At 43.9% G+C, this 144,179-nt stretch overlaps 1 protein-coding gene and 1 pseudogene across 1 annotated transcript; both read left to right on the forward strand.

Annotated features, from left to right (window-relative positions):
• The first annotated feature begins 52,091 nt into the window (after positions 1 to 52,091).
• Positions 52,092 to 113,248, forward strand: RAI2 (retinoic acid induced 2). Its single transcript, XM_033200839.1, is given in 4 exon segments — positions 52,092 to 52,504; positions 81,201 to 81,296; positions 111,266 to 111,942; positions 111,944 to 113,248. Coding segments are annotated over 2 exon segments (1,590 nt in total). The 5' UTR covers positions 52,092 to 52,504; positions 81,201 to 81,296; positions 111,266 to 111,289; the 3' UTR covers positions 112,881 to 113,248.
• Positions 113,249 to 137,893: 24,645 nt separating this feature from the next.
• Positions 137,894 to 139,559, forward strand: LOC117077828 (annotated as a pseudogene).
• The last annotated feature ends 4,620 nt before the right edge of the window (positions 139,560 to 144,179 follow it).

The raw sequence follows: 144,179 nt of genomic DNA on the forward strand, positions 1-144,179 counted from the left end.
CTCAAATCTCAGTGGCTGAACATAATAATAATAGTTTATTTCTTGCTCCACTCACTGAGTTGTGGGGAGGGACTGTGGAATTGCAAGGTGGAATCTGTTCCATTTGGTCATCCACAGGTTAATGGAGGCTCTCCCATCCTTAACACAGAGCTTCCAAAGTTGTCCTGGATGTTAACATCAAGCCAGCAAATGAGAGAAAGTAAGGAATGGAGGATGGTTCAAGAGGCTTCTATTGTCTGTGGGTCAGGCCTGGAGGTGGTATAATCACTTTCACTGGCATTCAGTTGCCCAGAGTGCAGTCAAATGGAGAACAATCAACTCTACCAGTTTGCCAAGACTGAGGGATTTCCTGAGATGTAGGGCTTTTAGTGCCCAAATCAAGAACGGTCCAGGCACAGGAGGATGAGTCGGTCACCTCAGCACATGTCTTCAACTGGATGCCACTTTCTAGCAATAATTCTATTCTATGGAAAGGGAGAATGCATCTTTGCATTGTTACTCTCTGCATTGTTACTGATGCAGACAGCTAACTGTCTACCATAGTAATATTTTCCTCAGAGAAATGAGAAACCTAGCATGCAGATATGGGGAGAGGAAAGGAGAACTGCAGCCAGAGGGAACAGTAAGTGGAAAGGCCCTGAGACAGGGGTGTGCCTCTCATTGAGGTAGAAAAACCAGGGGACAAGGACGATTGGAATAGAGTAGGTGAGGTAGAACATTCCAGAGCATCTTTTCAGGTTCCCACTGATTTACTAACAGTCCCCCTGAGATGTGGTTGTTCACTTCCATCAAACTGGCTATAATTTGGTCATAAAGAAATGATGACAAGCTCAGCTAACTCCTTTGCTGAAATGTAGATATATAGCCTATGGCCTTTCCCTGGTTTAACAGTTTGCTAGCCCTATCAGAAAAGTTACCTGGCGTGGATAGCGAAGCATGTACAGTGAGACCAACAGAGCTTAAACTTCTAGGCTCCTCACCTATACAGCTCCCTTCCAAGGCCCTGGAAAGAGCCCTAGCACCGTGTTCATATGTCATATGTTTTCATAAATTTTTCAAAAACAGGATGTTCTCATTTTAATCTGTTAAGTTCTCTGTTTCTTTTCAGTTCTACTCCTTCTCCATCACACTTCCCTTCAAGTCTGCTGGTATTGAAGTGGCCAGAGACATTTTTGAGCTCAGGCTGAGGGGAATTTGAGTTGGGGAATACATTTAGTTTACTCTTAGTGGTAGATGTTTATGTGGTTCACAGTGACTTATGCATATAGTTAACTTATTGCTAGCCATCTTGGTATAGAATTGGCTCTAGAATCCTATCTGCTGTGCCAACATATCCAGCATTGTGACACAAAGACTCAGTACACAATATGACTCCTAGCCTCTCTTAGTCCATTTTCTGTTGTGTATAACAGGATACCTGAAATTGGGTAACGTATGAAGAAAAGGAATATACTGCTTGCAGTTATGGAGGCTGAGAAATCCAAAGTCAAGGGGTCACATCTAGTGAAGGACTTCTTGCTTGTGGGGACTGTCCGCAGAGTTCCAAGTTGGCACACGGCATCACACGGCAAGGGCCTGGCTGTGCTATCTCAGGTTGTTTCCTCTTAGAAAGCTACCAAACCCACTCCCATGAGAATCCATTAATGCATCAACCCATTAATCTATGAACAGATTAATCCACTCATGAAGGCAGAGCCCTCATGATCTAACAACCTGTGAAAGGCCCCATATCTCAATACTGCCACATTGGGGGTTAAATTTCAACATGAGTTTTGGAGGGGACAAACATTCAAACCATAGCATATCCACTTTGAGGTATCAACTGGACCTCTGGCACCTAGCACAAGATGTACATGAGTAGTGGAGAAGGAATGAAGTACAAAAAGTACATAGGTTGATGCTGTGAACAATTCTTCCAACAAAAGTACAAGGGATGTACTTGGTTGAATATTGTCTCCCCAAAATTCATGTCTATCTGGAACCTCAGAATGTCAGCCTTATTTGGAAATAGGATGTTTGCAGATGCAATTAAGATGAGGTCATGCTGATTTAAAGTGGGCCCTAAATCCAATGACTGGTATCCTTATAAGAAGAGGAAAGGGCATGATGTGGTTTGGCTGTGTCTTCACCCAAACCTCACCTTGAATTGTAATAATCCCCACATGTCAAAGGCAGGAGGAGGTAGAGATAATTGAATCATGGGGGTGGTTCTTTCTTGTGCTGTTCTGTTAGTAGTCAATAAATCTCACAATATCTGATGGTTTTATAAATGGGAGTTCCCCCGCACAAGCTCTCTTGCCTGCAGCCATGTAAGATGTGACTTTGCTCCTCCTTCGCTTCTGCCATGGTTGTGAGGCCTCCCCAGCCATGTGGAACTGTGAGTCCATTAAGCCTCTTTCCTTTATAAATTACCCAGTCTCTGGTATGTCTTTACTAGCAGCATGAGAACAGACTAATACAGGGCATAATCACACAAAGAGAAGAAGGCCATGTTAAGTCAGAGGCAGTGATTGAGTGATGTTGCCACAAGCCAAGCAATGCCGGGAACCACCAGGAAAAGGCAAGGAAGGATTCTTCCACAGAGACTTTGGAGAAAGAATGGCCCTGCCAGCAGCGTGATTTTTGACTTCTGGCCTCCAGAACTGTGAGAGAATACATTTCTTTTGTTTTAAGCCACCAGTTCATGCTAATTTTTACGGCAACACTGGGAAACTAATGTGCATGAATACATCATTTACATTACAAGTGCATAATACGTCTCATTTCTTTTATTAATTGGAAGAAATAGAATTCATTTGGATTATTTTATTTATAAGCACAAACTTGTAGCAATACTATAAGCAGTAGGAATGTGTGTGTGAAGTTGCATATTATATGCATCCCAGCTTTCGATAATTAAACAAAGAATTTCAATCAACCAGGATGGAGGTAAGACTGAATTATTCTATAGAAAATGACATTACAGAATTGTTGTCACATGAAGATGTGATCAAAGAGTATCTAGCCATCAAAAAAGGAGGGGAAAAGGTAGTATAAAGATATTTCAGGAAAATAATTAATACAAAATATTATGTTATTTTTCTTGATTTTTGTTTGGGATATTTGCCATCTGTTTTGAAATTTACAATTTGTTGCAAGTTTTAGTCTCATCCTAAATAAATATTCACACGTGTACCTAATTTTGTATTTGTTATTTTGTATGCTTTTTGAAAGAGTTCCTTCCGCCACCACCAAATTCTATAAGCTTCAGATCTCACAGTATGCTTTTCAGAAATCTACAGGCAAGTTAAGCCCTCTAGAAGCTTATATCGTAAGTGAACCAAGTAATCTCTGGATTTACAGCTATCCTGCACAAAGAGGATTTTCACGAGGTAGCATAAACAGCTCAAAAATTGCTTGTACTTCTTGTAGTGGTTTCTCAACAGCAGTTCTAATTATATCTTGGGTGGGACAAAACTTCGTTGTTCCAGAATGTTCCTTGAACTTAAGAACATCTGGCATCCTTGGCCTCTGTGCACTAGATGCCAGTAACAGGCTCCAGTCTGTGACAATCAGAATCACTCTCATTTTCCAATTTAACCTGGGCTTGTTGAGGGGTAGAAATACTGCCTCCATTGAGAACCACTGCTACAGTAGGTGGCCCTGAGATATTCTTTGTAAATCCCATTATATCAGATTGAGATCAAATTGGAATTGGACTCAAAGGCAAGGTTCCTCACTTTGTGTCTCACTTATAGGGCAGACTCACCAAGTCAGCCCCTCTCTCCTGCAAGTGAAGCTTCGGAAACACATCTTGAAAAGGCTTCCCATGTGACTCTGATGTCCACCGTAATTTGAGAGCACCTGTTCTCAAATTCAGGGTGATTGTGGCCCCCACAGAACATTTGGCAATGTCTGGAGGCAGTTTTGGTTGTCACAACTGGGGCAGGATGGGGTGTTACTGTCATTCAGCAGGTAGAGGCCAGGGATGCTGTAAAACATCCTGCAGTGCATAAGACAGTCCCCACAAGAAACACTAATCCATCCCAAGATATCAATAGTGCCAAGGTTCAGAAAATCTGATCCAGACATTAGATGTCCCTGAAATACTCTACGTCAATCTCATTTTACTAAATCAAATTATATTTTAAGGGAATTAGGAGATTTTGTGTCTGTCAAGCCCTATGGCTTTCAACCAGGCTGACCTGTTGGGAGCCGTAAGCAGTGTCATACCCTGAGTTTTTGAAAGACCTAGGGCTTGCACCCCATCCCTTCCCCACATTTGTCAGGCTGCCTGCCCTTGGTCCTTTTCCGATGCAACAAGGCTTGCCTGAGCCCCCAGGGAGTCCTGGTCTCTCCTAGCTACTCTAGGTAATATGACACAGACAGATTATAAGTACTTACTGAATCATTTCTGGTTTATCCTTTCTCTGCTTCATTTTTTTCAAAAATACAAAACAAACACGTATGCATTATAATTTTCCCTTGTAACATACAATATATCCTGTTTTACACCTTACCTTTTAAAATGCATAATTTTCCTCATGCTTTCTTACAGCCACATAGTACTCCATGATGCAGATGTACCATAGTTTATTCAACTGTGAACCAATGTACATTAGGGCTTTTCCAGCTTTTTGTTAATACAAATAATACCACAGTGAATAAAATTAGAGATGCATTATTTTATATTCTGGAGGGGCTTCTTCAGAGTGCATTTGTGGGAGTAAGATTGATGGGTCAAAAGATAAGTGCAAATGTAATTCTGTTACCTATAGTCAAATTCTCATCAATGGTGACTCCACTATTTTTCACTTCCACTGCAATGCAGACGCATGCCTGTTTTCCCACAGCATTGCCAGCAAGGTATTTTGTTAAACTTTTGGATTTTGCCTTAAGTATGGATAAAAGTATGTAGTCTCAGTATAGTTTTAATTTATTACAACAAAGGTAAGCATATTTTCTTACATATAAGAGTCATCTGTATGTCTTTTTCTGTGGGCTATTTATATCTTTTGTCCACTTTTCAATTGTGTTTTTGCCTCCTCCTCCTCCTCCTCCTCCTCCCCTTCTTCTTCTTCTTCTTCTTCTTCTTCTTCTTCTTCTTCTTCTTCTTCTTCTTCTTTTCTTCTTCTTCTTCTCCTCCTCCTCCTCCTCCTCCTCCTCCTCTTGTCCTTTTTGAGACAGCCTCCCACTCTGTCACCCAGGCTGGAGTGCAGTGTACAATCATGGCTCACTGCAGCCTAGACCTCCTGGGTCCAAGCGATCTTCCCACCTCAGCCTCTTGGACTAACTGGGACTACAGGTGTGTGCCACCACACCTGGCTAATAGTTATACTTTCTATAGAAATGGGTTTCACTATGTTGCTCAGGTGCTCAGGCTTGGTCTTTTTCTTCTTGATCTTTAAAAGTTCTTTTATATGTGAGGGAAATTAGTGCAAAAAGGAACTTCTTTTGTAACCTGAAAGGGAAATTTTAAAACTGGGAGAGATAAACACATAATCAACTAAAAAGCTGAACTTTTTCTGCTACTTAGCAGGAGGGAATATGAGGATTAGGTCAAATACAAGCACATAAATGGAATGGTTTTTTGTTTTCTTCTTTTTTTCACATGAACGTATAGTGTGAGCAGAGCTGTAACTCACTACATATGACTGAGGCGCCAGAAAATTTCAAATCCAATGGGCTTTCACTCTGGGCTTCCTGAAAGTGAGATCTACTGCTGAGATGTAGCAAATTTGCCAGCCAGCTCCTTTCTTAAGAAAAAGATGAGGATGTGATCTCAAAATGAAAAATCCTAAAGAAGAAAACATATGTCTAGTTCTTAAATGCATTAACTAGAGGCATGATTAGAGGATAGCTATTAAGTATCCCAAAAGCCAGGTGTTTCATAAAGAACAGTAACATTCTCTTGGCCCTCATTTGAATTTTGGGGGTATGTTTAAAGTAGAAAAAAGCAGTAGAAAGATATGGAGCTCGAACTACTGTGTCTAAATAAGCATCTTGCAGCAATGATAACTTGGGAATGTTCTGAATTTAGAGTTAGAGCATCCTCGGTAATGTTATTATGCAGAATCTGCACTGGTATTCTCTTTGATGGGGAGTAAAAGTGCAACAGAAAATAAATTAGCCACTCTAAGCAAAGGCAGCTTGATTCTTCCCTTGAATCTTTGCTGGGGCTGAGGTGACCTGCAATAACAATCTCCTGTAGAGATTGTGTCAAGTTCCATTCTCAACCTTGGAAAGAGACAGCAACACCAGTGGAGGCAGCCACATGAAATGACCCCATGGTGATACCCAGCAGGCTGCTCAAGCCAGCCCTGTCTGCAAGGAAGAGAAGAAAAAGGTGAGCAGAGAATCCAGAGGTGATGCTGACTGCAGCTTCAATGGTGTGATGAACAAAACCCGATTGGAGTGGGTACAAGAAACAGGAGAGCAAGTGAAGATGGTAAGTAGAGGCAACTCATTCCAGCACTTCGGGTGTGAAAGGAAGTGGAAAATTATAGCAATGGCTGGCATTGGATGCAGAGTTGAAGGAGGCATGTGTGTGTGTTTAAGTCATGAAGATAGTATAGCACGTTTGTAAGTTGGCCCAGCTTTCTCTGGCACAGAGGGGGAAATTGCTGACATAGGAGAGAATTGCTGGGGTAATTCCTTGAGCAGATGAGTGAGTAGGACCAGCTTCATGGGCCTGCATCCTGTGCAGGCTTCCAGGGCCCCAGACCCCTTGTGCTTAATGTAATGCTCCGTCACTGTCTTCAAAGTCTACATAACCTTCCCTTTGTAAGTGGAGTCTGATGAAACACAAAGGCAAGTGCCAGGGGGCCTGGAGCCTCAGCTTACACATAGCCTTGCCTTCCCACATGTCTCCAGGACAAGTTCTTGGTCACCTGCTCCCCAGATCTTTGGTGGCCCAGGCATCATCTGGCCTCCTTCTCCCCGGCCTTGCCCTACCAGCTCACTGTCCTATGCCCAGGGTTGACTTGGTGAGGAAAGGGGAAAGGCCTGATTTCTCATGTTTTTCTCCCCTCACCGCCCACCAGTGGAGTCTGGGCATGAGGGTGGTCTGGCTCAGGTGCACACCCTGGGGCGTCCCAAGGCAGGGTGTGATGGTGGCCATCCTGCCCCAGGTTGGCAGTGCCACAGCATGTTTGGGAAGCCTAACAGAGGTTGCATCTTGGTGGGGGAAAGCCTCTCACCCACCCTCAATCCAAGTACCTAGTGTGCCCTGGCACAGAGGTTTAACACTTCCTAAGGGTCATCCATCTGCCATGGGAAACCTGGCTTGACTTCCTCAGAGCTCACCCATCTTGGTATAGCAGGCATCTATCAGGCCCAAGTGTGTACAGTAAAATGTATGCTAATAATGATGTAAACATTTCATTTTTTCTTTATCTAGAACGACCTCGAATAGTAAATAAACACAATGACAAGTAGAGGGAGAGAGAGAGAGAGAGAGAAACGAAAAAGCTCCATATTTTTAGCACTCCCCCCAGCCTTTTAAACAAAGCAATCCACATTTTCTTTATTATTATTATTATTATTATACTTTAAGTTCTAGGGTACATGTACATAACGTGCAGGTTTGTTACATATGTATACTTGTGCCATGTTGGTGTGCTGCACCCATCAACTCGTCAGCACCCATCAACTCGTCATTTACATCAGTATAACTCCCAGTGCAATCCCTCCCCCCTCCCCCCTCCCCGTGATAGGTCCCGGTGTGTGATGTTCCCCTTCCCAAGTCCAAGTGATCTCATTGTTCAGTTCCCACCTATGAGTGAGAACATGCGGTGTTTGGTTTTCTGTTCTTGCGATAGTTTGCTGAGAATGATGGTTTCCAGCTGCATCCATGTCCCTACAAAGGACACAAACTCATCCTTTTTTATGGCTGCATAGTATTCCATAGTGTATATGTGCCACATTTTCTTAATCCAGTCTGTCACTGATGGACATTTGGGCAACCCACATTTTCATTCTGCACTGGGTCCCACAAATTATGTAACCAGCACTGCACATCATTAAAACTTCAAATAAACTGAATACTTACTATGTGCCAGGCACTGCACCAAATATTTTCACATAAATGATTTCATCTGATTCTCCTGGAATTCCTGCCCTAATGACACTGTTCTTCAAGCTAAGGAAGTATATCCTTGTGCATGCAAGATGGTTAAGGAGGGATAGGAACTCAGGTCTGTCCAGTGTCCTGGGTAGCACCTTGAAATTCTCCAGCCAGCAGAAATGATGTATCATGAGATAAGCCTTTATCTTAATATTACCTTTCCATTTTTAAGTTACCTATTAATCTCTAAAGACTTCCGTTTTTCCACCTTTCCTTTAAAAATTTATAAGGTCCTAGGGGGCTTTGCAGTGGCATGGTGCTGCCAGGTGGCAAATGTTAGACAGATGTTTTTGGCAGGAACAGAGAACGCGTGAGATGGCCTGATGTGCCCTTTTTCCTGTCCAGTGGCATGCTGGTAAATATTGACCAAACAGCTCTTGGTGTTAAAAGCCTCATTTGTAGCGTTTGCCTATTTCTGTGGTGTAAATACTCCCAGCATGGCTGATTTCAAGCTACCAAGGCCATGAGGAGTCAGAAAGGGGTGCACAACAGCACAGCATTAGATAATGTTTCTACATATTGATACAATATACATTTAAAAGCCTTGGAAGCATAGAAAATATCAACTACAATAAAGTAAAAAATGATGAGCTTTGAGTATTTGGTACCTTTGCTTTTAATATAATTTATGTAATTGTATGTTTATTTAATTTACCTTTTAATAATGGCTCTGCTTGACAATCAGCTCACATTCACTTTCCTTCCCTGTTGGTCTGAAGAGTATGGTTAGATCCCTCCTGCTCCTTTCTCCAGCTCAGAGAGAACTGATTCTGCCCTGCCCATGGCTTGAGGGACTGCCAAAGTACCACCTCTGTGCAGCCACCTGAGCCTGACCCCAAGGCTAAGGAAGGGCTCCTTTTCCTTGGGTTCATTTTCTTTCTTGCCATCCACATCCAAGAGAAAAGAGTCAGAACCCCAGAGTGGGAAGGACCCTAGGAAGATGCTGGTTCCTTGACCATTTCCAGAGATCTGGAAATGGAGTCCCAGAGAATGCAAGCGGCTCACCCCCTGCACACTGGACACCTGTGGGCCTCGAGGACCTTGGGCAAGCTGCACTACTTTCCCTCATGCAATCAATACAGTGTTTGCATTTCTATTCTGTGTCAGGTACCATGCCAGGTGCTGGAGACTCACCAGTGACAAACCTGCCAGGGAGCCTGTGTAGAGGGCAAGCATTAAGAGTTCACTCTCAGATGTGTTCAGTAGAACACTACATTGATTCTAATGTAGTGTTGGAATCTACATTCCAACAGATTTTGGTCTGAATCTTCACTCTGCCACTTGGCTGCATGACAACTCACTTCAGTCCTCTGAGCCTCAGTTTCTTCTTTGCTTATATGGAGATAACAATACTTTCCTGGGGCGATTGGTGTAGAGCTTTAATGGGGGCCATGTGAATGTATCAACCTGGGTAAGTGAGAGCATACTGTATGATGAGAGAAGAGAGGTACCAATAAATAGGAACATTTGGTTGTTCCTGCAGTCTGCCTTGTGTCCCAGGTCACCCTGAACGATGTCGGATACAAGCCCTAGAACCCATTTGCCTGTTCTGTCTTCTAGGGAGCAGGCAGGGGCCCAAGGTAGGCAAGCCCCATTTGGCTTCCTCCTGGGCCCCATCATCTTGCCTTGCAGCCACCACATTCCTGAAGACCCTACCTATCCTGCTCTACCACATGTGTCTCCTGGGGGCCCCCACCCACACACTCCCTCAGTGACAGCAGCCTTGACAAAGGCAGCATGCCCTTTGTCCTTGACCCCCTGCTACAACCTGCGTGGCTCAGCCCTGTCCAACTGTGGAAGCCACTGGCCCAGTGCTGAGCATGAACATCATAGACACTCTACCTGTCCTCTTGCTGAGTCTGAGAAACCCCAGGAAGAAGAGCATTTCCAGGAAGTAACTGCACCCACACTGTGGTCTGGACTTTCTGAAGCTCAGTATTTTGGAGGAGCACATGCCGTCCCTCACAAGCAAGATGTCCTGCCTGTCTGCCACCCATGACATCATCTTCAGGCCCCAGAGTCATTTACAGAAGCATAGGCAGACCCAGACACACCTTAACAACAGATGGCTGTCCTCCAAGTCTGGTAGAAGAGAGGCAGCCTTTCGGGGAGGAGACAAGGTTGGAGAGACCCTCAGAACAGAGGGCAGGGGAAAGCCAGAGCCAGAGGAAAGCTGATGGGACATCAGAGAGACCTCCTTCTCCAGGCACCGAGGGTGCAGGGTAGTGTCCAAAGTCTTTCCACATTTGTCCCTTGCTGCCAAGAACTTAGACATGAAGTCAGAAGTTGTTCCCTAAGTCCACATTTAGAAACTGCCAATGGGGAAGCCGCTTTGGACTCTAAACATGACTTCCCCTCAGTTCCTCCTGGTGTAAGGTGTCAGAGCAGAAGTCCAGCTGCCAGCAAGCCTTGGCTGCTGCAGTGGCAGTAGGTGGCTTCCTTGAAGGAGTCCTGGGACACCAAGGCCTCTGAGGGCAGTCTGAGGAAGTGTGAGATCATGGATTCAGGCTACTTGTCCCACTCTGGGACCAGCTTCTGGTCCCCTCCAGGCCCTGCACAGTGGCCTGAGCATGGTACTGAGTCTGAGGGTGAGTGAGCTCAGGGCTGAGACCTGAAGGTGCCAGAGTTGAGGAGGGTGAGCATGTGGCTAGCCTGGAGCTAGAAAAGAAACAGCCGGAAGATTGCACCTCCAGGCTCAGTTGCCAACCTGCATCTGGACAGCATTTGGCCCTGCAAAACCATCTTGTCCAAACTGAGCAGTATTGACCTCCCCATTCCCTACACCTACAAGGACCCCTTCCATTTTGATATCTGAGTGCTGGAGCCCAGTGAGAGGAAACACAGCACCTTCCACTTGGCCCACTCCATCTTCACTTTAGTGAATACATCGTGGCCCCTCTTCTTTCACTCTGTCCCCACACAACTCTCCACCACCATGGAATGCATGCCTATCACCAGGAGCAACTCATTATCCTTCATCAAAAGTGCCAGGACACGGCAGGATAGAGGGCCAGACCCTGCGGAAGCCTGCCTTAGGAGGAAGCCTCTGAGTCCCAGACTCTCTACCTGGCTCAGTTGGGCTACAGCTTGGGGCTGACCTTGATGGGTGTCCCCAGTAGTCATCCTTGGGTCCTGGTCAGCCATGCTGGCATGAAGGGCCTGCCTTTTGCCCACTGAAAATATCCTGACCACCACGGAGGACCCTAGTGGGAAGAGAAATGCCACAGCCAGAGGGAGCTAAAGATGTTTTCCCAGGAGAAGAGCAAATACGTAGGGATGAGACATTTAAAAGAAACCACCAGAAAGTGAAAATAAAATCAATCACCACAGAGTCAAGAAGGCGAGGGAGGTGAGATTGAGCAACAGGAGAGAAGTGGACTCACCGTCACAGGCAGAGGCAAGAAGGGCAGGGTGCAGGCCAGTCAGGGGATGAGAGATACTCCTGTTTGTGGGCATACCATCTTCCCTCCTGGGGCCACTTCTGTTGGGGTGAAGATGGGCTTTGAGGAGAGTCGGTTGGCCCAAGAAGTTTCCTTGATCATGGTGTCTCCCAAGCAGAGGGAGGGGATGGCCAGAATATTAAGTATTGACCAGTCCAAGGTGAACACGGCCACACATACCTCTCGCCCTAAGCTGCAAAGATTTCCCCCATCCCCAATTTGGGCAGTAAGAGTCCTCTGCTTCCTCTAAATGGGAGGTTGGAGCCAGGGTGTCACCTGCCACCAGCACCTGGTCCTCAGAGAGGTGATCCAGAGACCCCCAGGCTGGTTTTGCCAGACCCCAAGCAGGAAGGAGGCTCCCATGGTGATGGGAAGCAGGGAGTTGATCAGGGGGCCCAGGCTATTCTGAGACCGCCAAGCTGTAACTGTAGCAAATTCTAGCTCACGAGTACAAGCTCCCCTCAGAGAGGAAGAAATTGAAGATAGGGCAGCTGAGCAGCCGATAGAAACTAGAACCTCTGAGAGCGGGAGGCAAGAGAGAAGAACCCAGATGGCTCCAGAGAGGACACCACCCCACTGTCTCAGAACCGGGATAGTGACCCCAGGGAGAAGACAGGGAGATGCACTAAAGTACTGACTGCATGGAGGGTAAGAGAGGTGGACCAACAGACACGTTCTTGGGGTCCTTTGGTGTCTCCTTAGCTGCTTCTTGGATTGTCCTGAGGCTTTCAAGTCTGGGGAAAAGGAACCTCCATTTCATTCTGTGTCTGTGGTTACCAGGCAGTGTCTCAAGTCTCTAGGTGAAAGCAGCTCCCAGGCGGCCACCTAGCCTTGACTTCCTGGGGTTCTTTCATCTCTAGAAGACAACGACTTCCATTAGATTCTTCCTTAAGTTACCTCAGGGAGAGACCCACTTATCCTGCTAGTAGCCCCAGAGGCCCGATTAAGGCCAGGATGCCCTCTGAGGGAGAGGCTACCCTAAGAAACAAGCATCCTTTGTTGGGTCCAGGCTGGGACCTGTCTTCCAACCTAGCCATAGATAGGACTAGTTTTATGGATATGTGACTTGTGTTCAGAAGGGTCCTGTGCTTACTTTAGTGCTCTGATGTTGATGTCTCAAAATTCTTAATACATTTTGAGTAAGGCACCTAGATTTTTCTTTTGTACTGGGTAGCCAGGTTTGCAAGGAAGGATGGGATCCAGGGCACAAGTGAGAGATTGGCCTTAGCTAGGAATTGACGGTCCATCCATAGTAGAAGAGGGGAAGGCACAGTTGCAGGTAGGTTGGTGGATATGGTAGTAGGAAGCTGAGGGATTTCCCTCTGACTGCTTTTAGTTTTCCAGTGAAATGAGAAACAAGGTCTTCCTGTGAGAGTGAGGAAGGGGGAGAAGTGTTTGTGGTTTGAAGAAACAGGGGAAAGTGTGAAATGGTTGATAAGGGTGAGCTAAAGGGGTGTTTCCCAATATCTGGGATAATTCATGGGCTCCTCAGGTAGCACTGAGTTTACTTGGTGTCTCAGAGGGTCAACTGGGCTGGAAGTCCTTCCTGGCCAGTTGACAACCAGGCTGCTGGAGCCAAACTTGACAACAGTTGTTCAGCTTGGGGTAAGAGCTTCAACAAATAGACCCACCTAACTGGGATGTGGGATGGTTGAACTGGCCTGATAGCCCCCAACAGTCCCCAAATGGGAACACGCTATCTTCAAAAGTAAACCACTGAAACTGCTCTTATCAACAATGTTAATGGTGTCCATGTTGCCAAAGCCTATGGTCATTCTTAGTCCTCATCTTACTTGGTTTACCAGCAATAATGTTTCTTATTTAAAACTATTCGGTCTCTGAGGCATTATCCCCTTAGTTTGCCTTTTTATTTACTGGCTTCGCCTCCTCACTATCCTTTACTGCACTTCCTTATCTTCCCAATCTCTAAGCTTCGGAGTGCCCTCATTCTTAGTCTTCACATATCTCATTCCCTCTCACTCCCTAAGTAATTTTATCCAGGCTCATGGCTGAAAACACCACCAATACACCAATGCTTCCCAAATATGTATTTCTACTTCAGATCTCTTCTAAACTCCATTCTTGTATATTCACCTGTCCACTAAACATCTTCTCTTGGAGGCCTGATATGCATCTCAAACGTAATGTATAAACCTGAGCTACTGATATCTCCCACAAACCTTCTCCCCTGCAGACTTTTCCCTCTCCGTTAAATGGCAACTGCACCCTTCCAGTTGTTCAGACAAAAAATCTTGGTGGCATTGGTTGACTCTTTTTTTTCTTGCATAATCTGCATCCTATCCATTAACAGATGTTATTGGCTCTACTTTCAAAATACATCCCCAGTCCAACCTCTGTCATATCTATTGCTGCCACAGTAGTCTAAGCCACCAGAATCTCTGGCTGGGATTGTAGCATTCACCTAAATGAGCCCTCAGCTTTGCTACTCTTGTCCCCCATAGATTATTCTTACACAACAGCCAGAGTGAACTTTTTAAATGTAGAACAGAACATGTTATCCTGTTCAAAACTAGAGAGTGGCTTCCCAGATAACTTGGTATAATAATTTGAAGTCATTCCTATTCTTCTATCAGGCCCTATGCGAATGAATGACCTACCTATCTCCTTCCTCCCTTAACTCATCTCCTACCACTGTCCTTATTACTTATTCCACTTGACCTACTATCCTTCTTGCTGTTCTTCGAACACTTCAGGTATGCTCCTGCCCTGGGGTCTTTGCTCTTGCCTTTTCCTCTGTTTAGAACATGCTTGCCTAGATATCTAATATGACTTACTCCATCACCTTATCCAGGTCTCTGCTCAAATGTTACTTTATCAGAAAGGCATTTACTGACCATCCCTCATCATTCTCTATCACTTTAACTTACATCATTTTTCTTTATAGTTCTTATCATCACCTAATATATAATAATTTATATTTGGTTATTGTTACTCCAACTAGAATGTAAGCTTCTTTATCATCATAGTGTCTATATCAATGCTTGGCACCAAGTAAGGGTTCAACAAATATTTGTTCACTTCTAACTTAAATGTTGATTGGGCAGAGCCTAGGTCATCTGCCTGCTCTCCAGGTGCAAGGGATATTGGGAGAGTAAGTTCTGACTTTTACATTGAGGAGGAAAGTTCTTAATACCTAGAAAGGATCTTCAAAAGTTGCTGAGTAGCCACAACTTTCCTACAATCACAATCACAAATTTTCTCATATTTGTGAGGAAATCTGAGTACAGACTCTTTCTAGAGTTTTCTAACGTCCACCTAATCTTTTTTAATCTACTACATCCAAATGAATAGCTGTTCTCCCACCTTTTTTTCCCTCCAGCAACTTGCCTTAAGGAAGTCTATCCAGTAACTCCCAGGCTTTTATGGTCATTTTCATTAATTCGGGTCACTTCAAATCACAAAATCCTAGTGACAACTACAAGCATAAGCAGAATTGGAAACAAACTCAATTCACTCTTGGCTAAATATACAACTCAACCAGCAGGAGCAGAAGTATCCTGGCATCTTAGAGAGTAGCCCTCTACCTCTGAGCAGCTGCAGTCCCTGGGCATCGGTATTCCTTCCAGTGGATAATATTGATTGATTAGGTGAATCAATTAAGTGGAGAAGGGTTAAGAGAGCTTCTGCGTGCTTTACTTATTACTATTATGAGGAAAATGACTTTACTTGTAGTGTCTATGTGGATTCCCTTTTGACATTGGACACATTGGGTTCTTATGTGCCCCCAACCCCACACTCAGGGAAAGACTGCTTCTTTTCTCTTTCAGAACCCTTTGCTGACACATCAACCTATTGGTTCCTGGAGGAATAATTTGCACTTCCAGATTAATTCTGAAACAATACAATTGCAAGGAGGAAACACGTTTGGAGTAGATAAATTATATAGGTATATAAAACTTATTATTTAACCAGGACACATTTGAGGTGAGTAAAGGGGGTACTACTAAAAAGTAGGATAGCAGGTGTAAAACTTGGGACGTCTGTCTTGACAAACCAAGACATCTGCTAACCCTGATACATAGAATACTCCCACAATGGCTATCTTCTACAAAGCTCACAGAGAGGCTTGTAGGGATTGTCAACAAGGTAAATGTTGCTTATTACATGCATGTGAGAGAATGCAGTGATTTGGGGGATTAAGATAAACAATTTTGGCATCCCAGAAGAACAGACTGCCTGTGACAGACACACAAGGATAATACAATCCTATCTGGTAAGATTCTGTCCCATATCTGGAAAACCAACATCTGGTTCTGGTTCCAAACGACTGAGTTCTGGTATGTACTTGGACTTTGCCAGCCACGAGAGTTGGAAGGTCACTGGATACCACTTTGTTTATGCCTGAAATGCCATACTCTGCCATTGCATTGTGCATTGTATAACTCCAAGATTGATGAGGTGTACCTGGACCAATGGTTTGAGTCTTCCCTGCCCAGGTGCCAGACTATGTGAGTGAGTGTGCTTTCACATGATTTCAATCCCAGCCATTTGCATCCATCTGAGAGATCCTGAGCCAAAACCTGCCCAACCAAGTCACTCCTGAGTTCCTGACCCACAAAAACTGTGAGAGATAATAAATGATTGCTATTGTTTGAAGCCATTAAGTTTATGGGTGATTTGCTATGCATTAATGAATAACTAGAACAGGTACCTATGTTCTCTCAACAGAGTGTCCAATGATCAATGGATTTTATACGTTAGAACTTTAAGGGAGAGGTCAATGCTGAAGACAATAATTTAGGGAGAATCTGCATATACATGGTGGTTAGAAAGGCTGAAGATGAAACCAGATGCCCATTGATTCATTCATTTAAAAGGTTAAGAAAGATGGTCAGAGAGTTAGGTCTTGATTTCCAAAGCCCCCCTTTCTCATTGCTTTCCTCTGTATCATTGGTCATTGTTTGTTAGTGTCTTTGCTGCTTTCTCTTCATTCCTCAGTCCTTTAAACTTTGGAGTTCCTAAGCTCAGACATAAGCTACTTCTCTCCTATACTTATTACCTAGGCAATCTTGCCTAAACTCATAAGCATTTCCGTCCATGTGCTGATGACTCCTCGCTTTGATTCTCCAGATCTAACCTTTCCTCTTCACTCCAGACTCATGTTTTCCACTGCCTGTTGTAGATCTCCACTTGGAGGTCTAGAATCTCAAACTCAGATGTCCAAAGCCACACTCCCAACATTCCCCAAAAACATGCTTCTCTCCTGCAGTCTTCCCCATTTCAGGAAGTAAATCCATCATCCAGATGGCTCAGGAAAAACTTTGGAGCCATTTTTGGATCCCTCCATTTATTTCACGTTTGATTCAGCAGCAACCCCTTTTGGTTTGACCTTTAAAATACACCCAGAAACCACCCACTTCTCACAATTTCCATCACTTCCTCCCTAGTCCAAGTCACCATCGACTTCCATCTGGTGGATGACAGTGATGAGGAGAGATAGTGAGCGGTACAGCCAGAAGATAATGATTCTCAAAGCAGGAGATTTTAAAAGATTTGGATTAAATCAAACTTTTTATTCAAGACAATTGTAGATTCACATGCAGCTAATAAATAATACAAAGAATAATAGTTTCCTCCAATGGTAATTAATGTCTTGCAAGACTATAGTACAATATTACAACAAAGATATTGACATTGATATAGTCAAGATACAGAACATTTCCATCACCACAAGGATCTCTCATATTGCCCTCTTAAACCACACCCACCTCTCTTCCACCTCTCCACCTCATCTGTAACCACTGGCAACAACTAATCTGTTCTAAGTTCTAAAATTTTGTCATTTCAGAAATGTTATATAAATGGTATCATACAGCTTTTAATCTTTGGGGATTGGCACTTTTTTTTTCACTTAGCATATTTCCTTGGAAAGTCATCCAAGTTTTTGTGTGTCTCAATAGTTCATTCCTTTTTATTGCTGAGTAGCACCATAGCCTGCTTAACCATTCCCCTGTGGTAGGACATCTGGGTTGTTTTCAGTTTGGGGCTATTATGAATAAAGAGACTATGGACATTCGTGAACAGGTTTTTGCATGAACATAAGTTTTCATTTTTCTGGGATGGGTGCCCAGGAGTACAATTGCTGAATCATATGATAGTGGCATGCTTCATTTTTAAAAATTACCAAACGATTTTCCAGACTAGCTATGCCATTTTACATCCCCACCAGTAGTATATGAACCATCCAGTTTCTCTACATCCTTGTCAGTATTTGCCAGTGTTTGGTGATGTCACTGTTTTTTATTACCATTCTGATAGGTGTAAGCATATCTCTTTGTGGGTTTAATTTGCATTCCCAAATGGTTCATGATGGTGAACATCTTTTCTTGTGAGTATTTGCCATCTGTATATCCTCTTTGTTGAAATGCCTGTTTATGTCTTTTGTCCATTTTATAATTGGGTTGTCTGAGGTTTTTTAATGTTAAGTTTTGAGTTCTTTCTATATTCTAGGTACTAGTTCTTTGTTGGATATGTGGTTTGCAAATATTTTATCTCAGTCTATAGCTTGTCTTTACCTTCTTCTATAGGTTTACACAGAACAAAAGCTTTTATGTAGATTGAGTCCAATGTATCCATTTTTCCTTTTATGGATCATATCACACTTTTGGTATCAAGTCTAAGACTTCTTGTCTAGCTCTAGAGCTCAGACATTCTGCTATTTTTAAAACAAATGTATTGTAATTTTACATTTTGTATATAAGTTTATGATCCATTTTGAGTTATTTTTTGTATAATGTGGTAATGTGCGAGGTTTAGGTCGAGGTCCTTTTTGTTTGTTTTGTTTGCTTATGGATGGTCCAGTTGCTCCAGCACCATTTGTTGAAAAGGTTATCCTTCTTCTTTTGAGTTGTTTTTGCACCTTTGCCAGAAATCAGTTTGGCATATTTATATGGGTCTATTTCTGGAATCTCTATTCTGTTTCATTGATCTATGTATCTCCAACAAACCACACTGTTCTAATTACTGTACATTAATATTAGGTAAAGTTATCCTCCCACTTTATTCTTCTTGCCCCAAACTGCTTTAGCTACTATATAGTTCCTTTGTCTTTCCATATAAACTGTGAAATAATCTTACCTATAACAAAAAAATAAATCTTGCTGGGATTTTGATGGGAATTGTATTAAGCATGTATATAAATTTGGTGAGAATTGCAATCTTTTCTATGTTGAATCTTTCAACCCATGGACATGATATGTCTCTCCATTTATGTATATCTTGTTTTATTTCTTCATCAGTGTTTTATAGTTTAAGGATACAAGTTTCATATTTTTTTTTTTTCAAGACAGAGTCTTGCTCTGTCACCCAGGCTGGAGTGCAGTGGCGCAATCTCAGCTCACTGCAACCTCTGCCTCCCGGGTTCTCGTGAACCTGGTAGTAGCTGGGATCACAGGCCTGTGCCACCACACCCAACTAATTTTCACATTTTTAGTAGAGATGGGGTTTTACCATGTTGCCCAGGCTGGTCTCGAATTCCTGAACTCAAGTTATCTGCCTGCCTCAGCCTCCCAAAATGCTGGGATTACAGGTGTGAGCCACCATGCCCAGCCCTCATACATGTTTTGTTAGATTTACACATAGTATTTAACTTTTATAGCAATTGCAAATGGTATTGTATTTTAAATTTTGGTTTTCATATGTCCAATGCTAGTATATAGATATGTGATTGACTTTTATATGTTTTGTCTTGTATCCTGCCACCTTGCTAAACTCATTTATTCTGGGAATATTTTGTAGATTTCTTAGGACTTTTTCACATAGACAATCCTATGATCTGCAAATAGGGACAGTTTCACTTCTTCCTTCCCAATGTCTGTGCCTTATATTTCTTTTTTGTTTCTTACTACCCTGGCTAGAACTTTTGGCACTTTGTTGAATAAGAATGGTGACAGCAAACATTTTTTTCTGATCTTAGAGGGTAATCAGTCAGTCTTTCATCATTAAATATAGCGGTAGTTGTAGTTTTTTGGTAGATGTTCTTTATCAAGTTGAAGAAATTCTCCCTCTATTGCTAGTTCAGAGATTTTTCTTTTTATCATGAATGGGTGTTGAATTTTCAAATGCTTTTCCTACATCAATTGATATGATCCTGTGAGTTTTCTTCTTTAGCCTGTGATTATGGTGGATGACACTGATTGATTTTGAATTTGAACCAGACTTGCATCCTTGGAATAAGTCCCACTTTTTCATGGTGTATAATTCTCTTTTTTATATGCTGGTGAATTTATTTGCTGAAATATTTTTAAAGTATTTTTATATCTATATTTGCAAGAGATAGCATTACTTTTTTGGTACTGTCTTTGGTTTGGTATCAGGGTAATACTAGTTTAATAAAAACAATTGAGAAAAGCTCTCTCCTTCTATTTTCTGTACGAGATTGTTAGAATTAGTGTTAATTCTTTCTTCTTTCTTTTCTTTCTTTCTTTCTTTCTTTTTTCTTTTTTTGAGATAGAGTCTCATTCTGTTGCCCAGGCTGGAGTGCAGTGGTGTGATCTGGGCTCACCGCAACCCCCGCCTCCCAGGTTTAAGCGATTCTCCTGCCTCAGCCTTCTGAGTAGCTGGGACTACAGGTGCACGCTGCCATGCTGGGCTAATTTTTGTATTTTAGTAGAGATGGGATTTCACCATGTTGCTCAGGCTGGTCTTGAACTCCTCAGCTCAGGCAATCCGCCCGCCTCGGCCACGCCTGGGAGCCACTGTGCCCGGCCTGATATTGGTAATTTTATTTGTCACTCTTTTTTATTTTTCAGTCTTGCCAGAAATTTGTCAATTTTACTGATTATTTCAATTCTTTAAAATGAGTTAAGGTTTGTTTTATGGTCAGGGTACCGCCTATCTTCCTGGACACTTGAAAATAATATGTATTTCTCTGTTGTTGGGTGAGGTATTCTATAAATGTCTATTAAATCCTATTGATTGTTGGTTGTGTTGGGTTCTCGTATATCTTTGCTCAATTTCCTGTCTATACATTCTATCAACTATTGAAAGAGGGGTACCATAGTTTCTAGATACGATTATGGATTTGTCTATTTCTCTTTTTTTTTTGTTTTTTTTTGAGACGGAGTCTCGCTGTGTCGCCCAGGCTGGAGTGCAGTGGCGCGATCACGGCTCACTGCAAGCTCCGCCTCCCGGGTTCCCGCCATTCTCCAGCCTCAGCCTCCGAGTAGCTGGGACTACAGGCGCCCACCACCGCGCCCAGCTAGTTTTTTGTATTTTAGTAGAGACGGGGTTTCACCGTGTTAGCCAGGAGGGTCTCGATCTCCTGACCTCGTGATCCGCCCGCCTCGGCCTCCCAAAGTGCTGGGATTACAGGCTTGAGCCACCGCGCCCGGCCTATTTCTCTTTTTAGTTATATTGGATTTTTTTTTTTTTTTTTGGTGTTGTTGTTTTGCTTCACTTAGTTTGCAGCTTTGTCATTTGGTGTACAGACATTTAAGATTGCTATGGAGGGTTGACCTTTTTATCATCATGTAATGTCCCCCTCTGTCTCTGGTAATTTTCTGTGCACTGAAATCTACTTTATCTAGTATTAATATAGCCACTCCCGCTTTTTTTGACTAATGTTCACATGATATATCATTTTCCATCCTTTACTTTCAACCTACCTATATCATTGTATTTGAAGCTAGTTTTTCGTAGACACGATATAGTTGTGTTGAGTTTTTAATGCACTAAGCCAATTTCTTTGTGTTAATTGGTGCATTTAGACCAGTTACATTAATGTAATTATTGATGTGTTAAAGCTATGTCTTCCATTTATAATTTTGTTTTAAACTTTTCCTCTGTTTATAATTTCTCTTTTCTTATTTTTCCTGTCTTCCTGTAAATGAACATTCCTTTACTTGAACATTTTTAAAATTCAATTTTGATTTACCTATAGTATTTTTAAGGCTATCTCCTTTCATAGCTTTTTTAGTGGTTTCTCTAGGTATTGCATTATATACACATAATTTATCACAGTTTACTGTACATTTTACCAGTTTGAGTCAGAAGTATAAGAAACCTTACTTCTCTTTATGTGTCTTTGCACTTTTTTGTTTTGTAATATAATTATCTAAATATTTTTTTCTGCATACATTTAGAAACACATCAGACAGTGTTACAACTTTTGCTTCAAACATCAAACATACCTTAGAAGACTGAAGAGAAGGAAAATATATTTACCCATATTTTCACTCATCCTATTGCTCTTTCTTCCTAGTGTTCTAAGATTCCTTCTTTTATCATTTCTTTTCTGTTTAGAGAGCTTCCTTTAGCCATTCTTTTAGGGTAGGGCCTGCTGGCAATAGATTCTCTTACTTTTCCTCATCTGAGGTTGTCTTGATTTCTTCTTCATTTGTCATGGATATGTTCACTGGATGTAGAATTCTAAACTGACAGTTCTTTTCTTTGAGCACCTGAAAAATGTTGTGCCATTTTCTTCCAGCCTCAGTGGTTTCTGATGAGAAATCTGCTGTCATGTGAATTGTTTTTCCTTAATAGGTAATGTGCTGTTTCTCTTTTACTGCAAGATTCATCTTTGGCTTTAATTTTCGGAAGTGTGACTATTATGTGACTTGTTTGGATTTCTTTGGGTTTATCCTGTTTGGGGTTTGCTTACTTTCTGGAAACTGTATATTAATTATTTTACCAAATTTGGGAAGTTTTCAACCATTATTTCTTTGAGCACTTTTTTTAGCGCCATCCTCTTTCTCCTCTCTTTCCAGGACTTCCATGCCCAGATTTTAGATCTTTTACTACAACTCTGTTTATTTTTTTAGTCCTTTTTTTTCTCTGTTGTTCAGATTAGGTAATTTTTGTAGTTCTTTCTTCAAATTCACTGATTCTGTTCACTAGCCCCTCCATTCTGCTATTGAGCCCAACCATTGAGTTATTATTATTTTGATTCTTGTATTTTCAGCTCTGTAATTTCCCTTTGGTTCTTTATATCTTCCCTTTCTTTGCCGATATTTTCAACTTTTTTTATTGGTTTCAATCATGCTTGCAATTGCTGATTAAAGGATTTTTATTATGACTACTTTTAAATGTGTATAATAGAATCCTAACATCTCTGCCATCTCAGTGTTGGCATCCATTGATTGTCTTTTTCATTCAAGTTGAGAATTTTCTGGTTCTTTGCATGACACATGATTGTTTTATTGAAACCTGGACACTTACACTATGATACTCTGTATCTTATTTAAACCTTTTGCTTTAGCTGGTTTCTGCTGATGCTGCTCTGGCAAGGGAAGTAGAAGTGCCACCTTGTCCCTCCCAAGTGAGCACAGAAGTTCAGGTCCCTCAGGCAGGCTCTGTTGTCATCTGAGATGTCATTAAACTCCCTATGTAGCCTCCATTGACACTCTGGACAATGACAGCTCTGGGGTGGTTACCTCATTATTGCTGACTGATGGTGAAAGTCCTGACTCTCCACTGAGCCTCCCCTGACATCATCCCAGTAGGGAAGGGTGCCTTGTTACTGCCAGATAAAGATAGGAGAATGGGCTTCCCATAAGGGGAGTGTGTTTGTTATCATCCAGTAGGGATGAAAGCCCTAACTCCATATTCAGCTTCCTCTGACATCACTCGGATGAGAGGAGAGCCTCATTACAGCCTTGCAATGGTGGAAGTCAAGACTATTCACTCAGGGTTTGCTGATGTCCCTTGGGGTGGGGCCATGGTTCTTTCTGTGGTGCTTGGTTGGAGTGGAGTGGTTATTTTCTAAATGTTCTGTCTTAGGCACTTTATTGATACTTTGGCCAGAGAGAACAGGCTTTTGTTGGGGCTTTTTCTGTCTGCTCCTGTTGCTGTTCCCAGATTGCCAGTCCAAGTCCGGGATGTATGAGGCAAAAAGAAAACCCAGGGAATTTATTGCCTTGTTGTTCATCAGGTCCCGAGGTCTCTAGCTGGCCTGCTTTCTTCTTTCTACCTTTCAGAATCTTCTCATGTTTGTTTCATATATAATCGCTAGAGATTTTAGCTGTACTTAGCAGGAGGAATGGGTAAAAGTACAGCTACTTCATTTTCCTGAAAGTAGAAGTTCTCCAAGAGGTCTTTATATAAAGGTGGAAGAAAAAAGTTTGAGTAGAAAACAGGTAGATGATGATGATCATCACCACAAAACTCAGTAGAATAAACACTATCTGCCTAAGAGAGCTTCAGGAAGTAGAGCTTCATGGGAGATCCAGATTTGAACTAACACTAGATGGTGGAAGAGTGGGAGTGCACAGAATTGCTTCCTATGGAAAGGGGAATGAAATTCTAGGGAACACTGCAAGAAGGATTAGGAATGACAGGAAGAACAAGAGAGTGGAAAGCAGAACAAAAAATTATTGACTGAGAGTATGCAAGAGGAGAGATGACATGTGAGGCTTTTATTTGAGAAGTGACACAGGTGTGACAGGCAGGACTGACTGCCTTAGCAGTCACAGATAAATTTGAGTGTCACACCAGGGCCTGATCACAGTACACTCTTGGCTTCCTAGTGACAGGGAAATAACTTCTGCTATAATGGGGTTCAGGTAGGTAGAAGCAGGAATGGCACCTGCAACTTTTATATTTCATTTGCCCACAGGCACACCCAGCCCTGATACAAATAACCTGAAATGAAGGGTTTAATTTCCAAAATGTCCTGGAAGACTGGTGGACAACTCATTTACTCAATTCCCCACCCCTTAATTTGTCATTCCAAAAAAAGTTTTCAGGAAAACCGGTATGATTTTTTCTTTTATCTTTTTTGTTTGTTTGTTTGTTTGTTTTTGAGACAGAGTTTTGCTCTGTCACCCAGGCTGGAGTGCAGTGGCATGATCTCAGCTCACTGCAACCTCCGCCTCCCAAGTTGAAGCAATTCTCTCACCTCAGCCCCCCTGGTAGCTGGTACTACAGTTGTGCACCACCACGTCTGGCTAATTTTTGTATTTTTAGTAGAGATGGGGTTTCGTCACGTTGGCCAGACTGGTCTCAAACTCCCGACCTCAAGTAATCTGCCTGCCTTGGCCTCCCAAAGTGCTGCGATTACAGGCGTCAATCACCATGCTAGGCCTGATTCCTTTTCATCTAGGCATTGTAGGGTACACATTTTTGGAATATTTGAATATTGAAGTTTTCAATTTAAAACAAATTGTTGTTGTAATAACAATAATTAATTAATTGGCCACTTATTAGATGCCACATACTACTCTAAGTGTTCGACATGTTTTAAATCTTTTAATCCTTACAATGACCCTATAGTAGACAATAATATTGTATTAGCTGCATATTATGCCTGAGAAAACTGGAGATGTACTAAAGGAATTAGAAATATGTTCAAAATCTCCACCAAATTAAAGACTGGTATAGCCATCTTCTCTGTTACCACATTCATTACGTGAGAATCACAAAGAATGATGTTTTCCATTCTTCCTCAAATAATTACTACTCTTGTATTTATTTCATCTGCTGGGATAAAAAGTATCAAGCACTAATCTCATTTGTTTCTTCTCTGGCAAATCACTTGATCCATTATCTCTATTTTTCATGCTTTTAAATTTGGGGCAGTCATACCAGGCCTCTAGCCCACTAGCCACAGAAACAGGCATTAAGATTTTATTGCAAAACATTTTGAAAATATTGAATTTGCACTAAATTATTATTCAACCCATAGGGAGCTAGGTGGTAGCTAACAAAGGAGAAAAGCAGGAATAGAAGAAAAACCACACAGAAGAAGGGTTGCCTAGCGAGCTGGAGCTGAAGACAACAAAGACTCAAAGGACACCGGGAGATGCCAAAGGTTTGTTCTCAATTGTATCCACCCCATGTCGTCTCTAGGCTCCTTTGCACAGGGCTACGGGCTTACCTTGGTGCCTCACTGATGGCTACATCAATGTCAAATAATGATTTGAATCATTGAAAGAGCTTCTTTGGACTGTTTCCCAAGTCTTCACCTTTGCCACTCATCTCCTTTTTCATCTACCTCTCCAAAGGTCCCCATAGATGGTCTTCAGTTTCACCTACATTGATTTTGCTTCATGCAGAAATATGCCCAGAAAGCTCTCTAAGCACAGAACTGAGCTGGCTGGTGCTCAATGGTGTGTGCGTGTGTGTGTGTGTGCCCTCACCACATAATTCTCTTGCCTGATGTAGAATCAGTGTCACACAGATTGCATTTATATTCAGAGAGAGAAAAAGAAAGAAGAACATTCAATGTGATCCTATTATAAACAATTTTTAAACTTTTGAAAATTCCTCCTTAGTGATGCACTTCCAGGGTAGGGTAAATTTGGAACCGTTTTGAGTCAAATCTGCAAGCAGAAAACTTCGCACTCCTGGGTTGAAGGCCATCATGGATCAACATGCTGCCTGAAAATCTGCAGATTCTCCCATCAAATTGGCACAGGCTCTGAGCAGACTTGAGGATTTCCATGCTATCACTTTTTAGGCAATCTTGAATAATGGAAGACCAAAGCTCAGATTCCATTTGTTTGCCTCTGTCTTCTTTCCCAAGAGGAATGCTGGCCCATGCTCCTCATCAAAATTTAACCCCCCAAGACGCACTTCTTTTGTTACTTCTGTTTGGAAAGAGCAGCATATAAATAGACTTTAAACCACTTAAATACATTCATGAGCTCTTACATGTGCTTTCTGCATCCATCTCTCCCCCTGCCTTGCACCACACCATAGAGTATACTGATGACAGATTAAGCAGTCCCAAATTAAGTTTCCATCATGCCACGTCACCACTCAGACACATCCAATGACTCCCATTTGCCTATAGGATAGATTCTCAAATCCTTTCCATTCTTTTCTCTCGCTCTTCTGTTACACAATCCCTTCATTTCAGAATCCTCCTAAACAGGTCTTCCTCTTTTCCCCACCTTATTCCTCTTAACGTCTTCCTCATCTTAACCCTTCACATGGGTCTCCCTCCTACATATCTAAAATCCTTCAGAGAAGTGGTTGGCTCTCAAAGTTTGGTCTCCAGATCACCAGCATGAGCATCACCTGGGAACCTGTTAGAAATGCAAATGCTCAGGCCCCACCCCAGACCCACTGGCTCAAAACTCTGGTGATGAGAACCCACAATCCAATTTAACAGTCCCTGCAGGTTTGATGATCCATTTTAGCTCTCAGATCTCACCTCTTTCTGGATGCTTTCCTGGTCCCCACAGCTTTTGTCCAGGCTCTTAAGATGCTTCCATGTTTGTTTATCTTATTTGGCAATCACCATGTGCAACTTTGCTTTCAGTTAGCTACCTTGTAAGAAAGCCAAGGATGATTTCCACCCCTTCTTTCTTTCTTTCTTCCTTCCTTCTCTCTTTCCCTCACTCCCTTCTTCTACCCTTCCTCTCCCTCTCTCTTCTCTCCCCTCTCCTTTCCCCCTTCCTCCTCCTTCTCCCTCCTCTCTCTCTCCCTCCCTCCCTTCTCCTTTCCTCTCTTCCTCCTTCCTCTCTTCTTCCTGCTCTTCCTCCCTCCTTCCCCACTCCTTTCCTCTCTCTCCCTCCATCCTTCCCTCCCCTCTCTTTTCCTTTCTCCCTCCCTCCCCTCTCTTTTCTTCTCTGCTTCCCTCCCTTCCATCTTGCCCAATCCACCAAAGCCCTAGCACAGCTACTCAGCAATTGTTGATTGGTTGTTGTTAGGTGACTAAACAGAACTCATATGTGTTGTAGTACCTTTCCAGCCTTGAAGTCTGCAAGAAGACACACGTCCTTCCAAACTTGTCCTCTAGTTCTCATGTCACAAACAGAATACCAGCGCTGATGGCTCATGACCCCATCTCTAGCACTTCTTGAGTTTTGATATTCTGGAGATACTATAAATGATTGATACAGGCTACTGATGTGCCAATTATTAATGACTAAAGCAGATCCCAGAAAAATCATGATTTAGCAAGCTTTGTTGGCTCAGTTAGGCTACTTAAGACAAAGTGCACTAAATGGCAAACCAAAAAGATCAATGTGACCAAATAGTAAGTCCTTGTGGCTGTCTACCTACCCCCACCACACTCCCCGGGGAAACAACCCTTTTCAACATGGACAACATCATAGCCAAAAATCATGAGATGTACCTCATCCTCTCTCAGAATCCACTAGTAAAATAAAGGCCACACACTGGATCATGAGAGCCTCTTCCTTTCAATACCATCTATTTGTATTATTTCCTCTCCTCGTTACCCATCATGAACCCCACATTTTGACATTTTCATCTATAAGACAATTTGCTCTTCAATGCCATGATGTCCAAAGAAAAGTTAAAGAAGCAACTAGGGCCAAGGGGCAGTGGTGCACACCTGTAATCTCAATGCTTTGGGAAGCTGGCCCAGGAGGGTTGCTTAAGGCCAGAAGTTCAAGACCAGCCTGGGTAACAGAGTAAGATCCCTTCTTAGCCAAGTGTAGTGGCATGTGCCATACTCCCAGCTACTCAGGAAGCTGAGGATGGAGAATTGCTTGAGCCCAGGAGTTAGAGGCTGCAATGAGCTGTGACCGTACCACTGCATTCCAGCCTGGGTGACAGAGCAAGACCCCATCTCAAAAAAAAAAGCAACCAGGTTGCTAGATATCTTGTGAGAGCAGAGGGAGAGAATCCGTTATAAGATGCCTCTGGGGAAAAAGGGGTTTATGGTTTTTATTCCATGGTTCTCTGGCCTACGGTGTTTCAACAGGATTTGGAGTTAGTGCTCACAAACCATTTTGAGATTCCAGCCCCCTTTAGAGGAGTGAACTCCAAAGTGTTTTTGATCCAGGCACCTATATCAATAAAAAAATACTTTGAGCATGTACCACCAACACAGATATATTTGTTTCTAAATTGTATTTGTGCAGTACTGTTCTGATGTATTATGTGCATAATGAAACACATACACAAAAATACATTTTGAAAGGATTGGTGGAAATATAAATGAATATTTTAAAGTACTTTCCAATTGTGATATCTTCCTGGTATCATTTGCTAATAGCTCAACAAACAATATGCGTCACAGAAAGCTTCATTTCCCTGGCAGACACTGTCAGGACTCAACCTGTATTGTCTTGGTCCACCCTAGCAGGCATCTGTAGGGTTCCTGTATAAGCAACAGCTCACGTGTTTCTCTGCATGAAAGCATTCTCTAACTATTAAGTGTGACTAGTGGGAACCTCCTCTTTTGGCTTTGGAGCCCCCCTCCCTCTGTCTCTGTACAGGGGAGCTTCTTCCTTCTGCCTTCTCCCCTCCTTCTTGCCTATTAAGCTCTCTGCTCCTTAAAACAACAACAACAAAAAATGTGACAAGTATGCACGAGTGAGGCCTGCAGTAGGAGGAACCCAACACCCCAGGAATGACTCTCAACCAGTGAGGGATGGAGTCAGTAGATAAATGCCCCAACTTCCTTGCACCTCAGAGGTTGATATGGTTTGGCCCTGTCTCCACCCAAATTGCACCTTGAATTGTAATAATACACGAGTCAAGGGAAGGGCCAGGTAGAGATAATTGAAACATGAGGATGGTTTCCCCATACTGTTCTCATAGTAGTGAATAAGTCTCAAGAGGTTTGATGGTTTTATAAATGGGAATTCCCCTGCACAAGCTCTCTTGCTTGCCACCATGTAAGACGTGACTTTGCTCCTCCTTCACCTTCCACCATGACTGTGAGGACTCCCCAGCTGCGTGGAACTGTGAGCCCATTAAACCTCTTTTTCTTTATAAATTAACCAGTCTTCGGTATGTCTGTATTAGCAGTATGAGAACAGACTAATACAGAGGGATAATTCAGTCCCATACAGTCTCTCAGAGGGTCCTCAGCAGGATAGAGTCCCTGGTGCCCCACGTAGTAACCAAATCATCAACATATCCTTTATTGGCTTTCTTGCCTTTGTATGTCACTTTCCTACTCCCTCACTGTGCTCCTGGAATCACCTCCTAAATAGGATACTTCTATCTAATTCTTTGTGTTGGGGTGTGTTTTGTTGGAGTGGGGCAAACTAAGATAATTGTTCATAGCATTTTAAATGGTCTCCTTGATGCTCTCTATTTTTAAGTAACCTGATTATATGTCATTATTTATGTAATGTGGTTGGTGCTGAACTACAACTAGGGTAGGATAATTGCCAGTGCTGCCATTGTCTTCTGATTTTGTAAGCTTGAATGAATAGTAGTATCTTGATCTATGGTTTCTTTGCAAGGACTTTTTTTCTTTTTTTTTCTTTTTTGGAGACGGAGTCTTGCTCAGTCGTTCAGGCTGGAGTGCAGTGGCGCGATCGGCTCACTGCAAGCTCTGCCTCCCGGGTTCACGCCATTCTCCTGCCTCAGCCTCCTGAGTAGCTGGGACTACAGGCGCCCGCCACTAAGCTGGGCTGATTTTTTTTTTTGGTATTTTTAGTAGAGACAGGTTTCACCAGGAGGGTCTTGATCTCCTGAACTCGTGATCCTCCCGTCTCGGCCTCCCAAAGTGCTGGGATTACAGGCATGAGCCACCACTCCTGGCCAAGGACTTTTTAACGTTACATACCTATTGTGAGGGGGTTTTTAGTTACAACTGGCTAATAATTTGTAATGCTAACTCACCAGGAACATGTAAACTGCAATACTTTGCAATACACTGAAAGAAGTGATCACATGAGAGCTCCACTGTCGACCCTTCTCAGTGTGGAATATTCCCTCCTTCCCCAGAATACCTCTAAAAGCACATGGGACATATGACCTGCTCATATAGACAGAGGAAGCTCACTGGTAGCAATCTATATATTAAATGGTAGTCAAACTGAATCTATCTATCTATCTACCTATCTAGCTAGCTAGCTATCCATCTATCTATCTAATCATTCTAACATTTGCTCTGTATACCCCAGTATACTACCTCATTCACCCTTGGGGTATGATCACTCCATTTTGGAGGCCACTGCTCTAGAGAATCTAAGGCCATATCTAAGCAACCAAAGCCAAGTGGACAATTGAGGCCAATCAAGAGCTCACAGAGAATCACTTACAACTGGAGGTTGGGGGTTTGTGGTAGGATGGGCAGTATTTCCGTGAATTGATGTCCTTGAATCCTTGAGGTCTTTACTTTGGTGTCTGAAGGAAGAAAGAGGAGTTAGATGCATTAAGTGTGGAGGTAGAGAAGGCTGGAGAAATTAGAAGTGAGGACAAGAAAGGAGAAGGCAAGATTTTTGTTCTTGCCTGGTTTCATGGCATGGTTTTGATCTCCAGTGGAAAAAGGTATTGAGCTCTAACATGGAAGGAGACGTTCTATGAGATACTCTGGTGAGACTGAATACAAGTATTTTTGTCTTGGGGGCTGGGGTGACAAAGAATATCACACAGTAGAGAATAGAGATGATCTCTGAACTGTTGCCCCAAGCAGAACGCTCTCTGCTACTGCATCATGGACTATTTAGAGAGCATGGCAAGAGAATGTACTTGGTGGGGAAGCTGGAATTCTCACCATCAGCAGCAACACTGGGAAGAGGCTTTCACTCTACTTCTGAGCAGATAACATGACAAAGGGAAGCCAAATCGGAAGAGAATGAAATTTTGATAATGGAGGTGGGGACCTGCAGCTGTCATACTGATTCACGAGCTCCCTGTGAATTCCTGCTAGGGATATCCAGGAATACTCAATTGGGAAAGGGGGCACTTTTCCAGAAAGCTGGTGACCCTGAATAAGTAAGTAGAGTTAAAAGCCAGGAAGTTTGGATTAATTTGATTTCATTCATATCACCAAGAAAACATTTGGGTTACAAATAATAATTTGGGTTCTTCTACTATCAAATAAGTAAATGATTATTTAATATCAAGTAATCACTCCTCCACTTTGGCACTAAAGAACTGGCCACATTGCAGATAAAAAAATACAATGACACTTTAACCTGTTCACTTCTTATAGGGCAGTATTTGGTGCAAGGAAGTACTTTAAAGCACCAGTTGATGATATTATATACAGGAACAAATAAGGAGGTGAACTAATAATATGCTTCTTCTAAGCAAATTTGCAAGGGGAGACTTGCTTCCTGCTCTCCTGAGTTGCAGAATTATAGATGTTAGAGCCTGCCCTGTAAGTGCATCACTCCCCTTGGTGAATCATTTGTACATCACATGAATGATATTTTGTGGACCTGACCCTTAGATTGTTCCATGTTGAGTATAATTATACTAACAATTTCTTGCTCCCATAATTTATAAACCTGATCATTCCCACCCAAATCCTTGGCATCTCACCTCCTCACACAGTCATGATTTAATAGCTCAGCTGTGAGGTGAGATCTCAAATTATCAAAGCATCATAACTTTTATTAAGAATACCATAAGACATGCAAAAGGAAGCTAAGACCACTGAAACCAGTTACACCTGAGGCAGGAGCATAAGCTAACTGCAAGATAGACACTGTGGAAGCTTGGTTCACATTTTCAGGATGCTGGAAACCATTTAATGTGTTGGACAAATTTGGAGCATTGGGGAGATGGCATCCCAATGTCTTGAAAGTGTTAATAGACTTTCCAAGATAGCGTAATGTATTCCCAGTGAGTAGTTTCCCCTGTCTCAACATAACAAATAACCACAGCCCAATCAACAAAATGCATAGACTTTTTGGACTGGGTAGCAAAGCAGATCTTTTCATTCAGGATGCTATCTGCAGTTTGGGACAGTTTTGGAACAGTTTTGGGACAGCTATGTGCAGTTTTGGGACAGTTTTCCTGAAGGGTTGTTTTCCTGGGTTGGAAGAGGTCTCTTGTTTTGAGTTTTTATAAAAAAGATATTTCCTTAAAAATTTTAAATCCATTTCATATTTTTTTCAGGGTCAAAATTTTAAAAATCAAATGAAAGACTCAAACACATTTAATCAGAAAGTGGTCAGCTTTTATCTGAAATCCTGTATATGCTATTGAGAGCAAATGTTTAACTTACGAGGAAGTGAAACATGGGCAAATGAAACTTAGAGAAACGCGACTACTCGAAATTGTTGTAGATAAATTCTAGAAGTCAGAAGCTTAAAAAAGACATAAGTAATGGTTTCACAAACTTATCCAAATGCCAATAATAATTTAATATTCTCCTTCTAAGAGCAAGCACTCCACTTGCTAATTATTATCTCAAAATGAATTCATGAACATTAATTAGTCCCATCCAAGCAGCATGATTAAGACATAATAATAACAGACATTTAATACTAGTCGAATTTAGTAAACATTTGTTTCCATTGAAACTTTTTGTTCATTTGCCAGCTAAGCAAAAGGTTAACTTCACTGTTGCAGTATATCTTCTAGCAAATGTTGTGTTTGGAGTTTGAAAGCAGTGCTCTGGGAAACAGTGTGCTGTTACCATGGTCTTGGAATGTCATAATCCTGAATTCTGTAACCATCCTGCACTCAAATGCCCTAGCAATTTTGGGCAAGCAACCTAATGCTTCAGATACTCTGGTTTCTAATCCTATCATAAACAAATATAATAACCCTTCTCAGCTTCTAACACTCTTTCCTCCACCCTTGGCTTCAAGGCCATTCTTCACAGTCTTCCTAATCTCTCTTTTATTTTGCCCACTCTCGGTGGCATAGCTAATATATTTGACACCTGGAGCAGATCATTTCTAAAAATGTGCTGGCTTTCTATGCCAAAATTATTTTTAGTATTGAATCATATAATAATCATAATAATCTTTTTTCTTGAATTTTTCTTTAGTTGTAAAACAAGCAATTAACAATTAAATGAAGTTTTGGTCTGGAAAAGATGGCTTAGACCTGTTTCTCTCTGTTCCTACCTGCTAAGTACAACTATAAACCCTAGAAAAAACTCAAAAGGCAACCAAAAGAACACTATGAAAGGTGATAAGAGGAAGGTGAGCTGGTTTGGGATCCCAGTATGAAGGAAGAACACAGCAGCAGAGTGTCTTACACCCCCTACCCAACAGAAGAAGGCAGCCCTAGCCTAGCATTTCCAAGCCCTCAACCTGGCAACACGAGGTAGTGCAGGTAGGCTGATCATCGACTGGATTTGAGTGAATGAATGACAGTCCTATTGATAATGCCCAGTGAGCCTACAGTGCTGGTAAGAAGGATAGATCAGGAGCCCCGCTAAAAATAAGAAGCTAAGGCAAATTCTCTCTTCCCCTACAGGACCTGAGACACCCCACTTCTACTGAGAGACACTGGGTGGCAGGCTGGCACTGGCAAGATGGCTCTGCCACACACAATAGGCTGCTTATTTCCAGGAAGCATTCTTTATCCTTATGGGCTAGAGATTCCTTTCTTCCAGCTTGAGATACCAGGTGGCCCTGCCCTGGGAAACCCTTTTGATCCTTTCAGGCAGCACCACCGGGGACCAGTGGAAGTCCCAGCAGCACCAGCTAAATCAAGCATACCAAGAAGCACTGAAAAGGCTCTGAAAATTAAACTGTCATTGAAACCACAGTCCAATAAAGTAGATCAGGATCTGATCAGGTATGCTAAACCTAAACTGGTTATTTAAATAGGACCTAGAATCTCCTAAGATAAAAGCAAAAAATGTCCAGGATACAATAAAAAATCACTCACCATATCAAGAGCCAGGGAAATCACAACTTGAATGGAAAAAGACAATCCAGGGATGGCAACAAAAAGATAATAGGATGCTAGAATTATCTGACAAGGAATTTAAGGCAAGCATAATAAATAACTTCAAATGAATAATAATGAATTCTTTTTAAATAAGTGAAAAAATAGAGAAAAAACTCATAAAAGAAATACAAGTTATAAAAAGTAATGAAATGGAAACCTTATAAATGAAAAGTATAATACTCCAAATTTACTAACTTGCTGGATGGACTTGACGGTAGAGCAAATATGTCAGCAGATAGAATCAGTGAACCTCAGGATAAATTAAGAAGATTCACATGATCTGAAAAACAGAGAGATAGCCTGCAAAAAAATGAACAGACTCTCAAAGACCTGTGGAACAATAACAAAAGGTCAAACATGTTTATAATTGGAGTTCCAGAAAAAGAGGAAAAAGAGTGGGGTTGAAAGAATATTAGACATAATGACTGAAAACACCTCAAATATGGCAAAAGAAACACATAGATTCAAGAAGCTGAGCCAACCTCAAACAAGATAACCTCCCCCAATCCATATCATGACACATCATAGTTAAACTTCTGAAAACTAAAGCAAAGATAAGATCTTGAAGGCAGCCAGAGAGAAATGATGCATCACCTATCAGGGAACACCAATTTGGATGACAATGGGGTTTTCATATGAAACCGTGGAGGCCAGAAGGAAGTGATACAATATTCTTAAAGTTCTGAAAGAAAAGAATTGCTGATCTAGGATATCCTTTGGGAATAAAAGGGAAATCAAAGTAGTTGCAGAAGAAGGAAAACCAAGAGAATTTGTCACTATCAGACTTACCCTTAAATATTGTCTAAAGGAAATTCTTTAAACAGAAAGGAAATTATAAAATAAAAAAATCTTGGAGCATCAAGATGGGTGAAAGAATAACAGAAAGAGCAGAAATCTGGGTGAATAAAATAGACTATCTTTCCTACAAGCTTTATAAATTATATTTAATGATTAAAACAATAGTTACAATAACACTTGATACTCAACACATTTATATTTGAAAGCAATCAGATTAAAGGGATCTAAATGGAATTAAAGTTTCCACAGTTGACTTGAAGTGGCAAAATGCTGCTACCAGTAGAATGTGATACATCACATATCTATATTGTAATACTCAGAGCAACAATTAAGCAAGCTATAAAAAGAGATACACTCAGAAACACTATAAATAATTCAAGACAGATTTATTAAAATGTTCAAGTAACCCACAGGGAGGCAAGAAGACAGAAACAGAAGAATGATAAACAGAGGAAACAGTCATAAAACAAATAATAAAATGGTAGGCTAAGGTTCTAACATACCAATAGTTATCTTAAATGTAAAAGGCCTGAATATACCAATGAAAAGACAGATATTGACAGAATGGATTTACAAAACAACTCATCTATATGTGGTTTACAAAAAACCCTCAAATTCAAGGGCATAGGTAGGTTAAAAGTAAGAGGATAGAGACAGATATGCTATGCAAACATTAATTAAAACAATTAGGGCCAGGCGCAGTGGCTCACATCTGTAATCCCAGCACTTTGGGAGGCCGAGGCAGGTGGATCACCTGAGGTCAGGAGTTCGAGACTAACCTGGCCAACATGGTAAAACTTCGCCTGTACTAAAAAAAAAAAAAAAAAAAAAAGAGCATGGTGGCAGGCGCCTGTAATCCCAGCTACTTGGGAGGTTGAGGCAGGAGAATCGATTGAACCTGGGAAGTGGAGGTTGCAGTGAGCGAGATCACACACTGCACTCCAGCCTGTGTGACAAAGCCAGCCTCCTTCTCAAAAAACAAACAAACAACAACAACAAAAACAAAAAACAATTAGGAAACCTTTATTAACATAAGATAAAGTTTAGAGCAAAGAAAATTGCTACAGATAGAGACATTATGTAAATATACCAAGAAGCTATAGTAATTGTAAATATACATGCATCTAAGAACAGAGCCTTAAAATGAGTGAAACTTAAGCTAATACAGCTGAAAGGAGAAATAGACAAATTCACAATTATAGTTAGGGACTTCAGTGCTTCTATCTCAGCAACTGATAAAATTACTAGAAAGAAAATAAGAGAGGATGTAGGAGATCTGAACAACACAATCAACCATCAGGATCCTACTGACATATATAAAACATCCCACTTGGTAACAGAAGAATACACATCTTTTTCAATTATCCATATAATGGTCTCTGAAATAGACAATATCTTAAGCCATAAAACAAATCTCAATACATTTGAAAGAGTTGAAAGTATTTACAGCATGTTCTCTGACCTTAATGGGATCAAAGTAGAAATCAATAACAGAAACAGAAAAATCTCTAAACACCTGGAAATTAAGCACACGCTTCTAAATAATCCATGTGTCAAAGAGGTTGTCTCCAAGAACATAAAAAAAATGGAAATTAATTAAAAGGAAAATACAACATAACTAAATATCTGGGATGCAGCACTGAGAGGGAAATTTATGGCATCAAAATCTTACATTAGAAAAGTTGCAAGGTCTTGAATCAGTAATCTAAGTTGCTACCTGAATAAACTAGGAAGAGTAAAATAAACCCAAAGCAAGCAGAATGAAGGAAACCATAAAAAGCAGAAATCAATAAAATGAAAAACAGAAAAATGAGTGAAAATGAAATAAAATTACATGCTGGTTCATCAAAAAATGAAATGAAACTGATAACATTTTGGCACAGAAAATAAAAATAAAAATAAAGAAAAACAAGTCACCAATATTAGGAATGAAGCAGAGACTATCACTACAGATCTCGTAGCCATTAGAAGAAAAATAAGGGGATATTACAAATAATTTATACTAATAAATTTAACAACTTAGAATAAATTGACCAATCCCTCCAAAACCACAAACTAACAAATGTCAACCAAGATTAAATAAATAGTCCCATAACCATTAAAGAAATTGAATTTCACTTACACGCCCAAGACTAAACCAGGAAGAAGTTGAATCCCTGAATAGACCAATAGCAGGCTCTGAAATTGAGGCAACAATCAATAGCCTACCCCAAAAAAAGTCCAGGACCAGATGGATTCACAGCTGAATTCTACCAGAGGTACAAGGAGGAGCTGGTACCATTCTTCGGAAACTATTCCAATCAATAGAAAAAGAGAGAGATCCTCCCTAACTCATTTTATGAGGCCAACATCATCCTGATACCAAAGCCTGGCAGAGACACAACAAAAAAAGAGAATTTTAGACCAATATCCCTGATGAACATCGATGCAAAAATCCTCAATAAAATACTGGCAAACCGGATTCAGCAGCACATCAAAAAGCTTATCCACCATGATCAAGCGGGCTTCATCCCTGGGATGCATGGCTGGTTCAACATTCGCAAATCAATAAACGTAATCCAGCATATAAACAGAACCAAGACAAGAACCACATGATTATCTCAATAGATGCAGAAAAGGCTTTTGACAAAATTCAACAGCCTTTATGCTAAAAACGCTCAATAAATTCGGTATTGATGGAACGTACCTCAAAATAATAAGAGCTATTTATGACAAACCCACAGCTAATATCATACTGAATGGGCAAAAACTGGAAAAATTCCCTTTGAAAACTGGCACAAGACAGGGATGCCCTCTCTCACCACTCCTATTCAACATAGTGTTGGAAGTTCTGGCTAGGGCAATCAGGCAAGAGAAAGAAATCAAGGGTATTCAGTTAGGAAAAGAAGAAGTCAAATTGTCCCTGTTTGCAGATGACATTATTGTATATTTAGAAAACCCCATTGTCTCAGCCCAGAATCTCCTTAAGCCGATAAGCAACTTCAGCAAAGTCTCAGGATACAAAATTAATGTGCAAAAATCACAAGCATTCTTATACACCAGTAACAGACAAACAGAGAGCCAAATCATGAATGAACTTTCATTCACAATTGCTTCAAAGAGAATAAAATCTAGGAATCCAACTTACAAGGGATGTAAAGGACCTCTTCAAGGAGAACTACAAACCACTGCTCAGTGAAATCAAAGAGGACACAAACAAATGGAAGAACATACCGTGCTGATGGATAGGAAGAATCAATATCGTGAAAATGGCCATACTGCCCAAGGTTATTTATAGATTCAATGCCATCCCCATCAAGCTACCAATGAGTTTCTTCACAGAATTGGAAAAAACGCTTTAAAGTTCATATGGAACCAAAAAAGAGCCCGCATTGCCAAGACAATCCTAAGTCAAAAGGACAAAGCTGGAGGCGTCACGCTACCTGACTTCAAACTATACTACAAGGCTACAGTAACCAAAACAGCATGCTACTGGTACCACAACAGAGATATAGACCAATGGAACAGAACAGAGTCCTCAGAAATAATACCACACATCTACAGCATCTGATCTTTGACAAACCTGAGAGAAACAAGAAATGGGGAAAGGATTCCCTATTTAATAAATGGTGCTGGGAAAATTGGCTAGCCATAAGTAGAAAGCTGAAACCGAATCATTTCCTTACTCCTTATACGAAGATTAATTCAAGATGGATTAGAGACTTAAATGTTAGACCTAATACCATAAAAACCCTAGAAGAAAATCTAGGCAGTACCATTCAGGACATAGGCATGGGCAAGGACTTCATGTCTAAAACACCAAAAGCAACGGCAGCAAAAGCCAGAATGACAAATGGGATCTCATTAAACTAAAGAGCTTCTGCACAGCAAAAGAAACTACCATCAGAGTGAACAGGCAACCTACAGAATGGGAGAACATTTTTGCAATCTACTCATCTGACAAAGGGCTAATATCCAGAATCTACAAAGAACTCAAACAAATATACAAGAAAAAAACAAACAACCCCAAAAAAGTGGGCAAAGGATATGAACAGACATTTCTCAAAAGAAGACATTCATACAGCCAACAGACACATGAAAAAATGCTCATCATCACTGGCCATCAGAGAAATGCAAATCAAAACCACAATGAGATACCATCTCACTCCAGTTAGAACGGCAATCATTGAAAAATCAGGAAACAACAGGTGTTGGAGAGGATGTGGAGAAATAGGAACACTTTTACACTGTTGGTGGGATTGTAAACTAGTTCACCATTATGGAAAACAGTATGGCAATTCCTCAAGGATCTAGAACTAGATGTACCATATGACCCAGCCCTCCCACTACTGGGTATATACCCAAAGGATTATAAATTATTCTACTACAAAGACACATGCACACGTATGTTTATTGCGGCACTATTCACAATAGCAAAGACTTGGAATCAACCCAAATGTCCATCTGTGACAGACTGGATTAAGAAAATGTGGCACATATACACCATGGAATACTATGCAGCCATAAAAAAGGATGAGTTTGCGTCCTTTGTAGGGACATGGATACAGCTGGAAACCATCATTCTTAGCAAACTATCACAAGAAGAGAAAACCAAACACCACATGTTCTCACTCATAGGGGGGAACTGAACAATGAGATGACTTGGACTCGGGAAGGGGAACATCACACACTGGGGCCTATCATGGGGAGGGGGGAGGGGGGAGGGATTGCATTGGGGAGTTATACATGATATAAATGATGAATTGAGGGGTGCTGACGAGTTGATGGGTGCAGCACACCAACATGGCACAAGTATACATATGTAACAAACCTGCACGTTATGCACATGTACCCTAGAACTTGAAGTATAATAAAAATAAATAAATAAATAAAAAGAAATTGAATTTGTAATTTAAAAACTCCTTCAAAAAGAAACATCTAGACCCAGACAGTTTCACTGGAAATCTCTATCAAACGTTTAAAGAAGAATTAACACCAATTATACATAATCTTTTCCAGGAAATTGAATAAGAGAAAAAATGTCCAGCTTACATTGTGAGACAAATATCTGATATCAAAACTAGACAAATAGTACAAAAAAAGTACAAATAGATATCAACGTTGTTTATAAACTTGGACACCAAAATCCTTAACAAAATAGTAAATCAAATCCAACAATGTATTAAAAGAATACACATGGAGCAAGTGAAATTTATTCCAGATATAAAAGAATGATACAACATTCAAAATAAATCAATGTAACCTATCATATCATCAGGCTAAACAAAAAATCAGATAATCAATATTAATTGATGCAAAAAACACATTTGTCAAAATTAACACTCATTCATCATTAAAGTTCTCAGCCAGTTAGGAAGAGAGAAGAATTATCTCCACTTGACAAAGAGTATGTACAGCAAACCTATAGAAAACATTATACTTAATGGTGAAAGACTCAATATTTTCTCCCTAAGATCAGAAACAAGGTAAAGATGTCTATTCCTGCCACTCATATTCAACATATTACTGGAAGTTCTGACCACTGCAGTAAAGCAAGAAAAAGAAATAAAGGCATACAGATTGGAAAGAAGAAACAAAACTGTTCCTATTCGCAGATGACATGATTGCTTATGTAGAAAATTCCAAGGAATTTCTAAAACATAAAAAGATATTCTAGAATTAATAATTGCAATAATTGAGTTTAGGAAGGTCACAGAATATAAGATGAGCACAAAAAATCCATCTTATTTCTATATACTAACAAAGAGCATATGGAAGCAGAAATTTAAAACACAATACCACTTACAATCACTGCAAAGAAAGTGAAACACTTAGGTCTAAATTTAACTGAAAAATGACAATGTGCTGATGACGTTAAAGAAGACCTTAATAAATGGTGATACATTCTAAGTTAATGAATTAGAAGACCCAACACACTAAAGGTGTCATTTATTTTCAATTTGATCTGTAGATTGAAAGCTATTCCTATCAAAATCCCAGGAAATTTTGAATAGACATGGACAAGCTCATTCTAAAATGTATATTGAAACACCAAATAACTAGAATAGTTCACACTATCTTGAAAAAGAAGAATAAAGTAGAAGCAATCACTCTACCTGATATTAATGATTACTATATAGCAACAGTAATCAAGATAGTATGTGTGGGTGGAGGGGCAGACACATGGAAACATAGGTAAGTGGAATGGAATAAAGAATCCAGAAATACTCACACAAATATGGCCAACTGATTTTTGGCAAAGGTGCAAAAACAACTCAAAAGAGGAAAAATAGCCTTTTCAAAAAGTAGTGCTAGAGCAATTGGACATCCATAGGCAATAAACAAATAAATAGTAAAATCTTTTGCTCTGTAAAAGACCGTATTAAAAGGATAAAAAGACAAGATATAGACTCAGAGAAAATATGTGCAAACTGCACACCTGAAAAATAATTAATAACTAGAATATATAAAGAACTCTCAAGATTCAACAGTATAAATACCCAAACAATCCAATCATAAAATGGGCAAAAAGTATGAACAGACATTTCACCAAAGAGGACATACAGGTGGTAGACAAGCACACGAAAAGATGTTCAACATCATTAGCTATTAGAGAAATACAAATTAAAACCACAATGAGCTATCACTACACACCTATTAGAATGGCTAAAATAAAAATGGTTCTAATGCCGAAAACTGGCAGGTATGTGGATACACTGGTTCATTCATACCTTTCTGGTGGGAATGTAAAATGTTACAACAACTCTATAAAGCAGTTTTGCAGTTTCTTAAAAAATCAAGCATTCAATTACCATACAACTCAGCAAGTGAACTTTTGGGCATTATCTTAGAGAAATGAAAACTTATGTTCACATAAAAACCCATGCAAGAATGTTCATAGTAGCTTTAACCATAGTAGCCCAAAGCTGGCAGCAGACCAAAACTGAAAACAGCCCAGATATGCTCCAACAGGTTAATGGCTAAATAAACCATGGTATGTATGTCCCAATGGAATACTATTCTGCAATTACAAGCAATGAACTGTTGATACACACAGCAATGTGGATGAATTGCCAGTGAATTATTCTAAGTGAAAAAAACCAATCCTAAAAGTTACGTACTGTATACTTTCATTTATGTGACATTTTTAAATGAAAAGAAAATTAGTGATGGAAAACAGAATGGTGGTTGCCATTGGTAGGGATGGGATGGAGAGGAGGAAGAGAGGTGGATGTGGCTGTAAAAGGGCAATAAGAGAGATCCTTGTTGTGATGGAAATGTTCTATATATTAACTATAGTGTGGATACACAAACCTACTCATGTAATAAAATTGCATACAACCAAATACACACACACACACACACACACACCTGAGTACAAATAAAACTGGAGAAATCTTAATAAGACTGTGAATTGTATCAGTGTCAATATTCTGGTTGTGACATAGCACTATAGTTTTGCAAGACATTACCAATCAGGAAAATTGGGTAAATGACACAGGGGATCTCTTTGTATTATTTTTTTTACAGCTGCATGTGAATCTATAATTCTCTCAAAATAAAAAGTTTTACCTTAAAAAAAAGAGAGACAGAGCGACAAAACAGAATTGACAGCCCCGAATTAGAATCTTTTAAATATTAGCTTATTATTTGCTAAAATAGAAAACACAAATTAATGAAGAAGATATTTCATATTAAATAGCGTTAAGACAATTGCCAACTACTTGGGGAAAAAAAGATACAATTAGAATCTACCTTACAATAAATACCAAACAAATTTAAATGAATAAAAATTGAATTAGTTAGGATTTATTAGTTTTTACTCAAATAATAGAAGGCTTCACAACACAAAAGATGGATACATTTAACTTTACGAAAATAAAAATCTTATCTATATAAAATAGTAGCCACACTCATGGAATGAAAAGAAAATGGAGTATATATTTGTTGCAATTATGACAAACATCTATTCTGCATTAAGCAAATGACACATACACACCGATAAGATGCAAACACTGTGATTTAATGAAAAAGTGAATAAAGACTTGGATATCGAAGTAGCAAGCACACAAATAAAAATGGCTCACCTCGCTAGTAATCAGAGAAATACATTTTAAAACAAAATGAGTCAATTTTTTGGCTCAGACTGGTGAGTACTCACAAGGCAGGTGGTCTCAGACCTCATAAATCCTTTTCTAAATCAGTTTGGCAACATGTTCATGTCTCTGTGTCTGCCCCAGAAATATTACAGCTGTGTATTTATGCTGAGAAATAATTATTAATGGGGAACATTGATATACACAAAGATACTAATTGCAGTGTTCTTTTTAACAGCAGATTTTGGAAATGGCTTATACTTCTAATGGGGGAAAACTAAGTATATGGTAATAAATCCACCTAATAAAATTGTATACCACCATTAAAAATATTTATGGTGATTGTGTAGTGTGATTAGAATGCTATGATAAAATGCTTATTCTTTGAAGATGTTAAGGGATAAAAACAGGACTAAAACCACATGTAATATTATTTCAGTTGAGTAAATAGCATAGAGAAAAACTAGAAATATAAAGATCACTGAAAGTGGTTATAATTGAAGGTTTACACTGAAGATACAATAAACTTTTACACTTATATTTAATCTTTAATGAATATTACAATGAACCATTCATTTAAAAATGATAAATTATATGTATTCTACAGTATTTCTACATTCATTGTGAATATTTTCTGAAGCAATAATGTGTAGCTTTCAAAATGTCACCTCTATTTCCTCTAAAATAATTCTTCTTCAAAAAACAAGGACTCATCTAATAGATGGAGTGAAACAGAAATCCAAGATGGTAGTGGCCCACTATTTATGAAACGTGCCTGTTAAGTTTGAGGACTGTTCCTTTAAGGCAGGATGTCAGTGAATGAGAAATGAACTCTCTCCCATGTGCACAGAAATGTGGACATCAGAGATTGATGGAGACACTTTAGTGAATTGGGCTGGGTGGTGGAGCCATATTTCTTTATGGGGGGGGACAATACAGATTTATTTATTTTTATTTTTATTTATTTTTTATTATACTTTAAGTTCTAGGGTACATGTGCACAACGTGCAGGTTTGTTACATATGTATACTTGTGCCATGTTGGTGTGCTGCACCCATCAACTCATCAGCACCCATCAACTCGTCATTTACATCAGGTATAACTCCCATCACACACCGGGGCCTATTATGGGGAGGCGGGAGGAGGGAGGGATGGCATTGGGAGCCACATTTCTAATGGAAGCTTTGAGAGCTACGAAGAGAATCAGACCCAGAAGCCTAGTTCTATAAATGGGGCCAATGTGGGAAGAGGTCATGGATGATGACTGGTGAATGCTAAGGCTCCATGGCTGAGCGATGCCTAGTATACTCCCCTCAAGAACACGGAACACGAGGAGCTTAGAAGAGAGAAGCAGGCCTCATTTGGGGCCCAACACACTGGTGGTCTGGCTCAGAAATTGGGCAAGGATAATCCTAGGGGTGAAGAGCATCAGGGAATTCTCCTGAAAGAGGCCAAGGTGAGCAGGGGCTGCTGGTAAGCGATCTTATGAGAGCATTAGGTGTTGACTTGGCACAAAGAGGCCACAAATGCAAAGATGGCAATTAAAAATGCTAACCAGCCTAGACATGAGAGATTTTACACTTGCTCTCTTTTCCTTCTTCTGTAACATTGTTCCATTAATAAAATTTTATAATTTGAGAAATTCTCCCAGGTGAAGAAAAATGAAACTATTAAAGTCTCTTTTGTGCTACACATTGATGTCCTGTTCAAAAATGAATGACCTAGCAACTCCTTTTATTCCTTGAGTTTATAGTAACAGAACCCTTGCCAGTTACACTGGGGAGACTTGCAGCACATGAATTGGAGCAGACCTAACAGGCCATGGACACGCTGAGGGTGGCAGGAGCATGCGATGCAGGTTGTGGCACAGATCATTTGTGAAACCGACTGCCACACTCTTGTTTGTTCGTGAAATGCATGTGAGCCGGGTCAAACAGGTTGTGTCTCTGGGGGGACTAATCCCTACCAAAAGCGGATGGGTTTGATGGCTGAGAAGGCCCTCACTAGCTCTTCTCCCAAGCGACCACTGCAGAGCTAGATCTCGGACTCACCACAGAGACTGGCACCAGGGGCCTGTGGATTTGGGCAATCGAGGATATTTATGGGCCACTCCATTGTCCTTTTTAACAATAACACTCCTGACTTGGAGTGTCTGCGCAGTTACTTTTTAGGATCTGTTTTGGACAATGTTCTAATTGTTAATCCTCATTAGTCCAGGGCAATTTTGCCGATTTTTCCTTTCTTACTCAGATATGAATCGGGCTCATTTGTGAATGGACTTCTAAGAGGGGAAAAGGTGAGTCTCATACCTGGAAAGGGAACAGGACTTGGCACGTGCGAAGGGGTGTGTGTGTGTGTGCATGTGTGCGTTTACGTGCGTGTGCGGGTGTGTGTGGGTGCATGTGAGTGCATGTACATGTGCATGTGTACATGCATGCATGTGCTTGTGTGCGTGTGTTTGTGTGTGTGTATCCAGTTCTTCCATGCAAACATCTCTGAGCCTCATGTTCTGCATGCGAAGGCTGGGTTGTGCGGGGTCATCTCTGAACTCTCCTACACCTGGTCTGTGATGTGCCAGTATTTCACCCACTCTCATGCCACAGTTGGCACAGGTGTCCCATCCAGCAAGAAAATTCACTGCCCCAAAACAAATCTGGGTGTAGTTTTCACTTCACTGACATCCCCTGCCTTATAATTTCATGTCCCTGACTTCAACTCTCTGTTGGGGCTATAACTGTGTTCTGGTCCTTGCTTGGTGAACTTCATGGACCCTACTCTGTCTCGTGCAGCCTGGCTTCTCACGTGGCTTTTACAGGGCTCTCCATGGATTTGGGCAAACCCTGGTGGCCTCAAGTGACAGTCACATGACTCCAATCCCAACCCCACTCTGCCCACATCCTCCCTCCACACTGAAAAGGAAGGTGTGTTTGATGGTCATGATCCTTGTAGGAGATGTGGCTGTTCCAGCTCCTTCGAAGTAAGAGACCAAGCCCAAGTGGGAGGGGAGATAGCAGTGAGTTTACCCACTACTTACTGCAGGCTGCCCACACCGGGAGAACTAAAGTGGCGTCTTCAGGAGGTGCAAGCCACGAGGCCTCCCTCAATGTGCACCATCAACTCAGAGAGATGAGATGCAAGGGGAAGGACGGCAACCACTGGTGTGAGGCATCTACGTCCCAGAGGAAGAGGAGAGCTTACTCGAAGCCACTTAGAGCAGTGACAGAGCAGAGGATAGACGTTCCCCATCTTGACCCCTTCCACAGGAGTCTTGCCCTCCATCAGAGGCAGCAGTGTGCCTTGAAGGCGCGGCTAGAACAGAAACCGCCCCATGCACAGAAGGCCTTCACCTGCGTTCTAGTTTAGATTATCACCTTCATTTGACTTTAAAGTCAGTTTACCATGACAATCCGAAACCTACTTCTTCCCTTCACTTGTTTTTGTCAGATTGCTTGACTCAAGAATGGTCTTTATCCCCAGAATTGGAGGTAAAACAAAACAAAGACAACCCAGTTACTGCATGTATGTCTTAGGATGCTTTCAATGAAATTACAAGTGATAGAGACCTGACTCAAAGAAGCTTAACCTATAAAGCAGTGTAATAATTTACATAACCAGAAGCGCATGGTTGGGTGGCTCTAGAGCTGCTTATTCTAGTAGTTCCACAACCTAGCCATGGTCCTAAGTTCTTTCTCTACTTCTGCTGTGATGCCTTGAGCATCAGCTCCTTTCTAGGCCTGGTTCCTAGCATAACAGTGACCATCCATCCTGGTTTACTGGAAAGACCCACTTTATGCCTCTTCCCCTGACATAGTTGTTAATAGCAACCCCTTTCACCCTCAGTAGCATCCTGGTTTAGGCGATCAACTATGTGGTCACCTGCATAATGTTTTTGCTGCCAGTTGCAAATGGAGTTAGATTAGCCTCACATCCATCGGGAGAGGGAGGGATGCTCTCCTAGAGAGTCAGAACTTAGCTGGGAATCCTCAGCAAATCTCTCCTCTCATTTATTTGGTCCTAATTATAGCAGGAGGGATGCAAATTTTCTTAGCTCAAATAGACCCACCCTAAATATAGGATGAAATTCTAAGGTACATAGGTTTCACAGGAGAGGGATGGATGTCTGAATATTAGTGTTCTGTTAGGAAAGAAAAATGGAGAATACAGAATACAGCAGCCACAAGCAAAGCCCTTTATAATGAGCCTGCTTCTTACTGGTGATAATTTCTTGAAAATCTCTATGAAATGCAATGCTCTACTGCTTGTGAGACTAGACAGAGCTACAACTGGACAATGAGGGGCTTCAATGCTGTGCAGGGATGGTATTTATTATTCTTTACTTTCTAGCATGTGGCTTAGTACTTTAAAGTAATAGCTGTTCAGTATATACTTATTGATTGCCTAACTGAAGGACCAACTCACATATCCTTTGATCCAGTCTTTGCTAATTTTATCCAAAGTGCATAAAACAGTTCATAGGAAGTCCTCAAATGAAGAATACTGAAACTCCCCACCTCCATGCAGAGCGCTTATTTCTCTGTCCCATCCAAATAGTCAAAACCTTTCCCTTACCTCATGAGCTCTGAACATTCCTCAGGTAAAAATGTCATTCTCATCGGACTGTTTCTCTGAATGCTTTCCATCCTGTTTCCCTAAACCTGGGTTTGATTTCGTTCCTCTGTGCTTCAGTTATCCCTTGCATTTTCTTCAGCATTTCTCCTCCTTCTGCCTTAATTATGTTTTCAAAGGCCTGCCTCATTCAATCACTCAATCATCCAGTAAATATTATTAACCACGAAACATTTGTAAAACAAAGTTTCCATTTTAAATACATTATTCCACTTCAGTAAAATATAGACCCGTTAAGAATCTCTTGAAAGCAATAGGCAATTTCCCCAGGTGCATTCACACCGGTGAGCATTAAACTGACATCTACAATTTCAGGGCTTTCAGGAATCCCTTGAGAAACCCACATGTTCATAAAGATGAGGTCAGATTGTGTTGGTGCACCCCAGGGTGAAGGGCTCAGCCACCAGCCCAATTCACATATATCTTCTACAGAGTTCACCAGGTAATCCCAGTTCAATCAACACCCGGGGCCTAACAACCCCAAAATCTTGGTCTGCAACTTAAATTTTGAACTCCAGATCTGCTCTTCCAAATACCTACTGGACATCTCTATGTGGCTAATCAACAGGCACCTCCAATTCGAGATGTCCTAAACAGAACTCCCTGGAGCAGATACTGATGATGCACCACCCATATCCCTTGGGTGCTACCACTTCAATGTGCTCCACAGACATCCAGCTGCCAGGATCTTCTCTCTGTGTTTGGGAAGGAACTTCTGCCTATGCTGGGTGGCAGGTTGGAATTGCCAGAAAATCAGCACCCCTTGGACCGCTCTTAACTAGCTTCTTCACCTCTGGAGTGGGTGCTTTGTATCCTGTCCAAGAGTGGGATTAAGCTCCAGTTGCTCACAGTGGTAACTGGCCTTGAGAACATGCCTCCCATTGACAGCCATCCCTCTGGCTCCCTTCCCTCCTCCCCTACAGCGTTTCCTTCACTTCCCAAATCAACTTTCTGCACTGGAATCCTTGTCTCAGGATATGCTTCTGGGGGAACCTACGACACTCGTCAGTGCCAGCCCCAAATCTGCTTCTCTTCCTAGGGACCTCTATCTCAGTGACCATGCCCCCACCCACTCTGTCACCCAAGTCAGAAAACCAGGTGTCAGTCACTCTTACTCCTGTTTCCTCCATCATCAAGCCTTGTCGATTCTGCATCCCAAGTACCACTTGACTCAAGTTCCTACTCTTCATCTCTGCTGGCACGACCAATCATTGCAACAGCCTCTTATCTGGTCTCCCTGCTGCCAATCTCACCTCCCTCTGATCAGCCCTCCACACCAACCAACAGAGTGATCATTCCTCAATCCAAATCTTTCCTTGTCACTCCCTTGCTTAAAGCCTTTCAATGGTTCTCACTGAATACAAGGAAAAGCTCCCTGACAGGACAGACCAGGGACCTCAAGTGACCTGTAGCTTCCTTTTTCCCCTCCTTTAGTATTCCTCACAGCCTCTACTCTGGACTTACAAAATATCTGCAGCCTCTAAATAGTGTTCTGTGTCCCAGCTTCAGTTCCCTTCACTTATAATGCCTTTTGTTTACTTTGGAAACTTCTATTTATCTCTCAGTGCTCAGCAACTGTCAACATCTCTGGCAATCTTTTCTGACTTCCCTGCCCCATGCCATTCCCTATTCCTTCCCAGTGCAGGAATAGACCCACTCCTTGGGTGTTCACCCAGCCTATTTTATAGCTCACCATGTACCACATAATGTCACATTGTATTATTAACAGTTCTCATTAATCTGTGAGCATACTGTGGTCAGAAACCATATATTCACCATATCTCTAACCCACATACTTAGCTCAGTGACTGGGCAGCTAGTAGGTGCTTAATAGATGTTTATTGGATAAACAAACGAATCGTCCATCTGGCAAGTATGTGAAAACTCGATTATAAGGAGATGCTGTATTAGAGAAGCAGGATATGGATAAAAAGAATAAGATCTGGGATGGGAAATTTATTGGGTTCTTATTTAAAATCACCAAATATTACAATTACAGATCTCAAAAATCACCCTGACCCATCCTGGAAGATTTTGAGGTTGTTCTTTCCTGCTGTTTCGGCATGTTCCTTCTTCCCTCCATTTTCTTAGGCACGCCTTTAACTGTATGAACAAAATTATTTCACATTAATGTCCTATTTCTGTCCCAAAGCACCACCCCACAAGCACACACAAATCCAGACCTACCCTTTATGAACCTTTTTTTCTTCTCTTTGCAAGGGCAGCCAGGATGAAAAGGCAGAAGGGTGCCACTGTACATTTCTTTGGGAATGGGGGCCATGATGCCTATTTCTTCTGCATTAATCTGAATCAATATAATCTTTCCTGAAAACATAAGCACCTCAAAGCACAGCAAATATGAATCACAACTGCCAGTGAGGATCAAACATTAACCCAGGGTTGCGATGAGGCCAACAAAAGAAATAGGCTAGTAATTGCCTTCCAGGATATCAGTCCCTACCTTATACACACATACCCCCTCAACACACACAAAATCTCTATGGATCTTTCATCCATGAACTTGCCCAATTATAATTGCCCAGCTGTGCCTTTAGTTGTATTCAGGCTAGGTCTTGGCAACCGAGACCTCACATACCTTATCCAAGAACTTAGGACAGTTATGAGATCTATAGAGGAAGTCTTTGGTTACTGAAATGATTGAAGACACATTCATAAACAAACATTTCCACAGGTATCATTAATTAGTTGGGGCTGATTTTAACTCCCCCAAACCTGACTGAAACAAGTAGAAACTGACACTTTCTGTTGATATTCATTATTATCAATTCTTAAACTTGCACTGTGTGTCTTTCCACCCCTGTATGGTCTGGGTACTTCTTAATTTAACTCTTATTTTTCAAAAGAGGAAATTCAGTATCAAGGAATGGTACTACCAGGGTTGACTTCTCCCTTAAGCACAGTAGACACAGTGCCTGGGGCTCATGGTACTTTTAGGGACCCACATCAATCTTTTAATTTCTTTTAAAATCAGAAGAAAAAATGATTTTTTAGGTTGAAGAAACTCTTTTAATATATAATACTATTATATTCATCTTTACACCAATGCAATTGTAAAATGTAATTTGTAATATCTTTCTATGGAGGAAGGAGTCCACAAAGGCAAAAGTGCTCAACACAGTCATCATTCAGCCTCAGTTACTACCACCTTATGCTTGCAACACAACATGGTTAGAATAGAGCCTTTCAAACACAAGTTCAGGCTCCCATACTAATTAAAAACTGTGTTATAAAACTCAGATTTGATAAGAAGAAAGTCATGGTTAATACACACAGTACTGGAACTTCAGGGGGCTCGAGACTGCCAAGAACAGCTAGATTCATTTTGTTCTGTGCTCCGATTAAATAATTTCTGCTCTGCTATTCTCTCTCAAATATCTTCATCCTGTTTTGATTAATAGAAAAAATCTTTACATCTTTGGAGAATCATTAAACTAATTTGGTTGCTTCCTTGGCTGTCTCAAGAATTCTAAGGATTTATTGTTTTCAATTTTAAAATGATCAATAGTACAACTGACACCTACTACTTATTTACTGGTCAGCAATCATACAGTCACCGTCCCTGTAACTCCAGTTCTTAGCCCAGTATCTGGCAAACACTAGGCGCTTAATAAAGGTTAGATTTATACACGAATCACCTCTTGGATGGAAATTACATTATGTAGGTGGACTAATTTGATCTTTCCTAATCTCCCACCTTGTGAGAAGCATCTTGCATTTTCGGGTGATCGCTGGGCCCTTCCCACCTCCCCCGCTTCCATCAGCCAGCCACTTCCTCCCTCCTGGGCTCTGTTCCTCGCTCTTCTCCATCCTGGGGTCTGGAATGGTCCCCAGCCCCCCGGGAGGCAGTAGGGTCCCAGCTCCTCAGGCCCTCCCCCGGCGTTCCCCCCAAGGTCCCCCTCCCCGCCCCGGACACCCCTTCCTCCTGGCACCCCGCGCCGCCACGGCCACGCCCTCCCCGTGGGCGAGATCACCTGTCCCTCCTCCACCGCCGCCTCCTCGGGTACCCTTTCGCCCCCCTCCTGCTCCCCCTCCTCCGCCGCCTCCCCCAAGCCCTCCCCTTCCCCGCCTCCTCCCACCCCTTGGTGTATATAGTAAAGGCCGGGCGCCGCACGCAGACACACACTCGCCCGGACACAGGCGTACACACGCTCACGCACAACCAGCAGCGGCGGCGGCGACAGCGGCTCGGTGACAGCGGCGACGGCGGCTCCCACCGCGACGCACCCCCTTCAGGCGGCCGGCGGCGAGGCCAGACCGGAGAGTTCCCGCACCCGCGACCACCCCGCGGCTTCCTGGAGGCGGCGGCCGCGATTGCGAGGTAGCGGCCGCGGCGCCCCCGTGCGGGCCGGGGTCACCCCTGCCCTCCCCGCGGAGCTGCCACTGGGACGCAGGGGGCGCGCCGGGCTGGGCGCGCCTGGCGGGGCCCGGCGCCCGGGGAGGGGCCTGCTCCCGGGGGCAGGACGGCGCCCGGAGGCCGGGGCCGGCGGGGAGGGCCAGGCTGGGGCGGGGACGCGGGCCGAAGCCGCCGCCCGTGTGGCGCGCCGGGGCCCCGCTACTGTTCCCGGCGCCGCGCACTGGCCGGCGGGGCCGGGGACTGCCGGGGAGGCGGCGCCGGCCGGCGGGGCGGGGGCCCCGAAGTGGGTTTCGGGCAGCCGCCCGCGCTGGCACCGGGCGCAGAGGGTGGTGCACGGCGGACTCCGCGCCCGGGCACCGCACCGGGCGGTCTCCGGATCTGCCGTTCTGCCCCGGCCCAGAAAACCCGGCGCCTTCCAGGCCCTTCGAAAGATGGATTCTGTTGACGTATCTGGCGGCCCTGGCGAGCCTGGTGGAAAGTTGGGTTTTGCCAGATTGCGCCGGGCTCCTCTTTGTGACGCGCGGCCAGCCCCGCATCCCCCCGGAGCCGGGTGAGTGTGCGTCGGCGCCCCAGGAGCCCCGGTGCCCCCCAGTGCCCAGTCCCGGGGTGGCCGCACCAGCTCGGGCTTTCTGCCATGTTAGGCACCGAGCAACGTTCTCGCTGCATTTTTGCGTGCGTTTCAGTGGCGCCTTTTGCTGCGGAGGGAGTTATTGCTTCTCTCCGCTGTGGCTTTTTCGAGGTTGGGGTTGTGCTCTGTGTGTTTGCTTGTTTGCCATTTAAAGCCCAACTATTGTTCAGGATAAGCTCCGCCTGGGTGGGGAAATGGCATCCCACCACAGTTGCTGGCGAGGGGTAGAAATGTTGCCAAACAGCTGCTGCTTTGTGTTTCCCTATCAGAAGTCCCTGGAGTAGGTTTGGGGCACGACGGATGGATGGAGAGAGGGATGGGGCACGGAAGAAAAAGGTGGCTTTGGAGGAGCGGATTGTTACCCCCACCATGGCACTCACTCAGTCTCCCTTTCTGCCTGCCAAACTTTTATGAATATTCCTTTTGTGGCAGAGGGAAGCTTAATGAATTTAGCCCAGTTTTCCAAGGAAAAAGCAACCCAGCTTTAACAATGGTTTGATAACTTAATCAATGAAAAAGGCAGGAGAGGAGGACAAGGAGGCGCCGACACCATATCGGGTATGTGGCTGCTGCTTGCAGAGTCAGGTAGAGGAAAGGTGGGCAGGGCACGGCGCAGCGTCTGGGTGACCGTGTTCCCGGAACTGTTGGTAGCTCTCACCTGTGCCCGCTGGTGCCACCCACCGTCGTGCCCTTACGTCCTGGGCTGTTCAGAACCCAGCGATGGGGTTTGAGGGGCGGCTTTCGGCAGTGCGTGGGCCAGCCCCCCTCATCTGGCGTTTTTAAGGATGTGTAAATATTTTGCTGAGGATAAGTGACATCAACAGAATGATATTCCGCAGAGCCCGGGTGTGCAGCGATGATAAATAGATATGGCCAAACAAAGTTTTGATAACCGCGTATTCTCATGGCTCTCTCTGTTTCATTTGGGTCTTTGTTTTTGTTGGTTTAGCATTATCTCGCATCCTCTGGTGTGATCCCTTTATTTAGCTGATTCTTGGAAGCTTCTCTTTAGAACAGAGAGAAAAGCAGCCAGCGGGGAGAAAACAATTCTTAGCCTTGCATGCATCAGGCAAGGTTTTCTGTGCTTTTCCCAGGGAATCTTTCCCACCGTTTTCTAGATGTCTCCCTTATGTCTCTCTTGCTCCTTTGGAGTCGTCAGAATTAGTTGTTGGTGGACCGAGAGACTTGTGATAACTTTGAAAATGTGGTGTAGACATGCCTTTGTTACAGTAGAGGGGTGGCAAGGTGGGAGGGGGACAATATGGAAAGGGACAGTATGGAGGCTAATTTTCTTCTCAAATGGGAACATGAGAAGCCAGGGGTGGGCTGGAAGGCAGAGAATCGTAAGCTTGGTGGCATCCCAGTTTCTCTGCCTCTTACAAGCCCAGAGAAGCCACCTGCCCCCACACCCCCACATACACACAGTCTCCTTCAAAGGGACACTCGCTTCTCATGCTGACAGATGTCCACTGGAGGCATCCCCAGGGCAGCCCAGGCACTGTGAACCAAGTCAAACTGGAACTTGGGGATAGTGACTACTTTGGCACCAGCCCAGGGGACCATTCAGCCACCCAAGGGGGTTCCTTTATGATGAAAAAATGCTAAGACCTCCATTGGTGATGTGGTCGCTGGGGTGAGAACTCGGTTTGGTGGGCAGTTGGGGAAGAACTGCAAGATACATTTCAGAATCTTGTATCCAGAATACAGAGTCCCTGAGACAGGACCATCTGAACTACAAGAAAGAAAAATCAAAGACTGGAAGGTGTGTGAGGAGCTGTTGCTGGGAGTGCTCTAGCTGTAATGACCCGGAAGCTGAGGATAGGACTGGCCTACCAAATCCATTGACCCAGAATGGAGATATTCTGGATGTGCAGAAAGCCCTGCACAGTGTGATCCAAATTTATGATAAGAAAATAGGAAACGTCTGTTCTCTGGCTTCTCCTCTAAGCTTAGAATTTTGGAGAGAATGGTAGTGGAGGGAATAAACTGGGAAGGGAACTAACATGTATTGTTGGCCTCTGTCTGCCAGGCACTTCACATGTGGTAAACCTTCTCAGCCACCCTGTGATGGAAGAATTATTTTACAGATAAGGAATCTGAGGCTCAGATGAATTTTCAGTTGTGTATCTGATTTCAGACTTTGGTGGTTATGATTTAAGAGGGCAACATGTCCCTCTTCCCCTGCTCCAGGTCTCTTATTTATTTCTCTTAATCTGTCTGAGCCTCAGTTTCCTTACCTACGAGATGGGAATAATCTTTCCCATCTCACATGGACGTTGTAAAGATTAAAGTGGGACTTGTCAGCATGGGACCACGAAGGATTAAAACTGGAGTATGACACCAGGAACTTCAGGCTCCTAACCAAACATACAAATCTCTGGATCTCTTCCTACTGGATCTGTCGGCCCCTCCACCTTGGCAAAATCTGGTACCCAATTGGTGGGGGTTGGGGGGAAGGTGGAAGCCCACCAGTGGGCAGCCCAGTCACCCACAGTGCATACTTATGTGCCAAGTAGATAGATCCGAAATGTCAGATGGACATGTCAGATGGACAGACTGTGCCTTTTCATCTTGGAGTCCCTACCACCCAACTGTTGCTTAATAAATGAGAGTTGAGTGACTAAATGATGTCACTGATGGAGTGAATGACAGTGGGGAGGGGGCTGTAAATCATTGTTAAGGGAGACCCAGCAAGGAGCGATCCAGAGATTTGTGTGTTTGGTTGGGAACCTGAAGTTCCTGGTGTCATATTCCAGTTTTAGCCCTTGGTAGCTCCGTGCTGATAAGCCCCAGTTTAATCTTTACTAAATCCATGGGAGATCGACAAGATTATTCCCATCTTGTAGGTGAGGAAACTGAGGCTCAGAAAGGTTAAGCAACTAATTCAAAGTCCATGATGGGACCAAAGGGTGGGTGAGGTATTTTTGACTACTAACTGTCTCAAATAAACAAACACTCTATAGGAAAATGAGGAGGGGACTTGCTATGCAAATGTATCATTAAAGCAAGCCCCCATAGCCCCCTTCCAACCAGGTGGTAGTCTTTAACCTCCTAGAAATTCTGGTGCCACCGAGGGAACTGGGCTTTGAATCTATGTATGAGGTGCACATGAATGCTGCCTCCCTGATCAGAATATGAGGGAGACCTCAGAGAATGAGGGGGAAAGATGGCTAATTGCACTCTTCCCTCACACAAAAGCCTGCGTGGGATTCTGAATTAAGCTTGATTTGGGGATCAGGGTGACATCCTTGCTGTAGAGTTGGCAGCTCTTGTCTTTGGAGAATGCCTCTGATTACCACTTCTCCCTCCCACCTGATCATCTGCCCGGGTGCCCATCATCTCATTCTTTCCAGACTCAAGGCCTTTCCTCCTGGCTCACAATGTTTGATGAGCCTCTTGAGTCTGCCACTTCACTGTCCTCTGATGGCAGCTGGTGAGAAGCTGATTTTGGCGGCCAGGTTAGTACTTCTGGAGTTCACACATGACCCTCCTCTCTCCTGCCAAGAACACACACACGAACACACATGCACACACAGACACAGGCACACATAATTTGATCACGTTTCTGTATCTGCTTCACCAAATTAAATTCAAACTCAGAATTGTTATTGGAAGAAGTACGTGATTTTGGTGTTCTTCTCTCCCAGCCTCTGCCCTGAACAGACCAGAACAGCTAAGATGGAGGTGGCTTAGCCAGCAGATGTCTTGAGCCATGATCATACTTGCTGGCCTTCCTGCTGCTGTGGGGCAGCACCCCAAAACATGAGCATGGTCTGCCTTCGTCCATCTGGGCTGCTATAACAAAATAGGCTGGGTGACTTATAAATGATAGAAACATATTTCTCACCGTTCTGGAGGATGGGAAGTCAAAGATCAAGATTTCGGCAGATTCAGTGTCTGATGAGGGCTTTTTTTTCCTGGTTCAGAGATGGTATCGGTATCTTCTTGCTGTGCCCTCACATGGTGGAATGGGCAAGTGAGTTCTCTGGGGCTTCTTTTACAAGGGCACTCATCCCATTCATGAAGGCTCCACTTTCACGATCTAATCACCAAATAAATGCCTCACCTCTTAATACTATCACGTTGGGGATTAGGATTTCAACATAGGAATTTGGAGGGGACACACACATTCAGACTATGCATGGTCCCAGGGCCTTTCATAAAAGCCCATTTTAATTTCTACTTAGACATAGGGCTGGGCTCCTTGAACATCCCAATCCTCGTAATTCCAATTTCTGCTATAATTAGCTCCAACAACTCAGTAATTCTGGAGAACTTTGGAGCACACTCTGCTCACACCTGTCACTCCTCTTCCCACAACTTTTTTGTCTTTCAGCACAGCACTGTCTAATAAAACTTTCTATGATGATGGAAATGTTGCATGTCTGCACTGTCCCACACACTAGCCACTAGCCACATGCAGCCATGGAGTGCTTGAAAAGTGGTTGGTCCAAATTAGGATGTGCATTAAATATAACAGATGCATGGGATTTCTATGACTTAATAAAAAAAATACAAAATAGCTCATTAATAATCTTTGCATTGATTACATGGTGAAATGATAATATTTTGAATATATTAGTTAAATATGATACAGTATTAAAATTACTGGCTTTTTAAATTTTTTTAAATGTGCCTACAAAAAAATTTTAAATTACGTAAACATTTCTATTAGACAGAGCTGCTCTGGAGCAAACTAACCACCTCGTGACTTCAGCCTCCAGATGTTCTGGGGACACAAACGCTCTCCATCTCGATGGCAGGTGGGAGGCAGGGGGCTGAGTCAGTAGCCACAGCAGTCTGGCATCAAGCGATTTTGATTTTCAGTAGCTCAGGTGCCATGATGGGGGTTCCCCATGGAACCTACCCATGAGCATGTTGGCTCAGTCTCATGCTCTATGAGGAATGTGGGACCCAGAAACCCCATAGAATGAGCAAGGCAGAAGGGGCACGGGCAGGACTGGCTTGAATGAAATGACTCCTTTCCTTTCCTCGACCCCACCCACCTCAGGCCGGTGTCCTCGTCCATCAGAGAATTCCTTGACACCTGCTTTAGTAGGAGCTTAAAGTACTATCTGTTGCAGGGATTTGTGCTTGGAGAGTAATGTCACCAGTAGACACCCTCATGCTGAGAGTGAGTTATTTGGGGCTGGGGCCAGCCTTAAAGGAGAGAAAATAAAAAAGAGGATGCACACTGTCACTTCCTGACAGCTTGATGAGAACAAGAGCAAGGACATAAATAAAATTTCTGCGAGGGAGACAGAATAAATGCAAGGAAGGTCAATTTCACACAACCATAGCACCGCAGATGAAGAAAACTGGCCAAAGGAGAGTTCAGAGAGGCAGAAGAAGGATTTTGGCTGGCACTGTAGTATCATCACATCACATCATTCCTGGGTCCTTCCCTGGGCACTGGGCATGGCATGAATAGATGGAAAGGGATGGGATAATGAACTTGGGACTGCAGTGATTTACAGGTCAGGCGCCTGTGGCTCTGGCTCCTGAGGGGGCTGCCCTCACAGGGGACCCTTGGCTGACCTCCTTGGGCTCCTCAGAAGGAGTTGGTTTTGTTTCACATGGCAGAAGCAGACTGTTTACTGGCGCACAGGAAGAATCCAACATTCTGGCGAAAAATAATTCATTAACAGCCAGGGTATTACCAGTTCCCTGGAAAAGCTCCTCCAGCTGCACTGTAGCAACTGTTCTTTTTCAGCAGCAGAATCGGGCCATGCTGGCAGCCAAGACTGGGTGTCTTTGGGCGTTTTTATTATTGTTGTTATTTTTGCCTTTGTGTATATGGCCACTTTTCCCTTATAATTCAGAGAAAGAAACGGAGGCCTGGAAGGGTTGAAATGGTGTAGCTGTCAGCCATTCTTTCCTTCGTGCTTTAAGCCTGGAAGCTCCAGGCTGACTGTAGGAACATAGGTTTTTCTGGATCAAAGCCCATCCCCAACTTGGGGGCAATGCAGAACCACATAGAATGTTCTAGGATGAAAGGAATTTTAGGGAACTGAAACACCTGTTCTTAAGATTCTCTGAAAGCAATTGGCTGAGGAATCTCTCCCCACCCCCATACACACAACCAAGCAGAAAGTCCTATCTTAGCTGTGTGGAATTCTTTTGCTTACTATTAATTGGCACAATGGGGCCAAAGTATGTGATTCATCATCCTAGTTTTGAGGGCATTTGGAAAACCAGGCAAGCATAACCAAGAGAATGGGCTGCATGTTTTGCTCACTAAAGAATGATTGAATCTACAGTAAATACAAGGAAAGATTCAGGAAGCTTTTTGTGCTCTGGAAAAATATGTTTTTTTAAAAAAGGTTTTTGTCTGCCTATTTGTTTTTTAATGCCTCATGCTCAGAAATGTGTGCCCAGCTAGCAAAAAATGGGAAAGAATAGCATTTCCTTGTTTTAGTTTTTTTAAAACTCTAATTGCAGGTTAAGTAAGATACAGTGTATTGATTTTGATTTTGTATGGAACATAACTAGATAATCATTTTATTTTATGAGATATTAATTTCCACCCATTTAGACTGATGAAATAGGCATTTAAAATATCCCATACCTACCCCCACCATCATCACAGTATTTCATTAATGTTCCTAGATTCAGATGGAGAACCTATTTCATTTATATGGAAAAGGAGTAAATATGTTAGTCAACATATATGTAAACCTTCCTTAGATTTCAAAAAAATGGGATCCTTTCCCTTTTTAAAAAAAAATATGAATGTTAAAAGCCAAGAATATTTGGCTTTATCTGGAGCATGGTTTCCTCACCTTGGCCCTGTTGACATTTTAGACCAGAGAATTGCTTGTTGCAGGGGACTGTCCCATGCACCTTAAGATGTTTAGCAGCATCCCTGGCCTCCACCCACTAGACACCATTAGTACCACATCCCCCTACCCCAGACCTTGCCAAATGTCCCCTCTGGGACAAAATTAGCCCTGTTGAGAACCACTTGTCTAGACCAAAATTTAATAAGTACTTTGTGTTTTTCTGGAAAATTCCATTTGAAATAATAAAAGACACAATTTCCCCCCTCTGACTTTTATATATACAATTCATGGGCATGATTAATTAACAGTTGGAAGTGGGTCATGTGCGTGATTTAATTCTAAGGTTGGTGGAAGGGTCTATAAGATTGTATAAGCATGGAGACTTTTTCAAGGCAGGCAATTTTGTAAGTCATAGGTAATTGGGGGGCACATTGTAAGAACTAGTGGCTTCTCTGGTTTTTCATAAAGAGAACAGGTTTATTCCTCCCTAATTTCTTTTTCATATGCACCTGATTCCAGGCATGACTTCAAAGCCAGCAGACATCTTCCCCCGCCCCCAGCCCCTCCCCACTGTCATTTCTCTGGTAGCATCTTAAGCCTGAGCCAATTAATTTAGCCCTTTAGTGTACTTGTGAGAGCTCTGCTGGTAATATTGTAATGGACTCATTTCAGATTGTAGCAGCCCTTTACCCACCACTAAATTCCATGTTTTCCAGTACTATTGAGAAAGAAAGTCAACAGTACTTTCTTGGTAGATGGATCATTTTTCGTAATGATTGGAAGTTGAAATTCAGGTGGCCCCCATCACCCCTGGCAATTTTGTTTCCTTTTACACACATTTGTTTCCTTGAAGCAACCCTCCTTCAGGCAGCTAGCACCTGGTAATGCCTACAGGCAGCAACAGCAGATGAAATGTTGCCACCAGGACAAGCCCTCAGCCAATAATATTCTTTCTGGTAGTCCCTTGAAAGGCTAGAAAGGAGGATCATGCCTTACACAGGGAAGGTGTCATGGGGGCAAACCATGCCCTGCCCATACGTGGAAACGGAATGGGTGTTTGTGGGGATAGGGAGAGGGCAGAGAAGTGAATCACTCATTATACAGGGAAAGTGTTCCCCAGTCAGCCCTCCCCTGCCAGCCTCTGGGAGTGATATGGCAGCAAGGGATGCTGGTGAAGGATAGGGGCAGTTGCTCAGTGCAGAAGTCAACATAGGCCACTTCATTTTGCAGCCATCCAAGGTAGGCTGACCTTTTCCAAAGAATGTCATGCGTAGGATTCCTTGTATGCTAGCCAGTGAGGAAAGATGGAAAGGTGAGCACTGAGGGATTTGGCAAGCCAGCACCATTTCTTCACTGGTGAGTTCCAGCATCTCTTGAAGAGTAGTTGAAGTCTTCCTTGTCACCATGAAGAGAAAGGCAGCGAGCTGGCAGGGATCCACAGTGTGCTGGGCTCAGGCGGATAAATAATTGATTTGCAACACGTGACACTTGGTCATTCTAAGTTGCCAGTCCCTCACAGGCCAGGATTCGGGTGATGGTCGCAACACTGGGAGAGGAAACAGGATCATAAATCTGGGCGTTGGAGGCCAGTTTTGCGGTACAGAGGCCACTGGGGCCACCACTGTGTGCTGCAGAAGCAAACAGACAGGTCCGAGTGTGTGTTGTTCCTCAAAATAATGGCAATGGAAATGGCTGTGAAAAACATTTAGGACCTTGTCATAAAAATGCAAACAGTCTTCCTTCTATAGGGAAAAGCTAAATAAACCCTATTGCAGCTGTATTAAGTAGAAACAGATTTGAAAATCGGGGTTTTTTTTGTTTGTTTGTTTTGTTTTGTTTTGTTTCTGAGACACTTATTTATAGCAGGTTGGGCAGAGGCTGCCACTATCTTTCGAGACTCCGGAAGAGTGTTTTCCAGATGGTCCTTGCTGTTTTTCTCTTTATTAAGCTTAGTCGAACACTGCTGTGCTTGGAAAGGGTCATAGAAACCAGTGTTACTTTTTTTCAGAATACAATGGCCATTGATTGGCTAGCAATCAATGGATGGGAATGGATTGAGCCTGTGCTGATGAATTTCCTTTTGCATTTTATAAACAAGAAAAATGTCAAGGAAAGCACAAAATAGGGATACTCTTTCGACTATACACATCAAAGCTTTGAAAACCATACAGAGTTACATTTCCTATTACTTTCCATTTAAATTTTGTTCTAAAATAATGCTCCCCTCTTTGCTAAAGCTCTACAGTGTTACCATTTCCTTTCCAACATCTAAACAATGTCCAGATCCATTTCAGATTGAGCAATTAGCTCTGGATGCAATTTTCTTTTATGAAAAAAAGAATCACTAACCCTCTAGACTAAATATGAAATTATTGAATGTGAAAATTTCAATATGGGGCCATTTGTTCTAAGATCCTTTTTCGCCTATCACTGGCATTTTAAGAAGGTTAGAAAAGGCCAATGCTTCCCTGGCCTTCCATGTTGGACACAGCCACACCAGAAACCCCAAACTTTGTTTGTGCTCATAGAGGCTGGGCAGCTGGATTTGAGGTCATCAGGGCTGAAGCTTACAGCCAAAACTGCAAGGGGAAACATCTTAGAATGTCACATAAGCCAGTGGTCCCCATAGACCAGGTTTGCAGACCACTGCCTGTATTAGACAGGATTTCTGCCCCTACACAGTGAAGTGGAAGAAAAGTGAAAATGCCATGAATTTATTTTGTTTAAAGCTAAACCTTTTCCACTTTACAAAACTGTCCTATATTCCCAAATGATCTTTCCTACTGTCCTTGATGTGAAACTTTCCTTTACGACTTATCAAGAGATAGTGGATGACATTTGTATTTTGACATCTTTATTTGACAAAGTCAGAAGTTGTCCAACTTATATTGGGTCCTTCATTTTAAAAATGTTACTCATCCATAACATTAAAAAGTCTGAGATTCACCCAGGAGGCCCAAGTAGACCTGGAAGGGGAGCCTTTGTTATGATTCCTAAGCCAGAAACAACAACCTGAGGAAGGATCCTGGGGCTGCTTTCCTGCGTCCCTTTACTCAGCTCTTGTGACTCCTCACTCATAGAGAGCTGGCTTTGTCCTAAGCCCATGTGAAGAATAGAATTGCTTCTTTGGAGGAGTTTGAGAGGGTAAAATTGCCCTCTTGAACATGAATACACAAGCATGCAGCCTCAATGCTGAGAGCCTGGGACCTTTAGCCCTGACTCCCAATGTCAATGCCATTGCCGGTTCTCATGGGCTTGATCCCCTTCACCCTCTCCTCAGCCATGCCCACTGCTGTCATGAGCACAGGACTCAAAAGGCTCCTGGTGTGGCCCTGTTCTCCTCACTGCTCTGCATGATTTGTTGCATTGCTCCCCCCAGCTGGTGTTCTACAGGCCTGCATCAGCTTCCTCCTGCTAAAGCACCTCTCTAGTCTTGTCACCCTAGCTCAAGAACATTCTGTGACCCCCTATTTCCTAATAAGGTTGACTAAAACTCCACATATGAAGCCCTCTCTACTTTCCCAGCCCATTTCTCCCCTCCCAGAGCTTAGACTGGCGTTCAGTAAGGCATCATGGGAGGGTGTCTGCAGGTTGTACAGCTTCTCTGTGCTGGGTTTTGTTTGTTTTCTTATATGGGGGGAGATTTCCAAAAAGGTTATGGGGTATCTTGAGCATCTTTCTAGATGAAGAAAATGGAAGACTTGAGTTTAATGTGAGAGAGAAAAAGAGAGAAGAAAAGAAACAAAGAAAAGAAAAGAAAGCCTTTTACAAAATGAGGCTTTCTGGTTTTAAGAATTGCAGCCTTACTACAAGTCTCTTACTACTCTGGGTTAGGATACCACCTTTCTGGCTTGCCAGCAAGTGGGTATTGCTTCAGAATTACACTACTAGCTTATCCTGTTGAGAACTGAGCCACTTAACCAAGCTTTGAAATGTACAACTCAAACATAGTGGAATGGGTCCATCCTAGCCAATGCAGAATGTCCATTCTGTTAGGAAACATCCTCCAATGACTGCTCATGAAATCATGAAAGCAATGATATTACCTATCATTTATCAAGCTCCTGCTATAGGCTGGATAGTGGTACCAGGTGATTTACATATATTGTTTTATTTCCAGCTCCATAACAACCATATGAGGTAGGTATACATATTATGAACTCTATTTCACAGAGAAGGAATCAGAGGCTCGGATAAGTTTAGTAACTTACACAAGGTCACACCACTTACAGGAGGTAGAACTGGGATTCTTTACAGCCTGGTTCAGTAGAACTTTCTGCAATGATGGAAATGTGCACAGTCCAATATGGTAGCCAATAGCTACAAGTAACTGTAGGAGTACTAGAAATGTGGTTGGTGTGGCTGAGGAAGTAGATTTTACTGAATGTACACTTTGGTAGCAGCTCTAGAATATGCATGTTTCCCCGCACCATTCCGTCTCTCTGCTCTCTGCAGACTTTATATCTCTCTTCCTCCCTCTAGACAAAATACAGCTCTGCTTTTTCTCAGAGGCCTGTAGCCAGTTCTCAAGGGCAAGTGTGCATTAGAATTACCTCTGTACCTCAGGGAGCAGTGGTCGCTGGCTCAAGTCAGGAGGGAGAAGCTTCCTTCCCACTGCTGTCCTGAAGAGCTTACCCTCTCCTGGTCATCCCAGCTTTATTTGGGCAACTGTTAGATTTGGTCACTTCCTTGGCAATTGTTCTTGAATGCATTCATTTTAATTTGGGATCCTTCGGGAGGAAGAGGGTGGAGAGCCAGTTAGGGGTGAAGGAAGAAGCATGGGCTCTAGGAACTGCCTGACCACCCTAGCAATCTAGGGCAAGCCCAGGCAGAGAGGCCCATTTGCTGTCCAATTTGCTGTTCTCTGTAATTAAATAGGGCAGAAAAGTTGACTAGGAAAGAGTGAGACAGACAGATAATGAAGCCAGGTTTTCCCCCACTCCTCCGTGCCCCCACACTTATTTCTTCACCCTAATTGAAGTCTTTGTCCATTTTGGAGGGCAAAAGCCAGCCTCCCTGGGGCAGGGATGGAGGCAAGGGGGTGTGAGTGGCTAGGAGGCCAGGGAAGGTCTGCAAAGGTCCCTTGAAGGAGACTGATGTCAGCCACCTTAACACTTGATCTCCATTTCAGCAGTGCTGAGAATGTTTTTGTTTGTTTGTTTGGTTGGTTGTGTGGTTGGTTTTTTTTTTTTTTTAATACAGGTAGAAAGAAGTAGTTGAGGTTACTCACCAAAGCAACTGTTGAGCTGTTTTTCTTATGAATATTTGTAAAATGAAAGAGTGATATGGAATCTTTTTTTCTGAAAGTGCACAAATCTTCTGTTTTCCCCACAGAAACTAAGCTTTTTTCTTTTCTCTCTGTCTCTCCCCTCTCCCTCCCCTACCTTTTTTTTTTTTTTTTTCGTTTTTTGTTTTATTTGAGAGCAGAAATCATGTGTCTTTTTTGTGGCTTGGTCTCAAACCAACATTCATTCTCTTGAGCCAGGCAGCACTTCCTAAAGCTCATTTTAATCATAGTCTATGGTAGTCCAGCCCTCCTTGGCTCCTGGCAGCACTTAGATGCTGATAATAGATTGAACAAAAAAGTGCTAACACACAAGTTTCCCTCAGTTTGTCTGTTTCCAAAAGTAAATCTCCAAAGGCATGAAGTCAAGTCCTCTTTTGCATTATTATAGAGGCTCTGTCCCCATTAATTGGTGGTGAAATGTAAATTTCTTGGGCTTTTAATACTTCCATTTTCCTACCACTTAGCTCTCTGCCGTCTACCCATGAGTGGCTCAGTAAATACCAGCACATGGTGGGTCCCAGAGTTCTGGCCCTCTCTGGTCTTTGTCACCATCATCACCAGGGGCTGAGGCCTGCTTTCCTCTAGTCAGCCAAACCCACTGTTAACTCCATTGTGGATATTTGGACAGGAAGCTCTTCATCCCCTATCCGTATGGATACTTATTTGCTGCCTTCAAATTCGTTGCTTTCTGCAGAGGGCTATGCCAAGTGCTTCACCCTTCCCCTTCATTCCTTTTGACCACTTCTGTGGCTGGGGGCAAAGGACTCCCATGTTCTCCAAACCTAAGATGGAGATGAAGCACTGGGCCAGGGCCTTAATATATGTGCTTTTACTTCAACCACATAGGCACTTTCAGAAACAGCGATTTTCATTTGCAGGATGAATAAACTGAGGCAGCAAAAGGGCCAGTTCTGAGTGATGAGCAGAAAAGGTGAGCAGGGTCCACATAATAATGGGTCTTGTGTGCCTTGAAAAAGACCTTGGACTTCATCCTGAGCAGTTTTCAGGAGGCTTGTGACATGACCTAATTTATGTGTTTGGTCTTTTTCCAGTGGAGATGAACTGGAGAGTGGGGCATGGGGAAGGTAGGGGGAATGAAGACCATAAAGTCTCTGTTGCAGTAACCCAGAAAGAAGCGAGGAAGAACTAAAGTAGAGGAGTGCAGCAGATGGGGAGGCCAGTGGCTGGATTCAGAAAGAATCTAAGAGGCTGCCTATCTGAGGCTTGGTGATGGCTTTGCATTAGTCTGTTCTCATGCTGCTAATAAAGACATACTTGAGACTCGGTAATTTATAAAGGAAAGAGATTTAATGGACTCACAGTTCCACATGGCTGGGGAGGCCTCACAATCATGGTGGAAGACTAAGGAAGGGCAAAGGAACATCTTACGTGGTGGCAGGCAAGAGAGAGCTTGTGCAGGGGAACTCCCATCCATAAAACCATCAAATCTTGTGAGACTTATTTACTACCATGAGAACAGTATGGGGGAAACCACCCCCCACGATTCAATTATGTCCACCTGGCCCTGCCCTTGACACATGCGGATTATTACAATTCAAGGTGAGATTTGGATAGGGACATAGCCAAATCATATTAGGCTGATAGACAGACTAAATGATGACAGCACCCTGGTTTCTGTCTTTTGGGCCCCTTGGTGGGTCAGGAAACTCAGAAGAAGGGAGAGAGTGGGTACCTGGGCCTACCCTCCCCCTGCAGCCAGGCCTAGGTGAGTAGTCAGAAAATGTTGGTGTGGCCTAGGCAATCCTATTCTGAGTCCTCAATTCTGAAGGAAATGCAATGAAAACAAATTAATGGGTCAGAAGAGCCTTTTGAAGCCATTCTGGGGACAAAAACAAAAGCTGACAGACATAGTCAACAGCCAGGAGCACCTTCAGTCCGCAGCTTTAAATGCACTTCACAAATACATACACTTTAAATAGGTCAGACTCTGTAAGCAGGAGGGGACTTTGGGTGAGCCTGCTGGTTCAGGCTTTGCCTGGGCCCAGCTAGGGGAGAGGGGTTTCGCTGGTGGCCTGCTGCTAGCATGACCAACCATCCTGTCCTCATTTGCCTGGGATTGAGAGGGTGCTTAAGACACAGGACTTTCAGTTTTAAAACTCAGACAGTCCTGGGCAAACCGGGGTGAGTGAGTCACCCTACCTGCCAGGGGAAGTGTTGCAACATGGATGGTTGAGCTGATTGGAACCAAAGTAGTGGAGATTCACTTCCACCTGAACTGGCACCAGTATGGAGATGCCACCACAGAGAAGAAAAGGAGCTTGGGAATAGAAAAGGCAATAACATATCCCAAACCCTTTCCAATAGCTTCTCTGGTTCCAACTGAAGCACTTCTCTTAAAATAGGAGCCTGAGATCCTTACCCTGCCTTCCTGGAAACTAGACCGCCCTATGCCCTTCTTGTTATCCCACCCATCTGAGGCCTGTCTAGATATTTCAGTTGAATTTCAGATAAGTGAACAAATCCTTCAGTCCTGCTGGCATCTGGGACTTGAAAGTCCTTGACTGAACATGGAAATATGTTAAACTGCGTCTTGAGTGAGAAAAACAATTTCTTTACATAATGCATTCCTGCGTCCTTAAAATCATGATTAGAAAATACTTTTTATTTTTCTAGGAGCAGCAAGATGCAGACTTTTGTGTAGCAGTAGACCATTCAAATTTTAATTTTGCAAAGCAACTGTAGTCCTCCATTATTCATCACTCTACTGAAACCAAATTTAAAATTTTTAAGTTTTCAAAAGCTTCCTTTGTCCATCCCATCCCAAAGATTTCTCTTGCAAAGCAAACCTCAGTAAATAAACAGGCAACATGTTGTAAATGGTACAAGCAGAGAGCTTGGAGTAGGAAGCTAATGAGAGGGATTTTTCCTGTTGGGTCCTGGTGCAAGCCTTCAGGTACATTCAGAAATACAAAGAGAAATGCAGAGTGAGGTGACACACTCATCTTAGGACACCAGTGACAGAGAAAAGCACTCAGAGTTTATTCTCGTGGTGGCACCTGAACCCTCAACAACTAGAATATGGAGGGTGGTCTAGGAGAAATTCAGTTCAGGGAAATAAAAGCGAAAGGGAAAACTAGAGGAAGATGTGAAAAAGGCAAGAATAAGATTCATCAGCCATGGCCATGTGGTTCAGATAGTGGAGAACCACCCCTAATGGGACTTGGGTCTTTGGAAAGTGCCCTCAATGATACCCTGTCCTCCTAAAATGAGTCTGAGAGAGAAAATGAGTCTTGTTGTTTATTTGTGGCACTCTGTACCACTGTATGAGGAGTAGATATTAGACCTTAAATAATAGTATCAGCATTTTTAAAAGGTTGTCTATTTCACACACACTTCAAATAGGTCAATTTTTAAGCAATAGGGTGACATGTTTTATTCTTTCCTTGGTAATGTTTGGTTTTTAAAGCCAGCTATATGGATGGGAGAAGTGTTAAAAATTATCTAACACAAATTTTTATTTGTGGATTTTTGTCTAAAATTCTTACCTACATACACAAAATTGCATGTATTATTAAGCGTACATCTTGAAGAATTTTCACAAACAGCCCACCCATGTCACCAGTGCCCTGATGGAGACACAGACTGCACCAGCCCCTGGAAGCATCTTCATGCCTTCTTCATTATCCTCACCAACAACAGCCACTATCTTTTAACAGCATAGATTTGTTGTATCGCATACAGGGATTTTTAAATAATAGCTTTGTGTATGAGTACCAAAAAATAAACCAGTCCTGCGATTTGTTTTGGTGAAGAGGGTGGGAGCAGAAGTTTTGTAATGGTTTTCTTTCTCTGGCTGTTCTGAGTTAGGCTTGTTAAACAGGAAGTTTCCAAGCTGGGTTCTTGCTGGTATAGGGTTTGGGCAGGCTGGTCTCTTCTGCCCAAGACAATGCCCAGGCTGCAAGCCAGTAACCTGTTCTTGGCACCATCTGGCCAAAGGCAGCCACCAAGCTTGCTTTATCTGCCTTATTAAAGCCTCTGTCAGAGCTTGCAAAGACACATGTCTGGGAGCACCAAGTATAGGACAATAAAATGGCTGGGAGTCCTCTGAATCAACTGGCCTTCTGGAAGGTAAAGCCAGGCACAGCGACTAAAACAGCATATCCAACGAGGACATTTTTCTCCAGCTTCCAAATGAGAGTATGATTGATGAATTTCTCTTCTTCGTAGGTTTCATTATATTTTTTTATGTGCATTCTGCCCCCTTTTCTTTTTGCTGCAGGAGGCAAAAAGTAGGAAGGTGGGAATCAAGCTGTGGAACATACATCGTAATGTGTCTGGAGCAGCATCAGCAAAGGACTTATTTGTTCTCCTGGGCTGTGGAGTGCCGAGTGATTGAATGCTCGCCAAGCTGTCAGTTTTATGAAACAAATTCCCTAACCCTCTTGGCCCAGAGCTTTGCTCCGCCTGAAATGTAAAAGAAATAACTTTTAATAGAAAACTCATTGCGAAAATCTAAGATAAGATTTCCGAGCAACTTCTCTCCGAAGAATAAAATGAAATATTGAAGAAAGCATTTGATGGGGTACTCTTAGGGAACCTTATTTCTCAGTTCTTAGTTAACAAACTATGTTAATAAAAATATTTAGACTTTCGTGATGCATAATGCATTTTTATTCCTAGTGAGCTGGCCTGTTTGTATACACAGATGTTTCCTGTGGCCCTTCTATCATTGCTTCTATTTTTTCTGAAACAATATTTCTAGCAGGAAATAGAATCTTATGTTAAGAACCTAAGTCCCTCATAGACCCTGTTAGTTTGAGTGAGGATATTTTCATTTTTAGATTTAATACTTGAGGGAGTAGGGTCATAATCTTTTTTTTTTTTTTCAAAAACATGGAAAATACTTTTAATAAAAAGATAATGCAATGAATCCACTGTATCAAGACATTAGACAGTTCTTCCTTGGCTTCTAGATTAGACCTGACCAATTCATCCAGGCACATTCATTGCTGAAGGGCTGGATGGCTTTTCTGTCTCTGTTCTCACTGTCAAAGCTGCTGTGAGCAATGTCTGCCCTTTCATGAAAACCTTAGGTGTGTTCAACTGGATTTCACAGATTTTCCAGAGCATTGTTCTCACAGAGCTGCAGTTTCCTTTCCAGCACCAGGAGCACTGTCGCAACATAGCTCACGAGCTCAGTTTCTCTGCCACACGTCGGAATGCATGGAAATGCATTACAAATAAAACCACAGGCAAGTGTGCTAAGGAAGGAAATGAGGTTTTACACATCAGCACTTAAAAAAAAAAAAAAAAAAAAAGATGAACCTGTCTTAATTGAAAAATGGCATAACACCCTAATGAAAAATCAAGTTTCAGGATTCAGTCCCTAATATCTGAGTGATGAGTGCATATTTCCTCCTGTGGCTACTCCTGTGAGTGACTTCTGAAATAATCAGGCAGTGTGTTGAAATAAGATATCATTGGGTGTTACTATAGGAGTGAGGCATAGCTGTCTGGCTGACATGCCGGTCACCGCCTACGTGCCAGGATAGAAAGGAATGAAACTTCTGTTTTTTTGCAGTTTTATTTTCTTCACCTTTCTAGTAAATCTTGTTTTTCTATGATCATAAAAGTAGACATACTTACTTTTAAAAATTACAAGTATGAGAAGACAGCAAGAAGAGAATAAATATAATTTGCATTCTTACCACCCAGAAATTGCCACTATCATCGTTTTGGTTCATGTCCTCATAGTCTTTTTTATTTTTTCCCTATACATATATTCTTTACCTTCTCCAGGAGTTTGGAGCTTTACAGTTCAAAGTCTTCTTGTGCTTAAATTGATTTTCTCAAAACTTTGCCGATCATTTATGTTTCCCTAATCATTAACATCAAAAATGAAAAGGTACCTGTTTTATTACTTCTCATAGGTGACAAAATTTTTTTTAGCATATTTATTTCTCCTTTTCTACTGACTGCCATATCCCCCAAGCACGTGGAACCTAGCAGTTCCTTAATATAAATGTTGAATCAGTGAATGAATGATGACAGTTCATCCTCATATTACTCCCAGGGGGTGAGCATCAGCTCCTGAGACTAACGCCTTCCACCATCCTTTACTGCCTCTCCCTCGCAGTGAGATTAAGCCTCCCTCTGTCCACTGGGTCTGCTCTCCTTGGTTTTCCATGGAGTATGGGCAATAAGGGGATGCAATGGAAAGGGGTCACTCTTTAGAGTCAAACGGGCCAAATTCTCAGGTCTACCAACTACTACATAATGGGACGAGTGTTTCCATCTCTCTGGCCTCAGAGATGCCAACTGTACGGTGGGTGGCAGTGATACCTGCCTGTCAGGATGAGTGACAAGTATGCAAGATGCCTGGTACACGAGATCCAACGTCTGCAGCTGCTAGTACTTTGCCCACTTTCTTTCTAATGACAGCATAAATAAAGAGCCCTTGGGGCCCTAGAGCACTTCCTTCTCTTCACATTTCCAATCGTTTCATCTAATGAGCCATAGGAAGATTTCTGATGAGTTACCTGATGCTTCTGTGCCAAGTAAAGCAGAGAAATAACCAAGAATTGAGTGGCCTTTTAATAATCTGCTTCTTGTGCTTCTTCCACTGCCATCGCACGTGCTTTCACTGCAGCAGGTGTCCTGCTGCATTGTAATTGTGTGTTCACACAGCTGACTCCCCCATGACACAGTGAATGTGCCTTCTATCTTGGTATCCTCAGCCGGGACCCACAGTGCTTGTAATTGAGGAGTCACTCAATGTATATTGATTGAATGGATGAATGAATAAATGAACAAATGAATAGTATCATATTGTACACATCTTGTCCCTATCTTGACCACACACATGGACTTTCTGCAAACCATACTGTAGAATTAAATTGTAAGCCTTCTGAATCTGTAATGTAAGCCTCTGACAGACAGACATACAGGTACTGGTTCTGAAAAGTGCAAGCTTAAGGGAAAAAATGATATTTCCTTTTAGTTGCCGTGATTAATCCATGGATTCACTGGTTCACGTGTGAGGTTCTTTAGTGGAGTAGCAGTGACAATATATTCATGGTACAGCTTCTTGTCTGCAGCTTTTAGTTTGAGTTAGATGTGTGTTGGCATCTCTTTCACACAGAATCTGAGGAGCTGGCATTTATTTTTGACAGCATCTCAAATCTTATGAAAGTCAGAGCTTGGGGCTGGCATTGTTTTTTAGTAGTATCTCAGACGGTGGCAGGACAACCTTGATGATAAAAAAGAGAGGCTTAAACAGATGTCTTCTTAGAGTTTCCAAAAAACTAGAAGTTCAGAAAAAAAAAAAAAGAGCTTCTGAACTTCCTAGAGCAAAGGCTTCTTTGAGCATCAACTATTTGCAGACTGGACACAAATAAACACTCACAAACAAAGTCATAGGAATTTGTTTCCCTCTCTAATTCACCATGGCAGTGATTGCTGGTTAGTCCTCAAAACCTGTTTTGTTTATCTTCCTAGGTACCCAGATAGACTACATTTCCCAGTCTCTCTTGCAGTTGTATGTGTGGCCATCTGCCTGAGTTCTGGCCAGTGGGATGTGAGGAGAAAGGACGAGAGCACCTGTGGTCCAACATAAAAGCTTTCTAGGTTTTCCTCCAAGCTCTTCTCTTATCCACTGGCTGTCTGGGATAGAGTGAAGTCCCAGAGTCACCTTGAAAGCCACAGTTAAAGATGGCAGAGCCTCTTCTGCTTAGGGAAGGTCATTTCATGGAACAGAACTGCCAGATCTGGAGCCCCCACCCTGGACAGTTACATAAACAAGACATAAGCTTTCATTATTGAACCATTACAAGTTAGGAGCAATTCACTAGGTAGCTTATCCTACCTTAACTAAGTCATACTCCTTGGATTTATTTTTAAGCAGCCTATAGTTTTCAAAGGCCTTTTATGTGCCTGAAATTGTTTATGTTACTAATCCTTTCAGTAGCCCTGCAAAGATTCCTTATTTTACAGCAATAGATGCAACTCCAAGTAGGAAGGGGATGAGCATTTTGTCCACCACAATCGCCCCAGGATTGGCACAGAGGGTGGCATTGAGTACGCTCTCAATGAGGCTTGTTGATAATGGGCGAAAGGAAGGTTCAACAAGACAAAGTCACATGCCCAGACCCCATAGCTAGAAAATGCTGAACTCACTGGCCTCAAGGTCCAACTGCCTCTGAGTATTGGTAATCCAAGATTTTAAAAAGAATGGGTGAGGGGCCAGTGATGGACACTTAGAAAAAAATGTTTTTGTCTCTTTCTGACTGAAAAAAGTAACACATATATAAAAATAAAAACATTATAGATATCTGAAACAAAGACAGGAACAGTGTTCTGTAATGTTATCAGAGAAAACTGGTACATGCTTGGTTTTATTCTTTAAGTTCTTAACACACACATGTGTACACACACGCTCACTCAACAAAAATTAGTTCATGTTACATGTAGAAAATATAGAAAACCTATATTCTCTCCTGCCAAATGACTTCTTCACCTATTTTTCCCTTAAATAATTTCCTTGGACATTTTTTTCCATGTCAGAACATACCAACCTGTGTCCTCCTTTGCAAGGACTGGGTAATATTTGGTGTAATAATCTGGGATAATTAACCAAGCCAATTCCCTCTCAGCTGACATTTAGGTTGTTTCCAGTCTTTATAACACAAAAGAGCTGTGATAAACCTGCTTGTGCATTTATCTTTGGGGGAGATTCCTCAGAGTTAAATGGTGGGTACGCTGATGGGAATTTTTCACTGTCTTCCACACATGGAGACCTATTTTCTGCAGAAGGTCCAGATGGTCAACAGATATTGAAATGGACTCAGTGGAGTTAGTTCTTCAAGTTAAGGTAACAACAGCAGAAAAAAAGGGTTTTCCGGGATCTCAGAAGGCTACAGCTATGTTCCGAGTCCAAGGCAAAGACTAACAGCGAGGAGGTGCCAGCATCCCAAATTGAGAGGATGACACCTTCTGGATATTGGCGGGTTTCTCTGCATTCCCGTGGCAACGAAGTCTGCATTGTCTGGAAGGTCAGGGCTGATCTGGGCCCAGGATGGACACTGTTCCATACTAAGAAGGGAAGCAAGACTCCTTACTGCGAGGGGGGCAGTGGCCAGTAGGACAGGGAAAGAGAGAGGGAGGAGGACGGTGCATAGTTGTCACCGCAGAGTTCCTGTCAGGGCTGAAGCTGAAGATTCCAGGACACTCACTCCACAGAACCAGGCAGAAACCTGATGTGCCCAGACAGCTTTTGAGGTGAGCAGGTGGCTCCAGGCAGATGTCTTTGTTTGCAGGCACAGCTGCGTGCACACTGAGATGTTCCTGTCCATGAGGGATGTTTCTGGAACGATGATGATGATGATGATGATGAGGATGATGATGATGATGATGACGATGATGATGATGATGATGACAGTGGCTGTGGTTGGCAGCGGGAAGAAGAAGGTGATTACCCAAACTGCACTGGCACTATAAGAGTTGACCCTGAGAGGGGAGGGGCTGCTTCCGCTGTGTGTGTGTGTGTGATCCCTTGTGGTATGAGCATGTGATGTGTGCTTTGTGTGTGTGCAGGTCTGTGCAGTGTGATGTGGTTGAGTATGTGAGTGTGCCGTGTATATGATGTGTGATGTGTGCAGTCCTATGTGTGTGACTGTGTTGGGTGTGTTGCAGCAGCAGTGTGGGATGTGAGTGCATGTGGTGTTGCGGGGTGGCATGGGGCATGGAGTGTGTGTGGATGTGATTCAATGCATGAGGTGCTGTGTTTTGTATGTGTGTGTGCGTTTGAGGCGGTCCTGATTAAATTCCCCCAAACTATTCATGCTGCGCACCAAAGACCTCTGGGTTCATGTTGAGTTTTTACTCCTGTCTTCTCTGTTTCCTGTGGCAAAAATGCCAACTTCACAAGAGAACCCTCTTGAACATTTTCTCCCTAAGGAGACCAAGCTCTAGGGAAGGGCTTAAGTTTCCATGGTCACAGTTAGAGAAGAGAGAGAGAGACAGTATTCTCTAGAGCTGTCTTATTTTATTTCACTGTTCTTTTAACTTATTGTTATATTAGTCTATCTTACCTTTTTATAGAGGTATATATGACACATACAGTAAAGTCACAGAGTACACAAATCTTACATGCTGATAGGTTTTAAGTGCATGTGTATTCACCCATATAATCATACCCCAGATCAAAATAGAATACAGTCCCAGCACCCAAAAGAGCTCCCTTGAGCCCCTTTCTAGTCAATATCTCCCACAGGCAAACACCATTCTTACTTTGGTATTGGTAGATTAGTTGTGTCTGCTCTAGAGTTTCATATGAACAGAATCATGCAGTGTAGGTAGTCTTTTTGTCTGGCTGTTTTCACTTAGCATAATGCTTATGAGATTCATCCATGTTGTTGCTTGTATCACTAGTTCCTTCCTTTTTATTGCTGTGTGGCATCTTATTGTATGGACGTATTACAGTTTGTTTATCCATTCTCCTGCTGACGGACATCTGGGTGGTTTCCAGTTCAGGGCTATTGCAAATAAAGCTGCTACAAATATTCTTGAACATGTCTTTTTGTGGCCATATGTAGAGCTGTCTTAATGTTGCCTGTGATAGCATTTGACAAAGATAGAGCTTGCAAAAAATACCCCCTGCCAAAAATCAAACAACAACAATAACAAAACCCCCAACTTACCCAGCAGGCTTCCCAGGAAGAATGAAGCAGTCAACTTGCATAAGACCTGTCTTGACTTCTCTCCTTTGGGGAAGAGGGCCACATTAAGAAGGGTGGCAGGCTTGCCTGGACACAGAATTCCACTGCCAAATAGACATCATTTCTGAGAACTTCAGTGTTTATGATCCAGGTTTCCCAGTGATTAAATTACTCCTTGGGAGGTAAGCTGGGATTTTTGGTAGGGCCACTGGCTGCTTCAGGATCTGCGAGCTGTGGTTTGGGCTCCAATGCCAAGATTTCCCATTAGAAGCCCTGTAAAGCTGGGTGCAGACAACTTCTAAAGGTACCCAATTTACTTTTAGGGAACTCAGACCTTGGTAAAATCCAGCCTGATGCCCATCCACAGGATGTCAGGAAGGATTTCAGAGAGTGAAGAAAGAGAAACAAACAGGCCTGCACCTGCACACTGGTGGGCTTTGGTCTTTTGGGTGTCTGCAGCAGCTCGCTCTTTGACCGATTATCTCTATAGTGGAAGCTATCTTGGCTGACCCATCTCCACCCATCTGTGTGCTTACTTCAAACCCCTGCAGTTCTCTGCTCCAAGACTTCAGTACTGGCCCTGGAAGCATGCTTAGTCCAGGCACAGGGCAAGCAAGAGGCTCTGGAACATATGCCACCAGGAGCAGCCCTCAACCGATGATGCAATGGAACTGGAAGACAGATGCCCCTGCTTTCTCTCCCTCAGTAGGGAGAAACCTGAGGTTAACTCCCAGTGGGACTGAGCCCCAGTTGCTCATAGCAGTCAGCTGCTTATTAACACATCCTGAATTGTTTGCCTTTCTTTCCTTTCTCACTTCTCTACTGCTCCATGGGTGCTGCCTGAGGTCCCCTTCTACATACACTATATGCACTCAGATCTTGGTCACAGGGTCTGCCTTTGGGAGAATCCAAATTAACCATGCTGTTCCCCAAGGAAAAATGCTTTCTGGCACATACATTAATTTTGCCTGGGGATTTTGCAAATTCCATGACACTGTCTGCATCACCTGGTCTAGGGTTCAGCAAGGCCATCATCAGATATCTTTGCTGTGGAGAAGCTTGTGATCAGGGGCTGACTCAGTGGAGAACCATAATAAATACAGATGGCCCCCAACTTACGATAGTTCAACTTATAATTTGTTTTCACCTTTACAACGGTGCAAAAGTCATACTCATTCAGTAGAAATTGTACTTTGAGGCTGGGCACGGTGGCTCATGCCTGTAATCCCAGCACTTTGGGAGGCCGAGGTGGGCGGATCACGAGGTCAGGAAATTGAGACCATCCTGGCTAACATGGTGAAACCCTGTCTGTACTAAAAATACAAAAATAAATTAGCCTGGCATGGTGGGGGGCGCCTGTAGTCCCAGCTACTCAGGAGGTTGAGGCAGGAGAATGGCGTGAACCCCGGAGGTGGAGCTTGCAGTGAGCAGAGATCGTGCCACTGCACTCCAGCCTGGGCAACAGAGCGAGACTCCATCTCAAAAAAAAAAAAAAAAGAAAGAAATTGTACTTCAAATACCTGTATAGCCATTCTGTTTTTCACTTTAGTACAGTATTCAATAAATTACTGAGATAGTCAACACTGTGTTATAAAATATGCTTGCTGTTAGATTTTTTTACCCAACAATAGGATAATATAAGTGTTCTGAGCTTACATTAAAGTTGACTAGGCTAAGCTATGATTTTGGTAGGTTAGGTGTATGAAATGCATTTTTGACTACAATATTTTCAACTTATGACAGGACATAAACCTATCGTAAGTCAAGGAGCATCTGTAGTACTTAATTTTCAAGCTACAATGAAGGCAGACAGCTTGATCCCATTGCTCCCTGTCCTTGTCACTCCCAATGCTGTCTGTGCATGATAGACATGTAACTCCAAAAATATGTGAGGAAATGGAATCATTTAAGACATGGGGATTGCAGGGGTGGGAGTTGAGGGGTGGGCATTGTTACTTAAGGGAATTCTCAACAGCTCTGTATCTCTGAGGAAAATGGCTTATCACAAAATACAGTGTGAAAAGGAAAAGACAAAAATTGTATCTCTGCCATGATAGGTTGTTTCCTGTAAAAAACAAAACAATAAAGTCAAATAGTTTTGATTGTTGGTGGCATAAGACTCCTGAATGAATTTTTCCATTTTTTCTAAATTTTCCAAAATTCAGTTGTAATGTAAGCATGAGTATTTTAAAAATAATTCCAAGATGAATCTTTTAGGTAGAAAAATCATACTGCACAAAGCAGTTTGTCCAGTTTCTTTTTCATCTTTTCTTGGAGGGGTATTTTTCCACATAAGAAAGGGAACAGAGGAAGGAGGTGAGGCTTAGGGCAGTGGGATATAATTAGCTATAACATTTGATGATTTGAGTTGAGTTTGTGGTTCTGGGAGGATAAACACATGGACCTATCTCAGTGAGGCTGGGGTGATCTGGAGGCCTACAGCATTTAAAGAGGGCAAGACATCAAATTGCAGATACAGATCTTGGTTCATCTGTGTGGAGGGCACAGCTGGAAAAGGAAGGGCTGGGGAGCGGGGAATATGAAGGCACAGATAAACTCGGGCTATCCAAGAGTGGGGATGGTAGAGGAAGGATTGTGGTTTTGGTTTTGAAGGACTCCCTTTGTCCTGATGCCCCTCATTGCCTGGGGCAAATTTAGAAGCACACAAGCTGTTTAAGTTACATTCTAGTAACCTTTCCCCAGTGGCTGTGTTTGCCTGTTCTGATCCCACACTATGCTACACACATTTTCTAATCGTTTTACTGTTTCATTGATTGCAGAATTAGAAGCATCCACTGTCTGGTAAAAGTAGGTCAGGGAAGTTCCTGACTTTGCTATGTTACAAATAGATTTCTGAATGGTAGCGTATGGGCGCCTTAATGTGACATTTGAGCAGAAGAACAATGGTGATCACTCACTGACGATTTTGTGCTTGAATCATTCTTTTCTCCAACATGAACACGTGTTGGGGAGATCTCTGAGATTACAGGTGCTGGTGAAGAGTAAATGAGGCACTGATATGTTCATCTGAAAGCAAATCAGTGCTTTTATCTGGGCCTGATCTCTCCAGGCCTCCCTCTTCTTGTGGCTCTCTGCCATTTGCCTTTCTCATCACAACTCTCCTCCCTGAGCCACCACCATAAAAACCTTTTCTGTAACGCCTGCCATATGAAATAGTGTTACATATGCAACGTCTTTCCATCAACCCACCACCTTCCCCTCCTGTAAGCTACCTTGGAATCCCATCTCTCTTACCTTCCCCTGTCTTCTCGTCAACCTCCTTTTTTCTCCTCTTGGTGTTTTATTCTCTTCCCATATGAACCCAGCTTAAGGATACTGTGGGCTCACAGAACCCATAGAAAATGAAACTGCATTGCCTTATAATCAGCTAGGAAGCCCTTAGGTTGTCCCCAGGAAAAAAGTAAAGCCAGTCAAATTATAAAGACCTAGACACTGTCAAATTCACTACATGGGCATTGCTATTGTCAAGTAATGATTTAGATAGGCAGGCTGTGGGTATCTCGCTTGCTCTCTTCTTTAAAAAAACATACGAACCATTTTTGCTTAAACTACTTCTTCCTTCTAGCTCCAGACAATGGTGATCATAATTATGTCCGACCAAAACATATTGCTTGTGTGTGTTCATGTTTAATTTGAAAAATGACAACAGTGATTTCTTTGAAGTCTCATACTCACCCAGAGCTACCCTGCCAGTGGGTGTTCTAGTATCCAGAATTTCTTAGAGGAGGAGGAAGAATAAATAACCATAAAATGATGTAATAAAATCTTTTTGAATAACAACCAGGTAGTAAATTAACATATACACGACCTTTGAAATTATTATGTACGGAGAAGTTGAATCCAGCAAACAGCTGGCTGGGTGCCTGCCTTTGACTAATAGGCTGAGAGATACAGCTGCTAGAAAGATATTTGAGAGTAAGTCCTAAATGCAGAAATTTGTCTTTTATTTAAAAAAAATCAGCTTCGTCATTTGACAAATTCTAATTTCATTGGGATTGACAGCATTGCCTTTGTCGAGCACACATTTAACAAATGAGATTGAACAACCACCCCACTCAGTTTTATCTAATTTAATTTGACAGCCAAAGCAGGTAGGTAGAATAATGTACTTACAGAGGAGGTAAGAATGTTTTCCCCAGGGTTAAATGACATGCCTGACATGGCTTGCTGGATCAAGCTCAAAGCAAGTATCTCCTCCGTTGCTTTTGTATTTTTCTTTTACTTTTTAAATTGAGGTATAAAGTAAGTAAAGTGAGTTCATCTTAAGTATACAAGTTAATACATTTGTGCCTATGTGTACGTTCATATAACCACCACCCAAATCAAGACATTTCCGCCCCTGCAAAACATTTACTTCCCAGTCATTATTTTTCTCTTTCTCTGGCTCAAGGTAACCACTACTCTGACTTCTAATGGCAAAGGTCAGTTTTGTTTGCTTTTGAACTTCAGTTTTGTTTTGTCTCTGAGGCAGAGTGTCACTCTGTCACCCAGGCTGGAGTGCAGTGGCACGATCTCAGCTCACTGCAACCTTCACCTCCCGGGTTCAAGTGATTCTCCTGCCTCAGCCTCCTGAGTAGCTGGGATGACAGGCGTGTACCACCACGGCTGGCTAATGTTTGTATTTTTAGTAAAGACAGGGTTTCACCACATTGGCCAGGCTGGTCTCGAGCTCCTGGTCTCAAGTGATCTGTCCGCCTCAGCCTCCCATAGTGCTGAGATTACAGGCGTGAGCCACCGTGCCCAGCCTGAAATTCATAGGAAGTGTATCAGACAGTATGTACTTCTCTGTCTGGTTTCTTTTATGCAGTGTAAATATTCAAGATTCATCCATGTTGTTGCATTGTATCAGTAATTCATTCTGTTATTGCTCTGTAATATTCCATTATATGAATACAGGACTGTTTATGTATTATTGATGGACATTTGGGTTGTTTTTGGCTTTTCCCTTGCCTTCAGTTTTAACTTATGTTTTCTGGATAGTCTATGGAAGGGCATCCTAGATGTAAGCAAGAATGATGTGCCCATGGGTGAACTTGTTTCAAACTGGTGGCAAAATCCACTCACCGCTGCATAAACAAGCATTCTGAATCCTGAGTGGCAAGACTGTCTTGGGTTATCTTTCCCTTAAGATTCAAGTGAGCTTCATGTTCCCTTATCACATCCCCAGCATAATTGTGGTGCAAAGAGGGACCTCAGCACCTAGCCTCCATTAATCCTCATATGGGAGAAAAGAAGGTGAGCTTTAGAAATTGACAGGCAGGGGGACCTGGGATGGGTTTGCAGGTGGCCAGGAAAGGAGAGCAGCAGTTTTTCATCTGGAGTGCACAGGTATCTGGCATCATGCCCACCTTTGGGCAGACTCGGGGACACAGCTTAAATCTGGGCATCTCTCCTGATCATTCTGACACCTGCCCATTTTCTGAATCTGGGAAATAAAGAAACCATTATTGCCTCTCATAAGGAAACTGACCAGGTAGTGTGGCTAAGGTAGTCATTTGTCATTGGCAGAAACTGGGCACAAAGGGATGTCACCTTAGAAGGCTGCCCCCTCCCTCCAGCTGATGGGTGAGGCGAGCAGCTGTATGTACAGGTGCGACAGGGTTGGGAACTCCTGGGAGGCGAGGGCGGGTCTGCAACCTGGATCTGGTGGTGCGGAAACGAAAAGAGATCAGTTGTTTAAACCTTCCCGCTTTGCCTGGGACTGTCTGGTTTAAGTGCTGAAAGTGCCAGGGCCTGGAAAGCCCCTCAGTCCTGGGCAAACCAGGACAATTGGTCACCCTACAAGAGGGAGCCCTTTTCACTCTGTTATCAGTGCATTTCAGTTAACAAATATTATTAACCTTCTATTACAGACCATGCACCTTGCAAGGTTTGGGGGATAGATTGGTAACGACAAGGCAGTGGTGATCTCTGCCCTTCCTTCTGGAGTACTTCGTATGGCAAGAAAGGTAGGATTTAAACAAGTGATTACAACACAGTGCAATGCTTGCTTTGATTAGAGATAATAAGGCAATGAGTACTCTAATTGGGAAAATTCTGGAAGCTCTGGAAGCAGGTGGGAAAGACAATCCACTACCAGTTCATTATTTCCTTAGCATATCCACAAAGTTCTAGGGCAGCTCAGAAAAGCCATTTGCAGCAAACTCTGATGCACTCATAACAGCTATCAACAAAGAGGGTGGAGGATGATAAGGAAATAGACAGATTTAGGTCTATTGATGTAATCCTTTTTGCTGCTTACATTCCCAACACGTAACCACATTTCTTCTCCCACTCCGAGAGTCCTTATTGGGTGGTGCAAAACATTCAGTGTGTAGTGAACGGGAGTCCTTGGCATTGTCTGTGCCCATAAATTCAGAGTGACAAGCATGCCTTGGAAAACCTTCTTCAAGTTTTCAGATCACATAGATAAAATGGGGAGAGGGGTGAAGATGATGTTCTGGGGTTTATAATTCAGTATGTTTGTAAACAGGGCTCCAGGGTGGAAAACTTAGTGCCAGATTTTCTGTGTGTTGTTTTACAACAGAACAGCATGTACTTGTAAGTATCTAAAACTAATGGACATGTACTCTTGCCTAAGAGGCCCAGTTTTTCTTTTTTTTTTTTAAGCTTTTTAATGTACTAGAAATATATGGCAGTTGTTGTAAGAGCTGAAAGGCCAGCCCAATGCAGGTTGACAGATGTCCATATATCCTTAGTACATGTAAACAATACCTCCTGAATATTTTACTTTCTACCAGCTATCACACAGATCCAATAAAACAAAACAAATCTCCCAAAACTGAAGCCCTTATCTCCATGGAAAGTCCAAACATTTAATCCAGTATCAGAGACATGGCAAAACAAGATGGGTCTCGAATTTTAGAGTCCCCTTCTTGCCTTCCTTAGTCCAAAGGATGCCAGTGATGTTTGTGTAAGGTATGTCCTTTTATGGATGTTTGTAGAAAAGATGAGGATGGATGGTTTTTCTAGAGGGTAGTTCTCATTGTTTTCATCAGGTGTTAGAATAGCACAGATACATTGGGTCAATTCTTTTTCTTCTTTCTCTACCTTTATCATCATTCAATTAAAACAAGATCCTCACAAACTATTATTTTTCTATCATATGGGAAGCAATGCCCAACTGACCTGTTCTGAGTACTGACCCTTTGGAGGTTTCCAACTATCATGCAGCTTTTTCTAGCCTTGCTTGTGACAAGTTGAGGAGGTATAACACCCCTCCACACACCACCCCAGATGACCTCTGAGCTTTCCTTTGCAAGGAAGCAATAATGGAGACTTATCCATGAGGGACGAAGAGCCTCTTCCCTTCACAGTTTGACCATGCCTTCCTTTGTAGTTTGTTCAGCTCAGCTTGTCCTGATTTATGATTTTTTGCCATCTGGTTTATTTCTCTTGTTTTGTATTGTTTTAGGTGTGCTCCAGGCCATCTTTAACTGAGTCTTAAAAAAAATTAAACAAAAAGTATAGGAGTGTCATTTGAAGGTTAGGGATGAAAGAGAAGTTTAAAATGGGACTCTGATCTTCCCTGCAAAGTCCAGTAGCTAAAAATAAAGTTCCTTTTACTTTGTTGATTATGTAATAGAACACGTTCTCAGATGTGAATGCTATGGAATGTCGCAGTTGTTCAGAGAATACTTGTTTGGGTTTTCCTAAATGGAGGTGCAAGAGTTCTCTCAAATAATTGAATTCATTTAGTTAGCTGTTGAGGACCTACTGTGTGCAAGCCACTTTGCTAGACACTGTTGTGGACCACTTTGTGATGTTGATGAGCTATATATAACCAGAGGCAGTGCTTGCCTTTCCTTTGGTCTAACTTCAGTGTTCATTCTATTACACCATATAACTCTTTCTAAAGAGAAAATGGTGTGCAAGGAAAATGGAGAGGGAGTTCTTTTGTAAAAGGAAAGGATAGAATTGGGCAAGGGCAGTGTTTGTTTGAAAAGGGGAAGGTTCTGTCTGAGTACTGGGTGCTGTCTGTGTTCTGGGAAGCCATGAAATATCAGTGACCTGGATAACTATGTTTAAACCATGTTCTTATTAAAACCAGCAGTCCTGGCTTACCCAGACAAAGAAATTCTGAAAGAATTTTGGAAATATATTCACAAGAGTGGAATTCATAAATGGAACTGTACAGCCATCAGCTGCACTGTTTAGACATAAAGTTGGATGAGCAAAGGGGGAATTTTACAAGTATGGATTCAAAGCTTTTAAATGAACTTGCCTAATTGGTAGTAGTGATGTAGAGCATCTTGCTGGAAGGAAAACAAATCTCATATCTAAAAATGTTCTCTTAGATGTGAAAGCAAATGCAGCCTAAAACAATGCTTGCGAAACATCTTGGTTAAGGATTTTGGAAGAGATTTAAGGATCATGGGTTGTTGCCTGGCACTTGGTGAACTGCTCGACACAATTTAGAAACCCTGTCAAGAGGTTCCTAAATCCAGCTGACCTTAGAATCACCTGGGGAGAGTTTGGAACTTGTACATTTCTGGACCCCATTAGATGCATGAGGTTGGGCTCTTGGGAGTCAGATGGAGAATCTTTGAGCTCAGAGGGATCCCCAGGTGATTTTGATCATTAGCCCTGTTTTGAGAACTGTTAGCCTAATCCATTTCTCTGGACAGCATCCTATCCACACCATTACAGACCTTTTTTTCCCATATAGATGGCCATGAAATCACATCTCAGCACATGCCTTTGACTCTGGATTGCACATGTGTTCATTAGCTGAAGCTCAATTTTAAAATCCAATCAACTCTATGATTCCTTGAAATGACTGCAAATCAAGTCACATCCAGTGCTCCTTAGGTTTATTTTTGTTCATTATTATTCTACTGAGTGCTCAGGACATCTGACTGCTCCCGAGTTGGTGAGCTAGAGGCATAAATAGCTTTTGGATCCCTCAGGTGTCGAGATGGTTAAAAGGATAAATGGTGATAAGTGAATAAAAGGATGAACATTGGCAAGTGAATGAACAAAAATTTGATAAGGCTCTACTCTAAGCCACACGCAGTGTGAGGCCCTTGACAGCCTCCTCCACCAACCCTCCCAGTATCTTTATGGGGGTGTCTCAAACCCCGTTTTACACATGGGAAAAGTGGAGTGATAGTCCCAGGCCACAGAGCTCAGGGACAGAGCCAGCAATCAAACTGGGCCTTCTGGGTTTACCATACCACGTAGTTCCCCCACTCTCTTCCATCCTAAATCTGATCCTGAGTTTTCTTCATTTTATCATCCATAAAGAGCACTCTAAATTCTCTTGTGCTCTGCCCTGGGGTCCAGCTCATCAAGGTCCATTTACTTCTCCAGAGATCCCCGTAATCTATTTGGAGGAGTAGCACAGTTCTACTCTGATTGGCATGTTTGAGAGGAATCAAAGGTAGGGACATTCATTTTTGAATTATACATAGGTTTCCCTTCATCTAGAATGTAATTAGGCAAAAGGGCTCGAGGAATACCAAATGCCAAGCCAAGAGCATTAAGAAGCTGCCAAAGGAAGCGGGTATTAGCAACCTCTGCTATGTGCCATGAGGGCCAGGGCTGTTCTTAGCTTCTCGGCAGGAGGGAGAGGCTGTGGTTCCAGGAATTAGGAGAGAGAGGGAGGCAAGCAGGAAGGTCTTGCCTCTTCCCCGCAGATTTTGTAGTGGTGCAGCTGGCATTTCTTGGTGATTCACAGATGGACCTGCCTTTGATGGCCTTACCACCTTTCTTATTGATTTTCTAAAAGGTAGTCTCTGGACCAAGACCAGGGCGACCCACCCATAGCACTACTACTATTTGGGACCAGATTATTTTGTGCTGTGGGGGGCTGTCCCATGACTTGTAGAATGTTTAGCAGCATCCATGACTTCTACTCACTCAGTACCAGTAGAACCTCCCCACTTCCCACAAGTTAGGGACAATCAAAAATGTCCCTAGACATTGCCAAATGTCCTCTTGGCAACAGGGACAGAATTGTACCAGGTTTAAAAATGCCGGCCTAGAACTACAGTAGAAACATGAAGGGATAAAGAGATCTCCTGCAGAGGTAGGGATACTGGGTTGGAAATGGACTCCCAAGCTTCAGCCTCCCCACCTTCCCTCAGCCTGCAGAAGTGACACCAAAAAGTGGTATATGAAGTATGTGAGACTTAACCCAGCGATCCCTTAAAGGGTAAGTACCCACTTGCCCCATTCACCCTTTTCCGATGCTGCCATTCCACCCACCTATTCTTGATACATGGTGCTGGTGCTGTGGCAGTAGACACTCTTGATAGCATGGGCTGGTGGTTAAGAGCATAGGTTCTGGAGCCAAGGCTCTCCAGTTGAGAGTTCATGTTCCAGCTCTCAACTGAGTAGCAAGTTCCCTATTCTTTTCATGCCTCAGTTTCTGCATCTTTAAAGTAGTAATAATAACAGCATCTCTTTTTTAGGGGTGTTTGTGAGGCTTGAATATTGTAAACATTTAGAAAAGTACCTGGCGTGTAGTAAGCACTGTGTATAAAAGTGTATTGTAAATAAAACATAATTAGTATGGATAAAGAAGTTCTGTTAAATACAGCCACTCAACAAATGTTTATTGGTTGTTGAACAAGGCCCCATCCCTACCTTCCTGGAACTCAGAGTTTGGTTATGGGCCAACAGTAATTTGGGCGGGGTTCTGAGCCATGATTCTGTGTGGCCTGCAAGGGGATCACAGAGTTCACTCCTTCCCTCTCTGCACTAAGGGCTGCTGTAGAAGCAGAGCCCACCGCCCTGGCCATGCTCTCCTATGTAGTCTCAAAATCAAGTTCTCCATATCCCAGTGGGCAGGCCATCTGGCCTCAGCTCCCCAATGCAGTGCCTCTTACTCATGATAAGTTGAATGCTGCTTTACCCTACATCAACTGAACATTCCATGTGACAATGACTCAACTCTATATCTTCAGCCGTAGCCAAAATAAATGGAATCTATGTATTAGTTTGTTTTCACATTGCTATAAAGAACTACTTGAGACTGGGTAATTTATAAAGGAAAGATATTAATTGACTCACAGTTCCACATGGCTGGGGAGGTCTCAGGAAACTTACAATCATGGTGGAAGGCAAAGGGGAAGCAAGGCACATCTCACATGGTGGCAGGAGAGAGAGAGCACAAGGGGGGAAGTGTCACACTTTTAAACCATCAGATCTCGTGAGAACTCACTCACTATCATGGGGGAAACCAGCCCCATGATCCAAGCACTTCCCACCAGGTCCCTCCCTTGACATGTGGGGATTACAATTCTAGATGAGATTTGGGTGGGGACACAGAGCCAAACCATATCAATTCACTATTCAATATTTAGTAGCACCTCTGTAATGAATTTGAGGTATGTCAGTCTTTGGACACACTAGTTGGGAACATTGTCCTCCCTCCTTCGCTCTCAGTCCCTCCTCCCTTCCTTCCTCCCTCCAAATAAATATTCACTGAACATTGTCTATGAACCAGGTATTATTCTGGGTGGTGGGTGAGGTCTCTGCTCCCAAAGAGTTAACATTCAGGTGAAGTAGAAGAGACAGACTATAAACAGAAAACAGGAAAAAAAGATAGCTTGCAAATGTGATAGGTGCTGAAGGAAAGACACACAGAGACTGATATGAGAGAGGAAAACTGGGATGGAGGTGACTGTTCCAGATGGTCATAGAACCTTCTCTATCGAAGAAGGCTGTTTTGATTTGAGACTTAGCTGAGAAGGAACCAGCTGTGAGAAGGGCATTCCAAGCTGAGGAAATGGCCAGTACAAAGGCCCTGAGACAGGAAAGAGTTTGGTACCTTCTTGGAATGGGTTAAAGTGGGGCCAGATCAGATAGGGCTTTGTAGGGCTTGGCTTTGATTTTAAAGTACAATGAGATGCCTTGGAGAGTTTTATGCAGACAATTAAACTATTTGATTTATGTTTTAAAAGAAGGAGGGAATAGTCAACTGTGTCAAACACTGCTGAGATGAGTAAGATGAGGGCGAAGAGAATCTCTCAGTGGATCTGGCCACATGGAGGTCAGTGTGACCTCTGTGGAGAAGTAGAGAGCAGCTGTTCTCTTTGCCTTTTGGTTTTAGAACATACGGTTTCACCAAGGAATAGGCACTTGCATTTGAAGGGATCAATAATTCAGTAACATTTCTTAATACTGTTTTGGTCAGTTTTCAGGGAATTACTTGGTTTTATTCTTTCTTTAGTAAGACTTAGTGTAATGGTCACAATGATGTTTGTAGTGGTGATGTCATCCTTGGTATCTAAGACATCACTACCTGCCCACCATCAACCCCCTTGGTGATTTCCCAGTATGGGACAGTACCAGCCAGTCACACATGTACAGCCCCTGGAACTCTGTGACATTGATGACCCATGTTCATTGCAGAATGGCTGGCTGAGGCCAGGGGCACCTGTGACTCAGGAGAACTACCTAGGCCCTTTATAAATGGGCGAGGCAGGGCACAGAGGGTTGACCTCGGCCTTCTCAGTGCCATGTTCTCATTGTTGTCCCCTGTGTGGCCTTTCACTTCCAAAGTCCATCCTGCCCTTTAACCTTGCCTGAACTTTTAAGCCCAAGAATGGTAGAAAATCCCTCAGAATAAATCCTTAAAGAGGCATTTGATAGAGCATATAGAAACTTACACTTGGTAAAAAGTGACTGTAGAAAAAATCTGTTTAGCACAAGCTTAAATATTACCGTGCTTTTTATGCGGTCTCCCGCAGCATTTTGGAACCGGGACGTTTTTCCTGAGTGATCCTTTCCTTTGATTTTTTCCCCCCACTGCTTTGATTTTGTAACACAAGAATAATATTTTTTCTGGACCAAATTTCTTATAAGTGGTCTTGCCCAGGGAATGATGATTCTATTTTCTCTTAAGTACCAAGAAGTACATACACATACAAGCACATTTAATAGCTTCAGATGGGATGGTTTGACTTTCAAAGGCATATTTGCAAAATTCTGTTCCTGTTGATTCCAGCCCCTGATTCAAAGCCCCACCATTATAATGCTGTTGCAGACACAGTGGAGAAAGCCTTCATCACCTGCACCGTAGATGCAGACTGCTCCTCCTGTCTTGAGGAGCAAGCTCTGGGTCTTGATGAATGGATTCTCTCTAATGTGTAATGCCTTCAAGATGGACTCAAAGGTAAATCCATCCCATTTCCAGAAAGGGAAGGTTCCTAACTTCCCCAAGTTAATAACCATCTGCAATGATGCACAAGGCTTCAAATTGCTGACACCTTTGTTCATACCAGCTGGCAAGATTAGGTCACATCATTAACCACCCAGGGGCACGTTTTGCAGTTAACTCATCCTAGGAGGGCTACTCTGCTCAAAATCAGACAGTGGACACTGCCTTACTGTAATTTTGTTTTAAAGGTCTAACTGACTGGCTGGCAGGACTTTCCTATCAGCTTTCTCCTACCTAGAAGAGTCTCTTTCATGCTTAGGCCACTGAATTCTGGAGTCTGCACTGAGTTCTTAACTAAAAGTCTGTGCAAATCCCAAATACTAATGAAAGAAAAAAGTATGGGCCTTGTCTGAGGGTGCCCCTCTCTCGCTTCCCCATGGAAATGGGATTGCAAGAGCACCATTGCCCTAGAGTGTCCACTCTTCACTTCTGTAGCCCTTGGATCTCCCTTTAATCAGCACTGCAGGCACTTGGGAGAAAATCCAGCCAGGACCTGCATTTCCTTGAGGTGATTCCAAAAAGTAGATTTTCTAGGTCAGTGGATATGAACGATTTTAAATTGCCCTCCAGAAAGTTTTTAACCAATTTATTTCCTTATTTGTAGACATTTTCTATGGAGCTGTATTCATTTGTTCGTTCGTTCATTCATTCATTCATTCATTCATTATCTATTCATTCATCTATTCATTCACTTATTGATTCAGCACCAAGACTGTATACCAGGCACTGTGGACCTGTAAACAAATATTAATTGATTCCTGCCCTGGGTGGGGTTGGTGGGTTTTCTCTTTGTCTCTTTGAAGAGAATTGAGATTGTGTCTGGGCTTCCTGAAGACTGGCCAGGATAAGCTATCCATTTACGTAGTGTTGAAAGGGGATCCAGACTTGGGAGGAGGGTTGCTCACCCCTGGATGCACATCAGAACCACCTGGGGAGCTCTAAACGAATCCTGAGGCCCAGGCCTGACCATGGATGATTTTTATTTCATTGGCCTTGGGTGTGGTCTGGGAATCTGGGTTGTTTGAACGAGATTCGATGGGTTCAGGGTGGTATGGCTGTAGACTTATCTGGGTCTTTCAAAGCTCTCTGATCAAGTCTCTTGTGCAGCCAGAGTTGATTGTCCCTCCACACCCTTGTCCTAGAGAGTCTAGCCTGATGAAAATCCTGCATCAGGTCCCCACCAACTCTGCTCTTGACCTTACACTTGTCACTTTAGACTTGATGATAGTTACTGTTCCACCATACATCTTGCCTACTGTGGGCCATGAGACGCCAGCACCATGCCAGGCTTATGTTTGAATAGACTGACCATTGCCGTGGAAAACCTGCTGGGAAGAAAAATCATCCCTCTTTTCATCTTATTTATTGTCTATTTATAGTTTCAAATATAATCCTTGCCTTATTTATTTAGGATTCCACAGTGAAGGTCATTTGGCTCCCTATCTTTTGTTACAATAACAATAGCTAACCCCTACTGAATATTTACCATGTGCCAGGAACTGTTTCAAGTGTCTTGCACATGTGAACTCACCTACCCTTCTTAACAACCCTGCAGCATATACACTGTCATCACTCCATTTTACAAATGAGGAAAATGAGGCATAGAGAGGCTAAAGGAGTTGTCAGTGTTCACATAGCCAGTCAGTGGCTGAGTTGGGCATCTACATCTTATTTCATTTAAGTGAAGCCTCTTCTCTACAAGTCAGAAGGACTTCTCTTGGATTTATTATGCCTTTGCATTGTATTTTCTTCTCAAAACAGAACTTCAGGGACGAGTGAGTGTACACCTATGAGACCTATCAGTATCCTTATGCTCTCACAATGGCAGAGTGGCTTAGGACAGAGAGCTTAGGAAGAGAATCATTCAACAGCTCGAGTCTCTTTCATTGCATCCACTGGACCAAGTTGTCTTGATCTCATGGAGACATAAGTAACTAAAAGCAGGCGATTCTTACCTGTGCCAAGGGCAGGCAGGACCCTCTACAGTTAGCACTCTCATATCTGCATACTTTTAGAATTGTCCTCATAAGAAAAAGGAGAGACTGAGAAAAGCCTGGGCATGATTCAAAAACAGCCTGAATTCATCTGTCTTTGAAAATACCTAGAACTTCTCCTCTGCTCATTCTTCTGGGAGAAATCAGAGGCTCTCAGAAGTCAGTAATTGTGATCTCTTGAGTCACAATTTCTACAGTTGTATCAAAGCCTAATGTGGGGATGTAAGATGGAAACAGCACATGGGGCTGTTGCCATAGACAAGGCAGAGAGTGGAGGGGCTGAAATCTCTTCCTGGAAGGAAAGGATTAGCTGCCCAAAGAAGAAAACAGATTTGAGAAATCCATTTACCCTGAAGGTTTAATAGGGAATGCAGGTCAGACTTACTCAAATGTCTTTAGTCATGCGTCTCTCTCCTGTTTTTATCTTGTACCCAGCTCAGAGTTTCAAAAGAGAGCGGGTAGGTGAACCTTTACCTCTGACATTAATATTTACATCCACAATATTAGGAATAAGAATTCTTGTCATCTATTGAACTGAAGGGATGGTATTAAAATAAATGTAAAATTATTAATCATATATTTTTCAGTTATTAAGACAAACTCTTGCTTGTGCTTATATGATCATAACACCCAACTCAGATTCTAAGAATGTCACTAGCATGTGTTTGGTTTTTCTCTTAAGAATTAATATTGCCTATGATAAGAAAATAATTTGGAAATATTCACATGGATTTTGACATGGCCCTAAGGAATTAGCCATTACAGAATTTCAGAATCCTAATTAGTCTCCAAATAATCTTTTGCATGGTAAAGAAATTCTGCTTGGAAGAACACTATTTCAATATACTGTTTGTCACTTCATTACCTGAAAGCTGCTTGGAGGCATTTTGTGGAATGAAAATCATTTGAGGGCCCAGAGGGTCAACACAAGATGCACAGAGCCTTGAATTCTAACCATAACCCTGCCCCTACCTAGATGCGCGGCCTAGGCCAAGTCACCTTTCCTGAGCCTTTGTTTCCCCAGCTACAAAATGAGTTGTACTAAATAGTCTTGTAAAAATGGAAATTAGAAAGCCATATGTCATCTATCCCCTGCCTTTCTTTCCTGCCACACTGAAATTTGTTAGCTCTCTCCTTCTTCTCCCCTTCTCCCACCTCTCTGTCTCTCTCGCTGTCTCTTTCTCTCTCTCTCTTACACACACACACACACACACACACGCACACACGTCTCCTTAGAGTCCTGGAATGCCATTATGCCATGATGCCATGGTGTCTCCCTTTCCTTTTTCAGATCTTTGCTCAAAAAGAGGCCTTCCCTGATCACCCTCTCCAAAGCAGACCTTTCCCCACACCCCGCTCCCTGTCACTCTCAATCCGCTTGCTGATTGACTGTCTTCTTAGTGCCTAGCACCATCAGAAAGTATAAGAAGACAACATGGTGCTGGCATAGGGGTGGACAAAGGGACTGATGAAATAGACTGGAAAGTGCAGCGACAGACCCACATGTTGTTGAGTCGGGGGACGGTTCACACGTTTATTTTATTATTTTAAATTGGATAATACTAAAAAGAAACAATTTTTAGAATAAAACCAAAAAAGTGGACTATGCATGGAACATTGTCATGATCCAAGGATAATGATTATGCAAATTTTGTACACTTCAGATCGAAAAATTAAAAAGCTACTTGGGAGGCTAAGTGGGAGGATTTCTTGAGCCTAGGAGTTGGAGGATACAGTGAGCTATGATTGCGCCACTGCACTCCAGCCTGGGTGACAGAGTGAGACCCTGTCTCTAAATGTCTCTCTCTCTCTCTCTTTTTTTTTTTTTTTTTTATAAAAGAATGCTGATTTGGTGGAGAGGATTCCTTCTCCAGCTGAGAGGTTGGCATAGACAATATGGAACGACCTTGGAGCCCAATATGATCCTGTGTTCAGCATTCACTAGGCTTCAGGCAGTTTTACTTTGCCAGTAGTAGATGTCATTTTCCCCATTTTGCAGGCAAGGAAACTGCAGCTCAGAGAGGCCGAGTCACTTTCCCAAGGCCACACAGTTCTTAAGAGGTCGGAACCAGTGTATATGTGCAGGCTTGACTCACAAGCTCATTCCTGTGCCATAGATCACAAGCTTCCGCTGGCTATTTGAAGGTATATGGGTGTGACTTTGGCCAGCCTCTTACTAGGGAAATAGAATATTCCTCTCCAGCATACAAAATAGGAGGTCTTTGCCTTTAAGGAACTTCTGACTTTCCACTCCAGTCGGCGCTTTTATGGGTGCCGCATCCCAGAGATCCACAGAGGAGGTCTCAGTAGCAGCACTTTGAAGTCTCTCCCACAGGGCCCCCTCAGTTGAGCACAATTGTTGTCCAAAGACCAACACATTTTGGCTCTGCTTGCCTTAATACTCCCTCTCCGTTCCCAAATACAAAAACATTGGTATTTCTGGAAAGTGGTTTTGGCTCAAAGCCTGCTATCTATCCCACACTCTCAAGCCAGCTTCCTCAGGGCCCCTGTTGCTTTATTTCATTGAGTGTTTGTGTTTGGGGGTGACGTTGCTGCTCCTTTGTAAGGGCCTCCTGGCAGGTGCCCAGGGAAGTGTCCTCGCCCATTGGCTAACCAACAATCTTCACTCCAGTTCCCTTCTCCACACTGGGCTCAGGAGTGGTGAAACCCCACAATGCACACATGCAGAACCACTGAGGGTTTTTCTCCTTTCTGTGGTTATTCAATAGTATTTTTAATGTCTCTTTTCTTGAATCAAGGGATAATTAACCTAAATTCATAAGTGGTCAGATGGATACATTTTGACAATTGTACGCACCTGTGTAACCACCTGAAAGAGACTATAAAACAGTCCTGTCACCCCAGAAAGGCCCTTCAGGCTCCTTTCCAATTCATTCCCTCTCCTCCCTCCCTGGAGCAACCACTTTCTGATTTCTAGCATTGTAAGTATTTTTGCCTGTTTTTCGACTTCGTGTCAATGAAATCTTACAGCATGTTCCCTTTTGTATCTGGCTTCCTTCCCTCAGCATGGTGGTTTTGAGATGCAATTGTGCCATTATCTGTAGCAGCAGTGCATTGCTTTCTATTGCTGAGTAGTATTCCATGGTTTGGGTATGGCATTTACCTGTTGACCAACATTTAGGTTGCTTCCAGTTTGTGGTTCTCACGAATAGGACTGCAATGAACATCTGAGTACAAGTCTTTTATGAATATAGGTTTTCATTTCTTTTGGGAGAATACCCAGGAGTGGAATGGCTGACAACAGGGCAGGTGGTTACTGAACCTTTCTAGAAGGTGCAAGACAGTTCTCCAAAGTGGTGGTGCCATTGACCAGTGGTGGACAGTTGTTTCACTTGCACCATAGCCTCACCAACTTTTGGTGTTTCTAGTCTTTTAAAATTTTAGCTATTGCAATGGATGAGATATGGTTGCTTAGCTGTTTTTTTAGGACATTTTAAAGAATTTTCCAGCATGTCAGTCAATGCCAGCTCAGATACTGAAAAGGTCCCATAGGAGGGAAACCAGGTGTTAAATGTTTACAGACAGGAGGTTTCTACTAATCATCCCTGTCCCTAAAGCAGAGTCTTTCCACCCCTGAGGGCTGTCTGTGGGCTGCCTCAGGGCAAGCTCAAGGCCAAAGCCCTAGAGCGGGGATCTAGGGAAGGGGAAGGAGGCCAGCAAGAGAGTCAGAGTGGAGAAGAGGAGGGCCCCTGTGCAGGGAACACTCTGAATCACACTGTGACAGCCACAGGGCAAGTCTCAGGGCAAATGGTGTGGCATGCCACACAGGTACTGATCATCTAACATGTAAGCAGCCAGCAGGCACAGACCAGCTCATGAGCCTGCTCAGGGAGTCCCAGCCGGCTTGTGCTCTCAGCTGCTCCGACCATTCAAGGCAGATATGACAACATTTCTGAGGCAGAATTTTGTTACCGTCTATTTGGCATAGGCAACTGGAAATCCTCCAAAATCCAGTTGCCAGACATGGAACCAGTTAGGTGGCAAGCATTGGAACCACTGGGAGCCATCCCTGGGACTGCCAGCTATGGGGTTTCCTGGATTCTCCAACCCTGTCCTCACAAGGTGGAGCCTGCCTCTAAAATATTTCAGCCAATCCATATATCTTGAAATTGAGTATTTGAATTTTTACCCTTTTAAAAATAGCCATCATGCTAAAGAGCAAGCCATCAATTTCACCACTTAAAACACACACACACACACACACACACACACACACACACACACTTCTAGCATTCCTGGTGCTCTTAACCAAGCCTTGAGTATTGATGGAGATGAAGAGATAACTGGAACTCCAGTAGCAGCCTCAGGATGGGAGCTTCCAGATTAGAACTTGAGCTTCCCTCCATAGGGTGTGCACTTGTTAGCAGAATGGTGGCTAATGGGTTAGGGCTTCACCTAAGTCAGACAGAAAATGTCCCACTATAGGTGCTGGTGTATTTTAAGTTACAGGCACCATAGCCCTGAGTCATGTATCTCTGGAGCCAGAGAGCTTAAGCCTAGGAAGAATTTTATCAACCTTGGTTTAGGGGGTGGGAGGCTGGGTTCAAGTCAGCTCTGACATTTATTGCAGGGCTTGCGGTGGGTCTGGGGTTCTTGATGTATAAAATAGGGGCAGTCTCTGCTTACCTCCTCAGGTGGTTGTGAAGGTTACAGAAGATACTTGGATTGGCCCTTTGCACACAAGAGCCCCCACGGTGTCAGTTTGGTCACTCCAATATGGCAAGGACCCAGTGTCTTTAGAACCAGCATTTTGGGAGAGAACCCAGTAAGAGGGCAATAATGTTGGACACAGGCAAGGGCTTGCTAGGGGTGGAACATCAGCAGTCAGTGGAGGAGGAGTATGCTTTTGAATGGGCAGCCTTTGCCTAGAAAATAAATTATATAGGGCACCAAGGGAGAAAGCTGGCCCTAGATCCTTGAGCCATAGATGCTAACTCCCCTAAAGGACTATCTACAGGGACCTTTCCTATAGAGAAGCCAGTGTGGAGAGAGGGTAGAAATCCAGGCCTCCCTGCTCTGCAAACCAGCAAACCATCAAAGGGTACAATGAGAGAAGGGGGTTGCAGTCCTAGCAGATTCCTCTGGCAAGAAGCCAGGTGTGCCAGCTTCCCAGGTATGTTTGCCTGTGTTGTGCCAGGGACCTGCTGCTTCTCCCTCCCACAGCCCCAACCTTCTCACATGGGTGAGGGCCACCTGAGCAGGTGGGGCTCCAGGGAATGAAGCTGCTGAAAAATCTGCCTTTTCCTTCTCCCTGGAGGCAGCTCCCTTATCCCTGCCAGCTCTGTGAATGCCAATGAAACAGACTCTTCAGTGGATATTTATGCAGTTACAGAGCACAGGATGGTCCTGACCCCATGTAAATACACTGATTCAAGTCAGGAGGAGCAGCCAAGGGTGCTCGGTGAATTTACTGCAGAAAAGCTAGCACGTGGAAGCTTGAAATTGGACTGTGAGTACTTGGGCTGCTTCTAAGGTTCTGGTTTGAAAGTCACTGGTATGAAAGCCAGTGGGTTATGGGGTGCTCTGAGCTTGGTGGAAGTAATAGAGTAGGAGCTCCCAACAGGCAGAGACAAGCCTGCCTGCCCCCAGCACTGTGCACACGGTGGGTCCCAGGAAGCTCTGCGTTACTTAAGATAATGCTAGCTTTGCTTACCGACACATTGAAAGAGTACCATGGCTCAAACACAATAGAAGTCAATTTCTCACTCACTTAAAGCCCCAAATGGATTATCGTGATGGCAGGTAGCCCTTTCCCCTCCAAGCCATGATTCAGGCATGCAGTCCCTTCCATCTTGTGGCTCCACTATCTTAACAGGGCGCTTCTAAAGGTCCTTTTGCATCAAGCTGAGGGAAGGGGAAAAGGGTTGGAGCATCACATATGGAAGGAAGCTTTGTAGGAGGTAGGCCTGGAAGTGGTGCCCCTCACTTCAACTCACATTCCCTTTGCTAGAACTCAGGCACATGGCCCATCCAACGCAAGGAGGGCTGGGAAATGTAGTCCAGGAAGAAGAGGAGGTGGGTTTGGTGAACAGCTGGCCAGTCAGTCACAGATGAAATATTTCTGGGAAGCATGCGAATGAACCCCTGCCTGGGATGCAAGCTGGACCAGAGGTATGGGAAGTGAGAATTGAGCTCCAAAAACAAAAGGGAGCACCTATTCAAGCTGTGTCCTTCATGGGCCAATAGTCACTAGCTGCAGTGTTAATGGTGGAGAGGGAAGTCCAAGCAGGGCTGGGCCAAGACAGCAAAGCTAGGCAGACCTGCCTGAGGTGCATATGTAGGCTGAGAAATCCTAGGTTCTGGTCAGAGACCAAAGACATCTCCACTTCTTCCTTCCTGCCTTTCTCTACTCTCACCTGCTCTCTGCACCTACCAGGAACCTTTGCTCTCTCTCTCTCCCCCACCTCTCCCAGAGTGCCTTCCCTGCAGTGAATGTTGTGCATGTTCTGGAAAGCTCTCTGACCCTCCCTCCCATCAACAACAACCATTCGCTGGGGATTCACAGCTCAGTTCCTGGGGGTGGGGAGTTGGCGGGGTGGAAAGCAACAATCCAACAAACCCAGTCACACGTGCAAGGTGGTACCAGTCTACTGGGAATGCTGAGAAACTGAGATGAGAAAATAAATGTGAAATACCTAGTGGGATGCATGGTAAATGCTTATTAAATGGTTTATTATTATCAACTTGTCACTGTGTGTGTGAGAGGGAGTAAGTGGGGGAGGGGGGAAAAAGAAAGGAAGGAAGGAAGGAAAAGAAAGAGAGAAAGAAAGAAAGAAAGAGAGAAGAGAGAGAGAGAAAGAGAGAAGAAAGAGAAAGAGAAAGAGGAGAGGAGGAGCTAGCAAAGCCCTGCAAATTAACCGTTTTTATCTTTTCCTCCCAACCTAATGGTTTCACTAGTGAATTGATGGCTTCCTGCTCATCAGAGCCTGAGAGAATCAAGATTGTGTCGGTTGAGTTGTCAGTCCTTTAGGGCACAAGGTTAATTGATGGGTGATTTTGAACACTCTTTAAAGAGCTACTAGGTTGGTGCAAAAGTAATTGCGGTTTTTACCATTGAAAGGAATGGCAAAAACCAATGGTAAAACCGCAATTACTTTTGCACCAAACTAATAGATAACCCCTAGAATGTCTGAAGCACTCTTGACTCTCCCTAAGCCCTCACCAGCCCTGGGCTTCAGGCACCTAACCTACTAGCCTTCCCCAGACATACCTGTCCTCTTCTGCCTTTCCTTCTGTCCTGCACTTTTGGAAAACCCTCCTACATTCCAGCATCTCCTGCACCAAAATCCTACTCATATGGCAAGGTCCAGTTCACAGGTCACCTGCAACAATAAAGATTTGATGACTGGATTCAGAGGGAAAATACCTGAGGTGGAACAGGAGAGGGAGAATCCTGATTTGAGGATCCTCCTTGACTATTAGAGGGACAAGTGGCTTCACTCCTGCTTGGCCACTGGTGTGTGTGTGTGTGTTGTGTGTGCGCGCATGTGTGCACATGCATGCATGCAAACACATGCATTCTAGAACTCTTCCCCAAATAAAATAGAAATAATACCTATAATCGTTATTGCTAACTAGCCAGATGTTATACAGCCGATCTTTTTCCTTCCCCCACCCCAACTTTGTGTTGTTTATGCTATATTAGCTCCAACCATGATACTTGCTTTAGGATACATATAGTGAATTTTTAAAGGACTTCAAAAGCCTCACCAACCCTAAGATTCTGCGGAGGATGTTTTTCTGCTCTTGCACCTCTAGGCAGAAGGGTGCTTTTGACAAAACAGAATTCCAGAAAGAAGCTTCCCTGTCTGAAGATGAGTACTCTCCACCCTCTCCTTCCTGCATTGTCTCTACTTCTCGGGTCGAGGTTATTGTTATTATTATTAGGCAGCATGCAGCTGATGAAGTGAAGTAGTGGTTTGTTTATTTATTGATTTTGGTCCCCAAGTTGGAACACAAGATCACCAGAAAAGAAACTCCCTCTGTGACTCATCCCAGGAACATCTTGCTTTCCAGCCAGCACAAATATGATTCAAAGAACTTTCTAGAGGGCCCCAGTCATATTTTAGCAAAGGAACACATTAGCTATGCTGACCATCTCTTGAACATTTTGCTTTTGGAAAGATAGTCATCTCTGGCCCCCTTGTGTGTCTTGTTTTTTTTATAAGATCTTGAGTCACACCCCTTTCCAGCTGATTCCCCTGTGGTGTGAACATTGTTATTATAAAGGAGTGTCTTCTTCACAGGGGTTACAGAAGGTGTCACCAACTGGGGAAACATTTGGTCATGGTGGCCTAAATTAATGACATTTAGATATTCACATAAGCATTGAGACTTTCCAGGCCATGGCTGGTGTAGCAGACACTTGTCGGTGTCCTGCATTTCCCGCTCAGAATGGCCTCTTAGACACCAAATGCTACTTACTGCAAACATCCATGATGCTCCCTAAAGGTGTTGAGTTTTTGTTTTTTGGTTTTTGTCTCAGGAGCGCACTAGATCTGCATGTTGGGCTAGCTGGAAGTGCCAAGGAATGACTATATCCCCCAGGAGCAGCCCTTGGCGAGTGATGGATGGGGGGGGTGAATAAACACCCCAATTGCCTAGCCTCTCAGTTGGGGTGACTCTGAGGTCTCCTCAGTGGAATTGAGCTTCAGTTGCCCACAGTGGTAACTTGTTTGATAAATTGGCTTCCTTGCTTTCCTTGTCTCACCACTTCACTCCTCTACTGGTGTTGTCTGGGATCTTCTCCCAAATAAATTATTTTCAGTTAATCCTTGCCTTAGTGTCTGTTTGTGGGGAAACCCAAGCTAAGACAACTAGCTAGTTGGGTTCACCAAAACCCAACAGCCTCCTTTCTTCACTCCCTTCGCCCTGTTCATCGCCATCGTTGGTAATGTTTCAAAGAACATGATTGATGATGATCATGAAGTTGCCATTGTGGCTGTAGCACTGCAGTAGCGTGTTGTTTATGGGGGGAGAGCCCTAACTTCTGCCTGGAAACCTGGTAAGACAGAAACCAGCGTTTAAGGAGGTAGCCAGTTCAGTAACAGGGCCCTGGAAAACTTTGGATGCTGCTAAAATCTCTGCCAGGGAGGCACATATTCAGGAGGTTCATGTTGGTGAGCAATAAGTGCTTGCTGATTGTGTCTATAAGAGATGAATAATTGACTCACATTCATGTTGTTCCTTAGTTCTGAGTGCTTAAGGGTCAAGGTCAAGCCCCTGCCCCCTTTATTTGATCTCAGGTGCCTCCCAATGGGCCCAGCAAACTTAATCATAGTTGTAGGCTCTTGTCTCTATGGAGAAATTTCAAGACTGCTAGAAAGGTTCCTCCCCCCATGACCAGTATCTGAAATGTCTCAATTATGGTTTCATTTCTTTGTCATAGCTTTATTACTGGCTGGATTATCTTTATTATACCAATAAAGGAACATAATACTTCAGCCTTATCAGTCATGCACCTCAATGAGAATGAGTTTATCAGCTTCTTTCTGGAAAACCCAATTTTGATGGGAGAAACCTAATTCTGACTGTCCAAGAGGGGTTGGGGGAGCTGGGGGGGGGGGTAGGAAAAAATAATATTAGACACAGAAAGAAGGTACATTTAGATTTTTTTCCTGAAACTGATAACTCAGCCAAGTCACAAGGGAATGTGTTTGATGATTTTAGAGGCATAGGAGAAGTTCTGCCCACATTTGGAGCACCTTCCCTAAGTACCTGCAGTACTCAAACTTGCGAACAATGCTATATTTTATTTTTTTTACCATGTCCTCACTGTGCTAAGAGTTCCAGTCCTGTCTCTTCCTTCCCCTGCTGTCCTGCAACCAAGCTATGCAGATTACAGCATCCCCTTGTGGCCAGCTGAGTAACTCTCATCGTGTGTTTTCCTCACAGCTTCCTCAGTTTTCTCTGTTTCTTTCACTCTTCTGTTATAGCGAACCAATCTTTCCTTTGGATCTACACGAACTTTTGAGTCTTCTCTGCTTTGACTCTTGCCTAGTTACCTCAAAAGGCTCTTTGCTTTCTCTCTCCCTCTTATCCTACCCTCATCCTCTCCGCTTCCACTTCTTCCATGTTTTTGTGAGTGAGAAAATGACCTTCATCACCACTGAAAAGTAGGAGAGGATAGCTACTTAAGCTCTTGTGCAAAGGAGAAGGAAAACCGAAGGCTATGAAGTGAAATTATGTGCGGTCAATCAGCACTAACTTCAGAACTCTTAAAAGTGCTCATGAGTTCATATTCAAGATACAAAAGGTTCTGGCCACCTTTTCTTTCTCCCCCAGCCTTTCAGTCTGAATAAAAATAGATCTTTGTATTTATTGTCTTCCCACTGGATTAATGTCTAATATTGAGAGAGCATTGTTTCCTATTTTCACTTCAAATGCTCATTTTCAGCTATGTTGGGTGTTAGGTGGGTTTTTGTGGGCTGACCTGGAAACCTTGCCATCAGGTGTAACACCAATCCTATGGTAAGTGCCTTCTTAGTTCCTAGTAGCTGATTTTTAAATGAATCTTTGAATAAACAGGGTTGCGAATGTATAAACCCCTTCAGGTGCAAAGGGAGCATGGTGATACTACTCAAGATGCTCACAAGAAATATGGCAGGTGGATCTGATGATGCCAATGATGCCAATGACACATGATGATGAAGCACTGACAACGAATGATGGTGAAGATGAAGACTGCATCGACAGTGGTGACAACGATGATGCTAATGACGTTGATGATGGTACCAGTGATGATGACGACATTGATAATTACCATGATTTACTGAGCACTTTCTGTGTGTCAGGCACTGTGCCAAGTACTTTACTTAGCTTATCTCCTTTAATCATTACAACCACCCAATGTGACAGGTCTTTTTTTAATCCTCATTTTACACACAGGAGAAACTGTGCTGAGAACTACTTGCCCCAGGTCACACAGCTAGCAAATTAGGCAGAGGTGAAGTTTGAACGTAGGCCGTCTAAGTTCAAAGCTTATACTCCTACCACTCTCATAGGGGCCCATGCCCAGGGTGAGGCTGGCACTGTCTCCATGGCAAAGGGTGGCAAGTGATTCACATGCATTAGAAAAAGGGGAAATGAACTCCAGTTCTTTATACTTCAGAACTCTGCACCCCTTCCTTCCAGTGACCCCTCAGAGGGTCTATTTCTGGCACACTGGTCTCTGGAAATGTCCTGCTAATGACACAGGATTATAAACAGTCTTTTTCCCCAGAACAAAAATTTAACCTTTGTATCTCAATCTAATTAGAAGTATTTTCTCTTCCAGAGGCAGGTTTTTCCTCCTCTTTATTCCAAATTTAAGAGGTTTCTTTGTTGTCAGAAAAATGTCCAAAAATCATAGCTCTTTAAGATGATAGACCTTGGCCCAAGACCTTAAACGTGACCTGAGCTCCTGCATGAGATGGCTGCTCCAGCAGCAGCACCTGAGGGTGCTTGGGGTTCTGGGTGTCCAACCGAACTGTAGGGCATTGGCCCAATGCAGGGATGGGCGCTTTCTGACTCTCACAGTCCCCTGTCCAGGTGAGTGTCCCCTACCACCACCAGCAGCTCTTTATGATTTTTCTTCTGTGATGCTGAGGTTCGCCAAGACCTGAGAAGGCAGTTCATTCCTGTTAGTATCAGAGCAGCCATCTCTAGAAAATAGACATTTGTTGAGATCCTTGCATGAACATCACCCCTTCCAGCTGTCTAGGGACTGGCATTCTTTCCTTAGAGACTTACTCCTATCCTCTGCAGGAAATGTGAGCCTTGAAGGAGCCCTGTTAAAAGCAGGTAATCCTGGGATAATATGGATTTGGTTAATATCTTGAGAATGGAGCCCAGAGAGATGGCAATCTGCCTACAAAGAAGGGGTATCAGGTTGGAGGAATAGGATACATGCCTGGCACATAGTAGGTGCCCACATCATTTTTGAAAGAATGAATAAAAATTAATGGATACAAATCTAGTTCCATACTCCAGCCCTGCAGTCAGCCCGTGTGGGCCCCCAACCCATCATAGATCCTTTGTGGGCAGGCTGAAGGTAATAGAGGCTGGAAAACCAGGTCTGGGAGCTGGTGGTGTCCTCCCTCCAATTCCTCCTTGGTCCTCCCACTTGCCCGTCCTTTGGGGCCCACAGCAATTCCTCCTCCACAGCTCCCGGGAGGCTAGGTTTGACACCTCCCCAGCAGGCACCACTGGCTCCAAGGAGCCTGAGTGAGAGTAGGGCAGTCCCCCATGTTACAAAAGAGGAAACTGAGTCCCAGATGTATAAAACAACATTCCAACAGTCATGAAAAGTTCATGTGTGTCCTGAATCTCTTTGTTTCAGTGACTTATCTATTAGATATCACTGAGTCAAGACATGGGGAGGGGGTTCTTCTTTTTTTTTTTTTAGCAAGCTCCTCACCTATCAAACTTTTTGACATTTTGTTGGTTGAATCAAACCATCCCACATACTTTGGCATTAGATGCTGGTTCCAATAAAGATGTTCTAATCCTGGGTGACTGACTGTGCTAACTCTATAGCTTGTGTGTTAGACTCAAGTGCTCCTCAACATCTTTTGAAATGTGAAACAGAGGCAACAGGTGGGGTAATGTGCCTTTAAGGAAGGAGCATGGGTCTGGGAGTCAGTGTACTCTATGCTGTGTGAACTTGAGCAAGTCACTTCACCTCTGAGCCTCAGGTTCCTGCTCTTGAAAACAAGCGGGTGGGGCGGGGCATGGTGGCTCATGCCTGTAATCCCAGCACTTTGAGAAGTCGAGGTGGGAGGATTACTTGAGGCCAAGAGTTCAAGACTAGCCTGAGTACTATAGTGAGATTCCAGTCTCAACAAAAATAAAAGTAAAAATGAAGTGGGCATTGTGGCACATACCTGTAGTCCCAGCTACTCAGGAGGCTGAGGCAGGAGGGTGCTTGAGCCTGGGAGGTTGAGGGTGCAGTAAGTAATGATTGCACCACTGTACTCCAGCCTGGGCAACAGAGTGAGACTCTCCCCCAAAAAACACAAAATCCCAGAAGGGTGGGCTGGGCCAGTGACACTGAGGAATTGTTCAGGCAGGGCACCCTGGAAGTCTCCCTGGGCCCTGAGAGCTTCATTTCTCCTGCTGAGTTGCATTTTCATTCTCACACTCCTATTAGAAAAAAAAAAAAAAGTGAACACTCCCCTTAACACACACACATGCATGCACACATATAATTAGATTTACATGCCTTCCTATATTTATTACATACACTATAAAATAAAAAACAGGAATTAAAAAAAAGAGAGATGATAAAACAAACATAAATAAGTTTTATGATACCTCAGGGCATGACCTTACCTCCTCTCCCTGGGAAGACCTTGGGCTCTCCTGCTGTTTATGGCCAGTTTCTGATGCTTGGCTCCACTTCTCCTATTTTTCACAAATATCAGATCAGAGATAATATTTGTACTCTGTCCTCCCTAACAGATCTTCCCCATAGCCACTGTCCGTCCTCATGAAGTTTAGTCCCAGTTGCAATGTTTGTGGTCACTACTGTTTTCATAAATGAATTAGTGTTTCAGGGAACTCGTCTCTAAAGCTAATCTGGGCATTCATATTCCCTTCAGAGGGCTGTGTAGACCTCTGGATGTAAAAGGCAATCGACCATAAGGCAGGTGACTATTTTGTGTATTCTTCATATTTTAACCAATTTGAGACTACATTCATGTGGTAATTATGTTCACAGCTTTGGTTAAAAGGCCCTGTGCTGATGTTTAAACCTTAGAAAATTTAATCACTGGGGCAAGTAATTGACAATTATTATACCCTATGGGAGAGAAAGACCAGTTGTTACCCAGTTGGAATTACTTCTTAGATATTTAGTGCATCTCAAGTCCCGAATGGTAAAACCATGTACGTATAGAATTAAATGATGAAAGTTATGCTTTTCTTACTTGGCTCATAGAGAGTAGCTGGTGATTTTTATGTAGAATTAGGTGAGTCATTGAAGATTTGATTTAAGTACTGGATGGAAAGCACAAAATAGACTCAGAATAGGGCACTGATGGAAGGGGCAAGATTCTTAGCAGAGGTCTCTGGGAAGTCAGCCTTGCAAGAGGAAGAGCCATCTGACGTCTTCCTGGGGGTGGGGGCACATAGGGAGACACTGCGGCAGCTGGGGGGAAGAGGCGGGAGTTTGGTGTGTTGATAGCCTCAGTCTTTTCTGGGAAGTAAGAAGGAAGATGGGCCATTGAGAAGGTCAGCAGACCAGCAGTTGTGTGTTCTGGCCTTTGGATTAAGGGTCCACAGCCTCATTGTACATTAGAATCACCTGCTGCATCCTAGAATAATTAAATCTCAGTCTTAGGGGTAGGACCTAGGCGTGGTTTTGTTTTTTTTTTTAAGCTCCAGATTACTCCAATGAATAGCAAAATCTGAGAACCAGTGGTAGACCAGCGCTTCTCAGACTTCAATGTGCATACACATCTCCTGGGGCTCTGTTTGAAGGCAGATTCTGATTCAGTGGGTCCGGGCTGTGGCCTGAGATTTGTATTTCTAACAAGATCCTGGGTGCTGCTGCTGCTCCAAGGACCCCACTTTGAGCAACAAGGCATCCAGGGTATTCAATCTTTTGGCTTCCCTGGGCCACATTGGAAGAAGAATTGTCTTGGACCACACCTAAAATACACTAATGATAGCTGATGAGCTAAAAAAAAAAAAAAAAAAAAAAAAAAAATACAAAAAAAATTTCGTATTTAATAATGCCTTAAGAAAGTTTACAAATGTGTGTTGGGCCGCATTCAGAGCTGTCTGGGCCACATGTGACCCTTAGGCGGTGAGTTGGACAAGCTTGGGTACTTTGACTAGAAATAATTGGAGCTGCCTCCATGCTCCATAGAAACCAAAGCTGTTGATATTTTACAGTTGGAAAACATATCTTGAGAGGATTTTCAGCATATATTTTAAGATGTGATTGTTGTAGGGGAAGAAACTTACCTTGATAGATGGCTTAATTTAAAAAGCAAAATACTTGACCTCTCAGATAATTTAGGCTATTCTCCAAGTCCTAAAATCCACCTATTTGTGGTTGTGGGCATTTAACACTGACCTATCGGAGTCTCCCATGGCTGGTGAAGGTGGGTGGCTGCCATGTTCTCCCACCATGTCACCTGCGGGTCTGACCCTCTGCTCTTCCCAAAACAGATCCTGGTGACCTCTGTAAGAAGTGGCCTTGTGTAAGTTTCAGTCAGCCTTTTTGAGTTGCAGCTTACTCATCAGTAAAACGGGTCAGCAAGAGTCTTGAGGAGATGTCAGCTTTAATGTCCCTGCCCACCTTGACACACCATGAGTGTATAAATGGTGTGCCTGTGACAAGAGGATGAGGATGAGAAACCAGGCTCAGGAAGGCTTATGTGTTCATTTGTGCACCAATTCATTCAGAATATATTTCCTAAGCACCTACTAGTGCCAGATATGAGGTGGGAGACTATCCCCTTCTCCTGGAGAAACAAGTAAATAAGAAATCCCAGTATGGGCTGGGCAGAGTCAGGACTAGATAAAGTCAAGTTGGGGTCCTTTGGGAGCCCAATGAGGGTGGGGGTTGATCTCAGAAGAAGCAACTTTAGAGCTGAACCCCTTAAGTCGGACAGATGAGCAGGAGTTGGCTGGGTGAAGGCTGAGGTGGGAGAGAGCTCCAGGCTAATGGTCAGACCCTAGGGAGACCGGCCTCTGGAATAATTAGATCTTTGCAATAATTAGATGAGGGGTTCAGAGAACAGTTCTGTGACCCCATGATATGGTTTGGCTCTGTATCCCTATCCAAATATCATGTCAAATTGTAATCTCCAGTGTTGGCGGTAGGGGCCTAGTGGAGGTGATTGGACCATAGGACTTCCCTCTTGCTGTTCTTACAATAGAGTTTTCATGAAATCTGCTTGTTTAAAAGTGTATGGCACCTCCCCCCCCGCCACCTCTTGCCAGCCACATGAAGATGTGCCTCCTTCCCCTTCACCTTCTGCCATGATCGTTAGTTTTCTGATCCCCAGAAGCAGAAGCCTGTATGCCCACAGAACCATGAGCCCATTAAACCTCTTTTCTTAATATAATAAATTACCCAGTCTCAAGTATGTCTTCATAGGAGTGTGAGAACAGATTATATGTCCCCAAAAGTCTGCAAGCAGAGCTACTCTCCCAGTCCCTCCCCACCTCTTCATCTGTCCTGGGCCCTGAGTCTTTTCCCCACTGTCTCCATACAGGAGGCACATGGGCTACACGGGGTTGAGGCCCTAGCAACTGGCTGCAGACCAAGACAGTGAGGTCTCCAGCAACTTGCAAATCCAGGTTGCTCACTTCCTACCCAGCCACACTGCCGCGGTTTAGTGACCTCCACTCCCACACCCCCAGGGATAATAGGGGCAGGCGGAATGGATGGGTGCCCTCATTTAAACCTATGTGAAAATGTTTTGCAAAACCCAAACAAAATGTTCCTTGTCGCCTCTGAAGAAATTCATGCCTCCTGGGCTTGAGCATCAGCTGGCTCCTGTGATGTTCCTTGATTTGAAGCGGTCCCCCACCCACCTTAGGCCCAGGCTAATCAGCAGCTTGGCTGAGTGGGGAGATGGGCCTCTACCTTCTCTCCCGTCATTATCTGACTACTTGGCTTGTCCTCAGGGACACAGATTCACCCTTTGAACCCTCGATTCATGAGCTGGTTTTGTATTCTTAGGGCATCGCTGAGGCTTCCAGTACTAGCCCCTGCAGCAGCAACACCCACTATGCTCCCACTAGATGCACCCAGACCACCTCAGCTGCTGACTCAGAGTCAGAGGAGGGTGCTTGCTGGCAGGTTGAACAGCAAGAGGAGGAGATGTAGAGAGAAAGACAGAACGAGACTTTCTGGGAGATGAGAGGGTGCATGATGAAGGCCAAGTTCATGTTCCTTTGCCTGGGTGTCCCAGGGCCAGCACCATACTTGGCAGGGACTAGGCGGAGGCAGGCAAGTCTGTCTCAGGGCCAGCAGCTCTCTAGGGAAAAGCCCAGGGCTACTCTCAGGCCTGCTTTGGCTGAGGAGTCAGGCAGATCTGGAGCTATCGTATTGAAGGAGGTGGAAGTGAGGTTTGGGCCAGGGGTTTTCCTGCCCTGAGACCCTGCATACTGCTCCCTCCACCCACACCTTAGCCTGTCCTCTGTCCTTCATCTCACTGGGCCTCAGCCTTGTTCCCAGAGACTTGAGTCACAGCAGGGGATGCAAGGGCCTGTCTATAGCTCATTGGTGCTGAGATGCCCTCCAACCCATGTGACACCTGTCTCTGGAAGGCAGGCTGGGGATAGATGGGTAACCAGAAGTAGGCTGAGAGGATGGAGGCCCCTCAAGTCTTCCAGTAACAGAACCATAGCCACTTTGGGCTGCAGTCCCCAAGGACAGGAGGAACTCCAGTGACCAGAGGGACAGATGAGGCCCCTTGTGGGATAAAAAAGAACAATAGTCCAATGACTTTACTAGGAAGGACCTGGCCTCCACTTTGAAGAAATGTGATGCTCACGTACTGTTTCCTGCATGCATCTGCAGGCACATGCACTCGGTGTTGAAGGAGAGGCTGTGGGGACTGCTTTTGCCAGGAAACAAAATGCATGGAGGGGCGTGGCCTTCACAGCTCTCACGGTCGAAGGGAAGCCTGGGAAGCCCAGCCTTTATGTACCTTTAGGCTAGTTATTTAATCTCCCTGCAGAATCAGTTTTTCCACCAACAAAATTGGCATAATTATAAGACCCCTCTGGCTGGGTTGTTCTCAACAGAGGGCCTGGCAAATGGCAGATACTCAATGAGTTGTAGCTCTTGCTATCTGTGGGAGGAACAGGGGCCTGAGGGAGGTCGCCTGCCCTGACAAAACACTCTTTTCACTTTTCTGAGCAGGACTGTTCTGGAATGTTAGCAGGCCTAGACCAAGGCCAGGCAGGGAAGGGATTGAGGTTTCACAGGAAATGATGAGAGCTGATACCTAAGCTGAAGGTGTGTGCAAGGAGCAGGTGGAGGAGGCATCCAGAAGTTTGCCTTCTTTCCTTTGGGAGGGGATTGAGAGAAGCAGACAGGGAGGCAGAGAAACTGCCATTTATGCAAGGGTGGACAGATGCAGCTGTTATGAGAAAGATGTCTCACAGCTGGATAATCCTAATCCCACAGAAAGACCAAATGTGGCACAGAACATGTATTGACTTCTGTAGCTGCCATTGTCCTCACCAGTCCCACTGCAGCTTCCCTTCAGCCTTTCCTTACCATTCCCCAAGGGTTCTGGCCACTGTGAGGGACAAGGATCTGGCCTTAGGTTCTCAGGGCCTTCTTGGGGCAGCATACAAGTGGTGAACAAATATTTGTCCTGCTGATTTGGATGCCTCTCCTGGTATAACATTGATGCCTTTGCATGCTAGCAAATCTCTGATCAAACACATGTTGGCTCCACTAGACTATAATGTCCATGAAAGCAAGAACCTTGTCTGTTTCACTCAGGATGAGTGAATGAATGAATTCATACATGCATGTATGACTGAATGGTGTATTAGAGGCCAGGTGCAGTGGCTCACACCTGTAATCCCAGCACTTGGGAGGCTGAAGCAGGAGGATCACTTGCGGCCAGGAGTTCAAGATGACCCCAGACAACATGGTGAAACCCCATCTCTACTAAAAACACAAAAATTAGCCGGGCATGGTGGTGTGCGCCTGTAGTCCCAGCTACTCGGGAGACTAAGGCAGAAGAACCACTTGAATCCAGGAGGCGGAGGTTGCAGTGAGCCAAGATGGCACCACTGCGCTCCAGCCTGGGCTGCAGAGCAGGAGTTCTTCTCACATAAATAAATAAATAAATAAATAAATAAATAATTTAAAAAAGCATCTTAGAGGCATGGCATCTTCTGAGCTGAATCAGGATTCACTCATAAAGAACCAGATCCTTCAGCTAGGGCAAGCCCCCTCAGCCTCCATGGGGCCAGGCTGCCTCCCAACTCTGTCCCAAGGGGGTTACTGGCCAGCATGCTGGGTCACCTCATGGCTTCCAGAGGTAGACATGCTCTGGATCCTGCCAAAAGTGTGGCCCACCAGTCATTCTCCACAAAGTTGTTTGCACAGCATCTTTTCCCTCCCCGCCTCTCCTCCTGCCTCAGAGAAACTCCTTGTTCTGTGCATTTGACACATTCTGATTGCCTGGAAATACCACAGAGTTGTTCATTTGTTAAAGCTGCCTTACTGTAGTGAGACATCATTTGTTTCTTTCTTTCTTTCTTTCTTTGAAATGGAGTCTTGCTCTGTCACCCAGGCTGGAGTGCAGTGACGTGATCTTGGCTCACTGCAACCTCCGCCTTCTGAGTTCAAGCCATTCTCCTGCCTCAGCCTCCCGAGTAGAGTAGCTGGGGCTATGGGTGTGTGACATCACGCCCAGCTAATTTTTGTGTTTTTAGTAGAGATGGGGTTTCATCATGTTGGCCAGGCTGGTCTCGAACTCCTGACCTCAAATGATCTGCCCACCTCAGCCTCCCAAAGTGTTGGGATTACAGGCATGAGCCACCACACCCGGCCTCGTTTGTTTATTTCTAACCCCACGGTGTGCTGGGCTGCCTCTCTTTCTTGTTTTGGAGGTTGTGTTGGTAATTTTGGGGTGGAGAGAGGAGGATGAGCTGACCACAGGACTAAAGTCTAGGCATTTGGGATAGGTGAGGTCAAAAATCTCAGTTGCCCAAGGCCTGCCCAGTGAAACTGAGGATTATTGAATTATTATTGAGCCCAACCAGACTCCAAGGCTGCTCAGATCCCTAAGTTAGACATGGTGCCTGCCTTCTCCATGGTAACAAGGCAAAATATGGACAGGTTTCCATGGAGAGTCCTATCACATCTGCAGCCCTGCTTCCTCCAGGAAGCACATGCGCTAGGTGCCTTTGGCCTCTCAAGAGGTGGCCGGAGGTCTGTGGGAGGTGCCAAGGACATTGAGAAAGTGTGCCTGACCTTTGAGGATTTTCGTTTCCAACAAGTGTTCCATCTCCCCAGCCCTAGGTTCATCAATGCCCTCTTCCTCTTGGCAGCTAGATATTAGGAGAGGCCACAGATCAGATAGATGAACTGATTGGGGAAATGACAGTGGACCCAATGACCATTTATGCGAGTCATCATCCCATCTTCACCTTGCCCTGGGGAATGGATTTTGCTGTTATTGGGAGAAATGGGAATGTCGTTGGTCAGAGGGAGACAGAGAGACAACTGTAATGACCCTTGTGTAAATGGACTGCTCTCCTTATCAAACCTCTTTTGGAAGAATGATGCTACAGAGTATTTAAAATGCCATTTTCCGTAGTCATAGCATATTCAAATGTGACAAGGCGTTATTTTTTCCGTAAAGGAAAGTAAGTCTTCACTGCTTATTTGAATTTGAACAAGTCAAATTTCTGCATATCTTAACTGTGTGACATAGCAATGTGGACTGAAAGTTTGTTTTTGTTGAAGGCTAAACATATAAGCTGAGAATTAGGCTTAAAAAATGCCCAGTTTAATCTCACTTGGCTATTTACTGATTACATCGTCTGCATTTATAGCTTAATCAGCTGTTAAATTGGGGTTCTCCAAGCACAGATGATCATGTGGGTGTGTTTGCATATATTAGGAGATATCTATAACCTGAACATATACATAGAGAGATGGGTTAACTAAAATGTGAAAACTTTCTAAAGATGTGAGAGAGCTCTTAAGGCAATTATAAACAGTCTTTTCAGGAAGATTCATATTGTATGTTCTGTGTTGCAGGCCAAGTGGCATCAGAGCTGAGTGATGGACAACCTGCAGTCCCAGAACCTCTCCATGGACATGACTGACTCCCCTCCTGCCTTGGCTAATAACAGACTGGAGAATGGCATGGCTCAGCTGATCACCACTGAGGCCTGGAACATCAACTCCACTGACCTGGTAAAGAAGGCCCTGGTGACCGTGCCAGCCCCATCCATTCTGAACCCTCCTGCCGAGTCTCAGAGTGGTATGGCTCTGAAGGTGGCAGCCACTGTGTTGCAGCCCCTGTGCCTCGGGGAGAGCCCAGTGGTGATGCCCATTCACATGCAGGTGGAGGGAAGCTCCGCACCAGAGCTCAACCCCAATGGCAATGCCACCTACGTCATGACCACCCAGGGCCCTGTGCAACTGCCCGTGGTGCTGGAGCAGCACGTCTTTCAGCACCTCAACTCCCCTCTGGTCCTGCCGCAGGAGGCCCCATGCTCCTCCAATACCATCCACAACAACCTCTTCCAGGGAGCGGAGGACCCCGAGGCCCCGCCCCAGCTCCTGGACCTGAGGATCCCCAGCCAACCGCAGGAGCCCGCTTTGCCATTTGAAGCTGTGCTCCAGAATTTGTTTCCCTCTCAGGGCACTCTCGGGCCCCCACCTTGTCAGCCTCCTCCTGGCTATGCCCCTGTGCCCCCCCAGCCTTTAGCTCCCCTTGTCCCCCCTGGTCCCACCAGCCACCCTCTTGGTGCCATATCCTGTGATCGTCCCCTTGCCTGTGCCAGTCCCTATTCCCATCCCCATCCCAGTGCCTCAGAGTTCTGAATCCAAGTTCAGCTCCAGTTTCCCCAAGCCACCATCTTCCTTCGGCCTGCACCCCTTTAAAGGCACCCAGACCCCTCTGGAAAAAGATGAACTGAAGCCCTTTGACATCCTCCAGCCTAAGGAGTACTTCCAGCTCAGCCGCCACACGGTCATTAAGATGGGAAGTGAGAACGAGGCCCTGGATCTCTCCATGAAGTCAGTGCCCTGGCTCAAGGCTGGCGAAGTCAGTCCCCCAATCTTCCAGGAGGATGCAGCCCTAGACCTGTCAGTGGCAGCCCACCGGAAATCCGAGCCTCCCCCTGAGACACTGTATGACAGTGGTGCATCAGTGGACAGCTCAGGTCACACAGTGATGGAGAAACTTCCCAGTGGCATGGAAATTTCTTTTGCCCCTACCACATCCCATGAGGCCCCAGCCATGATGGATAGTCACATCAGCAGCAGTGATGCCGCCACCGAGATGCTCAGCCAGCCCAACCATGCCAGCAGCGAGGTCAAGACTGAAAATAACATTGAGATGGTGGGCGAGTCCCAGGCAGCCAAGGTCATTGTCTCAGTCGAAGATGCTGTGCCTACCATATTCTGTGGCAAGATCAAAGGCCTCTCGGGGGTGTCCACCAAAAACTTCTCCTTCAAAAGAGAAGACTCCGTGCTTCAGGGCTATGACATCAACAGCCAAGGGGAAGAGTCCATGGGAAATGCAGAGCCCCTTAGGAAACCCATCAAAAACCGGAGCATAAAGTTAAAGAAAGTGAACTCCCAGGAAATACACATGCTCCCAATCAAAAAACAACGTCTGGCCACCTTTTTTCCAAGAAAGTAAATAACGGCTTTTTAAAATTTGTATGATTATAATATGGGGAAAGGTGCATTGGTTTTATAAAAAGGCATTTAAAACAAATTATCTTTGTTAATTTTTTGGGGAGTAGTTGGGAAATGGAAAGGTGAATTGGCTCTAGAGGCCCTGTATGCTAGTATCATTTTCTTTTTAATTTTTGACTTTTCACAAATGAGTAAATAAGAGCAACCTATTTTTCAAGCGGATTGCACATTTTTTGCAGCTTTAATGGAATATTGGGTGAATTAGAGGGGTAAAAAAAAGCTATTTTCATTGCCACAAAGTGCTTTGATGATGTAATACCTAATAAAGGGTAGGATGAATATTTCACAATAAATGTTTGTTTGCACTAATTGGTTGCAGTATTCCATCATTTATAAAATTTACATTCCTTAACTGGCGTAATTTGGCCAAAACTCTTGCTTGTAAAAAGCTGTAAGTTATCCGTGATTAGAGACCTAAGCTTTTCAGGCATATTGGAAAATATTTCCCCATGCCCCAGTAAAAGGAGGGTTAGGAATATGGATGACCTGGAGCAAGTCATTTCCCACTTTGGCCTTGAGTTTTTTTTTATTTCATTTGTAAAATAAATAAATAGATAAATAAGTGGCAAAGAAAAGGGACAGGGAGGTGAGTTTCAAGTGCCCGAGACTCCTTTCAGTTCATATAGTTCTTGGGTGTATAGAATTCTGTGCCTGGACCTTCCACAGTCTAAGACAGACAAATGTCTCACAACAAAAAAGTAACGTGCTTCCTTCCCATCGACCAAAAGTTTAGTTGGAAATGCCCTTCTTTTCAAGGGCAGTAAGAGCATTGTTCTCAATGATGGAAAATCTTCCAAGTCAGAAGTAGTGGTGCAGGCCAGTGGATCAAGAGATGGCTCATACATTTTCCTAGCCTTGGATAGAGATCTTTGAGGGTGGAGCCAGGGAAAGAAGACAAAGTCATTCTTTTTTAGTTCAGCCCGGTGATTATCAAATGGGGTGATTTTAACCCCCGGGGGATATCTGGCAAAGCCTGGAAACACTTTTGGTTGTCGCAGCTGAGGGGAGAGATTACTACTGGCATCTAGTGGGTAGAGGTCAGGGATGTTGCTAGACATTCTATAACACACAGGACAGCCCCTAGCCCCCAATAGAGAATGATCTGACCTGAGATGTCAGTTGTGCTGAGGCTAAGAAGCCTTGGTTAAGCCATTTCTTGATGGACAGAAACGATGCGTGTGGAAGGAGACTGCAGCTCTACCCTGACAGCAAAGGCCACCCACACAAATGAGGAACGGGAGGAACTGTGAATGTACATTTAAAATAGACCTGCTAGGTGGCACAGCACACTTGTGTCTGAAACTATAATGGCGAGAGACTGATGATTGCATGCCTGCTTTTAAACTTAAAGCTCTTTTTTTTTTTTCACTTCTTGCAATTAGTATGTATCCAGCTGTTACAGGGAGCATGAACAGGAGGAAAAGCAGTTGTGAGACTGTTCTTTTATTACCAGGCCCTCTGTGTACAGGGTTATAGCTTTAGCTGGCCCTGTATCATACACCCAGAGTGAATTTTCTTTCTCCTGCTCTTTTCCTGTGTTGTTAAAAACATTTTTTTTCCAAAATGTGACCAAGTAGCTGTTTCTCGTCAGGCTAACTAGTCCTAGTCTATAGCATCAGCCACACACCATCCTGTCAGCATCTACGTGGCACAGTCTTTTTTTCCGTTTTTATTCCTAGTGTGGGTTTCTGGCCATGTTTCCTGAGCATAGTACATGTCTTCTGGTTTCAAATGGAACACAGAGGTGCCTGGGAACCGGCGTTTCCCGTTCATCTGCTGCTGTTTTTCCCCATGCCTACGGTTATTTCCTCCTGCCACTGCAGTGCTGGGTGGCCTTCCTGCACCAGCTGATGGGGCCGTGTCTTTGCAATACGCTGGGAAGAACTGCTAAGTATCTGGCTTTAAGGGGACAAAATTCGCCATTTGCCCTTTAGAAGCAAGTGCTTAAAGCCGAGTGACATACAAGAGAAAAGGAAGGCAATGGTAGCCTGTAATTACCTTATAAACCTCAAGCAGCATGTTTCTCTTTGTTGTATCTGGGAAGCCCTTTTCCTGTTCTTTTCCTGTGTTGTTAAAATTTCTTTTTCAAAATGTGACCAGATAGCTTTTTCTTGTCAGGTTGACTAGTCCCAGTCTATAGCATCAACCAGACGCCATCCTTTCAGCTTCTACAAATGGCAAGGTTTGTCCCCTCAAAGTCAGAGACTCAGCAGGTCTTCCCAGTGTATTGTAAAGACACAGGCCCCATCAGCTGATGCAGGAAGGCCGCCCACCCAACTTGAGATGGTGGCACTGGCTAGGTGAGAAAGGCTGGCTACACAGCCGACCCTGGGTGTTGAGCCAGTGTGGGACAACTCCCATCCCTGGGATAAATTCCTGGGGCATGCCTCCCTACCCGCCCCAGCCAAATCCATTTATGATCCTTCCCATTCAACACTGGGAGGCTATTGTAATGGGGACTGGCTGTGGCATTGGGAGGCTTGCCCATTGAGCTCTGTGAAGGCTGCACACTGAGTGTTGTGTTGGGATCAGGGTTTTGCTACTGGGGCAGGAACACCCTCTGCCTGCCCCTTATCCAGGCGTTTGGTGGAAACTGGGATCCAGTCAGCTTGGCTATAAGCAGGCCAGGAATTAAGAGAAGGGAAAGCACCCATTGTTGTGGCCCCAGTGAGCCTAGGGTTCCCTGGTGGTTCAACTCCATGCCTCTTCCCCAGTCGGGAGTATGCAACCTTTCACACAAACCTTTGAATAAGAGCCGTTAGCCCAGAACCATGGTTCCTGGACAGAGATGTGTGGTCCCCACAGGGCTCACAAAGAGGGCCACCAGCACACTCTCAGGCCCTGTGGTTTTTCTGCTTGATTCAGCCAGCTGTGATCACTCCTATCTCCCACCCCTCATAACTATGTCCAGTTCACCTACTCTCAGGTCTCGACCATACAGGATTTCCAGCAGGCTTTTCCTCAAGACTTGATTTGTCATCTCTTTCAAAAACGCTTTGGGCCAACCAGAATAAAGATCAGCCTTTCAGGAAATAGGATTAGTCACCAGGAATGTTCAAATTTGCTCAGACTTGTCAAGATGGCTTCAGCTGGCTTCAGTTCAGAAATTATAAGAAATTGGAGCAAGTTGTGAAGATCTGTGTTTGTGGGTAGTGATCATCCTGGCAGAGGAAAAACGAGTAGATCTAAAGAGGGAAAAAAGAGAAAGATTAAAAGAAGGAACAGGCACTGTCCTAACCACGGAAGTCCTTGACATTGAGTAGAATATTCTGAAATGAGGTCAAAGATTGTTTAGATGGAAAGGCAAAAGTCTCACACTTTTAGCATGAAAAAATATGCCTCCAACAGTAAAAACTCCAAACAAAAAGAGAGAAGGAAAGAAGGAAGGAAGGAAGGAAGGAAGGAAGGAAGGAAGAAGGAGAGAGGGAGAGAGGGAGAAGCCAATTACTGAGAGAATATGTCAATATACTCATTATCTTCATAAGGAGTATAATTAATACAACAGGACAGGAAAGGATTTAGATTCATTTTACAAGTGAGGAAATTGAGGCTCAGAAGAGCTTTCTGCTTTCAGGTTTTAAGCGCCAACAACTCAAAAATATGTACTTGTCATAGTCTTAAATGTTGAGTCTAAAGCCCAATGAACCCACAGGAATTTGGACTCTTTAGGGGCAAAAGCCAGGATGAATTAGCAGAGAGTCTGAATTACGGATTTTTCTTCAATTATTTTCAAGACCATTCCAGTTAGCTGGAATGCCCAGAGCACTTGGCACAATGGTGAGGGGGTGATTTCAAGCTGAAGGGTGGGGAAGCCAAGCCTCTAAAAGCCACACTCAAAAGCTGCTAAGCTGAAAACTTTAACAGCAGGGAAAAAAGCATAAGAGGTCATTTTAGCAGACTTCACTCCTCATTAAATAAAAAAGGCAGTTTTCCACCACTCACTACCACCAGGTCAAATAACTCACCTCCCACATCAGCAAGACAAAATAGGGTGTAGTTGAGGTCCTTAGGGTGCTATTTTAACAAATTGATCATTTAATTTAATTAACCCATACTGGTTGACACTATCGTAAGTAGTATATATAAGTGCTTGAAAGAAGTAGTTCCAAAATATTGCAAATAATCCACCTGCAAGTGTTATTAGACCAAGGGATTTCTAAGTAAAGTGAGATTTTAGTTATGCCTTGCTGAGGTTTCAAACAAATTCGAGTTAAAGGTGAAAAACTGTTGAGGTTTACTATTATTAATTCCACTTGTAGATTATTTTCCATCCAAATGTATTCTCTGTATACACTCAGATAAAACTGTAGGCACCCACTGGGCACAGTGGCTCACACCTGTAATCCCAGCACTTTGGGAGACCAAGGTAAGAGGATCACTTGAGCCCAGGAGTTCCAGACCAGCCTGGGCAGCATTGCAAAACCTTGTCTCTACAAAGAAAAAATATATGTATACATATATATATATATACACACACACACACACACACACACAATTAGCCAGGCATGGTGACACCTATAGTCCCAGCTTCTTGGGAGGCTGAGGTGGGAGGATCACTTGAGCTGGCAAGTCCAGGCTGTAGTGAGATGACGCCACTGCACTCCAGCCTGGGCAACAGAGCAAGATGACCCTGCCAAAAAAACAAAAAACAAAAAACAAAAAACAAACAAACAAAAAAACACCTGTAGGCTCACTCTGCTAATAAAGATGATAAAGGCCACCAGGAAACAGTCCTCCCCCTGCTAAATAATGTTTTAAATCTAAAGTTTGGTAAGCCAGGCAATCAGTAAGAATGTAATAAACCCTTATTACATTATAGTTCCATGTGGTCAGTCCAGGATGGTATTGGGAAAGTGGATTTTCCCAATTTATGGTCTCTTCAAGTAAGGAACTTGAAGATTTTTTTAAATGCAGAAATTATTATTAGGACTCATTTCAAATCACATTTAGAAACATCACAATGAACAGGGGCTGAATTCTTTGACAGCAGGAACCGAATCGTATTTCTTTATCTCAAGGTTTCTCAGTCTTGGCACTATTCACAGTTGAGGCTGGATGATTTATTCTCTTTGTGGGGGGCGAGGACTGTCCTATGCATTGTAGGATATTCAGCAACATCCTTGACCTCTTCCTGCAAGATAACAAAAATGTCTGCAGACATTGCCAAGTGTTCCATGAGTGGCAGCATCATCTTTGATCCAGAACCACTGCTTTATCTCTAGGGCCTGACACCTGGCCCACGGCAGGGGCTCAAAAAGTCCTTGATGAATGAGTGCAATCAAGAAACAATCAGAAAGAGGAATCTGTAGCTGTAGCTGTGGTTTCTGATGCCTCACTCACATTTTCTTATTTACTACCATGAGGCTGATCTTATCAGGAAGCTTACTTGGTACCATTGTTCATCCATCCATAGAGCTGTCATTCATTCGACATGCTATGGGCCCTTTAGAAGCTTCTCTCTAGTAAACAGGGGTCAGCAAGACTACCCCCATCTCACAGAAAGGGCGGGCAGTCTGCCAGTCCTGACAGGATCCTCATTATTTTACAAACACAAAACTGGAAGGACTTATTCATTATTCAAATCTCACTCCATAAATTGGTCTTATTTCCAAGGACAGCATAACCCAGGAATTTACAAACATTGCCAGGAAGTTTTCTTTTTTCTCTCATGTTTTACCTAAATCCTTTTTGCTGTAAGTGAGCCCAGTGTTTTGTTTGTCTTTAATGGAAACAAAAGTCAAATCTCCTTCTTTCAGTAGTTCCCAATTTAAGCACCAGAGATTTTTTGCAGCCTCCTATCCTCAAGACTCAAGGATCCTGTCTCTTCTCACTTTCTCCCAATTCTTATCTTATAATCTTTTGTCATCTTGGTTGCTCTTTCCCCAATTTCTTCATCTACTTTGTAGAATCAAGAACTCCAGGTAGGTGACGAAAAGCTTCTAAAATTGATTGTGGCAATGGTTGTACAACTCTGTGAATATACTTTTAAAACTTTGAACTGTACACTTTAAAATGGGTGAATTGTTATGGTATGTGAATTATATCTTAACATAGTTACCTTTTAAGAAATAATAAAAGGACCCCAGATAGAAACTGGGAACTGACTATGGGTTCCAGCAAATCCTCCTGGAACTGAATAGTTACTGCCCATCTTTGATAGTTATATCTCTGTTACTATGTCCCCATTTTCCATTGGGCCCCACCATCTTTGATTGATTATATGCCTATTAATACCTCCCATTTCCCACATTTTCTTGGCTGTCACAACTTTGCTTGGAATGTCATCCTCCATGGCTCGTTTCCTGGAATCTGGAATCTCCTCCCCTAAGTGGTTTCCACTGAACAGACCTTCCCAGGCCCTCAGTTTGGTCCTCACTATTTCTCTGTCAGGGTTCAAACTCTGTTAGGCCATAGGCTTCTTAACTTAAACTCTCTTGAAGCAGACTAGGGTGTAAAAAGAAACATCATAGCCACTCTGACCTGGAGTCCCACCTGTCTGGTGCCTCACCCTGTAGGGCCTTCAAGCATTGCAATTTTATGCCATCTCCCCCTCCCTCCCCCAGCACCTCCCCATCGGGGCTCTGGAGAGCAGGGCAATGTGCCTTCCACTATATTGCTTTACATCTTATCCAGGAGCAGAGAGGACACTTAGGGCACATGTGATCTAATGACCTATAGGCTTAGAAGGAGGAGACCAGACTCCTGACCATCCTTCCCTTCCACTGAAGGGATATCTAGGCCCAGAGTAACAGTCAAGCATTCAAGCACTGTCCCCACAAAACAAAGACTTGGTCTCTGATTACAGGATGTCAGCAGGTGTCAGTCCCCAAGGTGGACACTATAGCAATGGAGATCATTGGAATGACAAATGCGCTCAGGAATTCAGTCTTCAGGGTGGCAGGGCCAGCATACAGAGTTAACCATTTTTTATTAACAACTGATGGTTTTTTAATGAGGCTTTGTGATTTCAGGCACAGATGGAAAGCAGCTAACAAGGTCTTGCCTGGTAGAAGTCCTTGGGGAAATCGTGTTAACACATGGATAACATTATTGGTAAAGAGGATCTCAACTATTGTAAGTGAATGGGTGCTCCTAAGGTACTTGAGCGTGGAGGAGAATAGCCTGTTTTCTTTGTGTGGCTGGGGAATACCACTCAACAGGCAGTGTGAGAGCAAGATAATGGAAGGCCACTTCTTCAAGCTCTGAATCCTTTTATTGGAAGTGTTTTCAATGGGAAACTTTTCAAAATGCATTAAGCATCTTGGCAAAGGAAACCTTTCCTTGACTCGGTCATTGTTATGAGCAGGGGCGACTGGCCAGGGCTGGGATGACACAAAGCCCTCCAGGCTGTCCAGGGAAGGGGCTGTTTGTCTCTAGCTGGTATTGGCTCCCCTGTCCCCAGTGCCAACTCCACATGAGTGCCTTCCTTCTTTGCCTTTTTATTGGTTTGTTTTTAAAATCTTTTCCAATCCTGTCCCTTCTCAGCTTCCACGACAACAAGGCATGATTTGATCACCATCACTGGCCAATTGGCTCTCATCCAGAAACTGACCCATAGCGTGAAATTGTCCCCTGTTCCCTGGCAAGTGCCTCTTCCTTCCCCAGTCTGCAAGGCCCAACCCCAGTGTCACTGCTAGGGAGACCATCCCCAGCTCCTCTCCTCCCCATGCTTCCCTGAGACCCCCTGCAGGGGAGAAAAGGCTAGAAAAGCCTCTCCCACTTTATTGAGCCAGTCTCTGTCCCTTGGGTGAGAAGCTCCCTAACAGCAGGCACAGCTTTTGGTCCATAGCGCGTAGTAGGAGTAGCTTATTGAATTGAAACCTGGAGCACCTTCTCTGCTTTCATACGTATCATTTTTTGGCCATATTGGCTCCATCCCAAGCTTGGCCACTGTCAGGCCTTTTTGTTTGGCCCTATTTTGGATCCTAGTCAAAGGTGACTTGTGCAAGCACTAGATGAATGGAACACCATGATTTAGACATGTGGGGTATGGTCCCCTGTCCTATGTATTTACTCTTTAGAACCTTCCTTTGTTGTGACCATCAGGGTTAAAATCCAGCAGAGCCCATTCGAGCAATCACAAATTTTCAAATAATTAAAATTATAATTGTTTTACTGAAGTTTTCCTTCCTTCCTCCCTCCCTCTTACCCTCCCTTCTTCCCTCTTTCTTCCCTTTTTCTTTTTTCTTTTTTTTTTTTTTAACCACTCCCCAAAGTGCTGCTTCTGCTTAATTTTATAAATGGCAAGAACTCCCCAGGGTTCCCAGGCCTCATTTCCCTGACCTCTGGGAGGTACAGGTGTGAAGGCATGGAGGCACAAAGCACTTTCATCCCCCTCCTCCTCCTTATCTTTCCTGGCACACCTCTCTCCCCATGCTCCGGTCTCTCTGATTGTCTCTTCATTTTGACCTCTGCAGATAACGATGCTGGCGCTCCACCTCTTCCCTCTCTTTCTCTCTCATAGACTCTGTTCCCGGCCCACAGTTCTCATTCCCTGGCTTTCCTAGGATGACATTCTCATAGTTGTCTCCAACATTTTTATTTTGTTTACTTATCTCTATATTCAACCCTGACTTCTCTCTCCCCCTCTCCGTTTCTCTCTTTCTTTCATTCTCTCCCTCCCTCCCTTCCTCTCTCTCTTTCTCTCTGCCTCTTTCTCTTTCTCTCCCCCTCACCAACCTGCCATATTCATAGGCTGGTGTCTCATTCTCATTATCCTAGAACCAGACTCAGCATTGCCCATCCTCACCCCCTCCTCAGATCCAATGAATACCCTCTGCCTCTGCTGCTGCCTGCTTCCTGGCTCTCCAAGCAAGAAATGTGGAGCTCTTCTTCATGACTTCTCCCTCACCTTCACCTCCCAGATACCTGTCTTCTTGACTTTGCCTCCCCAGTCTTTCTCAAATCCATCATTCCTTCCCCCATACTACTGTTCTTGAGCCTGCCCACATCATCCTCTGCCTAGACTCTTACAATGGTGTCTAGATTGGATGGGCGCCATGCACCCATCTTTAGCTTGCCTGATTCTCTCCTCTATACTGCCACGGGATCGTTTTGGTATAGGCAAGACTCACCATGTCGTTCTGCTGCATAAAAGCCTGTGGTGTTGGATACCTCCCCGCACCCCGTGGCCTCACATGTCAGCAGGCCTCCTGAGGTCAGGGCCAGCCCAGCACTGTGGCTAGAATTCCCTGCTTCACCCTATGTGTAAGCTCCAGGGATACAGGAAGGCTAGCAGTTCCCAGCCCTGCCTGTGAGGTTCCACCCTTGAGTGCCCTCCTCTTGACACTCCCTCCCCACCTTCTTGGGTCTTTTTTGTTTTTGTTTTTTTTGTTTTTTGTTTGGAGATGGGGGTTTCTCTTTGTTGCCCAGACTGGTCTCAAACTTTTGGCCCCAAGCGATCCTCCCACCTCACCTTCCCAAATAGCTGGGATTATAGGCATCAACCACTGCACTTGACCTTCGCCATCTTCTTACTCTGACTAATCCTTCAGGATTCATCTCAAAACAACACCTCCTCCAGAAAGCTTTCCATGACAGCTCTGGCATAGGCTAAGAGCCCCCTTGCCCTTCCATAGCAACATGTGCACACATCTGTATATCATCTCATCCATCTCATTCAATTGAAAGTATGACTCTGTCTATCCCACTATGTCACATACTCCTCTAGGGCCAAGGTCATTGGCGTTGTATCTCATACACCTAACACAGTGCTTGACATGTAGGGGACCCTCAATAAATGTGTGTGGGCTGCACCGAACCTATGTGGAAAGTGCAAGTGTGCCCTTCTTAGCCAAACCAGTACAATATATGGAAACTCAAACATACAAAACAGAACTATCTGGAATCTATAATTGACTTTGCAAAAGAAGATGAGCTACTTGATTCCTTTAAACCGTATGACTTACTCTGTTTTCAAAAGAAGATGGATTCTTCAAAAGTGGTTTCTACACTCTTATAAAAATATACGTAAAACATAAAGGAAGCAATAGTCAACATCTCATCACTGGTATACAAAGAAAATGTTTGAGCATTCACCTCCCCAGAGTTTGTGGATTTCTTTATAAACGACATGAATGGACTACCAAGCAAATATGTACATTATAAAATAAGTGCAAAAATAGAAATGTTGGAAAAAATGAAACATAAATAGGTTCAATATTTTCTTTCTACGCCCCAATTCATTATCTTATGTATCCCACCGGATCATAATGAAATGAGACTATTATAAATCTTTCAACTGGCTGAACACAACCTTTAAATTCTCTTAGAGATCCATGCATTTCTCTTTCTTGAAATATGGGAAATAAACAAGCACAAGAGGTTTCCGCATCAGAAGTAGAATGAGTGCCTGTCACTACACCTAAGCAGGGGGATGGATGGAGACCCTGAGTAAAAGTTAAGAGTGCCAGTGTTAAAGCCATAAAGTCTGGATACAATTCCCAGCTCTGCCCCTTTCTAGCTATGTGGCTTTGGGCAGGTCAATTAACTTATCTGCTTCCATTTTCTCAACTGTGAAATGAAAATAATAAAATATCTTCAAGTATCTGAGTTTGTGCATTTGGGGTACCAAGGACAGGGTACTCAGTAAATGAGCACACAGTAAGCATGAGCAAGGGATATAAATGATACAAATAATGATAAATAAATATATTTGTATTATATCTTGTTTACAGATAATAATAGGGAGGAAAGTCAGCACAATTCTAGATTTTAAAAAGCCTTTAATTCCAGTAAGCAGAGTTTTAGATTCCACTTTGTTCCATAAAAGTGGGTTTCCAACCAGGCACTTTCATGCCTGCTTCCAGACTACTGACTAATATTTGAAATAATATAAATGCCATTTTGATTTCCTTCCCATTGGCCTGAGGAAAGGGTTGATCGCTTGGCTATCAGCAAGAAAATGAACTCGTTACAATAGGAGAAAAGTGACACAGGCTGAGAGAAAGAAGCCTGAAGGCAAAATTGGCCTGGAATCAAAGTGGCATGTGTTCTTAGACCTCACCCTGCTTTGGATTCCTCGTCAGTAAAACCACAACTCAGCTGCCTTTCTCATGGGGATTGATGAGATAATGCAAGTGCCCAGGGCCTGTGAGTAGGAGGTATACACAGGCTAGGGTTCCCTTCCTTGCTTGCAGTGAATAGACGCTAGGTGAGGATGGGACTTTCAGGTGCCCCCACCCAGGGACCCCTATCCAGAGGCCACAGTCCAATCACAGGGTCCATGGAAAGCCATGCCCTGGGGGGCAGCTCTGTAGTGACACCAAGAGGCTATGCAGCATTAGAAGTCTGCAACCTGGTGAGCAGAGGGGCTGAGGCTTCCACAGAAGTAAATTATACAGCTGAACCCCCTTATGAAACCCTTCTTACAAGAATCTGATGCCTTAGAGTGGATGAATTGTTATTTGAATGAGAAATCTGAAGTTTGCTTTACAAGAGATAACATCAGTTTCTTTTTTGAATGAGGGGGATTTCTTGAGTGCACTTGAGACACGATCTAGCACGTGGGCAACTTCTTTTTTTTTTTTTTTTTTGAGGCGGAGTCTCGCTCTGTCACCGGACTGGAGTGCAGTGGCCGGATCTCAACTCACTGCAAGCTCCGCCTCCCGGGTTTACGCCATTCTCCTGCTTCAGCCTCCCGAGGAGCTGGGACTACAGGCGCACGCCCCCTCACCCGGCTAGTTTTTATATTTTTTTTTAGTAGAGACGGGGTTTCACCGTGTTAGCCAGGATGGTCTCGATCTCCTGACCTCGTGATCCGCCCGTCTCGGCCTCCCAAAGTGCTGGGATTACAGGCTTGAGCCACCGCGCCCGGCCGCACGTGGGCAACTTCTGAAGAACACATCTGCTATGTAAATTGGGGGCAAGTGTATTTGAAATAACTACAGAAAAGGGTTTGTGAGGTGAGCATACAGAAAGAATCTCTTGTTCATGCCATTTAAGAGCTGCTGCCCTCTCCACCACGGGAAGAGGATTTTTTTTGCAGCAAAGGAATTCAAAAAGTCAGAACAGCTCGGCTTCTCCACCCACCTGCTGGGAAGAAACCACCCTCTTACCCACTTCATCTGCGCTGGGATACAGCGCCCTCTGCTGGCAGACTACAGCAACAACCTCAGGGATCTTCCCTCCAGAGTGGTCCTGGCACCGGCACCGCCTAGCAGATCCGCCTCCTCTGTGAGCCTCTTGGGACATCTCTAGGGAGGACCTAGACTGAAAATCCTGAAGGGTCCAGATTTTCAGAAAAGAACCACCTCACCCTTCAATAATGGGAAACTGTGTCCCAGCAAAGCCAGGGAGAGAGAAGCTCACTGGCCTGGGACTTGGTAGCCTTAGTGACAGGCTAAAATGAAAGCTGGGGACACAGCACACTGCAGGGTGTGGAGCTGAAGCAGTGACCTCGACGTTTCTGGGGACAATAGGAACAGAGCAGGAGAATGTTGGGGATCTTGGAATGCAACTCAGGGGAGCTGGGGGACAGAAGGGGTGGTGGGAGCACAGGCCTAGCCTGGCAGCCACTGCCCTCAAGTGAGCAGGGAGGGCGGGCCAGGGGTGCTCCCACGACACAGCCGGTATTGGTCACTCTGCCAGACACCGGGTTCCCCACCCCGGCTACATCCCAGGATCACCAGGGGAACTCTTAGGACGCCTGATGCCCAGCCTGAGCCCAGAGATGCCCATGTGCCTGGTGGTTACCTATAAAAGGGTGGCCTTGGTAGAGTAAAATTGCCTGAGAATTTCAGCCTGTCTCCCAGGCTGAGTCTAGCACTGAGATCCCTGGGAAGAGGTCCGGGAAGTGGGGCTTCGGGTGTGCCCCAGGAGTGGTAAAAGGCAGCAGCGCCTCTAGCTGGAGGCAGCCTCTTAGTGAGGCACAACCTGGGCTGTTGCCTCCTCTGACGCCATCAGCCGATGCTGAGCTCTGCAAGGTGCACGACTCCAGGACCACCTCTCACTCACCTCCCTCCTGGTAGTGAAGCAAATCCCATGTGACATCCTGACGGATGTCCTCCTCCCACACCTGCATTTGGGTGAAGGGACCAGCACACACCATCCCACCCTTTCAGGGCCCCAGGAGGGTGGGCCCTGGTGCCCACTCTGCTATTCTGCCCAGCCCAGTTCAACAGCAAGTCTGCAGCCTTGAGTCCAGATTGCAGAGGGCCAGGCTCTGGTGACCCTTCTGGATTCTGTATCCTGATGTTTCAATGCCGAGAAAGCAAACAGGAAAGGCGCCCTTCAAATGCTCCAGTCAAAGGTTCCACTGAGACCACTGCAGAAAGCTCAACTTCTCAGACCTCACCTCAGGCAAGCTTGAAAGTACTTTCCTCTACCATTTTAAAGAGAGAGAGTCGTGCTTTGCTTGAGGTCATTAACCCAACAACTTGGGCTACTCTCAGAGGGACACTTGCTCTTCTGAGCACAGCCCAGAAAAAGGCGGAAGAAATCCCTCTAGTGGACCCCAAGGAACATATGTGGATGGGATGTGCATCTCAGGTAGGGCACAGAACAGATGGTCAGCTCCTGTTGGCTGAAAGCTCCCGTCTCCACCTCAAGAGCTCCCAGAATGACCTGTCTAGAATGCGGATCTGATCATGTGGCCTCCCCACATTGATCACCACCTTCAATTTATCCTCATGGCTCTTGGGATCCCCTTCAAAACCTACCCAAGTTCCTTCCTGCTCCAGGCCCTGCTTAGCTCTCCAAGTTCATAACAGTTCCCCAATATCCATTCCATGTTCCAATCATGTCCAATATCTGTGGTTTACCAAGCGTTTCTAGATTGCACAGCCTGGCAATGACCTGGAATGCAGGGAAAATGTGTTGAACTTTAAGTATGGCCCCAAGTGCTCCAGCAGTCAGTTGAGTATGGAATAACGTGAGGATGAAAAACTTGAACCTGAACTGAGAGAATGCTCACAGGCAGAGCCAAGATACTTCTGAGGAATTCAAGATTTGCTCTACCCCACAGATAAATAGAGGGCCATTCAAGATCCCAAGTTCTTAGGACAAAGAGCTACAATCTTAAGTTGGCAGCACATAGGTCAAATTAGTCCTGCAAGCACATTTTGTTTGGCTTTTTTTTTCCCCTATATTTAAGACTACATTTTAAAATTGGGGGATTTTACATGAAGATCTGCATTTCCATTTTCCTTTTAAACATTGGAAAACCTGTAACATAAGGCACAAAGCCCTGCACGCAAGAACTGGAAGGATTACTACCATCCTTAGGAGCAACAGGTGGGCTCCAGCCAGACACCACTCCCTCCAGTCACCTTTGCACACCTATGCACTACACCCCACAAGTGTCACTCAAAACACCAAACCGGCCCATCTCAAAAGCATGTTTGCAATTACTTTAGTGTGAAAAATGTTTAAAGCTTTGTGGTAGAAAAAATGCTATTTGTATCACCAAATCATTCATTTTCCTCTTCCTCTTGTTGGGAAAACTACTCTTTCCAGCTCTCTTGTACTTAAGCAAGGTCATATGACTAGTTCTCCCAGTGGGATCTGAGTAGCACTGCCACAACATGTCACCTCTGGACTGAAGCAACAAAAAGACCCTAAACTACCTTCCAACTTTTCTCTTCCCTTGATGTGATGGTCCTGGAGGCCATGTGTTAGAATAGCACAGCTCCCCCTCCCCCTGAAAAAAAAATAGAATAACAGAGCCACACAAAGAAGCAGAACCTACAGAGAACTAGACTTTGCCTGAGAGAACAAGCAAAGCTACTGGGATTTCAGGCTTTGTTTGTTACTGCAGAATAGCATGACTTATCCTGACCAATATGAGCATATTGATTCAAACCACATCTGAATCAGGCAGTTCACTTATGATCATATAATAATAAGGCTTAAAATCCTTTGCACTATTGTTATAAGTATATCCATTTAGCAGGTAATGCAAACATTTGACAATATCTGGAGTGGAACTCAATGCTGATGGCCACCATTCCTTACCCTGGCCAGGGCCTCTTGATAGTTTTCTGATAGAGGGATGCTCATGTGTCACTGACTGCCCTAGGTAGCTCAGGAAAGGGTGTAACAGGGCACTCTTTCTAACCAGAGTCATTTCTTGTGTACCTGCACTTTTTCTATCAGAAGCATTGCTATTGATTTAACAAGCAGCCATGCTGTCTTCTGAAATGCATTGATACACAAATTAATAAAGTAAGATGTAAATTTAGAAAACAGTAATCTTCACTCAATCAATATTTCTCAATGATGACACTAATGTTGATTATATATTATAGCTAAACTTCACATACAGGAATAAGATGTGCACTCATGTATAGAAGAAGTAAACAGCAAAAACCAATATTTTAAGAAGAAAAGGGGTAAAAAAGAAATAAATCTACATATCCATAACTGCCTCCTAAAGCATATTCAACAATTCCTTATTCTTCCTTGTAATTGACCTCATTCAGTCATATGCAAACACCAAAAGACAAGTGAAAACAAGACCCAGGCACTCCACAACAGAGAAGATCTAAAAATAACTTCTAGAGCAGGTTGCACATATCAAACATTTCACACACCAAGAAGGAACTTTGCATATTTTCACTTTCAGGAAAGTGCATTCACTCCTTCAAAATCGTACTGGGACTTTCTGCAAAGATTTGCAGAGTTCGGATTTAACAGATTAGGACTTTAATCAAAAACCAGCCATCAAGAATTTCCTATGCACTTATAAGCAACAGACAGCTTTCCATCAGATTCTGTGGTTATTACCAGTGGAAAGAGGAAATCAAGGGGAGGACAGCTTGGCAGTGAGATTTGGGGAAAAATAGATTAGTAGTCAAAGACGCTTTTTGTCTTTAGAAACAAGGCAGAAGGCCAGGTGTGGTGGCTTTTTCCTATAATCCCAGCACTTTAGGAGGTCAAGGCAGGAGGATCACTTGAGCCTAAGAGTTCAAGACCAGCCTGGGGAACCCGAGCTAGACCCCATCTCTACAAAAAATACAAAATTAGCCAGGCATGGTGGCACATGCTTATAGTCTCAGCAACTTGGGAGGCTGAGGTGGGAGGATCACCTGAGCCCACGGAGGAGAAGTCTGCAGTGAGCTGTGATTGTGCCACTGCAGATCACATTTCTGACCAGAGTCATTTCTTGTGTAGCTGCACTTTTTCTAACGGAAGCACTGCTATTGATTTCACAAGCAGCCAGGCTCACTCATAAAATATGTTGAGACATAAATTAATAAAAGAAGATGCAACATTAAAAAACAGTAATCATCACTCAATAAATACTTCTCCATGATGACACCCATGTGGCACTACAGCCTGTGTAACAGAGCAAAACCCTGAAAAAAAAAAAAGGCAGAAAAAGCAGGAAGTCATTATTTTAGTTATGTATTGCTGCAGAACAACATTGATTATCTCCCAGTTTCTATGGGTCAGGAGCCCAACCCCAACTTAGCCAGGTGGTTCTGGCTCAGGATCTCTCATGAGGTTTCAGTCAAGCTGGTTGAGATCTCACCTGAAAGTTCAGTGGGTGATGGGGTAGGAATCCACTTTCCAAGATCACCTGCAAAGTTGTAGGCCAACCTTGGATCTTGCATGTGCAACTCTTGGGCTGCCACATGACATGGCAGCTGACTTCCTCTAGAGCAAGCTATTTGAGAAAAAGTCTAAGACAGAGCCCATAGCATTTAAAATCTAATTGCAGAATTGACATCTCATCACTTCTGTCCTTAAGGGGATTCAGTAAGTTCAAGTTACACTGAATGGGAGAGGATTGCACAAGGGGTACAGATACCAGGGAGCAGGGATCATTGGAGGTATCTTTAGTAGTCAAGAGAAAAGACCTGCTTTATCTATTTCAAATGGTTTTGAGGTGAGAGGAAGGTCTGTGTTCAGAAAATTGAAGCAGTTTAAAGATAAGTTGGCTGGCACAAAGTGTGTGGGTCAGAATATAGTAGGAAATGAGTTTAGCCAGGTAGGAAAGATTCATATTAGAGATCTGAGGGCCACTATTATGATTATGTATTCAGGTTACATAAAAGTTATTTTAGATTCATGGTGCATAACAACTGGGAGAAGACAGTCATTATTGACTGTAAATGTGGGTAGCTAATGTCTGTAAAATGACGCAGCAAGAGATGAAGACAAAAGGGATGGACAGAATGAGCAGAATGAGCTGTGTTTTGGAGACGGAGGCAACAGAATCTGATGACTGACTGCATGAGAGAGAGAGAGAGAGATTAGACACCTACTTTCCAAGGGGGCTCCAATAAATATCATCCCTCTTTTCTTTGCCCACAGGTTCTGAAAAGTTGAGAAATAAAACAGTAAAGATGGAGGCTAAAATATCATCTTTCTCCTACTAGAGGATGCAGTTGAACATGAGAGTGCAAGAGGTCTGCAAGAGGATTCCAGTATTAGCCAGGCTCACCCACCCAGAAACCCCAGAAGCAGAAGATGGACCTGGACAGATTAGTGCCTAATCTACTCTTCCCAAATTTACTGACCAGAAAAAATCCCATCCATTTCCCCCGGAATGGAGTGAGCAAAATGGAGAAAGAGTCCAATAATTCAGCTGCCTTTACAGTCAGTAAAAAGTGATACTGCAACCCAGGACACTATGTGAACATAGTCCATACCAATGTATGGGATCCTCCCAGCCTCCCTTTATAGATAGAGAAACAGACACCCAGAACCCATAGCTAGTGACTCCAACACCCAAGCTCAAAATAATTTGAAGAAGGAATTTAAAGTCTTCCTCAATAGTAAGGCTTCCTGGGGCTGCAGTTCCACTGTGTGTGGTGGGGTGAGCTGCGGCCAGGCTGTAGAAAATGAAGCAGCGGGGCCTGGGGGTGGGAAAGGCAAGAAGGCAGGCAGCGACAGGGTGGGCACCCTTTGGGACAAGATGCTTTCCTTTCTTGATCTCTCTGAACTGTCACAACCCTTGGGGGAGGGGTGATCCTCATTGGACCAAGGAGAAAACAGACTCGGATTGCCTGAGCCCTGTGACAAAACCACAGAGGCAGAGGTGACAGAGGAGGGGGGCCCAGCCCTGAGCGCCTTGGGCAGGTCTTTCCCTCTCCAATCCCTTTCTGAAAGGCTCTGAGGCTCTTGGACGGAGAAGGGGCCCCGAAGGAGAGGCAAGGAAAGCGCCATGGAGGGGCCTCCTTGGATAGGGCCAAGCCAGCAGGAGCCGGCCTGAGAACAGGCGGCCCCCATAGGCCCTCCGCAGACCCTCAGCAGGAACTGGTAGAACGTCTGCGTGCACTGGAATTTCTGACTTGGTGTGGGTTTGGTGACCCGCGCACGTGTTGGTACAGGAGTCCGTGTGCTGCCTTCACCCAAGGGGCACCCTGTCCTGGACTCGCGCCTCCCTGGATTCCAGTGCTGGGCCCCTGCTCTCTGTGGCCCCGTGACCCTGGCACCCCCCGAGGATGGCTTGAGAAGCCTCCGTACCTCCCCTCCAGGCTCCACGACTCCTCCCCCTGCGGAATGACGCCAACTGCGGTTGGACCCCGGCCCCGTGGCCCAAGGGCTGTCTCTGATGGTCTCCATTTTCACTGCTCTCTCCAGCCCCTCTGCTGCACCAGGAGATCAAGCTCCCCAGCCCTTTCCCTGAGCCCGTGGTCCTCACCTATGAATCCCACCTGAGCAGTCCTCTTCCTCTCAACCTGCCTCAGGGCACGGTGTCCTCTAAACACCCCCCTTCCAACCTGAGCTCTTCGCGCCTGTCTTACGTGTAGACAGCGGCTCCTGGAGACTGAAGTCAAGCCCTGTCTATAGGCCAGGAGCCCCAGCTCCCTCCCACGACGACAACACGACTGCAGGACCAGCCCTCCCCGAAGGAGGGCCAAGCCCCTGGCCCAAGGCGTGCCTCACACGCTTGCTGCCCGAGTGTTTTCTTCTCCGGCCACTCAAATTCTCGCGTTTCTTTTCCTCCCTGAATCCACCCCCCAGCCCTCCCTCCTTCCACCACCTTCCGCCTCCTGGGTCCTGCAAGCGCAGTTAGCCATAGCTGACTGCTGGCTTTCTGCTGTCCAAATCCTCTGGCTCCTCCCAGCTTTCCTCTGCCTTGGGGTCCCCTGGATTTCAGCGTGCGTGGCCACTCCTGCTGAGCTGTGTCTTGACTCCTGGAATTCACTTCTTCATTGAACACATCCTCACTGATCACCTCCAGGGTGCCAAGCACAATTGTGAGGCGGGGACAGAGCCGGCAGCCGCACACACCAGGCCTTGACCTTGACCTTCTGGTCAGCAAGGGGAGGGAAAACAGAAATGAACAAAATACTTTCCGGAGGCGTGGAGCACTGTGAAGAAAGTAAAAGGAGATGACAAGGAAGGGAGGACGTGCCAAGAGGGACAGTCACAGAAGACTTCTCTGAGAGGCCACATTAGAACTGAGACGTGAATGGTCCAAAGAGGAAGAAGCCCCAACACCTGGGAGCAGAGGAACCCAGGAAGAGCCACTGCAAGGGCGGGGCCTGAATTCAGGAGGAAGCTGGACATGCCGAAGCATCCAAGAAATGGCCAGGGCAGCTTCACAAGGGTGGCCGAGAGGAGAAGGATGGGTCTAATATTCAGTAAGGGTCAGAATCAAATAAGACAATGAGAGAAGGGAAGGAAACACATCACGGGTAGGTATGGACCCTACTAAAACAGAAAGACATGGACAGGAGCAGAAGAGGTGTGGGGATGGAGCACAGAAAGACAGAAGAGATGGGCAGGGGCAGATCCTGTGTGAGTACCAATGGCAGGAAGACAGGAAGAGATGGTCAGAGCCACATCATGTGTTGGTGTGAGTGTCAGAAAGACTGTAAGACATGGGCAGAGGCAGATCATGTGTGAGTATGAATGTCAGGAAGACAATAGGACAGGAAGAAGCAAATCATGTGTGGGTATGAAGATCAGGAAGACAGTAAGAGATAGTCAGAAACAGATTATGTGTGGTATGAATGTCAGGAAGACAGTAAGAGATGGACAGAGTAAAAATATGTGTGGGTAGGAATTTCAAGAAGTCAGTAAGACACGGACAGACAAAGATCATGTGTGGGCATAAATGTTAGGAACACAGTAAGAGATGAGGAGATGGAGATCATATGTGAGTATGAATGTCAGGAAGACAGAAAGAGATGGGAAGAGGTAGATCAAGTGTGAGTATGAATGTCAGGTAGGCAGTAAGAGATGGGAGAAGGCAGCTCATGTGTGGGTATGAATGTCAAGAATGCAGTAAGAAATGAACAGAGTCAAAACATGTCTGGCTATGAATGTCAGGAAGTCCATAGGAGATGGACAGAGGCAGACCATGTGTGGGTATGAATGTCAGGCAGACAGCAAAGAATGAAAAGAGGGATATCATGTATAAGGATGAATGTCAGGAAGACAGTAAAAAATGGGCAAAGGCAAATCATCTGCGGAGATATATGTCAAGAAGGCAGGAAGAGATGGGTAGAGTATGATCATGTGTAAGTATGAATGGCAGGAAGACAGCAAAAGATGAATAGAGGCCCACCATGTGTACGTATGAATGTCAAGAAGACAGTATAAGATGGAGAGATGCAGATCATGTGTGAGCATGAATATCAGGAAGGCAGTAAGAGAAGAACAGCCTCAAAGCATGTGTTGCTATGAATGTCAGAAAGGCAGTAATAGATGTGTAGAGGCAAAGCATGTGTGGGGATGAATGTAAGGAAGGCAGTAAGAGGTGAGCAGAGCAGATAATGTGCTGTTATGAGTATCAGGAAGAGAGTAAGATATGGAAAAATGCAGATTACGGGTGGGTATGAATGAAAATAAGAGAGTAAGTGAAGGGCAGAGGCAGATCATGTGTGCGTGTCAATGTCAGAAAGACAGTAAGTGATGGGAAGAGCAGATCATATGTGAGTATGTATGTCAAGAAGACAGTAAGAGATGGGTGGAGGCAGATCATGTGTGGTATGCAAGTCAGGAAGCAGTAAGTGATGGGTAGAGGCAGATCATGTGTGGTATCAATGTGAGAAAGGAAGTGATGGGCAGAGCAGATCATATGTGAGTATATATGTCAGGAAGACAGTAAGAGATGGGTAGAGGCAGATCATGTGTGGTATCAATGTCAGCAAGACAGGAAGAGATGGGTAGAGCAGATCATGTGTGGGTATGAATGTCAGGAAGACAGTAAGAGATGGGCAAACGCAGATCGTGTGTGGTGTCAATGTTAGGAAGGAAAGAAGTGGTGGGCAGAGAAGATCATATGTGAGTATATATGTCAGGAAGACAGATAAATGCAGATTATGTGTGGTCTGAATGTCAGGAAGACAGTAAGAGATGGGCAGTGGCATACCATATGTGGTCTGAATGTCATGAAAATAGAGATGGGCAGAGACAGATCATGTGTGGGTATGAATGACACAAAAACAGTAAGAGATGGCCAGAGACAGATCATGTGTGGGTATGAATGTCAGGAAGAAAGTAAGAGATAGGTAGAGGCAGATAATGTGTGGTATCAATGACAGGAAGACAGGAAGAGATGAGCACAGCAGATCATGTGTGGGTATGAGTGTCAGAAAGACAGTAATAAATGGACAGAGACAGATCATGTGTAGTTATGAATGTCAGGAAGATAGTAAAGAATTTGCAAAGGCAGATCATGTATATTTATGAATGTCAGAAAGACCATAAGAACTAGGCAGAAGCAGATTATGTGTGTGTATGAGTGTCAGGAGGACAGCAAGGGATGGTAAGATACAGGTCATGTGTGGTATGAATGTCAGAAAGCCAGAGAGAGATGGACAGAGGCAGATCATGTGTGGTATGGATGTCAGGAAGAGATGGGCAAAACATCATGTGGGCATATGAATGTCAGGAAGAGAATAAGACATGGGCAGAGGCAGATTATGTGTGGTATGAAAGTTAGAAAGAGACTAAGAGATGGGCAGAGCAGCTCATGTGTGTATGAATGTAAAAAAAGACAGGAAGATAGGGCAGATCGTGTATGGTGTCAATGTTAGGAAGGAAGGGCAGGAGCATGTCATATGTAGCATGAATGTCAGAAAGAAAGTAAGACACAGCCACAGGCAGACCATGTGTGATATGAATTTCAGGAAGACGGCAAGCAATGGGCCAGGGCAGATCTTGTGTGGTTATGAATGTCAGGAAGACAATAAAACATGGGCAGAGGCAGATCATGTGTGAGTATTAGTGTCAAAAAGACAGTGGCAGATGAGTACAGGCAGATCATGTGTGGTTTGAGTGTCAGGAAGACAGTAAGAGATGGGCAGAGGCAGATTATGTGTGGGTATGAAAGTCAGGAAGACAATAAGAGGTGGGCACAGGCAGATAATGTATGATATGAAGACAGGAAGCAATGGGCAGAGCAGATCATGAGTGGGTATGAATCTCAGGAAAACAGTAAGACATGGAGAGTGGCAAATCATCTTTGGGTGTGAATGCCAGGAAGACAGTGAAGATGAGCAGGGGTAGATTATTTGTCATATCAATGTCAGGAAGTCAGTAAGAGAGGGTAGAGGCAGATTCTGTGTGGCATGAAGAGGACAGTAAAAGATGGGCTGAGGCAGATCATGTGTGGTATGAATGCCAGGAAGGAAGGAAGTGATGGGAAGAGCAGATCATGTGTGGGTCTATATGTCAGGAAGACAGCAACAGATGGGCAGTGGCAGATCATGTGTGGTATGAATGTCACAGAAACAGTAAGAGACAGAGGCAGAACACGTGTGAGTATGAAAGTTGAGAAGACAGTAAGAGATGGGTAGAGGCAGATGATGTGTGGTTATGAATGCCAGGAAGACCATAAAGGTTGACAAAGGCAGATCATATGTGTGTATGAATGTCAAAAAGATGTAAGAGATGGGCAGAGACAGATTATGTGGGGGGTGAATGTCAGGAAGGCAGTAAGAGATGGGCAGAGCAGATCGTTTGTGGGTATGAATGTCAGGAAGACAGGGAGAAATGGGCAGAAGCAGATCATGTGTGGTGTGAATGTCTGGAAGACAGTAAGATATGTGCAAAAAGGTCATATGTGGTACGAATGTCAGGACAACAATAAAAGATGGGCAGAGGCAAATCGTGCTTGCTTATGAATGTGAGGACAACAGTAAGAGATGGGAAGAGGCACATCATGTGTGGGCATCAAAGTCAGGAAGCAAGTAAGTGATGGGCAGAGGAGATCATGTGTGGGTATTTATGTCAGGAAGACAATAAGATAGGGGCAGAGGTAGATCCTGTGTGGGTATGAATGTCAGGAAGACAGTAAGAGAGGGCAGAGGAAAATCATATGTGGGTATGTCACAAAAACAATAAGAGATGGACCAAGGCAGATTGTGTCTGCGGGTAAATGTCAAGAAGACAGTAAGGCATGGACAGAGACAGATCATGTGTTACTATGAATCTCACAAAACTGGCTAGAGGTGGGAGAGGTAGGTCATGTGTGGTATGAATGTCGCAGTATGACATTCATGACAGTGTGGTGTGAATGACAGTAACAGATGGGCAGAGGCAGATCAATGTGGTATCAATGTCAGGGAGCAAGTAAGTGATGGACAGAGCAGACCATGTGTGGTTATGAATGTCAATTATACAGTAAGGGATTGGCAGAGGTAGATCATGTGTGGGTGTGAATGTCAAGAAGACAGTAAGAGATGGGCAGAGGCAGATCAGGTGTGGTATGAATGTCAGGATGACAGTAAAAGATAAGCGTAGCATGTCACGTGTGGCGTGAATGTCAGGAAGATAGTAAGAAGTGGAGAGGCAGATCACGTTTGGTATGAAAGTCAGGATGACGGTAAGAGTAGGACGAGACATATCATGTGTGACTGTGAATGTCAGGAAAATAGAGATGGGCAGAGGCAGGTCACGTGTAGGAATGAATGTCAGAAGGGCAGTAAGAGATGGGCAGAGGCAGATAATGTGTGGCTATGAACGTCAGGACAGTAAGAGATAAGCAGAGGTAGATCAGGTGTAGATGGGCAGAGGCAGATAATGTGTGGCTATGAACATCAGGACAGTAAGAGATAAGAAGAGGTAGATCAGGTGTGGCATGAGTCTCAGGAAGACAGTAAAAGATACGCCTAGCACGTTATGTGTGATATGAATGTCAGGATAACAGTAAGAGGTGAACAGAGGCAGATAAAGTGTGAGTATGAATGTCAAGATGACAGAGATGGTCAGAGGCAGATAATGTGTGTTATGAATGTCAGGAAGACATAAGAGATGGGCAAAGGCAGATCACGTGTGAATATGAAAGAAACAAATGAGAATGGAATGGGCATAGCTCCTTCTTGTGTAGGTAGGAATCTTAGGAAGACAGTAGGAAATCAGCAGCGCCAGACAATAAGTGGGTGTGCATTTCAGGAAGACAGAATGTGTAGGGAAGAACCAGATCTTTTGTGGGAATGGATCACAGGAAGACAGAAAGTGAAGACAAGTGAAAAATCATATCGGAGAATGGAACAGAGAAAGTATGAAAAAGATGGAGATAGCAAAGTAATAGATGGGTATGGATGACAGGAAAACTGAAAAAAATGGGTAGGGAGAGATTATGTGTGCATATGACACAGTATGTCTGAAACTTATGAACATAGCCAGATCCTGTGTGGAAATGAGTCTCAGGAAGACAAAAAAATGTGCAGAGTCATATCATGTGTGTGTATAAATGTCAAAAAGACAACAAGAAATGGGCAGAGGAAGATCATGTATGGGTATGACTATCAAGAAGACAGTAAAACATGGGCAGGGGCAGATCGTGTGTGGGTATGAATGTTTAGGAATATAGTAAGAGCCTGGAAAATGCAGATTATTTGTAAATATGAATGTCAGAAAGACAGTCAGAAATAAACAGAGGCAGAGCATCTGTGGGTATGAATTTCAGGAAGACAGTAAGAGATGAGCAGAGTCAGATCATGTGTGAGTATGAATGTCAGAAAGACAGTAAAGATAGAGGCAGATCATGTGTGGGGAGGAATGTCAAGCAGACAGTAAAAGATGGGGAAAGGCAGATCATATGCGAGGATGTATGTCAGGAAGACAAGAAGAGATGGGCAGAAGTTGATCATGTGCAAGTATGAATGTCATGAACACAGTAAGAGATGGGCAGAGGCAGATCGTGTGTGTGTATAAATGTCAGGAAGAAAGAGATGAGCAGAGACAGGTATGTTGAGTATCAATGTGAGGATGCCAGCAAGAGATGGGCAGAGGCAGATCATGTGTGGGTATGAGTGACATGAAGACAGTAAGAGATGGGCAGAGGCAGATCATGTGTGAGTATGAGTGTCAGTAAGATAGGAAGAGATGGGCAAAACATCGTGTGTGCCTATGAATGTCAGAAAGAAGGTAAGAGATGGGCAGAGGCAGATCATGTTTGGGTGTGAATTTCAGGGAGACAGTGGGAGATGGGCAGAATCATGTAATGTGTGGGTATGAATATGAGGAAGTCAGTAAGCAATGGAAAGAGGCAGGTCATGTCCTGGTATGAATGTCAGGAAGACAGTAAAAGTGTCCCATCGTGTGTGAGTATGGACCTCAGGGAGAATGAATGCGATGTGCAGAGCCAGATCATGTGTGGGTAGGGATCTCATGAAGACAGGAAATCATGGGCAGAGCCAGAACATGTATGGGTATGGAACACAGGAAAGTATTAACTGATAGGAAATAACGGATCACGTGTGTGTGGGAGGCATAGAAAACAGACAGAGGTGATCAGAGGCAGAGCATGTGTGTGTGTGATGCTCAGGAAGACAGGAAGAGGTAAGATACAGATCATGAGTGGGTGTGAGGCTCAGGAAGGCCCAGGTAAATGGGCAGAACCAGGTCATGTGTGGGTGTGAGGCTCAGAAAGACAGGAGACAGGCAGAGTCAGATCATGTGTGGGTATGGAGCACAGGAATCAAGTAATTGATGATAGGAAATGGCAGAATATGTGTGGATATGGAACACAGACAGACAGAAAGAGATTAGCAGACCTAGATCATGTGTGGTATGAATGTGAGGAAGGCAGTAAGAGATGGGTAGAGCAGATCATGTGTGGGTATGGATCACTGAAAGTGAATAACTGAAGGACAATTACAGAACATGTGGGATTTGGAACACAGAAATAAAGAAAGAGATGAGCATACCCAGGTCATGTGTCAGTAGAGATCTCAGGAAGATAGGAGATAGGCAGAGGCAGATCATGTGTGGGCATGGAACACAGGAAGATAGTAAGAAATAGGGGGGCAGTGCAGACTTGTCATAGTGGAGTTGCAGCAGCTGCAGGTGCAGGAGGTGGACTCCATCGTGAAGAGTCTGGAGAGACAGGCCATCCAGAAACTGCAGGGCCTCATGTTCTGGTGCAGCACCAGCGGTTGTGCACATGAGGCAGGTGCACCAGTGCATTGAGTGCTGCCATGTGCCTCTGGCTCAAGCCCAGGCCTTGGGGACCAGCTAGCTGGAGAAGTTCCAGGACTGCCTGACTGGGTGTACTGTGCATTGCAATGACAAAGCCAAAGATTCAACAGATGCAGGGAGGAAGGAGCTGCAGGTGAAGCAGCCACTGGGCGATTGTGTGCCCAAGGGTGTGGGTGGCCACATGCTCCTCATCCAGACCATAAGCAAGACAAGGAAGGTGTCTCTCTTATCCACTGGGAAACAAAAGTCTTTGTCAGTGGCCATGGGGACTGAGGGCAAAATGTATTTTTAAAAAGAATGGGAAGTTTAATATTTTAAGCCGAGTTCATGAATGAAGAAATTAAGGATGGCACCAAGTGTAAGCTATATGCCACTTGCCTCTGGAAACTGGTTCAATCCTAAAAAGTGAAATGGAAAAAACGATGCTAAAATTTGGGTCAGAGATATTACAGGAGAATATTTTCAAGTCGATATGTTCTGTGTCCAGGGCTTGTCCTGGCAGCAGGAATCTCCCTTGTCAGAAGCCAGAGCCCTCTGTAGGACCAAATTCTTCTTCCTCCACAGGACCCACCAGGCTGGTAGGGTAGATTCGCTGGAGCTTGAGGAGAGCCGTTTCTGTTCGTTGCCAACCTCCTGTTTTCTAGAAGCATCACCACACCATTTTCCAGAAGCTGGGCAACAAAATCCATGAGGTCACTAACTTGGAAGAGGAAAAGAGTTTTCAGGGTCTTTGTTTCCTTAATTTTTTAATTATTTATTCAAGGGCATAAAGTTGATTTTAAGATGTGGAATTGGGAGGGATAGTAGTTTAGATAAGAAGTTTGAAAGTTTCCTTGTGGATACCCTCTTTTGACCACCAAGGTGTGGATGCGCACTTCTTAAAATTCTTTCACACTGCATCTTTCAGCCTGAGGACCACACAAAAACATGAGCAGTGACATCACACTAATTATGGGAAACAGAGCTTCTCTCTTATTGGCTGATGGGCCCTGAGGCTGTCTGCTGAAGAATGACAGGACAATCTTCCCCTCACATTTTCCCCTGGAAGAAAAGGAGGTTTTGGTTGTGATCTATACCAGTATCCAAGAATGAGCAGGAAAGAAGGAGCTGTTGTCTACTTGGTGATTATAAGAGAGTTGTGAAGTAGTAGATTTGGAAAAACCTGGTTTTCATATAACAGAATGCAATGAAAGCCTAAATCCAGCATTGCTTACATAGCCCCTGAATGAACAGAGCCCAATTGAGACAAACCCCTGACCACAGGAAATTCAAGGAAGAGAAAGTAAGCAACTTGAGCTAAGATAAGCTGTGGCAAAGGAGGGGCAGTCCCCCATTACGAAAGACCATTTTTGCCTGGGGCCTTTGCAACACACAGTGTTCATGCCCCTAGCATGGCACCTGATTATTTGGATAGCAACCTCATTGCAGTTTTACAAGGTTATTACTTGAAATGATAATATGCCTGTCTGTTCACTGTTTCCAGGTAGTGATATATTTTCCTAGTGGTTTGGTTTTTAAAATAAATAAAATTTCTCCCCTCCCCCACAAAAAAGAAATAGGCAGATAAAACAATGTGTGGGTGTGGATCACAGGAAGACAAAAACTGATGAGCACAGGGAGATCATGCGTGGATATGAATATCAGGAAGACAAAGAGATAGGCAGAGATAGATCATATGTGAGTATAGAGACAGGAAATCAGTAACTGATAGGAAATGACAGATCATGTGTGGGTACAGATCACAGGAAGACAACAAGAGATGAACAGAGCCAGATCATATGTAGCTATGAATCTCAGGAATACAGTAGGAGATGAGCAGAGTGAGATCATGTGTGGCATGAATCACAGGAAAACAAAAACGGATGGATAGAGTCACATAATGTGCCAGTACGGATTTCAGGAAGACAGCAATAGTTGGAATGGACAGAGCACATGTGGATATGGATCTCAGCAAAAAAAAGAAAGAGATGAGCAGAGCCAGATCGTGTTTTTGCATGAATATCACAAAGACAGAAAGAGATGGGCAGCGCCAGATCATGTGTGTATGGATCAGGGAGACAGTGAGTGAAGGGCAATGACAACTGCCCTCATGTATCATGGGAAAACAGTACATGACAAGCAATGACAGATCATGCATGTGTATAGAATACAGAAAGAAAGAGTTGGGAAGAACCAGATCATTTCTGGGTATGTATCCAGGAACACAGAAAACGATGGGCAGAGACACAGAGTGGGTTTGTCTGAATCACAGGAAGACAAAAAGGGATGGGCAGAGCCAGATCATGTGTGCATGTGGATCTCAGGGAGACAGCAAGAGATGGCCAGAGTCACATCATTTGTGGGTGTGAATCTCAGAAAGACAAAGAGGTGGCCAGAGCCAGATCCCATGTGGGTGTGATCCTCAGGAATACAGTAAGACATGGACAGCACAAAACGATGTGTGGGTGTTGGTCTCAGGAAGACAGAAGGGAAGGATGGAGCCAGATTATATGTGGGTATAGTTCTCAGGAGCACAGAAAGAGATGGGCACAGCCAGATCATGTGTGGTTTTGGAGCACAGGACGACAGTAACGGAGAGGAAATGACAGATCGTGTGTAGATATGGAATACAGAAAGAGATGGGCAGAGCCAGATCATGTCTTGCTATGAATCTCAGGAAGACAGTAGAAGATGGACAGAGCCAGATCCTGTATAGGTACAGGGAACAGGAAGACAGAAAGTGAAGGGCAATGACAGATCCTGTGTAGGTATATAACACAGGAAGAAAGAAAGATCTGCATGTCCAGATCACGTGCAGGACACAGGACACGTGGATCACAGGAAGTCAGAAACAGAGCCGAGCAAGGCTATGTGTTGATGTGGATCACATTTAGAAGGGGAACAGTAGGACCAGACCTTATGTGGGTACAGAAAACAAGAAGCGAGAGAGAAAGTAGCAGAGATCAGATAATGTGTGGGAAAGATGGAAAGAGAAGAGCAGAGACACAGTAGTGCCTGGGTATGGATCATATTCAGAAAAAAAGAGATGGGCAGGGGTTAGACCATGTGTTGGTGTGGACCACAGGAAGACCAAAATGCATATGTAAGCTGAGACCAAATCATATGCATGGATAGATCACATTTAGACCAAAAGAGATGGGTAGGGGTAAATTCATGATTGGGTGTGGATTGCACTAAGGCAAAAATTGCGGTCACAGATAATATATAGATTTGTATCACAGGAAGACAGAAAAAGATGGGCAGAGCCAGATCATATGTGAGTAGGAATCATGGTTAGACAGAAACAGATGGGCAGGGCCAGATTATGTGTGGGTATGGTTCACTGGAAAAAGAAAGAAATGGGTAGGGATAGACCAGACTGTGTGTGTGGATGGATCACAGCAGGAAAGAAAGATGTGGGGCAAGGCCCAGGTCATATGTGGGATGAAAGATAGAAAAACAGGAAATGCCAGGCAGGGTGGCATTGTACATGGGTGGGCGTGTATTAGTGTAAGAGAGTGAGATGGGCTGGGATTATACCATATGTAGGTGTGGATCACAGAAAGATGGAAAGAGATGAGCAGAGCCAGAACATGTGTGGATATGGAACACAGCAAGGCAGAAGGAGGAGTGTAGGCCAGATCAAGTGTGGGTGTGGACCACAGTAAGAAAGAAAGGAATAGGTAGGGATACACCAGATCTTGGATGTGTATGGATCACTCTTATACAGAAAGAGATGGGAAAGCATGATATCGCGTGAGGCATGGGCACAGGAAGGCATAAGGACTGGGCTGGGCATGTGGCCATGTTGGGACAAGACTTTCCAGAGGCCAGGAGTGGCAAAGTGGGGTTGTGGATGTGACGGCAGGAGTTATGGCAACCGTGTCAGCTCACGAGCTGGAAGCCACATGCTGAGGAAAAGAAAACAAGATGGAAGGGAAATGGATCCCTGATGTGGGAACACTTTCAGACCACCAGTGTGAAGAGAAAAGATAAATCAGTTTCTACCATTGGGAAGCTCTGGGGGCTCAGGCTGTCTCTGTTGAAGTACCCAAATGCCATCCTAACTACTGCAACAAGAACTAAAGGACGCAGGAGGTGGGCATTTCACCACTCCTTGCTTTCTATTCCTCCCCACCCCTGCTCCTCCAGGGAAGTTTTTTTTTTTTTTGAGACGGAGTCTCGCTCTGTCGCCCGGGGTTGGAGTGCAGTGGCCGGTTCTCAGCTCACTGCAAGCTCCGCCTCCCGGGTTTACGCCATTCTCCTGCCTCAGCCTCCGAGTAGCTGGGACTACAGGCGCCCGCCACCTCGCCTGGCTAGGTTTTTTTTGTATTTTTTAGTAGAGATGGGGTTTCACGGTGTTCGCCAGGATGGTCTCGATCTCATGACCTCGTGATCCGCCCGTCTCGGCCTCCCAAAGTGAGGGATTACAAGCTTGAGCCACCGCGCCCGGCCACTCCAGGGAAGTTTTAGTGCCCAAGGACATTGAGGAAGTGGGAGTGCCAATACAGGTGGCTGGGGCTCAGGCAGGTGTACCTAGGAGTGATTGGGGGTGCACAGGCAGCAGAAGATGGCAAACCCACACTCATGACTCCTCCCTGAGGGCGCTATTGACACAGGCAGAACTGGAGAGGGATAGAGTGGTAAAAAGAAGAGGAGAAAAGACTCAAGGGTGATGAACAGGAGGTGGCTGTGGCTTCGAGGTGGAGACATTAGCTGAGTGTTGGATGCACGGGCCAGGAACACAAGAAGAAAGTTCAGGAAAGAAGTTTTGCCTAGAAAGGTAGTGGTGGTGATTGTTGATTTTGTTGTTAGTGTCTCAGAGACTCTCATTAACTTCCAACTTTTTGCCCCAGGCCATAGCCTGTACTGTGCTTTCTGACATTCAGAGGGTTCTGGTAGTGTAGTAGGTACTCAATTTTGTGAACATTCT

This window comes from Trachypithecus francoisi, unplaced genomic scaffold, assembly GCF_009764315.1.
Source record: "Trachypithecus francoisi isolate TF-2019V2 unplaced genomic scaffold, Tfra_2.0 Lachesis_group6, whole genome shotgun sequence".
Taxonomy (NCBI): domain Eukaryota; kingdom Metazoa; phylum Chordata; class Mammalia; order Primates; family Cercopithecidae; genus Trachypithecus; species Trachypithecus francoisi.